Source organism: Calonectris borealis, chromosome 3, assembly GCF_964195595.1.
Source record: "Calonectris borealis chromosome 3, bCalBor7.hap1.2, whole genome shotgun sequence".
NCBI lineage: Eukaryota > Metazoa > Chordata > Aves > Procellariiformes > Procellariidae > Calonectris > Calonectris borealis.
In genome coordinates this window covers 81,302,448-81,407,712 of record NC_134314.1, presented here as the reverse complement: position 1 = coordinate 81,407,712, position 105,265 = coordinate 81,302,448, and the positions used below count along the sequence as shown (strand labels likewise).

Below are 105,265 nucleotides of genomic sequence, written 5' to 3'. Positions count from 1 at the left end.
AAACAGGCTTATCAACTGCTTAAAAGACATTAAAATATTAAAGCTGTTAAATTTTATTATTTAAAATTGTTCTTACAATGATTAAATACTGAGACCAATAGAAATACACTATTGGACACAAAAGCATGACATGATAAAGAACTGGTGTTTCCCTAAAATGCCCTAAAATTTTGTGTCTTTTTTTTTCACGTGGCTGTCAGTTGCATTTGAAATGGGTGGATACCCAAGCTGTGGGAAGATGCTGGAGCTAAGGTCTTTTAGCATTGTGTTGCATAGAGACAGGACGTTGCCAGGAGGTATGTTTCATGGGGATGTGGTGTGGTGTAAATTTCTCACTGCACACTTACGTGTCACCAGTGTTCCCATGCAACTGTCACCTTGTCCCAATAGGGCAGAAATCTGCTTCTTGTCATGTTACTGGATGAGTGGCATCTCAGCCACTGAGGAGCAGCAATACCCATTGGAAGGGCAAAAAGCGGTGGTGGTCCACACCTGTCTGAATTGGTCTCCATCCAATTGACTTTACTGGCTCAGGGTCCAGCTGCAGGAAAGGAATTGGTGTTCTAACTCCTGTTTGATCAGTCAAGAAATCAGTCCAAGATGTCCGATGCTTCCTTGGATTTCTACTGGTTCCCTAGTTGTTATGGACAGTAGGTTGTTGAAAGTATTGTAGCTACAAAACATTGAAAGATGAAAATAAACTACAGTGAAAAGAATTGGGGAAAAGCATATTAAACTACCTACAAACAGTTAACAGACAAAGACACAATATGTTTCAGAACAAGTTCTTTACTCCTAGGGGTTGTTTGCCTCTCTGAACACCACCTTTTTTCTGTATCAGCATGCTGTATCATGTCATCAGCATACTGATGACTAAACTGTCGTAACACATTCATGACTGTATCACTCATGAAAATTGTCATCAGCATATTACAATAGAATTTTTCTCTAGTATTCTTAGCCATGAGTCACAAGTTCGGAAAAGAAATACTGTCATACGCAGTGCATTGAGTTACCTTTATGCAGCTGGAGTTCAACACAGTGGCTTTATCCAAATTCACAAGGACATGTGAAAGAGAATTTGGACTGGTACTTTCTCCAGGCAAAACTAACACAAGGAGATTGTGTTGTCATCTATAATACATATTAGATGCTCATATAGGGCAAAAACGCTTGTGGTGTTAATTACAGACAGGCAGAAGAAAGACATTCGTGTAGAGAGTATCTGTTCGAAATGCATTTGAGGTGGATACTGAGTCCACAGATTGATGTCCATCAAAATGGTTTAAATTGGCGCAGATCAAAAACTTGATAATAGAATCGTAACTCGGGTTGAAAAGGACCTCCAGATTCCTTCAGTCCAACTTCCTGTTCAAAACAGGTCTAATTAAATCAGGTTGCTCAGGGCCATGTCCAGTTGACTCTTGGACAACTCCAGGGATAGAGATCCACAACGTCTCTTCAGAGACTTGTTCTAGTATTCAACCACCCTCATGGTGTTCTAAAAAAAAAAAAAAAAATTTAAATCCTGACATCTAACTATTTTCCCAGGTTCCAGCTTGTCTTATCACTGTGCACCTCAGAGGCGAGTGTAGCTCCATCTTCCCTGTATCCTCCAATTAGGTAGTTGTAGGCAACGATAAGGTCTCAGCTGTCTCTTCTCCAGGCTGAAGAGGCCCAGTTCTCTCGGCCTCTCCCCGTACATCACCTTCTCCAGCCCCCTGACCGTCTTGGTTGCCCTTTGCTGGACTCGCTCCCGTATGTCAATATCCTTGTACCAACAACCCCAAAACTGGACACAGTACTGCAGATGTGGTCCTACAAGTGCCAAATACAGGGGAAGGATCACTCCTGGGACCTGTGACTACTATTACTAATACAGCCCAGGATGCAGTTGGCTGCCTCTGCTGCAAGGGTGCAGTGGTGGCTCATATTCAGCTTGTCCAGCAGGATCTCCAGATCCTCTTCTGTGGAGCTGCTTCCCAGAGAGCCATCCTCCAGCCTGTCCTCTTGCACGGGATTACTCTGTGCTAGATGAGGAACTCTGCGCTTACTCTTGTTGAACTCCATGAGATTCTCATCAGCTTATTTCTCCTGCCTGATGAGTCCCTCTGACTGCCAGCCTTGCCCACCACTGTGGTGACTGCTTCCCCCAATTTGGCGTTGTCCACAAACTTGGTGAGAGCAAGAGGTTTGTTTTTCTTTTCAACGATGCTGCTCCACACACTGTCATAGACTGGTCTGTGCTGTCCCTGCTGCATCATAGAACCACAGAATGGTTTAGGTTGGAAAGGACCTTTAACATCTAGTCCAACCCCCCTGCTATGGGCAGGGACATCTTCCACTAGACCAGGTTGCTGAAAGCCCCATCCAACCTGGCCTTGAACACTTCCCAGGAGGGGGCATCCACAACTCCTCTGGGCAACCTGTTCCAGTGTCTCACCACCTTCATTACAAAAAAATTCCTCCTTATGCCCGATCTAAATCAACCCTCTTTCAGTTTAACACCGTTGCCCCTTGTCCTGTCACTACAGGCCTTGGTAAAAGGTCTCTCTCCATCTTTCTTATAAGCCCCCTTTATATATTCAGAGGCCGCAATAAGGTTTCCCCGAAACCTTCTCTTCTCCAGGCTGAACAACCCCAACTCTCTCAGCCGTTCTCCATAGGAGAGGTGTTCATAGCCATCCTCTGGACCAACTCCAACAGGTCCATGCTTGTCTTGTGCTGGTGTCCCCAGAGCTGGACGCAGTGCTCCAGGCGGGGTCCCACCAGAGCGGAGCTGAGGGGGAGAATCGCCTCCCTCGACCTGCTGGCGGCGCTGCTTTCTATGCAGCCCAGGGTGCGGTTGTGGAGAGCGAACGCCCCTTGGCGACGCCGCCGTGTTTTGGAGAAAGAGAAAACAGCCCCAAGCGGCTGTTGCCGACCGCTGGGGCCTGCGCTGCGCTGGGCGCCCGCAGAGGGCGCGGCGGAGACAATGGGCTCGCGCTCAGCCGTTGCCCGCTGAGGGGACGCCCGCTCCCGCGGGCGGGAGGGCGGCCGGGCCGCGCGGGGCTGTGAGGGAGACGGCTGCCCCGGGCCCGCCGCGCTCTGCGGGCGAGGGAGGCTTGCCTCGCTCGGCGACCCGTCGGCGGCGCCGCTGCCTGGTTACGGGCCGGCCGTTGAGCGGCGGGGCCAGGGCCGGGCTGTGGGGCCGGGTAGGGCGGGGGGCGCGTTGTCCCGTCCCGAGGGCGCGGAGCCGGGCGGGCCCCTCCGCCTCCCCGCGCAAGGGTGCCCCCGCGGCAAGCTGTGTGGCCCTGGGACTCCTGCGCTGTCAGGCGGTAAGGACGCAGAGGGTGAGGCGAAGCCGGCCCCCTGTGGTGCTGCGCCGCGGGGCCCGTTTCAGCCCTGGGATGGAAAGTGACGGGGACCGTTGTTCTTCTGGAGGAAGCTGCAATCCTGACGTTGTCTGCGAAAAACACTTGTTTAAATCCAAACTGTCCGAGTCCTTTGTCCAGCTGGCGTGTAGTCACCATCACTGTGCTTTCCCTTTGAATCGAAATGAGTTGTGCATCTGGAATACAGCGACTGCTCAGGTAAACCCAGAATATATCCCTTCATTGGCTGCTTAAGATGACTTAAAAGGAAGATAGAAACAAAATATTTAAGGGTAGTGTAGGATTGTCAGGTTTCACTTTAATGCTGGGAAGATACTAGCATTTGTTATGAGCTTTGTTGTTGTGATGAGAGTAATATAAACTGTTGTGGGTTGACCCTGGCTGGCAGCTAAACCGCCATCCAGTCTCCTGCTCACTCCTTCCCAGCAGGGTGGGGGAGAGAATCGGACGGGAAGAAGTGAGAAGAAGTCACAGGTTGAGATAAAGATAGTTTAACGAGTGAAGGAAAGAGGAAAAAAGAAATGATACAAAGGCAATCACTCACCCCCTTCTCCAAGCAGATCAATTCCCATACAGGCTTTGAGCAACAGCTACCTTAGAAAACAACCCCCCCAGCCCCGCAACACCTTCTTCATCCAATACCCCAGTTTTATTGCTGAGCATGACGGCATATGGTATAGAATACCCCTTTGCCGGTTTGGGTCAGCTGTTCCGGCTGTGTCCCCTCCCAGTCTTTTGTGCACCCCCAGCCTATTTACTGGGAGTGAGGGGCCGGGACAGAGTGGGAAAAACAGAAAGCCTTGATGCTGTGCAAGCAGTGTTTGGCAACAGCCAAAACATTGGTGTGTTATCAACACTGTTTTTGTCACAAAATCCAAAGCACTGCACCATGAAGAAAGTTAACTCCATCCCAGCCAAACCCAGTACAACTACATTGTAGCTGATTAAGTGATTTTGAAACAATTAAAAAAAAAAGTTATTGTTTTGTTAATTGCATGTACATTATCCATTTGTAATTTTGTATTGTTCATAATCTTAGTTTCAAGTGACTTATTTAACTCTTCTTTATCTACATTTGTCAGCCATTACGTTTGTCAGGACATCATTACTCAATTTCTGCGCTGTCATTTGGAAGTAAAATCAATCCACTTCTTGTCTGCTCTGCTTCTCGTGAACGTGTGATAGTGTGGAGTCTTGATGAATGCACACAGAAGGTGCAAGGAGGTAGAGTATTATTTATGTAATATATGCATATTTCATATATAAAAAAGAAGTGATGCAAAGGCAGTCACTCACCACCTCCTACAAGCAGACCAATGCCCAGCCAGTCTCTGAGCAACGGCTACCTTAGACGATAACCCCCCAACACCTCCTTTTCTTCCACTACTATGTCTATGAAAAGATTGTTACTCCTGAGTACCATGAATTAGCCACTCAGGTTCAGCAGCCCTTGTAGTGATAAATAGTGCTTTATTTCTCTGTCGCTCTTCTTCGGCAATGCCAAGTTGAATCAGGCCAGTAGTCCAGCCAGTCTGATCATCATATCTTCTCAGGAGACCCCGCATTAACTACCGCCGCGCTTCCGAGCGCCCACCGGGCCGCTTTGCCGCAGGCGGGTGCGGGCCCCGCGGCGGATGCCGTGCTGGGCCGGGGGCAACAGAGGCGGGCAGGCGGGCGGCTGCCGGCGGCCCCGCGGGCGGCCCCGGGAGCTGGCCAGGGTGCTGTGCGGGAATAGGCGAGTGCGGGCAACCTCAGGGGAAACGGAGAGAAGCATTGCAAAGGCAGTTAAGTTCTACCACTGTGGAATAAAACCGACAGCAAAATGTTTCATCATAGCAGCACTGTATAACTAAGCATGCAATGCCAAAATAACTAAATGCTACCTTTTCTGGAATATCTGTAGAACTAGTGTTTTACATCCAGCTTTGTCCGGACCTGCCTCTCCTGCCTCTGCCTGGAACACTGTTGTCGTGTGTGTGGGAGCAATGCAAGTTTCTGATTTGGGAGGAGAGTGCATGAGTGAAAGAGGGTTATGATGACATAACACAAAGAAAGCAGAAGTTCTAGTGTCCTGACCACCACCTTGGGTTGGAGCTTCAACCAATGGAGTTAGATTCTAGGGAGCAGTGCTAACTCCTCTTCAAGCTTAAATTGACTGGAAAGTAGAGGAATAATGCAAGAGAAAAAAAGGGAGCAAGACCCCCAGAGTCATGACTCACTGGAGTCCCAATGACACTCTGTCCACAATATATTGTTATGGCATGATAAATGAGAGGTATTGCAGTCCCCTTTGGTGTCAATATTGAGAGTCGCATGGCATTGTCCAACACTATTAAAAGTTTCCTCTTTGTTACCTGTAGTTAGAGATTTGCCTATGACTTAATGTGTGGGAGTTGACTCTTGTACTCTACTCCATGCTGAATTTGCAAATCTACATATTCTGAAAATTAATATTGTAAAGAAAAGTGAACATTTTAAGTGCTTTTATAATAAATGTCATTATTACATTTTAATCCATGTAAGAGTAACATAGAGAATCAAAAAAATGCTCCAGAGAGTGGTCATAAAATAGGACTATGAACTTGGAGGGAACAAAAATGGAAGTTAGGAATAGACAGTTAGTAGCAGACAGATAAAGAGTATGTGTAGTTTTAATACAAAGACATCTGAGAGCCAGATTCTCTGCTGCTGGATTTTCTTCTTTCTCTTTTTCTCTCTATCCACAGGCTTTTCAGCAGATGCTGTATAGGCTTTCTCTCCCCAAACTGTGCTCTGCACAGTCTTGGCATGTTTTCTCTGACCATATTCTTATCAACTATATTGAGATAGTTAAGGAGTTCTTTGTGTGATCCACCTCTCCATCCTGGTAGATCTTGACATGTTAATCAATTGTAGAAACACCCCACAGCATCCAGGATAAAACCTAGAAAAGGACACCTATAATTGTGCCTGTATCCTAGTTAGTTTATTGCCTATGAAATCCTAAAATTTAATGAGATGTCCAAAATCTCTTCACATAGTTGAAAGTAGCATTGTAAAATAGGGATCTGCAGAAACCAGTCTGCTTGAACCAATGAGATGACCAGAATGAAGTCGTGAATGAGATAACTGCTATGCAAAGTTTCTATGAATCTCACTGCACCAGAGTTTTATATTTCATTGAGTCTCAATAACAATAAAATTGCTTCAGGGTTAACACCTCGAGGAATTGTTATAGGAACTCTTTTGGGAAAAGTGCTTCATGTAAGATTTAGTCCGGATGATCAACAAGTGGCAGTATGTGCTGGAAATCGGATCTACATGTTAAGTGCAAAGGTGAGATACCATTCTTTGTAGCCATGGTGCTGCTATTTCTTTAACTTATTCACTTTCAAATAAAATCATGATACAGAAATGTCAGAATAATTAAGCAAAAACATTAGTATTTATCATATAGATCAAAATAAATATGAAGTAATGCTTGATAATACATCATATATTAGGTAGAAGACTAGATTTAAAAAGTTGAAGTGAAACAATATCTCAATAACTTAGAAGAAGAAAACATTCTGAGGGCATCTGAAAAATTACTCCTATATCATTCATTCTGAAGAAGCAAATGTAATGTGTAGTGGTTTTGCCAGCAGGCTGATATACAGGGCTGCAGTTTCAATAAGAAAAATCATATTTTTAATATGATTTTTAATCAAATTAATATTTTGAATCCAAATCTGACAATTTTTAGCAACAGTTATTAATTAAAACATTTAACTAATTGTCATTTTTAGTTTGAAATCTAATCTGTTTTTATTTTGACTTGACTAATCACAGAATGAAGCTATATTAGCTGAATTGGATGGCCACCTGGCTCCAGTGACTGCTGCTGAGTTTTGCACATGGGAGAAAAGTATGATTATATCAGTGTCAGAAGACAGAACCTTTAAGGCAAGGAAATTGCAGAGCTGCACTTTTAAAAAGTATAATTTAGTGAATATGTGAAGTAGTCTTTTTTTCTCTTTAAATATTTTCTGAAGATTAAGCAAGAAACATCTTTGACTTTATAGAGATCAGGACATTGTTCTTAGAGTTGCTTGGGAAATTATTGTAAAAATTAATTACTCTTTTTTAAAAGAACAATGCATGTTTTATATATTCAAAACTTTCTACAGTGAAGTGTTAGCTTTGGTGATTATTATAATCTGGAAAATGGAAATAAAATATTTTGATCAGTTTGGCTGTAACTGAAGTGTTTCAGTATGCTGAACTGAATGAAAGCATTTCACTTTGGGTCTGCTGACATTGATTGGAATTTTCCCTTTTGGGAATATTGGTTTGGGTTATTGCATGCAATGGCTGGGTTATTGCATACTGGTAGGATTTTTAGCCAGACAGCATTTTATATGATGACACTATGGGTTGCTGCTGCTGTACATGACGACAATTAAAGACAATTTAGACAGTAAGGAGAAACAAGGAGCCTGAGTGAACCCAGGTGTATCTTCCAGGAGATACTGGGGTGGGTACCTTGATTAGATACAGTTCAGTCTACTACTGATTGTCCTCTATGTGATTGTAAACATAGCCCAACATTTGGTCCTATAAGCTAAAGTAAAATTAAAGTTTGCTATATCAAAGGTTGATTGGTTTGGTTTTTTTTTTCTAAATTTAATTTTTATGTAACTCTTTGTTCTGGAGAAAATGTGATTTTGATTTTTGTCCTGGTCTTGGACAAAAAAAAAGCAAAGATCAAATTGGAATTTTAGGAAATATTAATAACTGACTTTCTCATTGATTGTTTCTTACTTAGTTTATGTTGATGTAAGAAAATAAGGTAAAAATGACTGAAGGAAAAGATCTATATGCTTCCTCATATTAATCTAATGAAGACTTGATAAATTATACAAAATCCTAATGAATAAGTTTTAGGTTTGTTTTTTTTTAACCTCGATAAATGTTGGGACTAAAATGACAATCAAATAAAAATATTTTGCAAGTCTCTCAAATAATTTAGTAAGTCAGTCTTCAAGTTTTATTTTTTCTGCCTGATTCTGCAGATCAGGGTTAATTCTCTGAGGGCAGCCATGCTGGAGTCTAGGATAGTTGGCTCCTGTGGTTACAGAACTTGCAGTGTCCAAAACCTTATGCTCCCCTAGCTCTTTTATTTGGCTAAAGAAGTGCTCAAACAGGTGAGCATCTCTTCAGATGAATTTGTGAAACAAGATCTTAGGAAACAGCTTTTCAGAAGAATGACGTTTACATTCAGAGAGAAATGAAACATGAACAAAGAGAAAAACTTGGGAGCTAAACAAAGGCTCACAGCCATGTTTAGAAAGCAGGGACTGTCTGGCTGTGATTTTTTCAATCCCAGCTGTGATAGCTACGATAAATGTAGTGGAAGTATTTGTGGAGAGGAAGGCTCATAGAAGTAGCAACATGAGAGGAAAAATGTGGTTGTATTTAGCTTTCTTAATCAACTATTAAGCATAGAATACATCATGTAGAAACAGTCATGTTAACAATGGAAGTTGACTTATATGTGGGTCTATAGATCATAATAAATACCGTTATTATTAATAATGGCCTCTTATCCCAGAGCCCAATATGAAAATTGTGAAATTATGCAAGCTCCCTGTGTGAAATCTAGAACCAGTTCAAGTATGTCTTTTCATTAATTTAGCTTAAGTCGCCAAGAGATCAACCTAAACAAAGATAATGATAGGTACTTCTAACTACTTTGTGTACCCATACCAGGTGAGTTTCACCTTTTTCACTGTGGATACTTATCAATTAAACAAAGCCCTACGTAGTTAGAAAAAAATGCTGAAAAAAATCCTTAGCATGTTGCATCACTTTCAATGGCTGCATTTCTGTGTTTTCACCACATGATGGCCGTTGAAGTTTGAGTTTTCCTTAAAGATTTAAGTAGGTGCCTATCTTTGTTTTTTTTTTCCTAAAGGTGTGGGACTCTTCTACCGGCCAGTTAATATATCAGTCAGGAGTATTAACGGGTAAGATTTCTTTTTTATATATACTTTTTCATAGCAAAAAAATCCTCTCTCTAAACAATAATATAAAATTATTATAGAAGTATTTAGCTGATTTAGTGAAAATAGTTCTAGTAGACTAGGTAGTAGTAAACATATTATCCTTTAAAGCCAGTAGTAAATATATTTTCCTTTAAAGTGTACTTCTGGGTAGGTAATTTTAGTGTACTTTCATAAACACCTTTTTTTTGTACAGGGTGTGCATGTAACTGTTGCCATTTACTGAGATATGCAAATGAAGCTCTCTTGTTTTGTAGATACAGTTCCACTGTCTGAGTACTATGTGCTTGTTTTCTTTCAAATTTTGTATATAACATGGAAGGAAATACTTTAAATATACCATATGTAGACTTATTAGCAGTGTCTGTAGCTGGTGATATATATTGACTTCAAAAGTGAAAGCTACTTTTGTGGAAAGATGAGAGCAAAAGAACAGAAGAGGAGGAGGGTTCCTACAGGAACCATAGAGTTTTCAACAGGACCTGCTCAAACTCCCTGTTGAATGTTCCTGCTTGTGGTGCTGTTAGTGGTGATGGGAGCACACTTTGGGGGCACAAGCTGCATGGAGATTGGTTGTTAAGCTTTGTGCATACATATTATTGGATGACTTCATGTGAACTAAAAGCTAAAACCACACGGTAGGAAAGGAGAGAAAGAAGGGATGATTCCCCCCTGGTTGTCTGTGGCAACTGCTTCCCTTGAAAACCTGCTTTAACTGCAATGTCAGGGTTTGCAGGTGCAAGGCCATGAGAATAACAGCATGGGAACAACAAGGGAAAACTACTGCCACAGGGGCCCTGAAAACCATGCCACAGCAGCTTGGGTGAAAGGCTGCAGAAAACCACTGCCGTGGCAGCTTGGGTGAGAGGCAGGCCACACACCTGCAAATGGAAAGCCCTTAGCAACACAAAGGCTAAGGCACACAAAGCATTGTGCAACCGTAAGAATTGCAGTAAGGGGTTTTTTCACCCGTCTTTATGAATAGAGAATTCAATTTTGAATCCTGTATTTTAATTAAATATCTGATTTGTATCTACTCTGGAAATAATTTTATCTTTTTTGAAGCAGCATTTCCTTTGCTAAGTCTGCTAATTGATGAAGAAAATAAACAGATTATCACTGGATGTGCTGAGGGACGGGTAAGAATTACCCATTAACCTTAGTCTCTATGTCAAAACAGTCAACTATTATGAATGTATGTGTCTATAAAAAAGCTTCACAATCTGCATGCATGTTTTGAACTGTTACAACAGTTATTTTAAGTAATTCAATGCTTTGAGCATAAACCGTATATGGTGTATAAGATCTCTATTACAAAATGTAAACTTTTTCCTGAAAACCAGTAAAGTTTTTAAGAGCACAATCAGTAATTATACAAGAGGACTACACTGAGAGGCTATAAATATATCTGTTTTAAAAGAAAAAAGGTGAAAAAATAGGATTCTCCTATTTTGGCCAAGGAATGAAACACATGACAACAAATGGAAGAGACTGTGATTTCAGCATGTTGGAATTCTAATAAAAATGTGATAAATGTGAATATGCATTTCACCTCCTTTGTAATTTAATGTTAAGAATATATTTACATGAGATTTTCCAGCTGTTTTCCTTCAGTGTTACCATTCAGTGAATTGTGAAGAAAATTAAAGATATAACTATAGTGGTGCCTAAAATTTCGTATAAATGAAATTCACGTACATGACTCAGTGAGCAATTACATGCAGGTTACCTGTGATTTTTAATTGTGATAAAAGTCTATGAGGAGTTTTTTTTTTCAAAGACATAAACATGTAGGAATTAGATGTGCAGTTCAAATTAGTAATGGCTGCTTTTGCTAATATTGAATATATTCTTTGATGATCTTAGAAATGCATAAAATTGAATTTCTGGTCCAAGGTGAGATTCCAGATACAAAAATTCATTAGTTTCATCAACAGTTTTAAATATTGGACCTTTAGTTTCTATTCATGTAAGCTTCATGTTTAGTGTCAAAAGGTTATTGAAATTGCTTTTTCTTTTTCTTGCAGCTTTGGATCTTCAGTTTAAACAGTGATCATAATTACCGTTATGTGGCACATATCAACTTAAAGAAAGAACAAGAGAAATTCTGTAATAAACTGTGGAAATCTGGAAAAGAAATAGGTAGCACAGTGCTTCTAGAAATGCTGTTTATGGTATATTCTAGTTGTTATTGGCTACTGAGTGTGTGCTTTTTATACCATGAGAATTTATTGTAAGTGATAGAGTTATGAGTCTCAGACTGTGGCATGGAATTCTTGCTGAAGCTGATATGAAGTTGAGTATTGGCATATCTGGAAAGAATTATTTGACATATCTGGAAAGAATTACGCATGTATGTCTGTAATAAACTCTTGGCCAATGTATCTGCTTATAAAACATTGCATAATGTGAACTATTAAGTATTTGTTTTTTATTGAATTCATTGCCGAAGGCTTCGGTGGGAACAGAATCAGTGCCTAAAAATTCATCCATTGTCTAATTGGAGTACCATTTCTCAGTTACCTTTGAAGCTTCTAAGAATTTCTCTCTCCCTCTTTTTTTTTTTTTTTTTTTTTAATCCATAGCAGTGCCTCCAGTACCTCTATGATATGATATTTCTCTGGCTGTGGTATTTCTAGTGGCATAACACAGAGTACTTATAAGTCTTTAAAGACTGCACTGGTAGCCTCAGCAAGGTGATTCCATGTTCCCAAATGAGGCATTCAGACTACCTGCACACTAGCTGAAGTGAGTTGAGGTCCTCCTAAAGGCAAGCAAGAGGGAGCTTTCTTTAGGGAAAGGGAGATCTGGTTTCCCTTGCTTGCTCTTTTTCTGGCTTCAGTTACTGTTGCATTCTTAGCTGCTCGGTGGTCCAGCTTCAATAATCCTAAGGTCCTAACCTAATGAGAAAGACTGCTACATTCCTTGTTATTATTTAAGATATATGCATGTCACTTTCATCTTTGGATGTTTGAAAGAGAGTGATGTAGTATCTGTGCCTAATGCTGAATTCGGTGCTAATAGTTCCTAGGTGTGAACTGCACATGCATAATTGATTGGAGACTCCTTGGGAAGATGAAACTGAGGTGGCTTTCCATCTTGTTTTTGGATTATGTTGTAACTTTAGCGACAAGGGAATTTTCAGGCTAAGTGGAAAGATATTCACTGTATTTAAGGGTTGTTGCAATACGGCTTTCAGAGTCACTTTTTGAGATGAACACATAGAAATTCTGCCAAATCCTTTTCAGTCCTTAAGTAGGCTCTTTGTATTTTATCTCTAGGTATTTGAAAGAAGATGGTACTGAAAATAACATAATAATGAGGAAAGGTATTTCAAGAGGGCTGGCTCTTAGGATATAGCCATCTTTTGAAATAGAAATTTCTTGAGTGTGGTCTTAGTTCATGCTACTTTACTACTTCTAATTGTCTCTTAAATCCTGTCTGTCCCTTATTTCATTGTTTTTTGATAGCTAGTATTGTTGATTGTCTTGTTTAGGTGAAGGGCAAAATAATTCCAAGCTTTGCAAAACAAACAACATGAGACCAGAAGGATCAGTGGAAACATCGTTGCCTATCCTCTTAATTGAACATTGTGACTTTTTAGGGTGCTTCCATAATGAAGAAAACATGTAAGTCCTTTAAAATACCATCAAGTGTTTGGCTGGAATCTATTCCTAGGAGTTCCTGTTGGTTCTTGGATTATTTTCACTGCAACTTACTATTTTCTAAATATTTTATAAAACAGAGAATGTATTTAGTGATCTGCAAGTTTTAGTGGCCTACTCTTAGGCGGATAATATACGCAAACTGATACAAAGTTAAAACTGATTTCTAGTCTGAAAAAATAATTTTATAAAAATGGCATTGGGAATATCCATTTTAGCATCTATTGATATGAGTTGATTGGGGAAGATCAGTTAAAAAAATAATTAAGGAAATAAGTCTGATGCAGTCACCGTGTGCCTGTGTCAGTTTGCCTTCCAAATTTAAATAACTTTTGAACTACATAACCTGTTCTAGCCCAACTTCTGTCAGAGAGACAGACATTTCAAGGTATGATGTTTTTACTCCTTCCAATAGAATTGGTTGGCCAGGTAAAGGAAAGATACCTAAATTAAACCTTATGTTGCATTTCTTTCCCGAAAAGAAGTTTAACCATATTATCAGGCACCAGGGGATCTGTTCAGAATACTGCCACAAGAACTGTCTTATAGAACAACTTGTTTTTGTTGTTATTTGTAATTGTCATTTGGATAAATTTCTCAGCCACATCATGTTTTAGGAAACACTTGTTCCACCCTTAGCCCTATGGTGCGTTGTACAGGTATAACTGATTAATCCTCTGGTTAGACAGATAAACAATTTTTTATAAACAGAGAAGAAAAATATCGAGCAGTCCTGGATCATTTTGTTTGTCTCTATGTCAAATTGAAGTAATTATTAACAAACAGTCATTTTCATGATGCCTACATTTTCAGGACTACCATTAAGAGGAAAGAAGTGATGATTTTTAAGATGTACATCTCAGACATACTTTAATGGAATGTCAGAACTCTAAGGCCAGAAGATGAATTACTACAGTCAGTCAGTCTTACTGCTTGTATAATACCACTCTCAAATCATCAAAACTTTGTCTTCATCAAAACTATAGGTTTGATTTGAACTACAGCACATCTTCAAAGATGGCTAGTTTTCCTGTGATGAAGAAACCACCATGTTCCTAGTTAAGTTGTTCCAGCCACTGATTCATTCCATTTTACTTCTAATCTGAATTACCTTCTTCATGTACAGTTATTGGTTCTTAGTATGTTTTTTATTCTGGTAGTCTAAGCCAGCTACTATCAAGTTCCCTCCTTGCATAGCAAATTATAGCTCATGAACAAGTTATCTCCACACTTCTGGATAAAATAGTTTGCACCTTGTATAAGACGTGTTTCTACTTTTGAACTTTTTCTGAAATTCAGTCTCATTTCTTTTTCCATGCCATTTTTGGACATGGTTGCCTGAAATGGATACACAGTAATAGGTTAATTGAAATAATTTTCTGAATTGAGATAACATTACTTTCCAATACCCACCTGATACTGCCTGGCATTGTACGTCTAAGGACTATTTACCCTTTCAGCTATTGCATCACAGTTGGAGGTTTTGTTCTGCTTATAAACAACCATGACTATTAAATTCTTACTATTAATCCAGTTCCATTATCTTTTGTTTTTAGAGTTTTGTATTTAAGTATTTTCCTGTTTAATTTTTAAATTACCATGTGTTGGTTTTAGCAGGTGGTTCATATTTGTCTGAACAGCTGACCAATCCCTGATTTACCACTTTTCCTGCCTGCAATGAAATGCAACAATGAAACATTTTTGCAGCACTGATGTGCAAAAAATTATGCGTCTCATACTTCCCTAAGTTTTTTGAAGTTGAGTAATTTCATCACAGTGCATGGCATTTTATTATTGTAAAGTGGGTTTTACAATAATAAAATCTTGATCTCAGTGGGCGTGAGATCAACTTCCTGTATATATCATTTGATGTCATTGCTCATAACAACTTGATAATGCCACTTCTTTATAAATAATTCAAAGGATTCACAAATTAAATCAGTCTGTTACTGCCATACATCAAAGTAGTGCAAACCACAAATAAAACTATACAGAGCACATAAAAGTATCACAAACCAGAATTGAAACTGTCTTTCCCAGTTTGCTTTTTAAAGTATTTGACTGTTTCTGTTTTTTTTTTTATAAAAAAAGTATTAAACCACTGTGGTGACTCTTTTCATGCCAAGTTTCAGCTTTATATTTTTCCATACTCTTACTGCAACTTTTGTGCTCTGACTTCACAAATCAAACTGATAAGTCTACTCACTCTTATTTGGAAAATTTATTAAAATGTTGTTGTCAATTTTTATTTACTGTGGCATCAAAACGTTTTTAGTTTTTGAGAATGACAACCGTTATTTTGTTATAATCATCTTATGCTTGATAACATTTTTATTCTGTGAGGGTGTTGACTGAAATTGTAACCAGTTGGTCTGCTCTGTGGTGTTTGCAAAGGCTGGATTTCATTACCTAACTGCGATACTACTGCAGTACTAAGAACAGACTGAGACAGACATTCCAGGCTTGCCTGGGGTTTTTTTTTTTTGCCCTTAATTTGTGCTGGTTTTTTTCGTGTACTTTAACTATGTACAAACGTACCTTAAAATTTCACTGCTTTTTGTGTGTTCATATTACAGGTAGTAAAAGTAAGAATATATGTGGATTTGCCTCTTTGTTTGAATTTACTCTTTGTGGATACAGTGCTTTTACAGCATCTCCCAACTGTTACAAACCACAGTAATTTTTGAAGAAAAATATTTCCTATGCTGTTTTAGACTTGCCAAGAGCACTTACACAAAATCAAGGATTGTGTTCTGTTCGCAGTTTTCAAAACTTCACCAGTTTTGATTGAAACTTTTTACTTTGAGCTACAGATTTTTAAAAAATGCTGTAAATTTAAAATCTTTTTTTTTGGTGTAGTTTATTATTGTTGTTGTACTGGGATTGGGTAACAAGTATTAAAAAAACCCAGTTGCTGTGTCTTGTATGGTAGTAAGAAAAGCTTCTTTACCATATTCAGATACTTTTTTCTCTTTTTTCTAATAGATCCTCTGCCCTGAATGCTAGCTATTTTTGGATAGGAAGCTCTACTGGCTTGTTAATAATTAATTTGGCAAACTTTGAATTGGAAGCTTTTTTATCTTACAAAGGTATGATTTTAAAATACCTGACTACACTGTAATGTGATTGCTTTCCTTTGTTATCTGATGTAAGTAGTATAAGAACTAGTTTGTAAAATAGCAGACTACAGTAGAAACTAGATGTTTTTTTAAAAATGTTTTTTCTGATTTGTTTTTGTATGTTCTTCTGGCATTGCTGACTTGTCTCAGAATATGTGTCAGCACTAGATTTCTGTAGTGGCTAGCAATGAATTTTTATCCAATTTTGCAGTTTATGAGTGTTAAATACAAGGAATGTTATTCTACTACTTTACAATGTGAGGCTAAGCTGAAGGTTATACACTGAAGACAGTGGATTATGGTGGTGTCAAATTAGTATGAGTAATTTTTTTTCCCCTGTCTTAGTGATAGTTTTTTCTTTTGAAATGCAAACACAATTTTATAGCACTATGTTCTTTTTGGTAAAGATTACAGTGACCTCAGCATTCGATTTGCTGGATCGTGTGCATTAACAAGGAACGCAGTTAATGGAAAGGTGGGTGTACAGTAAACATTGATTTAATGAATGTTTACATTTCCAGTTATTTTCAATAAATATTAATTATGCATTTTATTTACAGATTAACGTACACATTTGTTTTGCTTGATGTGAATTACACAGTAGTTTCTTTGGAGAGGGTTGATTCTTCTTTATGGAACCTACTAGTTTAAATAGCTGGGTAGTTTTAAAGCTCTCACAGATTGTTTACTGTCCAAAGTGATTAATGAGCAAAGGTGAATTGTTTTTTGTGATGTTCAGTGTGTACCTTGAATGTCAAGAATGACCATTAGAGGAGCAGAGGCAGTCTTTTAGGGGAAAAAAGAATATAAGCATTGTCACACCTTGTTTCTCAAAGATGAACTGCTTCTGAATCCTTCCAAGAAATCTGTGAAAACTATTTGAGTTGTGAGAAAATTTCTGTGGAAAGTCACTAAAAGTGCTTTTAAAGGAAATGAAAGGCATTCTTGTTTGTATACCCCATTTTTGCTGTTACAGTTTTCCTACAGAACTGAGCTGAATCTCGGCCTTTCTACATATTTAGTATAGCAGTGTTTTGTTTTAAAGAAGGATTTTGTTTTAAATTCAGTTCTTAGCATGTTCTCAGCATATCTCTGAAACCAATCTTTCTTCCATGTGTGCTTCTTTTCTCACAACTCTTACTGCAGAAATAGCTCTGTTGTAGAAGGTATTAGAATTTCTGTGACTGTTAGGTATGCAAGTCTGTTAAGACACATATTTAAGCAACATAAACATATTTCTGAAGGACAACATTAACCACTTTTTACTGTTAAATGCTCTGCAAGACTAAACGCATGGATATTTTTGACTAATTTTCATAAATGACACAAAGTGATGTCATTTTCCATTCAGTTTTGGAACATAAATTATGAAGTAAATGGAGTGTTATTTTATGGTATAATTGCTGCAGATTTTATGCTTGATCACCTCAATGTTTGAAGATATGATTGCTGTGTTGGAAGTTAACCTTGCTGCATTGGTGAGAACTCAGCAGAGTGATTTTCTCCTGGGTGGAAATGAGAATAGTCTATCGGTTATTGCCAGGTACAGAATAACTTTAAAAGTTTTTTCCTCTGAGTTGGATTATGCATTTGTTTTCCTGACAACGAAATGCATCAGATGGTTTTGTACAGTGCTATTTGTTGACATGGTTTTATTTTTCTTGTTTTCTTGTCATGCTTTAGTTGTACTGACTGGGAGAAATCACAGAATCACAGAATGGTTGAGGTTGTAAGGTGCCTCTGCAGGTCATCTTGTCCAATTGCCCTACTCAAGAAGGTCCACCTAAAGCCAGTTGCCCAGCACCATTCCAAACGGCTTTTGAGTATCTCCAAGGAGGGAGACACCACAACCTCTCTGGGCAGCCTCTGCCAGTGCTCAGTCACCCTCACAGTAAAAAAGTGTTTTCTGGTGTTCAGACAGAACCTCCTGTGTTTCAGTTTTTGCCCATTGCCTCTTGCCCTGTCACTGGGAACCAGGCATAGAGCCTGGCTCTGTCTTCCTCACAGCCATGTACTGGTGCATAGGGTTGTTCCTCCCCAGGTGCAGGACTTTGCACTTCCCCTTGTTGAACTTCATGAGGTTGCTGTCAGCCCATTTCTCCAGCCTGTGGATGTCTGGATCGCACAACCTTCTGGTGTATCAGACACTCCTCTCGGTTTTGTGTCATCAGCAAACATGGTGAGGGTACACTCTGCTCCTTCATCCAGGTTATTAATGCAGATGTCGAACGGAATTGGACCCAGTATTGATGCCTGGAGTACGCCACTAGTTACTGGCCTCCAACTAGACTTTGTGCCACTGGTCATCACTGTCTGGGCCTGGCTGTTCAGCTGATTTTCAATCCACCTCACTGTGTGCTCATCCAGCCCGTATACCTCATCAGCTTCTCTATGAGGATCTTATGGGAGACAATGTGGAAAGCCTTACTGAAGTCAAGACAATATCCACTGCTCTCCCCTCAGCTACCAAGCTAGTCATTTTATCATAGAAGTTTATCAGGTGGATCAAGCATGACTTACCCTTGGTGAATCCATGCTGACTACTATTTTCTTGTCCTTCATGTGCCTGTAAATGATTTCCAGGAAAACACTGACATCTTGAAGACAATAAAAAACCCTACAATATACATGGAAGTGAAGTGCAGATTTCAGTGCTTATAATAAAATCATCAGTTAATATTCACAGAAATGGGATTTATCATGTAAATGCAATGGTCTGTGAATCTAGTCGGGGCCAAGGCTTGTCTGTGCTGCCGGGTATCTGAGCTGATAACTAATCCACTGATTTGTATTTATGAAAATCTCACTGGTATCACACATATACATACACATATGCAGACAAATAACTAAAAAGAAGTTTTGACACCTTTTCCTAATCTGATGCTTTTGTCCATTGCGTTGATTGATTTTTGTACTTGGCTTTATAACTTAGGTGTTCTTTATTGACAAATTCTCCATTGTGTAAAGGTTTAAAGAAAAACAGGAAAGAACCTTCTAGTAAAACACTTGGTAAGTATAAATGAACCTTGAAATGAATTAATAAAGTTTTATTTTTAATAACAGTAACTGACTCACAACTGGCTGATACAATCAATATATTGATTTCTGTTTGAAATATATATTGCACATTTTTATTTTAGTAGGAAGAATTTTATACTTCTAGTAGTATTTCATATCCTACATATGTATTTGTAGAGAAAATGATGGTAATATGGTATTTTTCTTCTTTTAAAAACAATCCTCTGAGAACTTTCTGTGGATTTTAAGAGAGTTAAAGAGTGTAGAATGTTTACATTTTTCATAAGTCATTCTTTTTCCATAGCATATAATATATTTTTCTGTATAATTTGTCATTTCTTTCTTAACTTTAGTTACCTGTTTTGGTTACTTTTATTGTCCTGGATAGTCTTTTGTCAATACCTGCAAGTTTAGGAAGTTAATTTTTGCCTCAATGTCCTACTGTTTAAAAAAAAAAAGGTCTAACTTCCAGTTGCTGTTGAAGCATTTGTAGCTTCTTTGCTTAGCAACAGTAAAGCAAAGTCCAAAAAATACCTACAAAATAATTTTTTCATCATCACTCTTTCTTTAGGAAAGATATAAAAATACTGGTAGCTGTAGACATGTGGAAATAATCTATTTTTACTATATTGATTGTCCTTGTTGGATCTGTTAGAATGTCAAAGGTTATATCTTTAGTTTTGTATGATATTCCGAGAATGCATCTACAGTGCTTTAGCTAGAATTCCAGGCTGCTTCAGACACCCAGCACTGATGCCTGTACTACCCTTGTCGACACCTCACACTCAGATATATTAGTTGCTGTAAGGAAATCCTATAGTCTCTTATGGCTAGTGGTACTGGGAGCTTCCCAGGAAGGACCCTTTTCTGCCTCATCGCTACATAAAGGATGGTTGGTGGGAGTTGAAGAAGCTGCTGTCATCAGCATAGGTAAATGTGCCCACAAGATCACTCCCAATGCATCTGAAGTTTTTCCCTGGGAATATCAACAAGATTTCCCCCTTTACACCATTTATTTAATTAGGTTGTTTCTGCTGATATGAAATGCTCATATTTAGTTTTGGGCTGGAGGCCTGCCCTTCTGGCTTCTTAGTACAGCAGTGTGAATACAGACATTATTAATGACGTAAGCCACATAAAACCTGAAACATTTATGTGTACCCACCAGCCAGTTTGTTAATGATCTTTAGATGCATTTCATAATCCAAATAGAAGGTGCGAAGAATATATTGTAGCTAGTGTATATAAAGTCTAAGCATAAAATAGGCAACTACAAAACACATTTGTGAATGAATGATGAAAAAAGTTCCTCAGAACAATATTCTTGTTAATTCAAAATTTAAAGAAGTTCCTACTCATTGATATTATTGTTGTGCAGCGTAACAGTTCATATTTCTTTCCTTTTCTCAGTAATCATTATTTTAGAGTGATTGGTCATAAATGTGTTTTGTAACATAAGGAGACATCAAATACTCCTACTGTGCTAGCTTAACTAAGTATCTACCTTAACGGTAAAAATATAGTGTTAAAAAAACATTTTAATGAAAATTAAATTATTTTGCTATAGGAGAGAAAAGCACAGTGAAAGATCAGCCATTGGTTTTCCATAATAAAATTAAGTCATCAGGTTATTCAGCAGCACCACAGTGAGTAGATACATTACTATTTTGTGTTTTTCCTTGGTGTGTGATATTTTGTCACATAATAGAGCCATGTAGTCTCATGACTGTGAAATTAATCACCCGTGAAAAACAGATATGATGTTATCAAACAAAATAATTTTAAAAATATGTTGTGAAAAAAAATTTTCACTGCTTCTTGTCAGTATTCATCTTCATTTCAAAATCTATATTAGGCATCCTGTCTCCTTCATATGATTAAACTCTTCTTGTTTCTTCAGCTTGCAGAAAGAAATATCTGAGAACTTTATATGCATGTATTTTGATCTTTAGAATGCATTATCCGACAAATAACTCTCAGAAAGCAAAACTTAGGTGCAAACTCAAGCATTAGATCATTAGAAAGTTATCTTGACATCAATGTGAACATTATCTTACTGATGTTACTAGTAGACATAAGTAATAAAAAGGATGGAGGATTGTTTTTTGTTTGAAATAAACTATTTCTCCCATGCAACATTTAATGTTTCATATAGGAGTGTCTGTATTCTTTCTTGTAGAATGACCATGTTTTCTCCAAATATTAACCTGAAGAAAAATGAGGTATCAAAGTGGAAGACCAGTTGTAAATGGTAGGTAATCTAGCAACTCCATTAGAGGAGGAACAGATTGAAATGAAGATAAATACAGTTCTGTTGGAAATATGGTTTGTAGCTGCTTCTCTCATTGGAACTTTTTAGTTAGAAGTATCACTAGAACTAAGAGGCTTTGTAAATTTGCTATAAAATGACTTCAGCAAGTGATTTAGGTTATCAGACTATCAATTAAATTTGAGTAAGTCTTAGATGTAAAAGAAAATACACACATTTATTTTCTTAGATTTTTGTTGCTAGAAAGAAGAACAGGTGCTAAATATGGTTGGAGGCATAGTCGCAACATGTTCTTAAGATGCAATTCTAGTTAGAAAAATAACTGAATGTGGCACAGTGAGACTTAGTGATTTCAGATCATGTGCTTCATTCACCCCTAAAATCATGTTATCTTAAGCTAATGCAAGCTTACTCTAATGGATTTAGACAGAGTATACATAATGGTACAATTTGACCAGTGGATTCATCATGACTGTGGACACAAAGAGCTGGCACTTTCATGTTAATTGATGTGGTATGTTAAATGGGCATATTACAGTTTTTCTCTCTAGTATTACATAGAGTCTTTGTTCTATGTAGTACAAACATAAAAGTAAAAAATGATTAATGCCATCATTTTTCTCTTTTTAAAAAAACGTTTCTTAAACACTTAATAGCTCAAGACTAAGTTTTTGTAATCCTTGCACACATAGGCAAGCCTTTAGATGAGCACTTCAGATGATAATTTAAGTTTCGTGTGGTTTTTTCCTAGTATCTTGTTAAATAGATAATCAATGTAATTCTTATTTTTACATATGGAGATTTTTTCATATTGTTTATTATCACAACAAGGTAGAGTTTGCATTCTTTAAATGCTTTTATTAGATAAGTATGTAACTTAAGAAGTTTGATTTTATATACAAATCCATGTTAATTCTTGATCTCATGAATTCATAACAATTGGTGACAGGAATAATTTAAGTATGACAATTTAAAATTCATTCTGCCTCTTATCTTGGATTTAACATAAGTTTTCCAGGAAATATTTATATAACGATGTTTAGAATAGCTCCCAAAGCACATTTATTTCATAACTGAAATGAAAATGTAGTGATTTTAGATATCTTAATATTTTTCCTTTCTTTCTCTTTTTTCCTTCTTTGAAGTAAAAATAAAGAATATCCATTGGAAAGTTCTGCTCCAATCAAATATAAGAAAGAGATATCTGTTACTTGTAAACCAACCCCAATATATTGCATTCAGTATTCCGGTATGTACAGGCTTTATAAAATGTACAGTTGTGCCAGTGTGCAGAAAGAAAAACAAAATTTGTGTGACATGGTTTATCAAGGCCATGGATTTACTAGGTAAATTCCCTGAAAACTTTCTGGCAATACCATGTACTGTTAGATCATAATTTTTTAACTCGCAAAACCATGCAAGCTGCTAACACAGGATTCTAATTCTTCTCTGATTTTATGTCTTGTTTCCTTTTGTACTTATTCTATGACTTTCCCACTACAACTTGAAAATTAGTAGTCTAACAAGTTCTTTCACTAAAGAATTTATTTTCTGAGGCATTTACTTAGTGTCATTAGGGTGTATTAAAAGCTGAAGTTCTGTTTCAAAAGAATCAGAATACTTCTATTTCTGTAAAGAATATTCAGTTTTTATATATTAAAATATAAAAAAAGAATTCTTGCATATAATCCAAAGAGGGTATTTTTCTTAACTGCTTTGGAGGAGTGAGTCTTGTAATAGGTTTAGTCATTTCCAATCCATATAAATATTATTATACAGAAACCGCTTCTTAGGTAGCAATCAAATGTATTACCAAGTATATAATTATGTCAATGTACACTCTGCAAACCACAATATTTTCAAAACATTTAAAAATTTATATCTTTATAAATATTTTGGGGACAAGAGCAACTTTCATCTTCAATAAATAAAAGCAATTAGATGCAATCAGTAACTTTTCTAAAACATATTCCAGCCTTAAGTGTTCCCTAGAGAATGGGAAGACATTATTTTTATGGCTCCTGAAAGAAATCGGTTGCAGAGAGCTTATTTCTAGGAATGTTATGTAAGCTTAAAAGAAAAGGTTCTTTTTTAGCAAAGAAAAGCATCACTATAGTTTCCATAATACATTTGAAGTATAAATCCTCTTTTACTTACTCTGAAGAAGGAACATCTTTCTCTGCTTCTGTCTTTGTCTCTGTCTCTCACACACACACACATGCACACACAGGCTTAAACAGCCACAGTTTAGCAAAACAAGGTTTAGCAAAAATTGCAGAGATTTTTTTTCTTGGAGTAAAAAAATCATATTATTGTAAGCTTGTAAAGAGGTATTCTGTTATTGTTGTAGTCTGTGTTGACCAGATGGTTCCTAGCTTTACAATATATTTTCTGTTGCAAATTTGCAACTTGGAATTGCAGCTTGGAATAATCTCTCAAGTGGTCTTTGTAAAGTATGAATCACAATAACTAATATCTATGTGCATCTTTAAACATAGTAGAAAGAAAATTAAATAGAAAACTTAAGTAAAACTTAAGACGTTGTAAAGTTGCAATAATGAGTTAATGCAAACCTTCCTAGGTTTGTTAAACATCCTTTTGTAGTATTGGAGGTGTTATGAGTTATGACTTTTTGCTCTGTTAGAAAACAGTTTTCTTCAGGATTTGAGATGATGTTCCATTAAACAGGTCTCCAAAATTCTATGCAAAATTATTTTCTTTCATTTTGTATGCACAAGATGGTTTATGTATTGTTAATTATATGTGTGTGACTTACTTTACATCACTTACCTGATATACTTACCAATCAGCTCTCATGCAAAAATTACATACTGTCAAAACTTTAGGAAAAGGCGGGGGGAACCTGCAGAAAAGCACTACCCTTTAGCTCAAAGACTTCAATACCTTTGAATTTGTGGGGCATGCATTTTTTTGAATATTTTGTCCAGGGCTACTTATCTTATTTTTGTCATGAAAATATTTAACAGCATTATTTAATATGTGCAATTGCTAGTATTTGGAGAAAAAGTCAGTTGAAATGTTGCTTGTCAGATAAAATTAAAAATATTTTTATAAAGTAGTTCTTTGCCAGTATAGTATACTGTTGCATTTAATAACTGATAACAGAATAAAAGATTCTGGAATGCATCTTCTTAACATATACATCTACCCCATTGTGTGTCCCATTTAAAATTCACTTTTAGTAGATGACTCTCAGAGATTAGAAATATATATCTCTTATCTGTTTATATTGCCATGATTAATTTGGGAAAAAAATGTGTCGTGGAATATAGTATTCTGAACCGGCAATGTGGATGGTACTTGGACAGTGGATAGCAGTGGGTAATGTTGGTGAAGTCAAGCATGACTTATATTCCCTGCCCCTTTGTAAAGGTGCTCAGGAGATTTATCAATCTCCTGTGTTCAAGTGGTTCCTCTTTTAAAAATACTTTTGACAGTAAGCCTTATAGCATTGATTTGAATTCTGCACTTCATTTCCGTACTTTCTCTCACTGCTGTCTTCTCTTGCTCCACCCTCCCTTATTTTTTCCCATTGGTTCATTTATCTACTCTTTATTATTTTCATTTTTTCAGGAAAAGTTTTTGAGTTAAATTTCACAAATCACTACCATTAGGTAGACATTAAGGGAGTCTATCCTGTCATTGTGTGCCCCTGCTGATTACCAATATAAATGAACAATCTGACTGCACTTGGATAGTTTTTAGGATTACCTTATGAAGGAAATTTATCATATTTAAGAAGTGACCAAGAAAGACTAATATGTGCTTTTTATTTTAATATATAAGAAAAGGTCGTTAACTTTAATAAGATACAAAAAAGTGGGTGTAAGGAAGTAGATTTAAATGACTTCTAAACATTTCTGCAGTTAAATTTTGTAGCACTTTCTTTGTGAAAAGTGAATTTCTGCCTTGTGATGAATAATTGTTTTGAGAATATGTCAGGACAAGAAATGAATTGCACACAAATTCCTACCAAATTCTGCAGTATATGTTTATGATGTTCATACAAAATATGTGTTAAACATATGAAATTAATATCTGGTGTGTGTTTTGTTGTAGTGACATATATGATTTTTATGATTAAAAGAAACAGCATATTAGATGCTTGTTGCTTTCAGATAGAAATCATTAGACACTCTTCTTTACAGGGGATGGAGAGATGCTGGCTTGTGGCCTGGCTGACAAGACTGTAATGATATTCAATTCCAATCTCACTGATACATATAAAGTTTTTTCAGGTAAATTTATGAATTACATTATTAAAGAACTAGTATATAATTGAGTTTAACCTAAAATAGCATAGTAATTAAAAGATTCCACTTATATCACCTTGAGAAGAATGGGGGAGAGGGGCTACTGCTGATTCAAGAAGTAGAAGTTATTTCTCTGATTGGTTAATTTTGTTCTAGAATTAAACTGCCTACCAGGTTTTCCCATTTCTCAGTTTTCTGGGAGGTAAATAGCAATGTATCACGATATATATTGCAATTTGTATTGTGTATGTTTATGACAATAATTAAATAGAAATAATAAAGCCAATATATTGTAATGATAATGCATGTGTATATTGCAGTAATATATTGTAATAGATTATTAGCCAAAAAATGGACTGCAATGACTTGGCAAAAAATGTGCTTGGTTTGCAGCTCCAGACTTCTAAAGAACAACTCTTTGAAAAAAAAAGGGACTATTCCTATGGAGAAATCCATATCTGCAAAAGTGTATGCATGTGCAAACACGTGCATTACTTAACATTGTAAATGAGCCTTAAAAAAAAAGAATTCTAAATTTCTGCAAGAACTATCTGTTAAAGTTTTAACAACAGCAAATGTTATGACTTAAAATTCATAGAGCAGGACTGATTTACTGTGGAAGTTCATAATGGAAGATGACTGTCACTTACTAGCAGGCCTTAAAAAGTATAAAAGTAGACTATTTTAAATTATTTTAGAAAGTTATTTCTAAGTAAAAACTCTGATAACTGATTTCTGAAAACTGTGGGGTTTTTGAGTAATTTTTGTTGTATTTTGAGGAAGAAGCTCAAATTGTGGCCACTAATGGAGGTAACATTACTGATATTTTCCCTTTGTGTGAGGAAATTGATGAAAATATGCCTTATGGGCATGGTAATTACGTCTTTTTTTTCCACAATAGAAAGTCCATAAACTTTTAAAAATGTTTTTCTTCACGTATCACTGACTAATTTGAGCAAATTCTTAGTGCAAGTCACATAAACTGCAGGCAGGAATGGTGTTTTGAGGTTTTATTGACATAATTTTTTAATTTAGGTAGTAATAGAACAAAAGCAGTCCAAAGGGACCTCATATATCTGAAATATATTTAAGATTGTTTTATAAGATTGGGATTTCTAAAAAATGCAATTAAACAAAAAAGATCAAAATTCTGTATTTCCTTCCCTTACTTGTTACAAGCATCTATAAAAAAAATGATACAGTACTGCTACAGTATTTGATATGCAGCAGCTTAATAAAGTTGTGCCCAAAGAATTCCGTGTTTCTTCAGATTATTAATATATCTTTCTTAAGTAATCTGAAGCAGCTAAAATGTAAATGATTTTCAAGAACTTTAAAGTCTTTTTTTTGGTACCAGGTTTACTATGAACATGAAATAGAAGATGAATGTTGCAAAATTATTCCATGAAGCTATAAATTATCATTGTACAGTATGTGTTCTGTAGCTGTTCTTTACAGTTTGGCTTTTGCATCACAGATCCAGCTTCAAGAAGTTAGGCTGGTTTTACTTGAATGTATATAGAGATTACGTGCTGCAAAAGGTGACATTTCAATTCTGTGAAATACTCTTTTTTGGATGTTTTTTTCACTGGACTTTGTTTTTATGCAGGCTTCATTCATTTTGGACTGGTAATAACTGGGTTTTATCTTTGTTTTGTCTCAGGGGAAGATACTAATTTCATTGTTGCATCTATGTTTCCATATACTTGCTACATACTAAATAATAGCTAAGGAATGGCTCAATACTGGCAATAACAGAAAACATAGACTTTAATAAGAAAATATATTCATCTAAGAAGACATATTTGAAAGCAGAAAAAAAAGGTTAGAATTAGAGGTTTCTAAATTTGAAAGAAAACCTTATTGCATATTACTCTAAATCATGAAGGAAACTACTTAGGTTTTGACACATTATTAACGACAGGCTTTGTCTTTCTATGAAGTAAAATTAAATATTATGATTTGATAAGATATTTCAATATTCAGAGCTCCCTTAAATACTGCAGTACTCTGCAAATGCAGGCTAATTTATTGTGATGAGAAGAGTAAAGTGACCTGCACCAAACTTCATGCTATTACAGAGAAGCTTTTTCTGGTGCCAGTAGTTAAGGTGTCAAGTACTAGTTCTTTGTCTTGCTTTAAAAAAAATTTGATTTATTACTAAATTGTTCTTCTAACAATTGGCTTTGTTCTATTAGTTTTCTTAGGTTTTGCACTACTATGTAATTTATTTCATTGATACCTTCCATTCTTTATTCTATGTCTTTTTTTATGATGCACAGTCTGAAAAGAAGTGTAAACCACATTTTACTTCAGGATCTTTAGGTAGCATGAGAATGCAACCTATGCATGTAGTTCTTTTCAAAAGCAACATAAATGTGAAACTGTCAGATGCTGTACTGTAGGGGAGTAGGAACCGCAAACCATCAGTTATGTCCTTATTTCATTCATGTAGTTCTGTACAGTTCAGATTATCATGAAATCACCTATTTATTTTCTACTTTAGATGCCTTTGGTTTTGAAGTGTCATAATAAATGTATTTTCTTTTCATTAAAAACCATGATGCATTGCTTTTATTCAGAGCTGCAATCAATGGTAATGTAAAACTTTCCTTTTTCAAGAAATGGCAATGATATCTATTCTGTTAAAAAAAATTTGATTTCAAGGCAGCATTAAAATCTGAATATAGCTGGTTATTGAAAATAATATTTTTATAATGCATCATCAGAGAGGAGTGGTATAACAACAGCAATTTTACTGTAAGCCTAATTTATTCAGTTTTGTTCCCTGAAGTGCGCAGTTAGTTACAGTTTTAAGTAGTTCTGCATTCCTCTTCAGTGTTGGCTCTTTAGGTGTCTATGTTCTATACTGAAGTGCAGGTAATATTGGCCAGCTTTAAAAAAGTTACAGCCAGCACGGTGTTTTTGAAGAAGTCTTTTTCAAAACCAGCTGCTGTCCTTCTCAATGTGCTTCAGAACCAGGGAACCCTGAGTAACACCTGTTTTGAAGCTTAATGGCCTCTTGCAAGCCAGCTGGCATCTCCTTCATTGGGCTTTGGGATTAGGGGATCTGGAGTGCAGAGATTCTTAAGCTTTTTGCATGGCTCTTCCAATTTTCCAAACCTCAGATTTTCCTAAAGTTTCTCATGTTCCTTACCACTTTGGAAAACTGTTTTGTATATTTTGGTAAGTTGTTTTTTGTTTGTTTGGTTTGGTTTTTTTTTATTTAATGCAGATAATTCAAGGCTTCCAAATGGTTTTACAAAACCAAAGCCTCCAAATAAATTTTTGTGTTGAGAATAAAATAAATATAATACTTACATATGTACTTAGCCAGTACTTATGCAGCTTTCTGATGAAAATTCTATATACATCTTTGGTAACTGGGAATTAAAGTATCTTGTTTATAAGCCTTTTTATAGATATATGTTATCATAGAAGATCTTAATTGCTGAGATAAATTGATTAGCCTTCCTGTAATTTAAAGCAATCAATTTTTTTTTATATAAAACTTCAGTTGACTAAAGAGAAAATGTGCACAAGAGGGCGGCATAAGAACTTTGAATGTTTTAAGGCTAGGTGAAATTCATCAGACTTCATCTGGAAAAATTAGAAAGTTAAAATTTGTTAATTTGGTTTGATGTATTTTCTTCTTTTTTTGACCTTTTTGATCATCTTCAATATAATTTTAGATCAAATTAATAATTTTAGCTTCTGGATGATGTTTCTGGCTTTTGAAGTTCATTCTTTGTAAGTTGCTAATCTTGTTTTTAACTGTGTGACACCAAACTAGAAAGTCTGTTTCTTGTAGAAGCTTTTTGCTCCAGCTTTAACTGGAGATTATAATACTTTCAACTATGATTTTTAAACAGGCAGTTACAAAATTTTTTTTTAATCTAATGAAACAGTCCTGCAGAAGCTGTTGTAATGGTGTGTTCGTTGTGTTTTTACAAAAACGGCTAGCTCAGTAATAAAAGCCTAATGAATAAAATAAAATATTGCGACTATTTGCAAGGTCTTAAGTGGTTTCCAGATCATGTTTAATATAAAATTTCATTATAATGTAATACTCAGATTCTCTTTTCGAGTAATACTGTATCTTTTCTTAAATTGAATTTCAAGGATGTTTCTTGAAAATGCTCTTCCAATATCTTTCAAAAATTAGAGTCAGAATTATCATTATCTGTAGATAAACTAGGTTGGCGATTCTTTTGTAACTGCTTATATTTTGTGTTTTAAAACACTGAACTTTGTCAAAGTCAGGTGTTCTGTTGCTGAGACTTCTACAGTAAGTATTTATTTGCCATAGCTGTGGTGAGTTCCTTTACTGCTTTATGTGATAAAATCCTTCTGGATCTCAGTAGCCTTGCCTGCCTTCCTTTTACAGCATCATCCCATCAATTACATTGTCTTCTTCTGGAATATATGGCACTTTGCAGCTCTCTAAAATCAGTTTCTAAGCACTTGAAGTTAAGCATTCCAAGTGAAGTTCATACGAAGTCTGATTCAGATCTTGAAGGCCTTCAAAGCTAGCGTAACCATCCTGGGATTCAGGATTTTTCTTTGGGCTGAACCTTTCCACACCAGTACATTTCTTGCAGACCCGTGACAAAAAATAAACCAGTCTTTACAAGCTCCAGTGTGGTAACTTCAATTTTGCTAGACTTCCAACCCTCTGTTATTAGGGATGGGCAGAGACGAAGCAATCTAGGGTGAAATACTCAGGACAGCTTATTAGTCAGAGCAAAATAACACATGATCATCAACACTGTGGCCTAGATGCCAGGTCTTGGGCCTCTCCATGAGCCAAATACTGGCTAACAAGCAGATGCAGAGTGCTGTGGTCTGGCACGACGACCATCCTATTTTGCCATTTGAGTATAGCAGCAAGTCACAGGGCTCTAGACCTTAACCATCCCAGTTGCACTTCAAAATATTTGGTAGCCATGTTGTCAGTGATGGTTGTTTTCTTCACTCTGTTACCAACGAGAGGATGAAGTCAGATGAAATTATTCCCTGAATATCCCTCCTTGAGTAGTCTTTTTCAGACTGACGTTTGGACCTCTGTGCATCAGAAGGCAGCTTTTCCAGACCTTAGAAGCTTAATTAGAAGCATTAGGAGTCAAAAACTTCTATTTTCAAACTTCTATTTTCTGTGGAGTTTTTTGCCACAGTCTGGAATAATTTTAATCCAATTCAGCACTTCACTCTGAGTATTTAATGAAAAAGATCAGAAATACAACTGTTAGCAGCCAGACCCACTATTAATGACAACAACCTTATAACCACTTCTGTGCTTCTAATTCAGTTTGGTGTGGAGGTAGAATTAGTTAATATTACTGTGACGTTAAAGATCTGTGAATGTGTTTTTGTTGTTAACCTGAAGGAAGTTTATTTGTTTGTCTCTTTGTTATATGTTTGTTTAGAACTATTTTATAGTTATAGTTGAGTCAAAACTGAATTGCAGAAAGCTGAAGAAAATTCAGATACTAGTTTTTATTCTTTTAGAATGTGAATGTCTGTAAAAGATAAATGTGTTTCTTATATTTGTTATAACATTTTCATACAAACTCCCTTATAGCAATGGAGGCAATATCATACAAATGCACATGAGATTTCAGGTAGAATAACTTGATATTTCTCTGATCTTATTTAATTTTGTGAATCTTGATTATTAATGAGAGACATTTTTCTATGGTTTTTGGTGGAACAAAAAACCAATAACTGATTTACTGTTACCAGTTTTAATCCAACCATTTGAAGCCTGTATTTAAAATGTATTTTAATATTGTATATTATTATATTAAAACAAGATGATTAACTCTGGAGAAAGGCAAGAAACAAGCTTTTTGATATTTCCATTATTATTTTTATTAGGTCATGATGGTGCAGTTAACTCTGTTGGCTGGAGTCATGACAAGAAGTGGTTAGTTTCTGCATCAGAAGACAGAACTTTAAGGGTCTGGTCAGTCTGCAATAATGAACCTGCTCTAATTCTGGTAATTAGAAACTCCTGTCAGTTTGGTTCACAGAGGACACTGTTTTGCACCTTCATTTACTTCCATTTTAACAGCTCTGTAGAAGGAACATACAGCCTGATTTTCAGAGCTACTTAGTGGTGGTGATTCAAACTGATGCTATGATATGGGTGGTCTCCATTAACTTCAAATTAGGCTTTTATCATGACAATTTATGAAAAGAAAAAAAGCCAATCTTGGTAGACAAAACCAGTGGGCATGTCTGGAAGTTTTGATTTCGATGTCTGCTCTGTATATTCTATTTTCATTGGCTCAGCTCTGCTTGACTTTATAGTCTACTCCCCAGTTCAAATGGAAGTTTAGAGTATGAAGCTAGATTGTATTAGATTCAATTGACTGCAGATACGATTAACTTTACTGCCAACTAATTTAAGTAGAACGAAAACTTTATTTTGAGATTAATAGATGTCAAAAATAGGAAGGACCACTACATAGTAGGTTAACCTCCTGGCATATGGTCAGGATAACAGGGAGACTACGCTTTAACACCAGGAATCTCAGACAAAAAATATTCAGTATCTTAGAATCCATTCTTAATAATTTACTTTGCATTTCAGGGCAAAGAGAAGTTCCATAAGACTGTACGCTTTGCACAGTTTTATTTTATAGATACATTTATATTGCTGTGTTGTGGAGCTGAATTTCATCTATTAAGTTTCCATCTAGACACAACCAAGGATGACCTCAAACGGTGAGTAAAATTTCTCATTAACAGACCAGTGAAAGTACTTGTACTATTTCATCTGGGATTTTTTTGGGTGGTGAGGTGAGGTGGAGGGCAAGAATATTACAGAAGGAAAAAATTGAACAAATAGTAAAAGCTAATTGTAAAAATATCTTTGTTCTGGCATAACAGAAAAAAAATTGAAATGTCAAATAATTTTTTATAGTGCATACCTTATCTGGTGCAAATACAGTTTTACTATTGCTGTTACCATTTGGGACCTTCTGAGCTTTACCTTCTGCCTATTTACATCTTAGTGTGCATTAATGTCTTAAGTTACATTTGAGAAGCCATTGCAAATCTTTCTCTTGTGGGAATATTTCTATATACTTTTTCTTTCAGAGACTGCAACATGCTGCAACTGTTTTCTTCCTTCTCTGTCAAATGGAAGTAGATCACTTTCATAATTTTCACTGACTTTCCAACTGTTATATTGTATCTAATTACTTTTCTTATTATCCTGTTTTGCTCCTTTGTTTCTTCATTGTTAGGCATCCTTCTTTTCGACTTGGAATAAATTCTTTTATTAAATGTCTGATATACCTTTTCTGTTCTTTTAGTCTATAATTGGAGCTAAAACTGTCGTCGTATCCTTTTACTAAGCTTCTCTGCTCTTCATTTGCTTTTGCTGGTTTTTAGCAATATTTCTGTATATAAGACTTTATTACATTACATATATATATACACACAAGTATATATGTATATACATATATGTATATGTACATAATAGCATTTTAAAAAACCTTGAAAAGATATTTTCCTTTGTCTGATATTATGACTTTATATTTTGAGTGGAAGGACGAACAGAATTAAGGTTACAACACTGAAATCTATTAGATGATATTATGAATGGTGTGTCCTCTTCATGATACTAAATAGTATTGAGCTGCATCCTTAGATGGGAAAAACTGGCCTGTTTCCTTGGTAGTTTTGCCACTGCACAGAAAAACATACTAAGCACAGACTTAAATATGTTTTTGAATAGGAGTGCTTTCCTGGATTGAGGCATGAACCCGGTAGGAGGAACTTCACTGAAACTTTAAATAGTCATACAGTAAACAAAAGGAGAAAAAATGCCAAATTATATCACTCTTTTAAAATACACTTTTTTAAGAACATAAATTCCTTCTTATTTGAAAAAGTAACTAATGGATTATGATTTAAGTTCTGTTTATAAATTCTTCAAAATGGTTAATTAACTGTGGTTTTCAGTCACCTGCTTGGTTTTACAGTTAATCCATTGTCACTTGTGATTCTTTACCTTCCATTTCTGGTCAAAATCCTTAATGCAGGGTGTTGCTGTGGCTTTTATTCATATAATTTTAGTCATGTACTCTATTTGGGAATATAGCAAATAGACTGGAAAACTAAATGCAAAGGAATACAGAATTTCCTGCTTTGGTTTTATATTATATTATATACATTACATTAAGAGAGTAAAACTAATAGAATAAAATGAAAAGAAAATACTGAAATATAGACACAAGTTCTTTTGAAAGGATTTCCCCCCCTCTTGACTTTCTTTTCTCATAACTGGTTCTACAGACATCTCATGTTATGAAGTGCTTATCCTGTAGCAAAGTGTAATAGTACAGGAGGAACCTGGAAGGCAGGAAAAGTGATTCCTGTTCACAGATTTGCTTGAAATCTATTCATAGCGTAAACAAGTAGTATTTGGAAACTGAGACAGGCAACTGCTTCTCTCATACCATTCTTAACTCTTTAAAATTTATACAGGCTATCAAGGAGGAACTTAGAAAAAGAAGATGGAAAACAATATTCTGATCTTTTAGATCCTTCCATCTTCTGATTACTTTCAGTTTTAAGATAGAGTTAAAAATATTTTTTCCTTCTATTCGTGCGGGCTTCGGCTTTAATAAGGAACTTTTATGTAGTATATAATGTGCTGGGTCTAGATATTTCCTTTTTAAAAAAAAAAAATACCCATGCCTCCTAGAGGAAAGTATCCAGTAACCTGAGAAAATCCATACTGCAGATACTGTTGTGGAAGACTGGTCTAAACTACCTTCAAGCTAGTTAGTTCAGAAACTAAAGGTACTATGGAATTTGATGGAATTGTAGAACCCACTCAAGCAGTTTTGCAAGGGCTTGGGCACTGAACTTCACCTGTGTTCTGTGTTGCTCCAATTGCTTTGTTAGAAGCATATAATATCTTGGTTTAAAGCTGTTAAAGTACGTATGTAGGATGGTGCTTACAATAGAATTTTGTTATTATCATGCTGTCAGTATTTCTTGATGCTTTAACACTAATTCAATAACAAGCAATCAGACTTTCTGGGATATTAGTGTAATGCCAAAAGACCAAACACACAATTGTAGACATTACAATGAATCCACAAACCAGTCTGAGGCCTGGTTATATATATCTATAAAAAAAGGTAGTAAAGGATAATTTGCTTTGACGTTTTCTTGTGAATTCCCTCTGGTTCCTTTCCCAACATTTCTTTCTTTTATGGAACACTGCGTCATTCCTTTTGTTTCTCACAACTCTCTCATTCTGCCTTCTGAGTCAAATTTGGAAGAATGCTTGAATGGAACTGATTCAAGAAGATGCTAGATCTAACCCCAAAACATGCTTTAAACCCTTAATTAGAAGGGCATGGCAATGCAGTCTGGCTAACCAATAGTTTGCTACTGTATTTCAGAGGTGAAGATGGTACAATGACAAATCATATCACTGTTTCTCTGTGCAGAGTTTTCAAAGATCTCCCTATAAGTATTAATTAACTAAGCATCACAACAACTTGATTAAATGGTTAAATATTTGTTCAGTTTTAAAGGTGAAACTGAGAAGTGGAAATAAGAAAAAAAATGTTATATTCCTTATTGGCTTATTTAAATATAACCGTATTTACAAATGCCATAGAGGAGATTTATTGAAGCTCTGGGAATAGAATACAGATCTCCTGACTTCTGCTTCTATGATTAATCTCAAAATGATTCATAACCTAAACAAATTTCTTTACCTTCTCCAAAATTACTAACTATTGAATTTCCACTCTCATCAGCTGTTGTGCATGCTAATATGAAGTGTCATTATTTGCTTCTCAGTTTATTTTTTTTTAATTCTTAATTACTTTTAAGTCACGTAAGAATTTGAGGAGAACAAAACATCTATGGGTGGTTATCTCATTTTTGTAGTTTTATGTGTTGTTTTAAAGATCAGTATGAGCAATTTGAAAGGAGTTTAAAAAGGAGAAAATTGAGTTCCAGTAACAGAAACAACGCCTTTTAAAGCAATTATATTTAGCAACTGGTTGTAGTAATCATACATACAGTAAGGGAAGTAATGTTAAAATAGCTACTCTGATGAAATGGGAAACTATACCAGCACATATTATAGATGGATAAAGCAAAGGCCATGGTAAATGGGTTTAAAATTTAGCATGCTAATGATACATAGGAAAGTGTTCATTTCAGGTACTTCTGGAAAGTTAATGTTTAACAGGATAATGATTTTCATGCAAACCACTTTAAGCCAGTTTAAACTTCTCACATAAGTGGGCTGCACAGACCTGATTCAGCAGTATGATAATAAGAATATTCTAAGCCTCATTCCTCTGAGCTTTAGCCGTTACATCAAAGAACTTAAACACTCCTTGTTTTTTGTCAGAAACAAAATCGAAACTAGAGAAGTACAGAAGTCATAAGATGAATTCTAACAACATTCTAACAGCAACCATCTCTAAATACTTTAAATTTTCCCGTGCTTATCTTTTCTTATGTCTAAGATTCATTACATAGGGTCAGTGAATGACATCCACCCTCCTTTGTAGGGTAAGAGAGAGTATTTTTCAGTTATGATGAATTCTAAGCATTCTAGAAGATGAAGTGATTCTTTTCCTTTTCATGTAACTAATTTTCTTGTTTTACTGAACTTGAGGCTGTGTCTGGAAATGAATAATGGGACTACTGTTTGAAAATTAATTTTTACAGTGCATATGTAAACATACATAAAAATGTTTTTAATAGCCTGAAACCTTATGATCTGTTATACTGATGATGTTTGTGGTCTGTCACTTAGTTTTGACTTTGTCATGTTGCAGCCATTTGCCTTAAAATTTTAAATGTCAGATCTGCTGTTTTTTGGGGATTTTGGGAGAGTTTTTTTAGGTGCCTATTCGTCTTTGGGTTTTAGCATAGTAACGTATTTCCATACATTGAAGTTTTTTGTCTGTCATCAAAATGTTTCTACTTTATCTGGGTGTCCTGAAAAATGCTTTCAGCAAAGGACTTCAAATCTGCTGGAAAGTAGACACAGCAGTCTCTGCAGTCATTGCAGGAAGTGTTTGTATCTTAGAATTTGGTTTTATATTTTTTTTTCTGAAGAAATACCAGTCTCCTGAAAATAACTATATACTGTAAATGTATTCCCCCAAAATGATTACATCCCCAAAGTATGTGGGATATAAGAGATTACAAAGATTAGTCATTTACACTGTTGTCAGAATTCTAATGATTGAAGGCATTAAAAGAGGACAGAATTGTAGTTTTGAGTATATCAACACAAATGTGATTTTATTTGGATAACTGATCTATAGGATTGTCAGCTGAGATTGTGCTGTGCATAGAATTGGAGACCTGGAAAAAGTGTAGTAACAAGATACTGTTCACCCATTTTTTTGCCTCCGTCACAAGATTTTCTGTGGCTTGAGGAGGTGTTGGTCTAATTTAGAGAATTTTTAGGGCATGTTAATGCTACAATAGCTTCTCCAGTTGACTTGTGAGATGGAATTTTGCCTATATTGACTTTCACTCCTGGCCTTCATCTGTGCAGAATTTTCTAGGGCTTTGTAGTATTTTGTAATAGCTGAAAACAACTTCACAACCGTCTGTGACAGTGCGTACATATTGGAAACCTTGCCACAAAGGAATTAGCTTTGCTAATGGCAGACTGTCAAATTTATCTATGGAAAGTGGCCAGATCTGAGATGGAATTCTTAATCTAGTTGTATATAATTTTATTTTCAGAACTCGCTTCTGATGGGGAAAATAAAAATCTTTTTTCTTTCCTTTTGAAGATCTCTTATCCTATTTGTTATTATCTTCTTTTTTTACTTAAAAAGTAACCCTTGTTATATTCACAGAAATCTGTTGATTTTCTGCAGACAAAAGCACAGTTATTTTGTTAAATGCACCTTCTTACTGATAAGTTGTAATATCTTTCAACAATCTAAAAAGCTTTTCCTTTGTGTGCTCTTCACACCTTTGTCTTGATAAATATTACAACACCTTCTGACCTTTACTGTATTAATTCCTCTGATTAATTCCTCAACAAGCCCTTTGTAAGATATATAACAATCTTTTCTGTAGCAAACAGGGAATTATTTTAACTTAAAATGTAGATTGTGCACTTTTGCTTACGTTTCCACATATATTTTTATTGTCAAATTCTGTTCTTATATATTACAAGTGAGTGGCATTTAAGCTTTTGTCTTGTGTCTGTTTGAATTATGTAATACCTTTCTTCCACAATCTGATTACCTACCTTCTGTGTTGCCTGTTAATTCTTAGTTTATGGAGGTATTATTAAAGCAACAAAAAGGTAACCCAAATTGTTATATAAACTTTAATCTCTAAGAGGCAAGAACTAATGTGTCCAGCTCAGTGTCCACAATGCCTGGCTGAATTTTAGTTGACTTGCACTTCGAATTGAATGTGTATAGGACATGTGGCAAATGCATTGTGTCCAAAAAAGATAAGTTCTTAAATATACTAAAATTCCTCTTTTTTTTTGCTAATGGGTACTCTTGTTCTATTTTTTTAACTCTATTACTTTGGTTCAGTTTTGTCCTAACTTGTATTTGATGAATCTCAGTTTACTGTGTTGGTTGAAGATTTGCTTTCTACGTGAAATTCTATCTGTGAAACACCCTGTAAGGTGTTTATCTATGTAGCAGACTGCACTGTAGAAGCGAGATACTCCAGCTAACTCAAAACAATTGTTCTTGCGTTTGGGAGCAACCTGTTTCAGCAAGCCTCTTTCAGCAGGGTAAATTAGACCAGAGGAAGCTTCATGCTGCCTTCATTAGATTGTTCCTATTATCTCAGTCAGCTTATTTAAAATTAGCTTGGATATCTTTACCCAAAAATGGAGATAAATCAGTTGTTCCTGAAGAGTAGAGCAGTTTATTTTTGTAGTTTATTTGAATAAAATACTTCTGGAAACCACAAAATGTTCTTGAATTAAATTGCAAAACACTCTATTTTACCTTCTGCTTTACCATCACTGCTGAAGTAGCTCTAATGATTACCTGGAAAAGCTCAGCAGATCATTGTTTGAGAGTGACAAAGAAAGGCAAAAGCAAATCATTAACATTTTTTCTTTTGAACTGATCCAGCTGATAAACGTATTACTTTTGTCAAATGATCTCAATTTTGCATTGTTGGAAAGAAACAGTAATTATTCCTACAAGTGTGTTACACATGGACTTTTGTATTGTCATTAGATAGACATGCTAAAATGGAAGTATAATTAATTACAGTTACACTGGAATTATTTTACTGCATAGAAGTGTCTACATTTAGAATATAATGTAGAAATTTTGAGTTATTGTGGTGTGTTGACCTTCGCTGGCAGCCAAGCCCCCAGCCAGTTGCTCACTCATTCTCCTCCAGTGGGATCCCCCAGTGGGGTGGAGGTGAGAATTGGAAGGGCAAAGGTGAGGAAAACTCATGGGATGAGATAAAGACTGTTTAATAAGTGAAGAAAAAAGAAAAAAAAACCCCAAAGTGATGCAAAAGTAATCGCTCGGTAGCTCCCACCAGCAGACCAATGCCCAGCCAGTCTCCGAGCAATGGCTACTTTCAAAAAACTGTCGCCTCCCTCCCCCCCCAGTTTTATTGCTGAGCTTGGCATTATACGTTATGGAATATCTCTTTGGATAATTCAGGTAAGTAGTCGTGGCTATGTCCACTCTGGGGACACAGTGAGAAACACAGAATATCTTAATGCTGTGCAGACACTGTTGACTAATAACTAAAACCCTGGTGTGTTATCAACACAGTTTTGGTCACAAATGTAAAACAGCACCGTATGAGCTACTATGAAGAAAATTAACTCCACCCCAACTAGATCCAGTACAGTTATTAACAACTCTGCTTATATTCCTTAGGTGACTTCTTTTACGGAAATCACACTCTTCTTGCCCAGCATATCCATATCCATATCCATGGAGGAATGTTTTCTATTGACTTTGGTGGATTTAAGATCAGGTCCATGTTGTCTGTGCTGATATATTTCAGTAAACAGAAAGATCTAATCAGACTGAATCACAACACAGTTCTGCATTGTGTGATATAAATAAGTCTGAAGCCATTTTAGAGGGCTTGACATGTCTGCAACATTTGCATGGAGCTGGCAGATATCCCACAGAACCTTGAGGAGTCCAATGTATGTTCAGAAGCCAAATTTCTTTGATAGTGTGTGTTCAGCCCCTTGTTCTGTTCCCATCTAAGTGGAAATTATTCTTTCCTCACTATTTTTCCTCATTTTCTTTCATATTGCCCCTATAATCAGCACATGAAATGCTATACTGAAACTAGTGGTATTCCTGGCTTTTGATCATGGATACTAGACAGATTTTTTTTCTCTTCAACATTTTCAGTATACATACAGGATTATTTTAGCGTTTCATGTTGATGGAAGATCTGTCTTAGGTATACGAATATCATGTTTCTTTTCATCCAAATGAGTTTTGTTACCAAATTTTTTAATAGAGTTCAGCAACGAGTCAAAAGTTCTGTGGCTTTAATTTTTAATAATGAAAGAAAGCCTTTTGGTTTGCTTTGTGATTCCAATGGGAGTTTATTGGTGGCCACAAATCCTAACTTATTTCATTAACACTAGGATTCATTTGATATTTTTTGCAGATACAAACAGAGAAGTGTTTGCAAATTGGTACAGAAATTTCCCATGGCTTCAACAATGGAGATTACCAGCCTTTCAGCAGTAAATGATTTCTACTCTTGTATCCTTTGTATTTCTTATTTTCTTTATAGTTCCTTGGACTTAATGACATGGAAATAACTTCAGTTAAAGTAATTAGCATTTGATTCTTTTCTACTCTTTTTCTATTAGAGTAAAAATGCTGTATTTTTTTTGTGATATTGAACTTCAGCCTCAGACATAAATTTTTTAGGAGTGTAAGATTTTTGGTGCTGCTCATAGAGCACTAAATACAACAGAGTCTTGATATGTATTTTTCTGTCTTTTTGTCTCTCTCTATGCTTTTGTTCCTTTAGATCAGTTTAACTTTAACACAGAGAACTGTACAGATATTGTACTTACAGCTGGTAGCAACCGAGCACTGGAAGTTTTTGACCTCAATGCAGGCTGCAGCACAGCAGTGATACCAGAAGTTCATACTAGATCAGTCCATCAGATCTGCCAAAATAAGGTATATACTTTATTGAATTTTATTTGTGGTACCACTACAACTCCATCAACAAAGAAATTGGAGGCTAAAAATATAATTGACAGTAATTGATGGAATTTTTTATATGTTGGGGAGGATGGGCAAGGTCATAAATCTGTGTGATAAAGGCACCTAGATCTCATTTGTTCTCTCATGGAAAGCAGGGAGCAGTGAGAATGACTGAACAAGCTTGCTGTTAGGGAAGTGTGTATTACCCTTTGCCTTACTTGCACCGGACTGTAATACTGTAGTTCAGCAGGAACTTTTCCTTATGTAACTGTTCTCCTCTAAAGTTGAATCTGAAGTTGTCTGATTTATTCTGAAACTTCAGAAACAGCAACAAAAAAAAAAAATTGCCCAGTACTGCAATAGAATAGATGACTTACACTCTCATCCTTGCTCTTTTTTTTACTTGAAGATTGATTTGAATGTTTGGAGGTCTTATGATACCGTACATGCTGGAATGCCTACTGCGTTAGGTTTGGTTGAGTATGGTTCTTCATTTCCAGTTGGAAAGTCCTTGCTTCTGTGGTTTAAAACAGTTCCTTATTACTACTTTTGTATAACTTTTTGTGGGTTTTCCTGAGAGATGTGATCTGGTAAAACACTTAAAATCGTGCTAACTATTTCAGTACTATTTGTAACACATATAGGCTTAAAGTTCTGGCTTTTCTTTTTGCTTGGTCAGCTTAGTGGCTTCAGGTTATTTAATCAAGAAAAACTTTAAAGCTGTGGGCAAGTATTCACTCGGGAAAAAAACTAGAGGTATGTGGTATAGCAAAGAAAATTGACCGTTTTTAGGGAAAATTATAGATCAAGGTTCTCTATTTTTTCAGTTATATAAAATTAATACTTTAGATAAGTCAATAGGAAAATTACAGATCAACTATTTTGTTACAGTTGTATAGTTCAAAGCTGTTAGAGTAAATATAACTCAGTGCGTTTACATGAAGATAATATGCTAAACTATTTTATAGACATAAAAATATGCAGAATGCTGTATGTAAATTACATCCTGTTTAAAGTGTGAAACACATTGGAATCTAAGGTTAGCTAGTGATGAGAGGTGCAAATCTGTGGAGTGAAACAGTTGATGCTGAAGATCCAGTGCTTACACAACAAAATTTATGAAGGCTTTCGTTTGGACTAACTCTAGTCTCGTCTTGAGGAGTGAATGCTCACTAGTAATTGCAATATATATATTACTGAAGTGCATTTTCTGGTTTAGATTCATGCAAATCAGTTCCTGTGTTCCAAGACTGCTTTGTGATGCTACCTCGACAGTAAGTGGGGATGATCAGGAGATTTGCTCTTTAAATAAATAAAAAAAGAAAATCTATTTATAAGGTCTTGTAAAACACTAAGAAAGATATGTTCCTATTAAGTATGGGAGACACCTGTTAGCAAATTATTAAATACATAGGATATTCTAGAAACGTAGGTGAACATCATGACATTCTGTTATTTCTGATTTTGGACAGCAGCAGCTGTAAGCAAGTATATATAATTTTCAATGTAATGACTTCGATTTAAAACTGTTCTTTTGGTCTGTTCTAGAGATTGTTTGCAGGAATTGGCAATGTGTGAAATTCATCTCAGCTGCAGTGTACCTGATTAAGCTCATTATATCATTTGGAGTATGTTCTCTTCATAGCAGACATTGTCTGATGTATAATAGAACAGTATTCTGAATCTTTCTCCAGAACAGTTTAGCAGGAAATATTGCAAATATATATATTCATATAAAAGATTTGGCACTGAGTGTTATAAAGTATATCTCTTAGCAGATGATGGGGTAAGACACCCATTTTAATGGGTGTCTGTAATTCCTGTTTCCTTTTAGAATTTTAGTGCTCTAAAAGTGAAAATATATTTAGAAGGTAATAAGTATTACTATGTCTGTGTGACTTATTAATCAAGAAGCATAGACTGGGAGGGAAAATTAAATAAACTTGTCATATAACTTGTATTTTGCATATAAGCTGCTGATAAATCAGTGTTTCTGTAAAGATACTCACAGATTATCTGCATGACACTCCAGAAATATAGAATGTATGCTGTAGGGAAGTGTTCAGAGGAACATTCAAACATTTAAATATCACCTGAATCTAAGAACTGGTTGCCTTACTCTCTTGTCTAATTTTGAAATCTCTCTCTGTGGCCTATTAAATAAAATTAATGTAAAAGTCTTCTGTCTGTCAAGAATCAAGAAACCCTTGTTTTGTTTATCAAAATCTGCAGTAATTGCCGTGAAGCCAGAGTAGAGTTCTTTATAGTTGCTCCTCTTGAAATCTGCCCAAAATATAGTTGCTAAAATCATAGAGTTCACTTCCCGCCCCCCCCCCCCCCGCCCCGATTCTCTAATGACTGTAGGTGGTCAGAACCATCACTTTACGTTTAGTAGAGTCTAGCACATCCCTTGTTGTAGTGGTAGTTATCAGTGTGATGAAGCCTTGATCCAGTAGTGGTATGCTGAAGATGATAAACCACCCTACTGAATCATTACTTGCCACAGCTTATCTTTCGTTAGTAGGAATGTTTTGAATCTTCCTGACTGTAATTAGGTTGTAAAATCAGACTATATCCTTCCCTGAAATATTCAATCTGCAGCCTCTGTACAGCTGCAAGTACAGTTGATGAAAACTTGTCCCTTATCTGAAGCTTGAATTATGCAAGGTAATTTCTGTTTTTGTTAACATTGGGAAATATTGCAGATGAATGTGGAGTACATACTCATACAGTGTACATATATAGAATAAGTACATGGAGTGTTTGCTGTTGTAGGCTAGCAAATTGCTGCAGTGGTCCTTCTTTTCAGTTGAGGTGTGAATCTGGTGGTGGTTCTGCCCATTCTTACTGACTCTTCTCCCTTTTCCCTGGAAACAAGAACAGTGGCAGTAACCAGATGGGGCTTCCAGCTTGTCTTCTATCTTGTCACTCTTCTCCCTTCCTCACTGGCAACCTCTGTGATGACTGTACTGCCTCAAGCTTCCTGAAAGTTTGCTGGAGCTCCAGAATAACCAACCTATGGCTGAAGCCTACTCCTCTGATCCTGTGCCACTTGGCCAGTTTACACCTCCAAACCTATTTCAGCACTTGAAGCTAGGTTGTGTCTCTATATGATTACAGGTGCTCTGCCTCTGCAGCTATGAGTCTTCACTTCTCCACCTCCTACAACCTCTTTCATTTCTCCTTCTTCTGGTACGTAATTCCCTCACTCACTCTAGTAGAATCCTCCCACCCCATCCCATACTGTTCCAGTCATCCACTACCATATAGATTACAGTTGTTCCCAGAGCTCCTTTGCCCTGATTATGTCTTCCCTTCTCACCTCCTTGAACCTCAGTGTCTTGCAAGGGTCCAGAGGAGACAGATGCAAGTGCTGGAAGAAACTAGGTTTGGGGAGGTAATGGCCATGAGGGAAGAGAAGGATGCAGGGGAGTGAAGAGAGCAGCATCAGTAAAGCTCATTCCCAGAAGGTTGGGACTTCTGCTTTAGTATGAAGAATAATTCTAAACATCTTTAAATTAAATGCAGTAGCACAGTTAGAAAGTCTTCCTATTTTAAACTCAGCTTTTAATGCAAAGGATCACTTCAGAAATGAAAAATTCAGTAGTATAATGCTGAAGAATAATTATAAGAATTGCAAGGAAGCTGGGGAAAAAATAGTCGTTACTGTGAAGCAGAGCAGAGAGAAATGTAAGAAAAAAATCTTGGCTGGTAAATCTTTAAAGACAGTAGTTTCCATATTTGCACAAGGTAAGAAGCTGCCCTATGTTATTACATGTTTATAGTGAGATGAAGAATAACGAATACAGTGAAAATGTATCTGCACACTAGCATTGCATCATGATGGAAAGCATATATTGCTGTACTTCATTCTTTATCTTTGTTAACTGTAGGAATAGCCAAATGTCTTAATATACCCTGTTTGATTTGAAATCCTTAAGTTGCAACAGTGGTTGAAAGTAACGTATGTCTATATATACACACCGTATATGTATGCTAATAGATATATAAATATTTTTGCACTATACCTTTCCATCTACAGTATTTCATTGACTTGATTGTGTTTTCTTCAGGTCTTTCCTTATATTCTACAGAACAGTATTTTGTGTTGTGAATTTTTCTTATTTTGTCAACATCAGGGAAGGGAAATCAGAGCAAGAATGCAGCAAGCATCTCTCAGATGGGAGATAGATATTCTGAAACGTATGAAAAGGCCATTTTAGAGCTAGACTTATGGGGCTGTGACAAATTTAAAGTATTGGATGAAGGAAAACAGTAGAAGGAAAAGAAGACAAAAGAGGAAAAGAGGGCAAAATCGTAACAGAAAAAAGCTCACCCAGGGAAGAAGTTGTTCTGGGTAGTGTGCTTACTACCAGATTTTTGTTTATGTATTTGTATTACTTGTGGCACATTACTTCCCATTTTTCATCTACTTTAGATTAGTACAGTTTTTAGGATTTGATATTTAAAGAACCCTTAGTCCTGGGTCCAAAATAGTGCAACTTAGCTTACCAAAGTCCAGGAGAGGAAACCACAAAAGACATGCCTAGCTCTTGAAGCTCCATATATGATTAAAGCTTACACAATTAAATTGCTTGTGGAACTTTAGGCCTTATACTGCTTGCTTAGAACCTCTATAATCTTGATTTAATTGAGCGTATTAATGTTTATTATTCCAAACCTCAGTGTATTTTTGTTTCCTTAAAAAGCATTTTGGCACCAAATTCCCCTGAAGTGCTTGGGGCATACCATATAATGACGATACAAAGCTTGTATCTTCCAGCAGTAATAAAACTAATTAACCATCCTTTCTAAAGGATTTTAGGCCTGTGTCCTTAAACATCACCTTCCAAATCCACCACATCAACTCCAATTTGATTATTGTGTTCTTTATAACCTTCCCCCCCCCGCATTTTCAGTTTTGTTCCCTATGTTCCCTAAATACTCCTCCCCTATCCAACCTTATCTTCTTGCCATGTCCGTATTACTAGTTGCCTGAGAGGCATGCCATACTGCACGCCTGCTCCAAATTACTCTTGTGTTGACTGGTTAATGGCTTGTCAAACAAAATCACTTTCCTTAATGGCTGTGCTGATTTGAATTTCTATCTGCTAATTACTCATTTACATGTATCTTGTGAAAAACCCAATTATCATAAGACCTTTATCTCTGTCAGACTGGATTTAAATAGTGAAGCAGGTTAAAAAAATTCTGGATGGGAATCAGCAGACAGTACAGTTGCATAAGCATCATTTTATCAGGAAACGGGTAAATACATGGTCCTGTGGAGATGTGGTGGTGATACTGCTGCCAGTTCATGTAATAGCTTACTTTTCAGAGTGTTTGCTTAGGAGCTGGGGGAAAGAGGTTCATTGTTCTCTCAGCCTGAGGAAACTGGTGGAAATCTCCCTCTTTTCAGTGATAGGCTGGTGTTGAGGGACCCTCCATTCTTTTCCCTGAACCTGTGTCTGGTTTCCAGACCCTACTTTCACAACTGCTTATGATATTTTAGCTCAGGGTGTAACTAGACCCAAGTGATGTCATTAAGCTCCTGAGACAATGAGCAAATGTCACTCTTCTGGCTGTGGAAACTTCACCTCACTCTGATAAGTAGTCCTTAGCCATCTTATACCAAGCCTGACAAGGCTAATATCCTAAGCTGATAATAATGGATTTACACTGCTGTAGGTTGTTTTATTCAACCAATGATTTCCAACTTGATGATTTTGGTTTGATACATAATATCATCTAATGAAAATTGATTATCAATGATTATCAAAGTATTATGTGACTTTTCATGGTTCCATTGCTTTGCATGCTAACTTTTAAGAAACATAGTAAAATATCAAAATTGTGTTCCTGTCTTAGAGTTTAGGAACCTCTGAGATACAGAAATAGATGGCAATTTGAAATCAGACCACAAAGATTCAGAGCTTTAGTGTTAGCAATACATTTGTAGTGTTGCAAAACATATTCTTTGAACAAGAATCTGTCGGTATCAACCACAAATATTTGATGGTATTATGTTCTGCTAGCAAACACAGTTATAGATTACATTCATTTTCAGAGAAACAACAAAGTTTCTAGTTTTCTGCCCAGGCCCTTTTGCTTCAAAATTCATTGGTCCGTTAATTAGGAAATGTACATGATGTGAAGGCTGAAAAATGTAGTAGGAAACTCAGAAGTTTCAGTCAGTTACCTTTTTCCTAGCCATAGAGACAAACCCGTCTGAAGGTGTGTGCTTGCCTGGAAAATGTGGAGTGTTTTCTGAGACATCTATTGATCGATGTCTTTAGCATAAGCCAGCTGCACTTTTTGGATTATATGAATGGTGTTCATACGGAATTAGTAAATGAGATAGGGATTCTGTTGAACCATGTCCTTCCTGGAGCCAAATTTTATGTGGAAGTTACAATGTAGTTAGACTAGAAAGAAGCTGAGATGGGATTACAGTGGTGGATGAGGAAGATGATGGGGCATAGGCAAGTGATTTGTCTGTCAGAATGAAAGAATATAATTTGAAGAGTGTGTTGGAATGTGCTACTTTTTGCATTAGATTCTCATAAATTATAGATTATCATAAATTAATGGACTATAAAACCACAAAGGGATAAATAAAATTCAGCTTGCATACTATCCCCACTAGTATATATTTTCTTGTCTTCTACAGCAATATTCAGTGGCAAATGTAGTTTGAAGATACAAGGATAGCTTTATATTAGTAAAGTTTATTACTGACAAAATGCCAGTGCAGGGAAGGAACAAAGGGATTACACTTCTTCTTACCTGTCCTACTGCTAGTGTATTTTAAAGTAAAGGAGTAGTGCATGAAGTAAATGTGTATGTGTCTGTAGAACTTTTGTATTGGACTCTGTGATCATTACCGACTGAAGAAAGGGATGGTGAGTAAAAGTTTCAAAAACACAAAAAGAAAGGGTGCTCTGTAACTTTTAATGAATACAATCCTTCAGACAACTACTGTCTTCCTCTTTTACAATTACTCTTTTTTTATAGTTATACACAGCTAATGTGGGAACGTGTAGACTTTGTTGGGAAATCTATTGCACAGTGCATTTTAGTTCATCTGTTAGAGCAGGCTGTGGTAATCCTTAGTTTAGAAAGGAAACCTGCTTAAAGCAAAATAAGTAAAAGCTCCTATAGTCTTTTTATTGCCGAGTGCCCCACTTTGGCTTGCTGCTTGGGGAATTCTATTGACTAAATACTAGAGCATTTTCCAGCTAGACGCCAGTTTTCATAACGAATAGAAGATTCCTGGCAGTCAAGCACTGATTGCAGGAAATGGCCTTGAGGTTTCTGTGATGTATTCAGCCAAATCAAGAATGTGAATGGTGGGGAAAGCAAAGGAGGAGTTCTAACTGTTTATATTTAATTCCCTGGAGAAAGAAGTTTGTAGCCAGAAAAAGGCCAGGATTTGCCAATGTGGATGTTAAAAAATCAGAATTTTAAAGATAGACTGGTTTTAATTATTTAAAGGTACAAAGCCAAAATCAGTCCTGTTATGAATGAATGCAGTTGCTACTGAAATCAATGGAAAATGTGCCCACTTATGCCAGGGCTAAACATGGCCTATAATTAAATGGACTACTCTGGTTGTCTGTGTTATGTTGTTTGACTTTGTCAAGATAGTTAATTCCTTAAGGTTTTATATTTGTACTTTTCTTGTTTCTCATGTGGATGAAAATTATATTTACAATCTGAAAAAAGTAACTTTTAACTAGAGATTGCTAGAATGTTCCCAGCTTGCATTATATATGTATATTTTCTGCTTTAATATAAACATATTTTTAACTGAATAGTCATTCTCTGAATGATACAGTCTTCTAATTAGCTCATGAAATTTATGATTTGATAATGAATGGCCATTTGTATAATTGACATTTTTTCACATTTGTATAATTGATCAATATTTTGGGAATGTCTATACTTGGAAAAAGTATGAAATATTTAGTTTGTCTTGACAACGTGAAACTTACTTGACATGAAGCTGAGCAATATTAATGCCTGGTATGGTTTGCTGCCCACCACTAATAAGAAAGTCTTGAATGAAAATAGATAGAAAATGTAATCTGAACCTTCCTTTAAGGATCTGGGGAAGTATCAACATCTTACTGCTTTTAAAGGGTTTTTTGATGATGGTAACCCCAACCTTTCATTGAAGACCTTGTAATGACTGCAAACAGATATGAACTTAAGGTAGGGCACGTTATAGGGAGAGGCTTTTGGAATGATAGTTTTTGAAGGGCCATCTTCTGAAGAAATGATGAATAGCAACCATATAGGATAGGTCCAGGAAGTTTGTGAGAACTGAATCTTGTCGGCTATGCAAAACCAAATAATGCTTCTGAAGTTCTGATAAAATATTGTTAGGAGTAGCTGAATCCAGTAGCCCAATGGAGTTGAGGCTGCTACAGCTCCCTGCCCCTGGGTCCAACCAGTAGTGAGGCTGAGCTTGTATAGCCAGTTGGCACATATATACATATACACGCAGCTGTCCATACAGATCAACAGAGACAGAAGCACTCAGCACTTACACAAACACAGATATCACCAACAGCCTCATCTTCTTCCCCTCTTTGGCTGATTAGGATGAAGGTCCATTAGTGGGAAATATATACATAAATACAGTGTGTATCATTCCAGAGGCTGGGCTTAGACACAAACTATTCAGTAACTGGCCTTAGGTCTCTGCAGTCAGCAGCTGCTGGCACCTGGGCATGTGAACCCATGTCTCTCTGGCATTTGGCCTGGACCCTGGTTACTCTGGTAGCCAGCTCCTCCAGATGCTTCACTCCCCAAGACACACACACATACCTGGCTCCCAAGCCATTTCACCTACTTGCTGACTAGTCCAGCTTGAAGTTTGCTAGCAGTCACACGCTGGCTTATGTACCCTCACTTGCCCCTCACTTGCTCCAGTTGTTTGGTCCACAGACACTTGGTCCAACTTTAGTTGCTGGCATTTAATTTCACTCACTCCAGTCTCTCCAGTTCTTGGCACTCAGACCAACAGGCTGTCTGATCCATGGCCCCACTTCAGTTGGTGGCACCCAGACCCTCACTCACTCCAGGACACACAGGCCTCTTGTAGTTCCCTATGCAGTTGCTGACTCTTAGACCTCCATATACATGTATGCTGATAGAGTAGAGAGTGTCTTCACCCAGGAAAATAGTTAGAAATTGAGTTCAATAGGAAGACAAGAAAGGCTGTGCTGATCAGGTGCAGGGCATGGCTAAATGCACTGACCAGAAATCTGTTTACACACAAACGGTTCCTTTTAGTCCCTTTTCCCTCTATTTTCCCACACTTGTTCCTCCACAAACCATTTTAATCCCTCCCTTTCCCCACCCTTATTTCCTCCCCTAAATATCCCATAATGTCTTGTGCAATCACAAAATGATCTTCCCCTACATCCCATAATGGATCCCATACCCTGATAGGTAGTAATCCCCATCAGTCTGTGAGATGACCCAGAGAGCCTCTCCTGTTGACTCATCATGGGGGGTGCCAACCCTGGACCAAAGGGCTCATGACTGTCCTGGGACAACACTGAGAGGAGTTGAGGCAGTGCTCCATTTCTCTGACTGGGTTATGGGGGTTCCTCCACATGCCAACTTTCCTCTGCGCTCCTTTGTGTGTGTGCAGACAAGCTTTTTATCACATAACCTGACAAACATTTATTGTTTATTTTTTAAATTGACTAAATTCTTCACTGAGAGGGTGGTTGGTCACTGGAACAGACTCCCCAGGGAAGTAGTCAGGGCACCGAGCCTGTCATAGTTCAAGGAGCGTCTGGACGATGCTCTTAGCCATATGGTTTAGTTTTAGGTAGTCCTACGAGGAGCAGGGTGTTGGACTCAATGATCCCTATGGGTCCCTTGCAACTTGAGATATTCTATAATTCTATGATTCTATGAATATTTAGCGCCATAAGAACAGTTATCTGAAACTGACTTCGTATTTTACAGGGGTCGTCATTCAGCACTCAGCAACCCGAAGCTTACAATCTTTTCATGACCACAGCTGCAGGTGATGGCATCAAACTGTGGGATTTAAGAACACTGAGGTAAGGCTGAATTAGGTAACTCGGAATAAAAAGCCATGCTTTATCTTTATTCAGAGTTGTCGTACTTGCTGTGATATAACAGTAGAAATTTGGATGTGGAATCAGATCTACAGTCAGGCCTTTAAAAAAGAAAATTAAAGGCTAATTGGAATTTACTAATTTTACGAGACCAAACAAAATGCTGGTTCCTCAGTTGTAGTTAGTTATGTGGAAGCCATTAAATGGTCAAGATTTATCACCCATGTTTTACCTCCCTTTGTAGATCTAATTGTATATATAAAATAGTATATTGAACTGAATGCTAATGGTATTTCCAAAACAGCATGTCATTACTGCTAAAGGAGGTAAGATTTATGATCCAGCTTTTAAAATACAAATGTAATTGTAACAACATTATTACAAATCATATATGTAGTGCTATAAATTTGCATAATATATTATCATAAACTCAGAATAAAATGCTACACTTTTTCTAAAAACCTTTCCATGTTGTGCTTGGGAAGGCTGTGGGACAAAGGGCGAGAGTGGCGGGGAGGAAACATTGCTCAGTAAAGGAAATACTTGGGGCAATCTCTGTTGTGCAGGCTAAAAGAATTATGTTTAAAAGAAAAGGGGTTTGGACAGGGAGGATGTTTACGTTTTAAAGAATAATTTCATATTTGCTTTGTATGTAAGCATATTTTTATTGAAAGATGTAATATAATTTTTCTAATAGTGAATTTTCTATTTAGGAAATGCTTAATGATCCTTTCGTTTATTTCCATCTTTCTGTGGTAAGAATACATTAAACCTATAGGGGGCATATATGTTCTTGCCAAAAGCATTGCTGTATTACCTGCACTGAATGTCAGAAAGTAATGAAACTAGAGACTGCAGGCGTTGGAATCTGTTACCTTCTTATGTTTTTCTAATAAGCTGCTCAAACTGTGTTGCTGAAGAGTAACGAAAAAGTAGAAAGCTTTTCACAGATCACTTATCTGTCTCTTTGTTTCTAAATACTAATGTAAGTAGAGCAGGTGAATGGTAAAATAGTTAAAGTGTAAAATCTGGGCAATCAATTAAATGAATATGTCCTGGGAACACGGGAATAATTTATGTATGTTCTTGCTCTATATTTAATTTGGCAAAGTCGTTGTATTCTAGTGTCCGCTGAGTTTTATCAGCCAAACTTCAAAGAAGTAATTCAAGTCCTTAATGACACATATTTTAAGGGTGCTTATTAGGTATTGTGTATATCCATGTGTTTGTTACACATTACACAGTGATCAATGGTAGTGACTATTGTGGAGAAGAAATAGAGAAAAGAAATAATTATTTTTCACTTGCTAGTAACTTTCAGGGAAAAAAAAACCCAATTTTTAAAAAAGAAATTTTCTCTCATTGCTCAGACCAGAGATTGAGTCTTCTGTATTTTAAAATCTATTCTTGAGTTCTCATAAGGAAGAAAACTGTTCACTTTTTCCTAATGTGTTCACCAGGTGTTTTTCGCATAAATAAATTCGAAATGGCTGAGTTTGGAAAGCTCTGTCTGAACTTGGAACAAATCTCCACTGAAGTGTTCTGTCTATTATACGGTTACACAGACTGAAAACTTTTGCTTTTTTTTTGTTCATTGGTCTTGTCCAATCAAATCCAGTCCATCCCTTGCACTGTTGGGTGCTTACAGGAGAGATTAGTTCCTAAACAATCTTATGGTGGACCAGTACCTTTAATCTCGTAAAGTTGTTGATTTGTAAAGTTGGTGCATCAGCCATTGCTGTGTTTTCAATGTTCCCTCTGGAATGACCTCTCTTTATTTCTGCTTTGCGTTTGCCAAAATAGGGTTTGTTTAGTGAAATCTTTGTCCAGTGTTCTTGAAATATAGCAAAGCTAAGTCCACCTTCTCATTTATACTGTTTGCAGTGTTGTGGGTAGTAACACTAACTGCAAGATCTCAACTTTATTGTTTGTTGATTTTGTTCTAAATATTTGCCCTATAGACATCCACAGTGAAGACTATTTGCTTTTGTTTAATCTGCTTGTTGCCCTTAATGGGTTCTATCCATTGTTACTTTATTTAATAATACTGTAAAGTATGAAATTCTGATTAAATAGGAGAAAAAACCTCCAGCATGGTGCTCTTGAAAGCTGCAGTTGAAAGCATGGGAAATAATTTTCAGAGTAACTCTGCACAATTTCCCTGGGACTCTTAGTTGTTTATTTTATTCAGTCTCTTTGATGATAGTTCCTTTTTTATTCTTCTGACATGCATTCCTTTTCTCAAAATTGACTGAGGAATCATAGCAGAATGCTCAGGTTCTTTTTTGATCTTTGCTTAGAATAAATCTTCAGACATGTTATCCTGGCCTACAGCTTTATAGGTTTTGAATATATTGATTTTTTTTGCTCTGAGTTCCACAAGAATTTTTCCATTCAGTCTGTATTATCAACTACATTTTTTTCCAGTGAAAATTCATTTAACTTATCTTTTCTTTTGTTCTTGAAGTTGATGAGAGTATTTTGCAACTTCCATTTTCATCATCCTTACTGGATAAAGCTGTGAATCTGTCTGTCTTTCACTATTGATGATCTGGAGGCATTCCAAGATTACTTCAGAGAGTGCCAGAAAGTCTTCTGGGTTCCTCTGAAGGTGGTACAAGAAAAGGCATTTTAACTTTCTGATGTTGTAAGCCAACCTCACACAGCCAGGTCATCTTGCCAATAAATGAGGGAATCTTGGACGCTGGTAGTGACTTTTGGATTTACTCAGACTCTTGCTTCATTTGCTTTGAAATACATGGATTTGTAAAGTTTCATCTGAAGACTTTGAATATTTTTATACTTCTCCTGCATTCTCCTCATTTATAACTGTAGCTAAGAAAAGCTCCAGATAATCTACAAAGCAGACTTATGAACAAAGAACCAAGGAGAATAGATTTTTTTGGAAGAAGAACCAACTCTGACTACTCTTCTTCCAGGTTAGGATAATGAACTATGAGGCATTAGAGTAAGATAATGACCTTTGACCAACTTCCAAGACATTGTGAAGAGCAATTTGAGTCTATCTTGTCTAAAAGATTGGCTACTTGGAGAACAAGTAAAAATACTTTCTCTTGGGTCCAAGGTGGCCGCAGTGAACACAGGAGTTAGACTGAGGTGCAATGGGAAACTGAATGAGAAGAACGTTACAATTACCAGCTTCAGGATTACCAAGAAAGAGTCAGGCAAACATTTAATGATCAGGAAGTACAAAAGGTTGATGCATGCTTACATTTTTTGAAGGAGTGTTCTTTATGATGAAACATTGTAGACTGTTAATTGTCCGTAAGACGCAAGAAACTTTACCATTCTACCTCCTTCTGCTGTCTTTCTGTTGAATGCATTTTAGAGATATCACAACTCCTTCTGAAGTCAGGAATCTAGCAATGATTCATAGGGATCTGTACCTATTGTCTCCACCAGTTAATTTTAATCTTTTGGGAAAGTCTGGATTGGAATGACAGAAGTTGGTGAGTCCTACAGATTGCCCAGGCTAGATATATCAGAAAATTCCAATACACTGAGCCTCCTTATCTACCAGTCCTGCCTGTCTTAGTGACTATGTTCATGAACGTATAGGGTAGTGAGAGACAGATATATTTTGTCATCCCAGTACTGTAAAAGTAATGCATAAAAAGAGTGTAAAAACTTAGGAATTAAGGAAAATTTCATTCCCTTACACAGTAAACCCATAACAACCCAAAATGGCAGACTAGACTAAATACCAGCTGCTTTAATATGTTCATATGTCACTTAAGTTTCACATGACAGTTTTTAATTCTGTTTTACCAGTGTGGATCCCTTCAATTTCTCATTTCCTCCCACTTGTAGATTAGATAATTCTGTGCATTAAAACATCCAGAAGAAAGGGAAGTTTCTTTCATTCATTATGTTAGGAGGAAACTATTGATAGTGAAGTGTTACCCTCTTCACTTTGTTAAATGCACTTGGAATATTGACTAAACACTTAGTTGTAGCACCAGCTCACATTCACTGGTTAAGTTATATGAATACCCTCATCTTCATGACTGGATGATATTGAGAAAAATCAGCTGTCCAGATTTCTGCAGCAGTTTGCTGTTTCCCTTGCATGATTCATTCCAAAGAGTTACTTTACTAAGAGAGATTCTAGAATGTGTAGTGTAAGCTTTTCTTTCCCAAGGCAAATTTCAGATCTTCTGCAAAGATTTTAGGCATTGATATGGACCTTCCTTGCTTATCAGTAAAATGTGGCTAAAGGCATGATGCAGTAAAGCTTCATCCTTCTTTGTGATACTAATTATATGGCCTGGCTTGGTCTCAGATTTTCAGATGTATCTTGACTCAAGTTACAGACTGCACTGTGAGGGCCCTGAGTGCTCCACTAAGCCTTAATTGTCCTGATCAGCCTTGGACTCCCACCCATGCACTCTCTGCTCCTTGCTTCAGGCACTCCATTTAAGCTCAGGCCTGGACATTTAGTCCTTGAATTATGTTGTCCGTGTACCTGTCTCAAGTCCTGCCTCCAGCCTTGTTTTCTGCATGGATCTTGACCTACCTTGTAGGTAGTTTGCCTTGAGTTCTGTCTCCAGTGGACCCATGTTGCAGTCTTCCCTCCAGCCCTGCATCTGGCTCCATCTCCTGCTGCTCCTGACTGGACTCCCGGGATGGACCCTGGCCATCACCTCACTTTTTCTGGAACTCTCAATGGACGTTGTTATCAGCACATGACTCTGCCCACCCTATTCAGATATGGTGGGACGGTGCCCTGGTCGGTGAGGACACTGTGCCATGATCACCATTGGCTTCTCATTCATTTTCCCTTTTGTAGCAGCCCTGTTCTTGCTGCACTGTGACATGCATATTCACCATTATATTTCTTTCTCACATAAAGCATATAGGTCTGCCAAAATGCACACTAAGGAATGCCTTGTGATGTTTTTGTTTCTGCTCCAAAAAAAAGGGCTGATAAGTTGGTCCTGGTGATTATCAAGCATGTGATCCATGTAGTTAATTGGAACCTGAAAGCTGATTAGTGTTCTAAGCAATACTCCTAGCTTGAAAGTAATTCCTTCCACTTCTGAAAGGGATAGTAACATAGGTAGTATATACACAGCTCTGCAATGTGTTATATAAACATTACAGATAATGCAGGGTCAATAGCTCTGTGCAGGGAAGCCATGCACTGATGAACTTGCTAGATTGTGAGCACAATCAGCATATGAATATGCTGATCATTCAACCTAGGTGAATAATTGAATAAAGATTTACTGATTTTGCAGAGGTTATCCCATAGAAACATTTTTGGATGAGTGAAGAGCTGCTCAGGTCTTTTCATGTTCTAGGACATGAAAAAATACTCTGTCTCTGCTCTTATCAGCCATTGCCTTCCCTTAGAAGGAAAACACCTGCATCAACAGCAGACTTCTTTATCTAAGACACTTAGTGTTTGGCAGAATATGAGATGAAACAAGGCACAAGTTGTCTTTGTAGCTGCAGCTTGGGTGTTTTTTATATGTTGCCCTACAATATGTATTCAGTAATTGTTCCTATCTCTAGCTGACCAAAAAGACACAGTTTCTATAAATTTCTGAGGAAAAGGCCCTTCAGAAAGGGCAAGAAGGAGGACCCAGGGAACTACAGGCTGGTCAGCCTCCCCTCAGTCCCTGGGAAGGTGATGGAGCAGTTAATCCTGGAAACTATTTCCAGACACATAAATGACAAGAAATTAATTGGGAGTAGTCAGCATGGATTTACCAAGGGGAAGTCATGCTTGACCAATTCAATAAACATCTATGATAAAATTACTGGCTTGGTAGATGAGGGGAAAGCAGTGGATATTGTCCACTATGACTTCAGTAAGGCTTTCCACACTGTCTCCCATAACATCCTCATAGAGAAGCTGATGAAGTATATGGGCTGGATGAACAGATAGTGAGGAGGGTTGAAAACTGGCTGAATGGGAACTTCAGAGGGTGATGATCAGTGGCATGAAGTCTAGTTGGAGGCCAGTAACTAGCAGTGTACCCTAGGGATCTGTACTGCTTCCAATCCTGTTCAACATCTTCATTAACTATCCTGGGATGATGGGGCAAAGTGTAGCAAGTTTGCTGGTGACACAAAGCTGGGAGGAGTGTCTGATATACTGGAAGGTTGTGCTGCCATCCAGAAGGACCTCAACAGTCTGGAGAAATGCGCTGACAGGAGCTTTATGAAGTTCAACAAGGGGAAGTGCAAAGTCCCCTTGGCATCAAGTGTGACCCCCAGGCACCAATATATGCTGGGGGTGTGACTAGCTGGAAAGCAGCTTTGCAGAAAATGACCTGGGGGTCCTGGTGGACACCAAGTTGAACATGAGCCAGAAATGTGCCCTTGCAGCAAAGAAGACTAACGATGTCCTGGGCTGCATCAGAAGTGTTGCCAGCAGGTTGAGGGAGGTGATGCTTCCCCTCTGTTTAGCATTGGTGAAGCCACACTGGCTCTATGTGAGCAGGGAGTTTGGATAAGACAGCCTCCAAAGCTGCCTTCCAACCTCAACCATGATGTCACTCTGTAATTCTATGAAATTAGCATTTGCTCTTCTCTACTTACCACAGAAATATAGAGGTGGGAAGCTTGCTGGGAGAACTGATGTAATGTTGAATAAGAGAGCAGGATAGACAATAACAGCAGCTGAAATTAGGAATTAATTTAGAAGGACTGTGCTATGCTGTCAGATGTGTTCGTTATCTACCCAGAGATGGGGAGGGCAGGGAAAAGTTATTACTGCCCAATTTAGAGGTCTGGGCTGCTACTATGGTAGGTGTGGGGAGGTAGATGTGACAGCTGCTAGATTACTGTTGCAGGTAATGAGATTGGCAGGGGCAAGGTGTTGGGAGGAGCTCCCAAACACCAGCACACTAACACCATTGGTGGCAGGAGCAGCCTGCCTCTGACTCACACTCGGAACAGTCGAGGAATAGAAGTTCAGCTGCTCTAATGCTGTTTGCTGCTGAAATAGCCATTCCTCATCTCTTTCTGGAAAAAAGGCAGTGGGTGCTTATTGGACCACAGTGAAGATATTTGAAGTATATTGGACTACTTGGACATACTGAAGTTATTCTGCAGAATACTCAGGTGCATGATAATGCTTTGATGCACGATCCCAGGGAAAATCAGTTTCACGCTCTTTCAGCCTCTAAAAAGATTTGCCAATTGTATAAAGATAGTTTTAGACATTAAGGTAAGATCTCCAACTAGTATTATGATCCTGTGCAACTAGATCATAAGCTCCCCTGGCAACATATTTTAGTTGAATTCCTGCAGCCACATGGAACTCATCTCATACATTTTCTAACAATTACACTTTGAGAGCGTTAGGGTCAGACATGCAGTTTGAATGAATGGCCTTTCAATTTTCAGATACTTTTCAGTTTGCGTCTCCACTGTGACATCGTTCTGAGCAAGATACACATATATACATACTCAGAATTTGATTACTTCTTGGTCTCTTCTGAATGTGAGGATCCCATTATTTGCCATCTTTTTTTCCCTGGAGCTTTGAGTCTTGTTATCTGGATTCTGAGGGGAAAAAGAGATAAAGCAGTGGTTGGAGTTCCTCCAAGTTTTGGACTGGGAATGCATGAAAGTATACGGGATGGGGAACATGTGGTCCCTGCTGAATGCTGTTGGTGAAAACATGCTGAGCTCCTATATGAAGGGTTTGATGTGTGTTTAAAATGAAACCCATGTGTACAGGACATCTAAGGTAGCTACTACTACTGTCAAGTTATACTTGGATTTTGTAGAGCCTCAGTGGATCTGCTGGTATTGAAGGGTCTCTGAACAAATACCAGAGCACTGGGACAAAGTAATAGAATACAAGGAAAAGTGGTTAAAAAAAAAAACAACTTTGGTTTGCAGTCAAGATATTTTCTGAATGCAGCAAGTAGAATGAAGTAGACTTATTTGTGAGAGTATTCCCTGGTTTATAAAGACATGCGCCATTTTGGTATCTTTCTCTTTCAAAGACAGAAAACATGTTACATTTTTTCCTAATATTCCGCAAGTTGTTTGCAACATAAAAAGATAGGTATTTTGGAATGTAGACTAAAAGCTGTACAATGGAGAACATAGGGAAAACTTGGCTGTTTGCTGTCCCATGCAATTACCAGATGTTTGTCATGGTAACCCCTGAAAAGCTCTGACCAGAAAAGCATTCTTAGGAGGCTGGACAGCATGCCAGCTGGCCACGTAAAACTTGCAATATCCAAAATAAGTTTGATCACCACCTGTTGCCACTTAAAAAAAAAAACTGGAGGAAAAAAAAAAAAAAGAAAAGCCTGAAATAAGAGAACTCCTAGAATAAGCTAAAATTATGCCCATAATATCTATCTATTTATTCTAGGATTTTTTATCCACTTTTTTCCATTGCTGTGATACCTGGAGATATCTGGAGTTAATAGGTTGCGTAACAAAGTTTCTACTGGATTCTGTGGAAAGTTTAATTGGAATCAGGTTTTTAAAATGTCTTTTTAGAGCAGGATTTTGAGGGGGTGGGGAAGTAGCTATACGTGTAATAGAACATACATCCTAATTGTAATGGAAAAGTTGAACAGGAAAACAATTAAGAAAATAGAATCCAGGATGTTAGTTATTACTGTGGCCGTACTAGCACAAGGAAAAGTGGCACTTTCCTGACTCAGACATTGCTTTATATTGCTGTGGTATAGCAGAGAAAAGATCAGTGAAAACCTTGGAATCCTGTTAGTTCTTATGCAACCATTTATAGGTGGAGTAATTAAGTTATTGGTCACAGATGCAGAGGAGTCAAATTCTTTCGAAAGTAAGTTCTTTGCAGTGATTTATTAGGACACTCTTCTGTGAAGAAGAAACACCTCATTGAGGAAGTTAGCTTTTACAGGCCCTGAGAATGAGGTCTTAAACACTGAGAACTAGTCCTGGTGGCCAGTGCTCTACTTAAGGAAAAATGGTGATCCTTAAGACATATTCAGGAGGGATAGAGGATATATGAATTTTGTTAATTTTTCTCATGAGAAGATTTCTTTCATGGGATGCCATTGTATCTCTTTCTTCAAACATTTCTATGAACATTATCCATATGTGACAAGGAGAAAAGGCACTGAGAAGGACTGTATTTGTTGGGGGACTCTGAAATTCACAAACAGTGCAACTGGGACTCTGGCAGAGACAAGAAAAAACATGATTGAGGCTGAGCTGTGGGACAGATCTACTCCACACAATGAATAATGTTTGATAGGAGCCTAACAGAGGGCAAAATCTTGCACTGCCACATCTGACCATGAACGGGAAGAGCAGACAGATGGAACACATCATGCTTCATTTTTATTTCTGTCTGTCTAAGACATTTGAAGGAAAGACTTGCCCAAAGTTACAATAATTCCTTTGCTGCTTAATCACAGAATCACATAATGATTGCGGTTGGAAGGCACCTTTGGAGGTCATCTTGTCCAACTGCCCTGCCCAAGCAGGGTCGCCTACAGATGGTTGTCTAGGTGGCTATTGAATATCTCCAAGGAGGGACGTTCTACAACCTCTCTGGGCAACCTGTGCTAGTGCTCAGTCACCCTCACAGTAAAAAAGTGTTTCCTGGTGTTCAGACAGAACCTCCTGTATTTTTTAGTTTTTGCCCATTGCCTCTTTTCCTGTTACTGGGCATCACTGAAAAGAGCCTAGCTCTGTCTTCTTTAAAGCCTGCCTTCAGCTCATTGATGGCTGATGTCATTGCAAGGCCACTCTCAATTATCTTCGAAAGATCGTGGTGATCAGGAGAGGTGTCTGAGGACTGAAGGAAAGTGAATGTCACTCCTACCTTCAAAAAGGGCAAGAAGGAGGTCCCAAGGAACTATGGACTGGTCAGCCTCACCTTGATCCCTGGGAAGGTGATGGAACAACTAATTCTGGAAACCATTTCCAGTGACTAAGCATTGGCACAGGTTGCCCAGTGAGGTTGTAGAGTTTTGCACCTTGGAGATATTCAAAAGCTGTCTGGACATGGTCCTTGACAGGTGAGCAGGTGTCCTGGTTTCGGCTGGGATAGAGTTAATTTTCCTCCTAGTAACTGGTATAGTGCTGTATTTTTGATTTAGTATGAGAATAATGTGATAGCACACATGATGTTTTAGTTGTTGCTAAGCAGTGCTTATATAAGTCAAGGACTTTTCAGCTTCCCATGCTCTGCCAGAGAGGTGCTGCACAAGAGGCTGGGAGGGAGCATAGCCGGGACAGCTGACCTAAACTGGCCAAAGGGATATTCTGAACCATATGACATCATGCTCAATATATAAACTGGGGGCAGCTGGCCGGGGGGCAGTGATCGCTGCTTGGGAACAGGCTGGGCATCAGTCGGTGGGTAGTGAGCAGTTGCATAATTTGTTTTTCCTGGGTTTTATTTTTCTTGTCTCTTTTTGTTGTTTTCCTTTTCATAACAAATAATAATAATAATAATAATAATAATAATTTATTATTTTATTTTAGTTCAATAATTAAACTGTTCTTATTTCAACCCACGAGTTTTCTTATTTTGCCCTTCTGATTCTCTCCCCATCGCACTGGGAGGGGGAGGGTGAGCAAGCAGCTGTGTGGTGCTTGGTTGCCGACCAGGATTAAATCATGACAGCAGGGAAGTTGGACAAGATGACCTCCAGAGGTACCTTCCAACCTCAATCATATGATTCTGTGAAAGCTGTGGTATGGGAAGCATGAGCTGCCCTTTAGGTTTTCTTTTACATTACCTTCCAAAAATGTAAAGTTCTTTGAAAGTATAAATCAAATATGTATTCTGTAACTTGTCCTCCATTGCCTAACCTTTGGAGTCATATATGTTAGAATGCTGCATTTGAGAGGAGACTGAGGTAGCTAGTATTATCCTTTACTGTCAGTAGGAAACTTGAATAGAGGCAGCTTATTCAATGGCCCAAATGTGGCTGTTGGTTATTGAAAGTCTCTGAATATTCATGCAAGAGCTACGTGCAAACTGAAGTTGAAGAATGTTTTTACATCTTAGTCACAGTAATGGACTGTCTTTATAAGTTACTTCTCTTTGAACTGTAGTGGTCTCTTAAATTGAGTTATTTACAACAATTTTAGGGTAGAAAGGTCTGAGGTGAAAGATCTGGTTACTGTATGCTCAAAATGTCCATTGATATCAATAGTTTTGTTATACAGAAATTCAGCCAAATATATATTATCTGTGAAAGTTCAGAGTTAGGCTCTGTAAAATGATGTATTTTCATGCATTCAAAAGTGTCTTTTTTTATGCTTTGCTAAGTGATAGCCATTGGATCAGTCACAAAGTAATGTTTCTGTTTAAGTATGCCCATTTCACCTGGGTGAACGAAATCAACTTGGCATTCAATGCATTCTTACACATACATGCGTGTCTAAAACAGAACAACATGGTATAAAAATTTAGAGATTTCTGCACATGGGTTCAGTCAATCAAATTACACAGCATCTATGATTTCACTGGCCAGGAAAAAGTGTATATCACAGGTGTTGGCAGGAGATGTTACTCTTTCAAATTTATTCCTGGATCTAGCATACATAAAAAAAAGAACATGTGACAGCTGTATTATGGTGAAGTATATGAATATGTTTTGTAAGAAGAAGGGCAGATTGATAAGCATTCATAATAAAGGCAAAAGGAGAATACAGATTATTATAAGTCTGTTTTGAAATGATACCTCATGGGTATAAAAATAAAGCTCTGAAAGGAGGTGTACGTATGTAAATGATAATTCTGAATGGGGTTGAAACTGGCATTAAAATGTCTTTTAACACTGAAGCAACTCTAAATACTACTTTTTTCCTTAGTTTTGTAGTGACAACAAAGCTATCACAGTTCTTTACAACCATGGATTTTTTTTAGGTGGATATTAATCTTCATCTCATTAAAAACATCATTATTTTTAAATGGGCAAGTGTGCTCAGCTATCAGAAACTTACTCTACAATGCTACCTTGCAATATTAACATGAAAAGTAGGAAATTAATTCCTTGCGTTAAATTTAAATGCATTCCTTCCTTTAGACTGTATTACACAGATAGATAGGTGAGAAGTTATCTACAGTTGTAGGGTAGATAGCTAGATCTATCAGTTTGGAATGTCATTTGGATATTGCCTTTCTTGAATTTATAACATATAATAAATTAGTGCATGGACTAGGAATGTAAATAGAGCAACACAGATTAAATATCCAGATTTGGGTATAAGAAAAGCAAGCAATAATTATTTATGTTACGATTCCACATACTGGATCTTCATTTAATATAAATTACTTGAGGGAGATTTCTAAAGCTTCGCAGAGCAGACTGGCTTTCACAACACCCTCCCCTTAATGCAGGGGAGTTTGGATTTCCCCCCTGAGAATGGCTAACTAGGGGTAGCTTAACAGTAGGCATCACAGCTCCTCATTTCTAAATACTAATGATGTTTCTATCTTTGTAAACTGAACAAGGCCAAAGCACGGTTTTAGGCATTGTCCTGGGATAGTTTTGTGTGTTCATTTTATTTTTAGTCGCTAATATTCTTTAATGTCTTTCTGTTTTGTCAAAATCCTACTGCAGCGGTATTTAAAACTTAATTTGTGGATTTGCCTTAGTAAATGTGTAGACTAAGAAAAATGGATGAGACTTCAGCAGGATGGCAGTAAAAGAGCTGCTTTTTAGTTGGTTTTAATAAGATTGAAATTTCTCTGAAGGTGTGAACGTCGTTTTGAAGGGCACAGTAGCCGCTGCTATCCATGTGGAATTGCAGTATCTCCTTGTGGACGGTTTATAGCCAGTGGATCAGATGACAAATGTGTAAGTAATGTTTTTGCTTATTTTCCTCCTAAACTATAGGAGCTACTCATATTGTACACAAGGTAGTCTTTTTATGCATGTTTCTAGGATTCAGCTTAATGTGCAAAACTGAGGTCTATTATACTTTCATATACTTCATTTTTATGTGGCAGTTAGATATGATTCCTGATCTGTATGTTCTTTATCTTGCCTGAAAAATCCCTGAACAACCAAATCTTAGTGCTCAAAGTAATTGTCAAAAGCTTGTTTCTGAAAGTTTTCATAGTGCTTGACTCTGAATTGTCACGTGCCGTCAAAGACGAGAAGAATGGTATCCCCTGTAGCACAGCTTTATGTAGTGTTTACATATCTGACCACTAGGAACTATGTAGCAACTACACATTAATTTACTTAAGCTCCCAAATACTGGGTGATGAATCTTTCATTACTGGTTTCTTATGAACCAGTCAGCTGGTTCATAATTAGAACTTTTCATAATTCATGGTGTAACTTTGATTGTGTGTGTTTCCTCCCCAGACAGATTCTCTTCTCATTCCATGTCAACTGTATTTAAATTACTACACTTAGCAAAGAGTCCTGAGTAAAAGTGTATTACTACCTCTTTGAGTATGCACCTAATTTTAATTCAGTAAGTCCTGCATTATTGGCACAGTGTTTTTCTTGGTGTTTGCTAAGAGACAGATGATTGCTAGCTTGTAGTACAGGCCTTTGAATCTGGGCTGGGGTTGAGTTCATTGTAAACACATCCTTTTAAAACAGCTGGGTAGAAAAGCTGTTTAACTTTTTTCTAGGTCTTTCTAGGTGACTCATCAGGACTATGACACAGGGTTTCTCGTCAACTTCAAATTCAGAACAAGAGGAATTTATTGATGTGGCTAGCTTTGAAATACTGGTTCCAATCATGTGTGAAGGTTAGAGATTTTATTGGCAGATTGCTGGAGGTTTGGCAATAGCTAATGTGTTCTTGACATTTCCATGATAAAATATATTTTTCAAGTTTCTGGTAATTTGCATTTCAAAGTGTAGTTTGCAATACAAAAAAAAGGCTTTTTGCTTTGTCTGTGAAACAAAATGCATCTAATATTGATCTCAGCTCATTACATATATGATATAAATATATTTAGTGGAGATTACTAATTAAGGGTGATTTTGAATAGTATAAAAAGAGATGCAGTCACAAGGCCTTTTGTCTTCTCTTTTGCATTAAGGCTATTGTTTGGAATTACTGCTGATACAAGAAAAGAAAGTCATAGAGCATGATTTTGCCCTTACTCCGAATTCTTGGCACATGGTTGCTCATCATAGGAAGTTGAATAGCTGGACTGCATCCTGTTCCACTTGGCGTGTGGTCCCTGGTGGGCACAGTGCCAGTCAATACTTTTTAGTGTGGCTCCTGGGTTGGAATTTTGCATAATTTGCATCGTATATCTGTAGAGAACTTTCATTGTTCTTGTTGTTGTCCCCTCAGGAAAACTGAGTCAAGTTTTGGACTCTTGCTACAACTGTACTGTTAGGACAAAATACAGTTTTGGGGAATTTTTAGGAGGCTTCTCTTTGAAATCTTGAGACTGGGTATATTTTTGTGTTTCCTTTTGAAAAATAAAATTGAACATGGCACTGAATAGTCCATTCATATTGCTAAACTAATAACATCCTGACAGATGAATTGATGTGCAACTGGAACAGTTTTAAGAGTATCAAGAAGTCACATATTTTTGCAGATTGTATTCTACGAGTGAATGTCCATTGGAATTCAAAAAGCTGCATAAAAATTCAGCAGTGTGGATACAAAGTGTGATCTTGAAATAATGCATTCTGGAAATAAATATTGTAACTTTCCACTGACTAGCAACTGCATCTTCAATCATCTTGGAGTTTAATTTATCAAGTGCGATGCTTGCACCCTGTGGTTAACAAATATGATTGATTTTAAAGCCAAAAGAGGCAGAATTGGAATATAATTGAGAGACATTAATCTTAAACTGCCTTTTATATTTCACAATATCTGAAGTGTTTGACAGAGAGGAATATGTTGGCTGCATTGATTAATAGCAAAATCAAACCCATATTTCTACAGGGCATAGAATCAGAAAACCAAAATATGTTATTGTAAACAGAGAGATGCAAATTTTGTCTGCCTTTTTTGCTACTTACAAAATATATGACCTATTTTATATGAGAACAGCTTGGTATAGCTTTTGTGTGGCTGAAGTAGCCACTTGTTTTATTGAACTGCTTTTGTGTGTGTTAATGTGAGATTTGTACATACTGTAAATCATGGGTTGAAAGTGTTCCCCTAACTGATTACTCAAACTTCTTTAAGAGAACCTTTGTCAAAACCTGTGTAGGACCTGACAGTCTGATCAAAGCAGGTACCCACAATATCCTGGTTTTGAACTGTGATTATCCTTACCATAATTCATTGTGATTAGAAAACATAGAAAGTTAACATTTCTAGTATCAGATCTTCTCTTCATCTTAAATAGCCTCAGGTTACAAGTGACATGGATTGACTTTTTCTTAACTGTATATACGTAATATTTTAAATTCTAACCATTTTACAGGTGGACAGGTTGAGGTTTCTGACTATCAGACAATAGTACTAAGGATATTCGACAAACTCTCTAATTGGGTTTAGTTTTCCATTTTCCTGGGCTCTGTACAAAAATGTTTACCTAAACATTTGTAGACCAAAGAAATCTTAGTCTAAAAGGACAAAAATATCTGGAGAGTGTGAAATGCTACTTTTAAAAATAGAAATAGCTAATCTTCTCCTGTGCTTCATGCAGTTCTAGTTAGCTGTTTTACTTCATGTCTAATTAGGTTCTTCATTTTTGTCTTTAAAGACCTAAGGGTGCTCTGAATAAATTCCAAGTTTCCAGAAATGGAGTAGGGAATGCAGAAATAAAGATTTGGCTCTTTAATTGTTTTCAGATTCATTCTTGCTAGCTGTCTTTGAACTGTAGACTTTAAGGGGCACATTTTGACCCTAGTGCTGAAATTTGCTAACATAAAACTCTGTGTCCATATCAAATCTCAAAACCTGGGCTCACAGTTCACACTGACTGACCCATATTGCAAACCCAGAAGTTTTTCAGCATAACAGGTTGCTACATCTATAACAAAAATACGTGGGTAATATATGAAGTTGTCTTCCATTTTATTTATGCTTTTCATCAAAGTATAGGATTTTGCCTAAAACATTGTCTTTGAAACACATTCTAAATCCAGGATTAAATTTGTGCCTTCCAACTGTGAAAGCACCAAAGCTAGAGAGAGTAGGAAGATTGTTTCTTCTTCTCCAGAGGGCATCAACACTGAAAGAAGTAACAGGAGACAGGATAAGGCAATTTGATGCTTATACATAACACCAGTGTACTAACCACTTGTTAATCCCTGAATTGTGTAAAATTGGTTTTCAAGTAAATTCCCATTTTGCAAGGGATGCTGGAAACATACTGGCCAGGATTCTGCAAAGCTGTGAGTGGTGGCTGGATGTAAACCTGGACCTGATAGTGCTTGCAGACTCAGTTGTTTTCAGATACAAATTCTGCATCTGGCATAACACAAACTGTAGGATTTGTTTATAGTTGACACCTTAGTTTTAAATAGTTAAAGAGGTTGATATTCCAAATAGAATGTCAGTCCTACTGAGCAATATACTTTAATGTTTTCCTACCAGATATTTATTTAGTTGTAAAATTCACTGTCTCAAATCACGTAATATATTTATGACTTTCCCTATTGTATTAGACTAATGACTTTTTTGATAAGGACAAGAAAAATACATATTATATAACAGAACTCTTAGTTTTATTTTTATCTATTCTTACACCAAGATGAGTACCTTTAAAAATATTATTTCTTATTTTGTCACTCATAAGTGCATTAAAAATACAATGCTGCTATCTGTTAAACTCGTCATCTATTTTACTCGGCCACATATATTTTAGCTTTGAGAAGCCATAGTGAAAGGATCTCTATAATTTGAAGTAGTTTAAATTTTTAAAGTTTTTCCCCTTATTTTCTCTAGTGTATGAATTGCAGTGGACTGATGCAGAGGAAGCATCTGCTTTTTAGTTTGGATAAGAAGTGTGCACACCCCTTCTTGAAGCACGTCTCCCAGTCCTCCCCATTTACTGTGCTTTGATTTGAATCACAGAGTGGTCTTGGATCAAGCAGATCAATTCCTTTTAGGTGAGGCTGAAGTGGAAGAGCAATTCCTTGAGCAAACTGAATGCTCTCTATATGCTAGGGGTGTTCAGTCCACAGAATCAAAGATAAGATAGGCCAAACTAAAGCACCAAAATACATTTGGAGGTTGGGTTGCCAGCACTGTTTTGTTCTGTACATCTGCTCCTTTTGCGCTGCACTACTTCCTAATGTAATTATTGCCATAAGAGTTTATGATCTATTTCTTGACTACCACAAATACATTATTAGTCATATTAGTCTTCCTATGGCTCAGTTCTCATTTATAAAATGTAGATTAGCAATGGTATCTTTCTTCTCTCCTTTTGTCTTTAAAAGAATAATTTAGATGAGGCCTATCTCAATTTGTTACCACTGCAGTCAGTTATTCTGATCTTATTTATATGAAATACTTCCACCCTTGTGAGTCTGTGGTGTGATAAGCTTAAAAACGGCATCTGATTAGGTACAAAATTGCATAAAATGATCTAGATAGCAAAGACAAAACCACTCCAAGAACGCCAAAATGTGAATGATAAAATTGTGTGGGTGTCTGTTCTCCCTTTGAGACCACAATTTCACTAGAACTTTTTAGGTACCAATGAATGGAAGACAAAAGACTACAGATGAGGGAAGAGGCAGGGGGTTGAGAAAGATATTCTGATATGGATGTAAGTAAATAGAGGAGACAGGACATGCTAATAGTTCAGAATGTTTAGTTCATTATCTCCTGGGAGTGTACCTTGGAGGTATCACTGATGTTTAAATGAGGTATCTTAGATACAATGGAGTATGCTGCAGTGTTGACTTTAATACTGGGTTTGGAAAAATAGGAGGATATTTTCTTTACTGGAAAATTACTTTTAGAAATGTCTGATAGTGGTGTTGTCTAGTATTTATTGTCTTGGTCTACATTTCATACCAGAGGGTTTGCAGAACAGAATGTATTATATGAAGCAGTGGTAGGGACTGTCTGGGGTATTTTGGTTTTCAGTGTCATTGGTATTCCAATTATATGTTGCTCAAGTTTTATTTTATATGTCCATATTGTTTAACTAAGATGGGCTTTAAGAGAAAACATCTGGAGAAAATAGCATTAGTAATGTTTACTGTGGAAAAACCAGGACTGACATTGCTTGGCAGAAGGAAATCCATGGCAGAGATAATGAATGACAGGGACTGCGACTACCTCTCTGCCAGCTATTGCTGGAGAAAATCTATCCCTTTCCAAAGAAGAACACAACTTTGTGTTACTCTTGAACCTCAGTTTCTTGGATTCTTTGGTAGTTGGCTTTTAGGCCTATTATCCTAGGAGAGAAGAGATAAATACTGCTTTCTTGTTAATACTGACATGACTTTACAGTGTGCTGTTACTTTGCTATCGCTTTGGGTATATCTTTGAAGATGATTGAAAATCTTAGCCGTGGTAGATTATTTTATGAACCGTGGAATTATGTGAGCATGAGCACATTAGCTGCTCTTGTTTGCTTCTTGATCAGTTCAGGTTATTGCTTTATCTATGGCTATACACCTCAGACTTGACCACCATAAAACCGGACTGGCAGTTGAGAGCAGTGGAGGATTTTCTGCTGGCTGCAGATGTGTGCATATTTAACTACTACAGAACACCTTTTTTCTAGTGGCCTGTCAAACTGAACTTTATGAGGCTGCAGTGTGTTACTGTGTTAACGTTTACGTTTGGTAATACTTCTGAGAGCTGGGTGGAAGTATAAGAAATTAGCCTTTTTGCTAAAGAAAAATAATTTTAGAGAAAATACCCCGTATTCATGTAGGGGTTGGCAAATGTAGGCAAAACAGGAATCAAAGTAGATGTGAATACCCAAGGTTCATTTTGATATGCATGCAGCAGTGAGGTGCTAAAAGTGACTATGTATAGATTTATACCAACAGGGCTTGGGTTTTCTATATGTATACGTCTTAGTCTACAACTCTGACAGCAGTTGAATTTTGTTTATCATTGGTTCATATGCCTACAATCCTACTAGTTGATTGCATTGTGCTTGCAAATTTATTACGATGGGGTAATCCTTTTTAAAACTAATGAAATTCCCTGTATGCCTAAACATCTGAAAGAAGATCCTCTGCGTCATCTGAATCTTGCAGTATTTCTGTCTAACAGTCAACACCAGTACCCAAACAGGGAATGCAATTATTGGTACAGCTGATACAGAAGAGAATCTTTTCAGCAGTCAGAAAAGAGCCATTTCCAGAATGGTGTGATCCAACTATGCTGCTTCATAATGAGAGGTGAGGTAAATTTTCTTAGAACAAAATCTTCAAGTAATAATTCTGCCCTCTGCCAAACCTAAGTATTTTGTAAAAGTAAAAGCAACCTAAATACAGCACTAAATATTTAGTGCTGCATGAATTCCACAGGCAGACAAATAAAACCAATCATGTATGTAAGGCTTTGAAATTGGCTAATTAAATAAAAACTAAAATCAGGAAAAATATAAATTGGAAGCTTCTAAGAAGGGTGGCTTAGAGAAGCAACTCTGAGATATGGTTTAGATCTCTTTATATAATCTTTTTAGTGAGGACAATTCAACATGTGTTACCTATAACTGTCAGCATTTGAACATTTGAAAAGTATCTCCTGCATCTTGAAAGATGACTGATCTTGATAATATTCACTGTTTTAATAATAAAGAGCACTATGAATTTTCACTGTTACTCCTTTTGTAGTTATGTTGAAGGAACTCAGATGGAAACTGGGATCTTACTGTAGTGGGCAATTTCCTGTGACTACCAGAAAGACAGCCTCCATAACTGACATTAGAAGGGGAAGGGTCTCTGAGAGGGCATATTGTACTCAATATTTTGGTGACAGACTTGAATAGACTTTCCATGCTACCATGTGGCAAGTGTATAAGATATCTCGGGACTGAAAAACGTTAATCAGTGCTTAGAGTGCTTGTGAAATCTTTTATTATGTGTGGGTTTGGCACTGATGCTTATAGTTAAGGTAGTCTAACACTTTCCACTATAATTCTGTTTTCAGTTGCTTATAATTGAGAACATTTTGGGCTGAAACTTTCCATGCTGGGTGTCTGCTTCAGGCTGATTGTTATTTTTCATTTTAGTATAAGTAGATCAGGTGCTTTTTCAGCTTGAGATTGAGGAAAAATACATGGTTCAGTGGGAGATGTGCCCCAGTGTAAACAGGGGATGGTGGAGTGCAAGCCAAACAATTATATCATGTAGTGTGGGAGTGTGCACCAGGTTTGATGGCACTAATGGAGGCAAATGGAGACTAATGCCTTATTAATAAATCCAGATGTCTTTCATAAAAGTGTAAGTAAGATTATTTATTTATTTTTCTATCAAGAGGCTTTAACACTTCCATCTTCTGTAGCTCATTTGAAATAATAGAAAAAATAGTCACAGGAAAGGGATAACTTTGGCCAATCCATGCAAAGCTTCTGAAGAAAAAATCTCTATTTGCTTAAGGTCAAATTAGGTATCTTAGGTATCTTACCAGTGTCTTTTTTTGTTTTGTTTTTGTTTTTTTTTTCTTCCTGTGATCTGTTTGTAAAATATGTTCTCCAGTTTAAAGCAACAGCAGTTACAAAGAGTTTTTCTTGAAACTGGTGTTGCTTTTCTGGTCCCTGTACAAAAGCTGATAACCAGGAGAATTTTTCTGTTATGCTTTCAGTGTTTCTCTTTCTGATTTGCTTCCCCCTCTTTCCCTTCCCAGGGGGGAGTAGGAGTGTAAGTAGTTTGACGCAAATGCATATGGACTAGGGGGCAGTGGGAACAGATGGGGACAAGTTTGCTTTGAAGACAGAGTATAAGAAAACAGAGGAAAGAATTTGTAGTGAAACTCTGCAGATAAAGAGTCAATTTATTTAGCACACTCTCTGTACCAATGCAGTAGAATTAAGTAGTTTTCCATTTGGATAGAAATTCTTCCCCTCAAGGAGGGACCTTCACCCTTCTTCCCTGTCTCTTGCTACAAATTTAAAGAAGAAAGCACAAGCTTGTATATACATATAAGGTGCTAAATACACTCTCACACTGTGGGTTAATGAAAACTGACTACTCCAAATTTTCTTCAAACTTCAAGTGAAAGGAAACATAAGTAAGTATGTGGTTATGGGTGCAGGAAACTTGTTTGGAAGTTATTGGTGCAGGTAAATGATTTTTACTTTTGGCTGACCCTTGGACAGAAATGGAAAGGAAATACCAGTATCTACTGAATCAGTATTTTTATTGCAAGAAATTGGTCTTAATATAAAAAAAAGGGATTGACTTTGGCTAAAGTCTATAACAGATTATATGCACATATGCATTTTGGTATTGCTGAGTACTTCCTAGACTGTTTTGCTTTCTTTTTTATTACATTTGGTTAGCTGAAAATCTGTTCTTCCTCTGTCATTGAATTCATATTTTCAACTTTTTTTTTCTTCTGTGGCTAGTGTTATAGTGCCATTTATAATTCACTTACTGTTCTTTTTTTTCTGTAGAGACGAATATGGTAAAAAAATCTAGTAAGTATAGAATAGAAAAACAATTTGAATGACATCAGAAATGTAGTAAAACTAGAATGATGGCAGACTATAGTAGGAGAATGTTTATACTGGAGTTATTCCACTTCTTATGAATACCTGAATGTCATTTCTGTTAAAATACACTTTCCTTTGCGTTAGTTTTTTTGTTGTTGGGTTTTTTGCGTGTTTTTTTTTGGTTTTTTTTTTACTATTGAAGTTAAAAATAAATTTACTGAAAAGTTTATTTTCAATCTTGCATCAAGTTAACGTCTATTCTCAGAATTTAGACTATCACTGGCTAGCTTAAATATCTGTGACTAGAATTACTTAAACAGAAGCTGGTTTTATACACTTTTTTATGGTGCTTTTTTTTTTTTTAATCACATTTTATTGTGTTACATGTCAAAATTACGCTAATTTAAAATATTTGCTATTACTTTCCTTAAAAGCACAGTTATTGGAAGAGAAGATGGTAACTACCACAACATAATAAACTATTCTGGGATGTAGTCAGGGACTCTGCCACTTTTGCTGTTGAAACTGAACCACCACACCTAAATATTTAAGATTTACAGGGCTAGAAATAAAGTATCAGAAAGAAGCTTAACACCAGTTCTGTTAGGATAGAATTGTAGGAACGAAGTAGAGTGGGAAAGTTGTGTTCCCAGCCATGTTCTGTGTGTTTTGTCTAGCAGCTGTTCAATACGAAAGTAGACTCTGTAGTAAAGATCGAAGTAAAAGTCTTTCCCACGCTGGTGAATGCTTCAGTGGTTAGCTACAGGTGGGCTTCTGTCTGCACTTGCTTGTCATTACTTTTCTCTGACCCAGTGAATCTTGTAACACAATGTGATGATTCAGAAGAGTGCTGCATCCCAGCCTAACCTCTAGCTCAGGGCTTTGAAGCATTTCTTGAAAGGTGGGAGGTAAGAGTTTGAATGCTTTTTAGGTTGAGAAGTGTGATTAGCTAACAACTCTTTTTAGACAACCAAATATGCACTTGCTAGATTCTACTGAAGCTGCACAACTGCTTCATAGCATTTTTTGAAAGGAAGGTATGAGCCAAATGGTTGATTTAGGAACTGTGTGGAAGAGCATAAATTACTAGAATACCTGGGTTTCATAAACATTGGATTTGTCTTCAAAAAAATAGTGAAATATTATCACACCTATTTTATAGAGAGGAATTGGAACATAGAGATTAAGCCAAAAATGAATGTGCTCCTCCTCAAATTAAATTGAGAACCTGGAATGGAAAATTAGTTTTTATTGGATAAGTTTGGCAAAGTTCTGTAAGCCACTAGATTATGATGGAAAATTTTCAGCTTCACTAACCATCTCTCTCTGTGGTTTGTTCTCTTGGTTAAAACATGGAGCCATGTTTCTTCTTGGCTCAGAAATTATTGGAAGCATTGTAGATCTGTGATTCAGAGCATTTTGTGGTCTTGACTCTTGCTGTCCTTGACTTTGCCTCTTCTTTGTGCCTACTTCCATGAAAGGGAGGGAGGAGAATGGGCTTGAAGAGGAAAAGAAAAGTGACAGTAAGGCAATTTGGGATTCAGAAATAGAAAAGATGGTGAGTGATAGAAAGCATAGTCCTGTCTGCTGCCTAATACCTCTCTGTCAAAGACTGGTCTTAGTATATGCAGAAGAACTGATGCAGGTATCCAAAAACTTGCAGTTGCAGAGTAATTAGCTTGTGAAGGGAAATAATTGCTTGCAATAGGAGTTAAATAAATCTATTTTACTAGCTCCCCATGTGTCAGTTGTGCAGAGTCCAGAGGACTTATGCTATGTACCAAACACCTGAATTTTAGAGTTGATTTTATTCTCTCCTGTATTTTCCTCATTCGGTTCTATTCTGTTTAAGTTCTTATATCTAACAAAGTTCTGTAATGTGTTAAGAAACATGATGTATTTGTCCTGTTTTTGTCATTCCCACAGTTCCAAAGGGGATAGACATGTGTACAATAGCTATGAGGAATAGGATTTGAATCTTTCATGATACAAACACCTAAAAAGTGTCGTGGCATTACTGAGTATTGTGATGCTATTGAACAGTTTTGACAAGATTTTGACAAGGATTTTGGGGTGCTGTTTGATAAGAATAATTTCTCCCTGTTTTCACAAATAGTCTCTTTCTTCAGTCAGTCAGATGTGGAGGAGCATCCTGTTCTAGAGGCTGCAGTGCTGCTTGTAATGCTTCTTGCTCTCCTCTCACTCAGAGTACTCCTTTCCTTTCTGGAGTTTCCCTGGAATATGGACTTCTACAGCATCTCATCTCTCATTTTCTTGAGACTTGCAGGTTCCCATTAATTATGTGAGCATGACCATTGTAGTCTGCTCTGACACTGTGGTGGTGGTGAAGTACAACCTGACTGCAGTCTTTACACCTCATCCTTGCTGGAGTAAAAAGGTCTTTGTTAGCACTCTGTTTTCGGAAGGAAGTCCTGTGGAAAGTCTGGACAGTAGGGCCAGGTGATATACAGTGTGACAAAGCTTAGCTATGAAGAAGAAAGCACAATGTTACAGGTACTGAGATAACACACAGGTGTCAGCATCTGATAGTTTTGATACCAGTTGAGTCATGGCATAGTATCATCAGAGTGAAGAATAGAGAACCAGTGTGGAAGGAGGAGAACGGATGGAAGTAGCCCCATAAAATAAGGGAAATTTCGGAGGGTACTATTATGTTAGAACTGTGAAACCTTCTCTATTTGAGCCTAATTACTTGGCAATATTGTAATCTGTTTAGAATGTGAAGTAAATAACCGACACTACCTCTTAATATTTTTATGTCAGTAAAGAGGAATCTTATGGCTAACTGGAAGTATTTACAAACAGCAATTGCGGCATTTCTGTACGGAAACAGCAAGAACTTGAGTAGTCCTGTGTACAGACTGAATTTACAAACATATGGTCTTGTACTTTCCATCAGAGAAAATAATCAGAATGCTTTCTTTTGTGTCATTATATCACTTTTATCTTGTTTGGGTTCCCCTTACCTATCTGTTCTCTTGTGAACTGATCATGTCCCAAGTAGTATAAATCACAGTAGCTGTGGTATGGCCATATGTTTTAAAACAAACAAACAAAAATGCTGCTTTTATATTACTAGCAATCAAATACTCATTATTATGACCAGTTTCCTAAGACGTTTAAAAAGTAGGGAGGAGGGTCACACTTTTTAAGGCAGAATTTCCAATTAACAAGCATTTGCTGTATCCATTTAAGAAGGATGCAATTAACACATTACTGGGGACCTTGCTACTTTCCCAGTTAGTATGGCAATATCTGTGTGGAATGCTACAAAAGATGCAGAGGTTAAAAATGGATACCTACATTTCTGTCTGTTTTTAGGTACTTCATTTATGCCAGTAGATGGTTTTAATTCCATATCCTGGACTGAATCCAGAATATGTGAGGTGTATAAACTGGATGCAATTAAGTAGATTTACAGTTGGCCTCTTGGTTTGCCTCTCAGTGAATGTGGTCATGAATGGAATAGTTGACACAGAGGACTATCCAGTGTTTCTTCAGTGCTGCTTTGGACTAGAGAATTTTTGGAGTTAGCTGATAAGATTTGTTTTCTGAGTGAGGCATTAAGTGTTTTTCAGAACCTGCATTGGTCCATGAATCTTTTCATAAATTGGGAAGACTGCCATTTGAGTCCACAAGTTTTTGGGACATATATCCTGTAGCAGTTTGCCGTCTGCTAGGGGAAGCTCAACTGCCTTGGGTCTGAATGATTAAACTCATTTTAGGGTACTATCATCAAAAAACTTAAGAAAAGTCAGAGAGTAATATATTGTAGTAATAGTTCCTGTGCACAGCTTGGTTTAGTTTATGTTAGGTTGTGCTCTGAATTCCATGTTCATAGTCTTAACTGCAGAGATTTAGTAAAGACAATGGAACATTTTAATTTTTTATTGAAACTGTAAAGTTTAGATTTTCATCTTTGACTATTTTTTGCATGCTTTACAATTTATTCTGTCTTTTGAAATACACATTTTATTCATAATGTACCAAATAAGTCTGCATATTTTCTACATATTTTATGTGTCTCCTGATATGCCTTGTGTATGCATACTGTCTGACTGTATCCTGTGAATAATTGTTATTTTTACTAGATAAGGCATAGTCTAAAACAATACTGTGTGCCTGCACATGACTCTCACAAGTGTTTCTTATGTGGAGGACCTATACTACAGAATTTGTTTTAAAGCATTTTCTGTTTTGTTTATATAAGATAATGCTAATTTAATATCACAATCCAATTGTTTTCATAGTATTAGTATGTCTATGACTTTCACTGAATTTTGGATTGGTTTCTTAATGCAGTTTTGCATTGACATTTTTTCATTATTTGAGTCTGTTCCAATAAGAATATAATTATTTTGCTACTAAATTTAATTTACTCCTTGGAAAGCACTTTTCCCTTTTTCCTTTGAGAAGCAAAGCAGTGTGCTTTTTCTCTTTGATGATACCCACATCACTCATAGTATTATTGACTTGTTATTGAATTCTATGCTGTTCAATTAAAAACTGCAAAGACATATGTAGAAACGGAAAAAATCTATTTAATGTAGCAACAAACATAAGAGTGTTCAAATTTAGAAACCAAGGTTTTAGATTATATGTATTTCTACTTAAAAGATAAGGTTTAAATTCTGAAGAATACCCTTAAAAATATATTTTAAAAGGGTCATTTTTTACCTGCCTACTTGAAATATACCTAACATTTAGTTATTTAAGGCGAAAAGATTGTGTTACTCTTTCTAAATCTTTTTTTTTTTTCATTTGAGTTAACTTAAGCATTTGCTAAATTATCCTGAATTATAGAAATCAATTCTAAGTTGTTGATGACCTTTATATTTGTTTAGTTACTATGAAAATTTTCTAACTTCTCTGTAGGCTGAGTATTTAGTACTCCTATACTATAATTTAGTGCTTCTAGAATATGATGTATTTCTCTAAAGTGAAAATACAATCTCATTGGTTTTTAGGCTTACATATATGAAATGCGTTCAAGCACTTTTTCACATAAACTGGGGGGACACACAGAACCTGTCATCAATGTGACTTTTAGTCCCTCATCTCCACAGGTAAGTCATTGCTTTTTTTCCTCTTTGTAATTAAAATATGTAATCTTCACTGTAAGCTTGCTTTTTACTACTCTTCTATTTACCTGCCAATATGTTGTGCAGCTGTAAGGCTGTTCATCTACTTCCAACTATAGTGTGGTTATTGTGTCAATTATAAACTCATGCAAAATGCTGCACGCTACAAAGACAAATGCTCTGACTAACTGCATACAAAAAGAGTTCTGGCATGGGAACTATTGTGAACCTGTACTTGTTGAGCGTTGGGAAAATGTACATCCACCTCAAATTACCTGAGTAGACTACTCCTAATTCAGAGAATTTAAGAGAGAAATAAGTAGGGGCAAGGAAATGGCAAGGGGCTCAGGCCTGCCATAATTACTCAAAGGCCTGAAAGATTTAAAAAGCAATGTTATTTTAAATGTGCTGTGTCAGAATAAATAGTGAAATAGCTTTATTACAATGTTTTGAAAAACTATTACTGTTGTGTTTTGAGCCTTTCAGATATCTATAGGTAAAAAGTACTATATTTATAAGAGAGTGCACAGTAGCTCCTCTTTACTTCACTACCTCCTCAACACTGGCTGTACTTGCTACTATTAAAAAAAAATTATGGAGTAAGTGTAATTTCTTTACATGTGGGAATATTGTCATATTTACATATCTCCTTCCATTTGTAAATAAAGATGCTAGCATTTCTGTGATTTTAGAATTTCTGGAAGTTTTATTCCTTGTGTATATGTTGTTTGAACTGAGAAATTGTTAATTGCTATCTTGTGGTAAACTATGTATTTCTCCTCTTTGGATTCAGCAATGCTATATTCAACCAAATGGTATAGTTTATTAAATTTTGCACCCAGATTAAGACTAATTTCAGATTTAGCACTGAACACAGCTCTGCAAAAAAGATGTTATATACTGAAGAATAGAGCTGACTGTAGTCTTGCAGCATCCTGATCTGTGGTCCAGCTGTTGGAATGCATTTTGGTGGAAAATGTCTTGCTAGAGTTTAACTGTTAAAAGTCTAGAGGTTCAGTTGCAATAATACTATGAATCAAGAATTTGAAGTAATTAAATTCAGGCAAATCAGTTGTTGACTGGGGGGCAGAATCCGTAAATGGTGTAAAATAAGCATTGGCTGTGGATTCAAGCCAGACTGGTCTAACTCTGAAAGTGTACCTTGGGGCACAAAGCCTTTAATACTGAACTTCATGAAACATCACACAGTCAATTTAGTATTATGGTTAAGAGCCAAATCTGAAGTTCAAGGACCAGGAACCCTTTTCCTGAAGAGCTCTCTCCTGAGAAGCAAGAGCTGTGGATTTGAACCAGCTTACAAATTTCCCTACAGATATGGTTCTGGGGGAAGATTTTGGAGCTGATGTTATCAGGAACACTTTACTAAAAAGCAAGGAATATGCAGAAATTGCTTCTTTGAAGGATTACAGCTGAAATGTAAATTCTGTTAACCAAGCTGTTCTGTATAATAAGCACTCTGAAATGCTTTCTAAATAAGTATTTTTGAGGGAATTGCAGAACCGAAAAAAAATAATTACCTGGACTTTCCAATATAGGATTTAGCATAAAGTTACATTCAAAGGCACTAGGAGAAGGCACTAGGAGAAGAAGCTAAGAAATGCAATGGTAAGCTTGTAGAGTGGAAAAGAAGAAAATCACAAATTAATCAGAAAAGAGTAATCCCATGCCTTGAAAGAAAGACTTTATATTAGACAGCCAGGGTTTCCAACACTGTAAGACTTTTATACCTACTGCTACTACTAGTTAGGGATTTAAAATTGACACTATTCTTGTTTCATCCAAAGTTTGAATGCATACGGTTAAGAATTATACTGGGTTCTGAATAACCTCTGCACAAAGCCCTGTTGCATTCAGAGGGAAACACTGGCAAGGGAAGGAGTAAGGGGTGAAAAAAGGGAAGTGTCTGATGAGTGAAATTCGAACATTATGGCTAAGCTTTCTGCTGTGGAAAGATCCAGCCAAGAGTGAGGTGTACTGGCAGCACTCCAGTTCAGTGGTTGCTTGCCCAGCACCTGTCCATGAGGTAGTTTGTTCCAACCATTATTATAACTCTCACTTGCATAAATGTTCTTCCAGAAAAGAGGGAAAAACCCTGGATGGGTATAATAGTGATTTTTTTTACTGATGGGGGGCATTGTTGCTTTCATCATATAGTACTCCGGAATGATTTATAAAATGGTTGCTATGAAAGCTGGAGAAGGGGAATAAGATAGAAGCTTTGCATTTATCTTAGGTTTATTTTCAAGATGATTTCTCAGTTTTAGCTTCTCATTGTCACTTCCTTTCATTCATTGTTCAAAACTTATGTAGGGAAAAGTGTTTATCTTACCAAAAATATTAATTGAATTTCAATCTATTTTAGGGAATATACATTAAAGGATATTATAGTGTTTAACTATAATAACTATAACTATTAACTATAACACATTTGAGTCAATCCAAGTTAAAATAGGGTGGGAGTCTTATCTTCCAAATATGGGAACAATAAATCATGTCTCTTTGAAATGTTTTTGAAGCAGGATAAAAGCAAATGGGGACACTATTGTCATCTGCTGGTTTTTGGTGGCTTTTGTGTAGTTGAGTGTTGGTTTCATCTTTGTACAAGCTGGGGGTGAACACTGTATGGCAAAACTATCCAAGTTTTATGTGGCAAAACCCCTAGCATATTATTGTCCTCATCGGTAGTTGTTAAAAAAAAAAAAGCAGAGAAGAATAAAAGAAGCTCCAATCTCTGAGCCAATATACTGTGCTGGTAGTTACTTTTTCATGACAGAATCATGACTTTGAAATCAGTATGCATTGCTACCTCTCTACTGATATACTGAGAGGTAGCTTCCAGAGAGAGAAAAAACTCCCATGCCAAACTACACTTTAACAGAACGTGCCCTGAGCAACCTGATCTGAGTTGGATGAGATAATTTCCTGAAGTCCTAGAAGGCTACCTGTCTGAAATATACAGATATTTAAACACATGCTTAGTAAGTCAATGTAGGGCATTTGATGAAAAATAATCAAAAATAGAATTTGCATTGCATGAAATATGGCAAATCTGTTCCATTCTCTTTGTCTGTAGATTTAAAGGAAGTAAATATACGACAGTTTGTTGTGACCACCTGACTGATATACTGAGAGATAGCTTCAAGAGAAAAAAAAAAAACAAACCAAAACTAGACTATAATGGAAAAAGTCCTCAGAAACCTGATCTGAGTTCAGTGTTGACCTTACATTGAGTAGGTTTGATGATAAGATTTCTTGAAGTCCCTGCAAAATGAATTATTCTCTGATTTTGTGATAGTGCACGTTCTCCAGAAATCTCTTGTCACTGAAGGCATGGCTGTTTAAAATTGCCATGTAGAAAATATTAACATCATTTGATTACCACGTAAGTTCCACTTGTGGGCTGTTTATCAGTAAAATATCTAATTTACGTGTGTGGAAGGTATTAATTCAAATTGTTACTCAATAGAATTTTTTTTGCATTAATTTATAAGTCTGATTTTGTGTTTAGAAGTACAGATATATTTCAAATAACATTAGTTTCAGGTATTATTATATTGTGGCACACTTAAGTTAGATAATAACTGACAATAAGTGCCTTACTTGGCAGCTGGAGAAAGTTAAATGAATAGTAGAGATCTGGAAATCTCTTTCACAGCTAGATTTGCATGGGAGCCACTGAAAATTTCATATTGATTTTCTGCTGACCTGCTTGAAAGGAGACACATTTAATGTTCCCAGTAAGGATGTTTGCTTGTGAGTCTCTCAGATAGTAATACAATTTAGCACTAAAGCCACCACTTTAGTCAGAATTGGCTACAGGTGGTTTTGGATGTGTCTGAAAATATGAGTTATCATCTTTTACTAGCTACTAACAAAGTATACTTTTCCTGGCGGTCACATCTGGAGATTTCACTTTAGAACAACTTGTATGAAAACTCCATTCTTTTGCAATTTTGGTTCACCATTGATGGTTCACTTAATCATAAAATTTTCCACAATGGAGGTAGCTTTTGTGGTGATATGGAAAATTCTTTTTCAGACTTTAATTTTCTGAGTTTTGGCTTTAGTATTGAATCAGTCTTGTCTCATCTCTATCTAGGGCACATTTTTTCCAGTATGATGTTCTTCCTTAGGACTCAGGACTATCTTGTCACAGACTAAATCATGTAGATTTAAAACCTGTGACCAGCTTGACCTCTAATATGATCTCACTGAAGTCAGGAAAGCTCTTTCACATGGTTCTTTCGACCCTACTATTTGGCCCAGTCAATCCCAATTACTCCCGCTCATAATCCACAAATACATCAAAACTAGTTGTAAATGGAATTTGGTAATTTTAATTTTTCTTTCTTCTGTAATTTTGTCTTTGGAGGAATAAGCAACCAGCTGTCAGCTTTTCTGATCTTCCATTCCAGGAGATCAAATTCAAAGGCTAGAAAATGCCATCAAATTCTAAAAATTCTAGTTTTTATTTTGCTTTTCTGAAATGTATTTTAAAGTTTTGAATTCAGCTGGAAGACTAGAGTAACTTTAAAAAATTAGGTTCTAAAAAGTTTTCTATAGACTTTTGTTGAAAAATTATTTGGTAGAATCCTTTGTCTTATTCATGGCCCTTGGATGGAAAAACCTTTATACTCATGAAAGAATTATAAGCAGAAGGTGGAAAGTAAGCTAGCTTGGACATCTAAGGGGAAGCTGCAGTCATGTCAGAAAAACTTCAGAGGGAGTATATCCGGGAGTGTGAGTACTCTCTCATAATGAACAAGAAAGCAGCAAGGAAACAGCAATGAAAAGGCTTGAGATGGAGGTCTGAGGAAAGAGATCAGGACTTTTATTTTTAGGGCAGATAGCTCACTTAAATTAAAATCTGGCAACTCAGTAACAGCCAATGGACAGAGATTCTCTTGTACCATCCAAGATGATAAAAACATCCAAATCTATAAAGTGTAGAAATGGTTTACTGAAGCCTCAGAAAGCTGGACACTGAGACTAGGGGTGTAAGCATATTTGTGGAAAAGGACACCTGGTAAAAATCTGAAGACTGATTATTTTCTTTTGGATTTTAATTAGCTTCAGAAGGAATAGGCTTTTGCAAATAGGTTACTATTCATCTCAGAAGAGGCACTTTCCTGAAATTTTAGGAAATCCACAGATCGTCCTGAGCTGAACTGAATATGCCTCTACTATGCATGTTAAACAATTACATTTAATTTGCTTATAAAATGGAATTCTCTGAATGCAGTAATGTCCTGCTTAGGAATTATGCGTAAAGGAGAAGAAAACAGATGCTTTGTTTGATCAGAAATGGACTACTGAATTGTTAATTATTCTTCAATACAAGAGTTCCCAGACTCACTTGTTCTACTGTAGAAGTTTTTTTTACCATAGGCCTTTCTACTGTAGAGGCCTTCAAGCATCTGCTGTGCTGTGCTGCTATGTTGAAGTTTGTACTCATATGCTGTTGTAGATGTTAAACAAAACATGTTTGCAACTGCAGCGGCTTAAGCTAGCATATTTTACTTTTTTTTTTTGATGAGCTGGGGCTATATATGCAGTCAGTCAACTGGCTTGGCTGAGAACCTTCCGATGAAGAGAGTGATTAAAATTGGGTGACAAATCAGAGAAGACTGTGAAAGAGAGAGACTATTTAATGTTTTTCCAGCATGTCCTCATGTGTCTTAATATCAAGTCTTCAACTGTTCACTCATTTCACAAACCTGTTCTCTTTCTACGTACTACTTTAAGCTGCTGAGGAAGAAATTTCTTCAGTCTGTTTTCTTCATAAGCAGTAGTGTACAGTAATGCAGGCTTTGTATGAAGACTGACTGTGCCAAAGACTGTACTGCAGTTTGTATCTGGTGAGATGTTATTTCCTTTACCCTCGTCCAGCCAAAGAAGACAGCTGCATTAAAAAGAAAAAAAAAGCCTGCCACTGACCTCATATACATGCTTCTAAGGTTGAATGTATTTCTCTCCTTGTCTTCTCCTTGTACTCTTAGCCAAATATGTGTACTTTCATTTGTGTAATCTTAGTGAATTGAACGAGGATTTGGAGTGAATATCTCTTAAATTTAATGAACATATCAGCTTAATTTTTCTATCCATCCAATTTAGTGAAATAGCAATCTGACTAAATTTTATTAACGTTTCATTTTCATCCACCATCATGTTCAGTATTCCTCTTCTTTTATCCTCAAATATACAGATTTATTATCCTGGTATTAATTGTAAAAAAAAATTGGGATGGCAGTTAATACAATTTATCTTAACTCTCATGGGCTAAAGGCTGTTCCAGTTTGATCAACTTGTAAATGGTACCAAGACATTCATGCAAAGTAACCAAAGGCAGCTGCATGTGCCCTTTCTTACTCTAAGACTCTAAGACTTATGAGCAGGAGAAGTTGGATTCACTGGGCCAAACACTGAGGTAAAAAGGTCTCTGCAAAAGGTAACAGCACCTTGAGTGCTGTTGAGCAAATGAATCATTGTGACAGCAAGTGAGACTTTTGGGTTTTTTTTTTTTATAAGACTGCTTTTTTAAAAAATTGTTGTCAGTGATTGACTCATGCTGCTGTGTAGTTTACAAGCCCATAACTTGTTAATAATTTATGAGATACTCTTCAAATTTAGAGAATTTCATAACCCTTCAACTTTCAACAGTTAAATGGATTTAGAAATTCAGCAAAAACACAGAAGTACAGCTTATCTTTTATCCTAAATTTAGTCCTAGTCTAAGTGGCTTGGGGGAAAAGAAGGGCTTCAGCTTTACCCACCTTTGGGAGATTCTCAAAGTGGACTTGACTTCTTACAGTGCCTAGTTTGGCTACTGCCTTTAAGTCACTGGTTACTTTTGCAAATCTTGGCCCTTGCCTTTTTAAAAACTGCTTTGATGGAAAAGAACGTAGAGCTTTGGGTTGTACTACACTCCTGCTACGAGGGTGGTCGAGCCTGTGGAGAACCTATTAGCGTGACACAGCAGATAGTCCTACTGAGTTTATTCCAATCCCTGAGAATTCAGAATCAGAGCTCCTCACTGCACATGTATATTTCTGCTTATATCAGGAAGACCATTTCTTTTGCAGCTTCTAACAAAACCCAGTAATGCCGTGTGCCTATTAGTATAGGAGTTGATGTTGTTTAGCAGAGAAATTTGTTTATACCAAAGGAATTCTTTGGTAAGCGCATATGACAACTATAAAGAAGGATGGCAGATCTTAAAAAAGAAAGGAAAAGCCTTCTGTAAGCTAGAAAGGACAATATAATTCAGTTTAATCATGGGATACTCCAGCCATTCTAAGTGTGTTGCCAGCAAAAAACAGCTGTACAGCATATGATTTTAGATAAATATGCTTGTAGTGGCAAGCTTCTCAATTCATAGCACATTTGTCATAAAATTTTTACTGTACTTCTTACAAGTGTAAATATTTTATTGAATGGCACTACTAGGTTGAAAGGGGTGGTACTAAACAATTGGTTACTCAGCTGTTCAATTTGAATTCTGTCTACCAAGAATCTAGACAGGGACGGTGGGGGTCACTTGTGGACTGGAAGGAGATAGGATTGGCTGGGAGTAAGAAGGAAAGGCACTAACTGTAGTCATAAGGATAATTTGGAGAACAGACAGCTTCTCAGAAACCATCAGATAGAAAATGAGAGTGAAGAGGGAATGGTGGAGACTAAGCACTGGAGGGAAAGAACATATGTGTGGAGAGAAGTGATGATATTGGAGAGATGAAGAGAGTGCCTAGAGAGAGAAAATGAAAGCCCTGCAGAGAGAAGTAAGAGAAGATAGCTGCAAGGTTAAGAATGCAAGGCTTCTAGTTAAGCCTTTTTTCTGAAAAAGATAGCAAAAATGAGATGCCCATGCCTGTTTTTCAGAGTTGCTGAGAACCAGAGGTTGCTCTTGACTTAACAGTTCTGAAAATCACTGTACTCAATGCCTCAGAAAAAAACGCTTTTCCAAAGACATGAAGTGAAGCTGCCAGATAAAATAAACCTCTCTTGCCCCCTTCACACACTACACAACTGTCTTCCAGGAACCAATAATACAATGTTGAAAGGGATAAGCAAGTGAGCATCTACTTTTTATGCTCCATGGAGGGGCATGGTGAAAAATATTTTGTGAAGTGTACTTTGTACTTTGAATACAGTCTCCTCCTCTGTCCTGAGAAGCTGAAGTGACGAAGCTTTTTCAAACACGAAGAACTAAAGGACTAATCATTAGGAGTTTGTCCAGCTATGTTTCTTATATAGAAGTAGGAATTAGAATTTAATTATCTTACACAGCCCTCTAGGAAGCTGTCCTTCAGGTATCTCATTTCTTTTTCTTGCCATCTTGAAGAGAGTGTCGCTATCATGCATTTCTTTTGCTCAACAAATAATATTCATAGAATGCAATTGAACACTTGCTGATACTAGAAACCATTCTGGGGGAGGTTTCAGTTCTAAAATTCCTGGGCTTTCATGTAGAACAGGTACAAAGCTTCTTCTCCACATCGATTAAAATTCACGCATTTTCATTCCAAGAAGATTCTCCTTTCTTACATGGTCTTTAAGAAACTTAGGGCCAAATCGATTGGCAATTATGAGATAAATGTGTAGAGGATGTATAACAAAGCAGAGTTCAGCCATTAAAAATACAATTAGATGAAATACAAGGAAAATGAAGTATGGAATAAACTGCATTCTAAATGAGCTTTTGGAAAAGAGAAAGCTAAGTCTTAGCTAACATATTAAATATGAAAAGAAAAACAGATACAACTTCTGTCTCAAATTAAAATAGCAACATAAAACGATTCCAGCTGTCCAATGAAGTATGATATAGCCACACCAAACATTTTGGCCCAGCTCCTGGCTGTATCTGAACTGTGTACAGCATAGTGTGGGGAAGGCGGGAAGCAGAAATTCTTCAAAGCTGCCTTTTGTGCCTCTTTTCATCCAGTCCACTGCATAAAGTACAGCAGGCTCAGAAGTGCTTGATTCTGCACTCGCTAACAAGTTTTCCCTGTGAGCTGGTTTGGCAGCTGTGGGGGGCTTCTGTTTTGCCTTCTTCCTTTCAGGCCTGCAGTGTGTGCTGGAGTAGGCAGGGAAGAGTAGATGCTGATAAGGGGATCCTCTGACCCTTTTTCTTATGCCATAGAAATTTTCAACAGCTGGAATCACCATTGTTCCTACTCGCTGTGTTTCTGAAAAGTAGTATTTGAGATGTTTAACGATTATGGTAATTCACGCATTAAAATGCTGGCATTGTAATCTGAGGGGATTGGTTGATCTACGGTTTTTCATAATTCACTCACAATGTATCTACTTTGTCTGGAATATCATAGTAGCTGAGACACCCTGTGACATGTTTTTTTACAGAACTGTAGCTGTATTCTATCCAGCTAGTTGCTTACTCATTTAAGAACCTTTCTTGAAACAGATAGATCATTTTCCCAGTGACATACCATACCATAGTACAAACCCACATCTGGGACTTATTCCAACATTTATGACCTTCATTTCAGCTCCTCTGCTAAGAACATCTGGAGAGAGTCACACTGACTCTTGCCACTGTCTTTTTTGTCTCTAACCAGGTAGTGAGTGACCTATATTGTGCATTGAAGAGAGAAGTTAGGTCTGGAGAAAGACAAATGATAAAGCTGCAGTTTGTCTTTTAAGATGTCACCTCAGTGTGTGTGTCATTCTTTCACCTGAACGCAAATGAACCACTTTTTAACTCAGATAAGGACCCTGAAGAAGGATTAGCAGAGGATGATGGCAGTAGCATGAAATTCTAGCCCAACTGATATCAGTGGCTTTAGTAATTTTGCTTCTGGTTTCCCAGAGAAGCTAAACAGAACACTGGTTCATTGCCTGTTATTACTGGAAGCAGGGAGAGAGTGGAAGAAACAGAAATGTGATATAACTTCCAATTATAAGGGAATTACTTGAGACAAAATATACATCTAGGATTCTTTCTAAGGCAGATTGATATTAAATTAGATAATGTTTTAGTTAATTTTATTAAGATCTCAGGAAAGTGTCCATCATTTATCTTATTATAAGGTTCTCATTTTATCCTGTTGCATTCAATCCTAGGGCCAGTTCTGTTCAATGTTTTTATCAACGGTCTGGATGCAGGAGTTGAATGCACCATTAGCAAGTTTGCTGATGATACCAACCTGTGAGGTGCTGTTGACTCTCTTGAGGGACGGGATGCCTTGCAGAGGGATCTCGATAGATTGGAGCATTGGGCAATCTTTAACGGCATGAAATTTAACAAGTCCAAGTGCTCCTGGGATGGAGTAACACCAGGCACAAGTATAATTTTGGGGAGGAGTGGCTGGAGAGCAGCCCTGCAGAAAGGCATCTGGGGGTGCTGATCGACAGCAGGGTCAATATGAGTCAGCCGTGTGCCCTGGCAGCCAAGAAGACAAACCACATCCTGGGGTGCATCAAACACTGTATAACCAGCCAGTCAAAGAGGTGATTATCCCACTGTGTTCAGCATTGGTGTGGCCTCACCTTGAATACTGTCTGCAGTTCTGGGCCCCACAATTTAAAGAGGATGTTAAGGTCCTTGAATGCGTCCAGAGGAGGGCCACAAAGCTGGTGAAAGGAATGTCCTATGAGGAGTGACTAAGGACTTTGGGCTTGTCTAGTTTGGAGAAAAGGAGGCTGAGGCGTGACCTCATTGCTCTCTACGGCTTCCTGAGGAGGGGACGTGGAGAGGGAGGTGCCGGTCCCTTCTCCCTAGTATGCAGTGACAGGACGCGTGGGAATGGTTCAAAGCTGTGTCCGTCAGGGAGGTTTGGACTTGACATGAAGAAACATTTCTTTACCGAGAGGGTGGTCAAATACTGGAACAGGCTTCCTGGAGAGGTGGTCAATGCCCCATGCCTGTCAGTGTTTAAGAGGCATTTAGAAAATGCCCTTAATAATATGCTTTAATTTTTGGTCAACCCTGAAGTGGTCAGGCAATTGGACTAGATGATCATTGTAGGTCCCTTCCAGCTGAATTCTATTCTATTCTATTCTTTTCTATTCTATTCTATTCTTCTTCCTACCTCCTCCTTTCCCTAGTAGTACATACTGAGGAAATCTCTGATGGCATTTCTTCCTAGCCCTGCACTAGCAGAAGGGACTGAATGGGTAATCATGTCCCAGACTAGGCATTGGCTCTGTCGCTTTGGCGGAAGGAGGCATGTACCTTCTGATGGGGGCGAGAACTGTGGATCCTCTTGAGATAATTTGACCATCTGAACAAATTTGCATCTGAACAAACCACATGTGTGGAGTGCGGTTTTTGAAAGTCTTCTGTGTTCATCCAGTTGAGCTGGGTTTCCACAGGATGGCAAAACCCCACATCTCTCACACTAGCGAGGCTCGAAGATCAAGTCTTTGGTCTAAAACAGGACATGCTCCTGAACTAAATAGTTGCAAATCTTATTGAGGTAAGAAATACCTGTTCATTTCCGCATGGATTTTTTTTTCTCCTTGTACTTATTTTTAGAAATGCCTGAGCTGTCTCCCTTGGAAAAACATGCTAAAACAAAAGAGCCTGAGAACAACAGTATTCCGTCACAGTGAAGGTCCATCTGGACCAATACTCTGTCTCCAAAGTGGCCAACCATAAACGTCTAAAGGAGACTATATGAGCAGTGCCAGTCTACTTCTGCCAGGGTCCTGGGGGTGCTCATAGGCCTCAATGGCTGGGACCAGCATCCCCTGGGATCCCCACCCACACCATCTCCTGCCAAGGGCCCAGGGGATGTGTCTCAGCTCAGCCTGGGGCCTTCAGTCCCTGCCTCAGCCATGTTGTAGGTATGCCCATCTCTGCCCCTGTCTCCTGGATGAGCCTGGGACCTTCACTGCGGAGAGGTGCTCTCCTGGGTGGACCCCTCAGGCCTAGGTCAGAACTTGTCATGCATAACTCTAGACATAACATAGCTTAACTTTTCTCTTTTTCCCTTTTCCCTTTTCCCTTTCCCTTTCCTTTCCCCTGTGCTCACCATGAGTCAAATAATGATGAGACTGTTATTTGCCTGAAATGTCAGGGGTTTTTCAGCTCCAAAACCACTTTCAAGAGCACATATCACAAAGGTTACAAGTGGAAACAGGATTTTATTTTATTTTATTTTATTTTATTTTATTTTATTTTATTTTATTTTTCTGAATCTGTTTCAGAGCCAATGTTCACAAGCATTAACACAATGCACGTGTGTAGCCAGGAGCAGGCTCATGCATTCTTCAGTTTAGCTTGCAAAAACATCCTTTGCAGTCTGGCAAAGGCAAGTCACAGAGCTACAGAAAGTAGCAGCAGGAATACAGGCCAAGCAGTCCCTGTTTCCAGAAGAGTGAGAACTTGAAGAATGAGGATCAGGACTGACCACACACAAAAGAAGAAGAAGAGGTGTGTGGTACTGTGGGGTATTTTCAAAAGTATGACACATATTGATGAGAAGCATACTTCTTGCCTTCAAAAACTTGCTCCACTGTGCTTCTTGGTCAGTGATGCATGAAAAATTCTCTTGTGCCTGCCCTGTGCTTGTATTGCATGCAGGGAGAGCTGAAAAGTGGCAGCTCCTGATGGTGCAGCAAGCCTGGAGCCCTTCCAAGAACAGGCTGTTTTGCTCAAGCAAGAACACCTGGGGAGATGGAGCCAAGGGAAGAGCAGAGCTCGCTCCCGCTCCAAACTTGCAATGGGAAAGAAAGCTGGAGAGAGCCAGGGCACGAGTGGTGCCTTGGAGGTGAAGGAACAGCAGGCAAGAACCTAGCCAAAATGGCCCAGAGGAGCCCTGACAAGGGGCTGTGCTCAATGCCGCAGAGAAAGGCAAAAAACCCCCATGGACCTTTGCCAGCTCACCTGGGGGAAAAAAAGCCTTCCTCCCCCCAGCTGCAGGGCACGAGAGGCCATCTTCGTGGTGCATGAGCAGCAGGCAGTGACCTAGCCAAAATGGACCAGAGGACCCCTGACAAGAGGTCATGCTCAATGCTGCAGAGGAAGGCAAAAAACCCCCGGGGACTAGTGCCAATCTGCCCCGGGGGAAAATTCTTTCCTGACCCCACAGCTGGCGATCGGCTATTCCCTCAGCACGTGAGCAAGACCTGCCTCCTCGTCCCACAGGCTGGTCACACCTCCCAGAAGATGCCCAACCCCTATTCTCCCTCAACCTGGAGCCATCTCAGGGGCTTCCTAGAGTGGCCAAATGATCCTGGCCTGATTGACCTTGGGGGCAAGAATCCTTCCTGTGCCTGGCAGGACACCAGTGGGTGCTCCAAAACACTGGGACCCCTTGCAACATCTCTGCATCCCATTTCTTACGGCTGCTGCCCTGGGCTCTGCAAGGAATGAAGATGGCGAACTCTGCAGAGCTCCTCAAGAAGGCATTCCCTTGGTCTTGCCTCTGCTCTCCAGCTGAAAAGGATTTTCATGCATCAGATGAGCTTTGAAAGTGGCCCCCTGGGAGCTGGCTTTGCAGCAGAGAACCTCCAGCAGCCTCATCCAGCCTCCAGTCTTCCTCCCTCAACCCGCTCCAAGTAATTCCACTGGTTCTTCAAGGACTTCCTCTCAGATGTCTTTGGGCTGCCCCTGGACCAGCTCTGTCGCAAGGGCAAAGCCGAGCAGGCTGGCAGTGGGACATGGGAGGATGAGCCCTTTATCCTGCTTCAGGGCATTGTGACTGCTGCGTTGCTCAGTGGCACTGCGACACGGGAGCGATGGGGCCCCCGCGGCCACGCCCACCACCCCTTCACCCAGCATCCTTCGGAGGAAGGCCTTTGGGGTGCTGGCCTCAAGGTAGTCCCTGTGCCCAAGAGGCCCAGGGGGCTGTCCCTGCCCTTGGCCATGCACTGGGCACAGCTGCTGGATATCCCTGGCGTGTCCTCTGCCACTTGGCTCCCAAGGACAAACTAGTGCTGTTACTGTTCTCTCAGGACATGGCAGAAAACAGGATGCATGGGAATGGTTCAAAGCTGTGTCACGGGAGGTTCAGGCTTGACATTAGGAAACATTTCTTTACAGAGAGAGTGGTCAAACACTGGAACAGGATTCCTAGAGAGGTGGTCGATGCCTCATGCCTGTCAGTGTTTAACAGGCATTTGGACAATGCCCTTATTATGCTTTAACTTTTGGTCAGCCCTGAAGTGGTCAAGCAGTTGGACTAGATGATGGTTGTAGATCCCTTCCAACTGAAAATTAGTGCAATTATATTTTGGAGACAAGTCCTCAGCAAGTTATTTGGAAAACATCATCATGATCATGGAACATTAACACTAAAAGGAATGTTTTCAGATAATGCTTCAAGAAAGAGAAATAGAGGCAAAGAGATATGCTAGGTGTTATTGTCAGGAAACATTGATTGATTGATTGATTCATTCATTCATTCCAGGAGAACTAAGAAAGATTTAAAGAATCAAAGGGAAAATAATTGCTTTATATTAAAAGAAATGTTAGCAATTGAAAAACTGCTAGCATTTAAAAAAACCTGATTGTCAAAGATTTGTGTATGAATATTTTAAATAATTTAGAAAAAATATTCAGCCTAAATCAATGGAAATAAATATCAGAGGATGTTATCATATTTTATTCCTGAGATTAAAATATGTAGTGTGTAGAACATAGAAAAGGCTCTGTCAGCATAAAACAAATCCTTTGATAATTTTTTGTTTCTCCATCTAGATCAATGCCTTGATCCAATTCACCTTGCAGCCAAGTCTTTATGATGATATGAGACACGGGGATAAGAGCAAACATTTAAGGTGAGGGGAGGAAGAAGGCAATAGTTATCATTGGATATTGGCCCTACAGATATGTCTGGGGAACTACAGCCTCAAGTAATTAGTCAAGTTCTGAAATATACACCATTCAAATTATTTGTTTAAAATTAATATAAATCTTCCACCTACAAGTAGCCGGGACAAATAATAAAATAAGATAATAAATACTCTGAATAAGAACAGATGCAACGGACATTTCACAATTCTAACTAGGCAGTAAGTACTACTAGAATCTGGGGAAAAAAAATGAACACTGATTTTGCTAATAGTCTATTTTAAAAAAGTGATACACATGGTAGGAAAAAACATCCCAACTTTATAAACTGACAGGCTTAGAGCCAGCTACTACTGATCTAGAACAAGATCTTGGGGTTCAATACATGCATGTAAGCATCAGTTTAATGACCAGTAGCAGTGAGTACACCAAAAAGTGTTAGGAATTATTAAGAATTAAAGGGAAAGCAGAACAGAAACATCATCATGTCATTGTATAAATGCATGATAGTCTGTGTGCAAAGTCTGATTTGTCAATCTCAAAAAACATTTAATAGAATTGGAAAAGTTTCAGAAAATACTCACCAAGTTGATCAAAGACATGGAATAGGTTCGACAAAGGAAACAACTAACTAGAATAAAGATTCTTCAGCCCAGAAAAGAAGCAACTCTGAGGTGTTATATGAGACATCTAAAAAAATGAGTAAATTTTGTAGCCTGCAGAAGATGAATAAGGAATGGTTGTTCATCTTCCAATACAGAATTAATGGATATCACAGGAAGAGAACCTGTCATAGGTTAAAAACAAATGAAAGGAGATGATTTTCCATCACATGTAATTAAGCTTTGGAATACCTTACCATGGGATGCTGTGAATGCTGAAATTCTATATTGTTTTAAGGGAAGACTAGACAGATTCATGGCTGAGAAATCTGTTAAAGGTAAATTAAACTACATAGAGATCCCCTTTTCTGCAAAATGTGCCTGGATTTCAAGTTCTACAAGCAGAATGTTAGGGATGATATATTTAGTCCATTCTTATATTATATCTTAATATTCTTAAAAGTTCATTCTTTCCTACATTCTGATTTCCTAGACATCCACTTTGGACCACTATCAGAGGCAGGATAGTGGGCTAGTCTGACCCAGTATGGTCATTTGTATGATCTATATGCAGTGAAAATCTCTGTGATTTTTATGATATGAGAGTTAGAGTTGATATGAGTTTAGAAATGATATGAGATGTAGAAGTTCCATAAACTGACAAGACTGGATGAAGGACTTCACTTGTTTTCCCCAGCCCAAAGGTGGAGTCACCTCCATATTTGAATTTAATAGCTTAGTTTTTATTTTACAGTTACACATTAAATAAATATTTTGCTGGTGATCTGAATAAAGTTATACCAGATCTTTGATTATGTCATAAAGAAAACAACTGAAATCTCATATATGTGGTTATGATGTCATTGAAAATTGTCTATATCATGTTAGCCAACATACAGTCACAATTTCATTATTCTAGTTACTGTAATGCCTGAGCTCTGTATACAAAATTGCCAGACTCCCTCTTTTTAGTGCTTTCCCCATTTCTTCCTTCCTCCCTAGCCTCCCTAAGAATTAGGCTCTGCTCCACTTTTCCAAAAAAGTTAACTCTTTATTGTTTTCCACAATTGATATTCTCCACCATCTATTGGAGCAGCGTCATCTTTGTGGTACAGTAACGTTATTAATTCTGCACCTCAGGCTTTTTTCCTTTATTTTTTTGAGTGCTCAGGTTGATTCAGATGTTATCCCATTATTTCTGTCATAGAGGAAATGCTCTCAGTAACAGCAATACTGGAAAATTTAGGGAATAAAGAACTCTGCATTACTATTTGTATCACACACTTTTACAACCTTAGTGTTAGAACTAGCTGTCCTACTTGTTACAAGAACTACAGATCTCTGCAATTCTATCAGTACTTTAAGAGATTTTACAGTTTTTAAGGCAAAATCTAGAGAAAAAACGACCGAAGTCCAGTAGTTCTTGTGATCTTAAAGTATGATTTGAAACTTATCTGTGCATAGAGTGCAAGTGCAAGTATCTGTGCATAGTGTGGAATTTTGAATCATTGCTCTGTTTTCATTTTGGAGACTTGTCTTGTTATGAGTGTACAGTATGTTTTAAATGACTCAGAAACTCCCCTTTGATAACATTTTAGTCTTCATTTTATCACAGTGATACAAAAAATCCTCCCTGTGAGTTTTATACAAAATTTTTGGAGAAAAATTGCTAGATTTCATTATTTTTCAAGTAGGCTGTCATCACCACAACCAGATTATCTGTATAATATATCTTAAGAATCTACTAAACCTGATAATAATTAGATATTTATATATAAAAAATCTTTGGGAAAGTTTCATATTTTTGTTTACTTGATCCTAGAACTATACACAGAGGATCCTGAGTTCATGATGCCTTTAATAAGTACGAAAAAAAGAGCAAGAAAATATTTCTGCCATTTCAATGTACTTCGCACAAACGCTTCTGTCACATTCTGGAAAAAATGCCTTTAATTTCATTAACTGTTCACTGAAACCCAAGTTGCCTACTAGGCTAGGTGTCTTCTAGGTGTCCACCCAATGAACCTAATAACTAAAAGGAGAGAGTTTTCCATAGTTTCTTATGCATGTTTCTATTTCTTAGATTCCTTAAATAGCCTCATAATCTTCAGATTGTTCCATTATTCTTACAGCTAATGCAGACACATCAAATCTTTATATTTTAGTGGTCTTTTTTTGAATCCCAATAATGAATCCGATATCCATTATAACTAGACACATCAATAATGCATTTAGAACTAATGAAAGAAGCACATTTCTGTTAAACTGTGAAAGCTGTGAAATTCTACATTGAGTTAAATTTTTAGTGCCAGAGAAACTTAAAAAAAAATCACTTGCCTTTTTTACTTTAATGAAATTCGACCTTGAATAGACAGAACAGTTTTATTCGTGTGCTTAAAATATGTTATGTTCTTTACTTTCAAATCTATTAATCTAATAAAATACAAATTCTTGAAACAAATGAGACATGTAATTACTTTGTTGTGCATCTTTTAATAACACAGCTCTTAAAAACTGACTAGTGAAATATGAATCTTGTTTCTTACTATTATGCTGAGATAAATTTCAGGCAAAGGCTTTTTATTAGTGTATCCCAAAAGAGATAAACTAAACATAGTTTTAAATCTTGAATTATAAATGTATATATTCAGCAGAAATAGATTTATTTTTTCCTTGCTTATAGTCAAGAAAGAGTCATCTATGGTCTCACAGTATGTACCCAGAACTGACGACAATAAATTCAACAGTATTTGTTAGGAATAGATCTTGTATTGTAATTACATGATATGAAGTTTCCCGAGTTGCAGCACAAGTCTGTAAAGTATGGCATTTGCAGGTATAAACTATGCAGATGATCTAAGGATTTAAGGAAGCTCCTTCTTCTCTATCTTCCATCATGCAACTCTGTTTTCACTACCTTTGAGGTATTTGTTGGTTTGTGTTTTGGTTTTTCTTTCCTTTTAAACATTTGAAAAAAATTAAGCAGGACCTTTCAGAACATGATATTTTAGCATTCAGAAACTTCATGGGGAAGGTGAAAATTAGTAGGTCTACTATCAATATGAAAATGTCCTTCACTAGTAAAAATGTTAAAAATAAAATTATTCATATGCTGATAGCATATTACCCAGGATGAGTGATGGACTCCATAGAGAGAATTGCTACTGTGTATCTACTGCAGTTCAAAAGTTTTGAAAGCCAGCCTTTCCACATCAGTTTTTTCCCCTAGTTCTGTAAGGTCTGGCATACTGCAGGCAATGAAAAATTATATATAATATGGACACTTTTATTATAGGCAAGGGATTCTGGTACAGATACTGATCATATGCAGGCAGCTTGAGTCCATTAGCCTTTACTAGCTCTGTCTCAGCAGTAGCCCTGCAAAGTCTGTGTAAAACTCTGTGTTGCTCCATGTTAGCTTATTAGCTTATTATTGGAATAGAGATAACTCACGTCTTGCACTTCACTGAAACTAATTGGTTCTCCAAAACCTCAGTCTCTGAGAAGTGCATGCAGAGATATCTGAATGACCCTGCAGAGAACTAGCTCTTGTCCCTCAGAGCTTATTAGAGCAAGCCTTGTGCATTTACCTCCTCCCTCCTCACCTGCCTGCTGGCCGAACAAAATACTTAGCCTACTGCATTTTGTGCAGTCTATTCTAAAGCTTTCCAGGTGCCAGTTAAAATTTCTTCTTTGCCTGTGTCCATCCTAAAGCCACCAGCTGGTCTTCACTGGTTTAAAATAGCTCCCATTAAAATGTAACATGTGCCATTGCAGAATGAGATTATCTTTTTTACAATTAAAAGTCTAGGTTTGAGATGTGATGATGAGTGTAGTGTAGGAGCCTTTGTAGAAGAGGATAATTGGAATTTAATTGCCCAATTTACATTTGGACACTGGGGGTGAGAAGCCTACAGTAGTGAAAAGCAACATCTGATTCCAATTATCAGATTTTAGCTAACTTTCCTAAGTTAAAGGGGTTTTTATAAATGTATAATGCCAAATATAAGAAATAATATAATAAGAAAAAGAAAAACAGAAATCATAGAGCTATCATTCTAAGAAAAAGCATAAAGTAAGATACAGTTCATACAAATTTATGGAGAGTATGACATAAAGGTTACTCTTTCAAGTGTACATATTTGTGTTAGAATTTCTTAAGAGTAGTAGATATAGAACCAGCAGATGAATCTCCAGGACTTCCAAGAAATTGTACTGTAAACCAAATGTCACACTACCTCTGGCAGCATTTTATTGTATCTGGAGCACATAACATTTTCTCCTGTGACTCTAACTGAAGTTGCATTCCTTCCATTTTATTTTCAGGGCTGTTTTAATATGAAGTTTGATACAAAATTAAGAAATACATTTTTTGGTTTCGCTTAAGAAACAGTCCAAAAGCCTAGAGGAATACATTAATGATAACAATAGATGCCTATAAATGTCTGTCATTTGTAGTTTACTTATGTCAAGTAATAATAACTACAAAATAGTGCTGTTTGGGAAAAATAACTTTTTCATGGGGCTGTTTTAGTTAAATATCTATTAGGACTCATCTTAAGGTTAAAAAAAAACGTAATGAGGGACACCCAAGCTATGATTCATTACAAAATTCATAAGGATTTCCAAAATTCCTTCTCTGCCTTGCAGAGTACTGTATTTTTAGTGTGAAGTATGAACATGGGCTACTGTTTTGTTTTCCTTGTAAACTATACTTGATCTAAAAGTTTTGAATAGATTTCAGCTAGCATCTGAAATGTTGGTATCTGCTCTGAAATGGAACTTCTGAGGTTCTCCCATCAATAATCTATGTACACAGTTATATTATGATACTTACTGAGTGAAATGTTTTTCACTTCTAAGTGCATTCTCTTTCCAAATTTCAAATTTACTCTATATTTGAATGTTGGAACAAATTCTGTCTACGAATGACTCAACTTCAAAATGTTTTGTTTGCACTGCAGAATATGATACACTCTCCATTGGGAAGCTGCTAGTCTGGCAGGTTTAGCTGGTTTTCCCACTGACTTACCAAGTGTTATGCAAGCATTGCTATCCCATGACTTGAACAGCTCCTGTTACTTTTACTTTAGATACAGAAACAGAGTTTTAAAACATCTTGTAAATAATAAGGTCCTTCATGAAAGTTAAGTGCATGGTTTCAAGATTCCTATAAGTGATACAAAGGTCTGTATGGAATAAATATGATTTCACTTTCTTCAAGTCTGAGTTATATGCTTTTATTTTTTTAAAACAGAATATCCTTTTCTCTTGAAAAACTTTAAATATGCAGTATGTCATTTAAGACCATGGTTTGGCTTTTGAATTTGTTATGATCTGCAAAATATTTTCCTGAGGAAAAGGTAGATTACCCAACAATAAAATGAACTTTCTTCCTGTGGGTAAATAGATATGGGGAAGAATAATTCAGAAACAAAATATATTTTGAGTCCCAGGCTATATCATCCAGACACATATACGCATTATAAATCTCTCAGCCACAGAGGATGAGTACCATCCAGAGGAAAACAAAACCTTTAAGAAAAGGAAGCAATACTGAATTAATAAAACCAGTTATTATCTAAGTCATTCAGATGGAGTGATGAGGTTACCTATAAAGGAACTGTGGGGTGTGTTAGAACGGCTGAAACAGTTCTTTCAGATAGGTTATTTTAAAAGGCAAATCACTATTAACCTTTCATGAAAATATGCTTATTATATAACCAATAAAAATTGAGTAATGCGAGGGAATTTTATACAGTGAAATGAGCCATATTATCTCCTGTTTGCATGCGAGCAGAGCTAATATAATTCCCTGGACTAGAGCTAGCATTTCTGGCTTCTTCAAAAAGGAAATGCAAACAAAAAGACCATGATGGAGTCTGGAGGAAAAGAGGCCGTTCTTTGGTTCTCCAGGAGCAAGTTAAAGAAAACAAATGTTAATACATTTGTTTAATTACATAATTAAGACTTGTACTAGAAAAGAGAGAGGCTTTTCTTTAACCTGTTGCACTACGTGGGAAATTGTAAAGAAGCAAGAGATTTTTATTTATTTCATTAAATAATTTTGTAAATAAACTATATGATATCAGGTCTGGAATCCATTTGACTGACATCACCACAGCTGGCCAGCCTGTCATAGTGCTTATGGCTGAAGTGAAAAACAGTCACAGATTTTAAGCTCCCACTTCTGTAAACATTTCCTGTTCCACTGAGTTATTTTCAGAGTTTTAATGTGCAGTGGTTCCAAAGAAGTGGTGCCAATGAGTAGAGTATAAAAAGCAGTATTGAAAATCACTTACTTTAATTTAGTAGAATATTATATATTAGATGGCAAAGTGCCTTTCAACTTAGCCATGTATACCTTTTTTCTGACATTATTTGATTTATTAAATGTTTGGTCTTTTGTGCCTGATGGGCACAAAGTATGGCCTCACAGTTCAAAAGGAGAACAAATGAGAGGGTCTGTCTGAGTTATATTCAAGACCTTGAATGAAGGGCTTCCTAAGAGTTAAACTTAAGTTACAGGTCATTAATGGACAATATTCAAACCACATCCATTGTGCATCCTCTTGTTTCATTTTCATTTCCACTATGCTTCTAAGTTACAAATTTCTAGACTTTAAAAATTGGAACAATTTAAAAGTAAAAATAAATACTGCTACAGTTAAAACTAAGAGAACATCAAAGTGACTGAGATTTATACAGTAGATGGTAGGAACAATATTCTGTAGGAAATGGAATTTTGGAGTGTAGATAGAGAGTAAGTCATATGACAATATCCATGACAGAGATGTTCACAAGAAAACAGTGGCATTTTATTAATAGCAATATTGGAGTCTGGAAATCTAAGTAGATTGCAAGAACATGCAACCCATGTTAATGTATCAGAGGTTTTTATACTTTTCCAGGATTTCATACATAATAGTGTAAGGCATCTGCTACAGATGTTGGCTTATGGACTAAATAGCAGGATATAAAAACACTCAAGTGATCTAGACTTCTGAGAGCTTGCAGATCCTTTTTGAAGATGGGATTGGAACCTACTCTTAAGTCAGTTATCATTTATTCATTTGTTAGCTCCTTTATTCAGTGTTTGAGCTTTTAGTTCTTTAGCTCAACTCATGGAGGCTCTTACTGTTTTTGTTGAATGGCCTGAGTGGCATTCCTCAAACAAGCCCACAATGGGTGGTCATAATACATTGGCAGTCTGGGAGAGTCCATCAGTAACAAATAGCTCTTAAATAGCATGTATCATGGGTGGCCCAAGAGTTTCCTGGGAGGGACAGTTTCAGGAAGACACTGTGGCTAGACTGGGAGTAGTGCTCTCTGTTTATAGATGTATTCTCCGTTTAATTCTGCTAACCTTGTGACAGCTACTCCACTGGGAAGGAGAGAGATGTTATAGAAAAAGAAGATTCTGCATACATAATATCTCCATATGAAATGGTCTCATAGGTCACAGTCTCATTTTAAGGCATACTTTGATTAACTGGCTTTTTATTTTTCAGTGAAGAAAATCAGAGTTTACAACTCTAAATTTATAACTACAGAGGCAGGTATAGTTACTGGATTGTGGTAAGGTAGTGAAAGATCAGAATATCTGATTACGCATCTTGCAATATCTTTAAAAATAGATAAACTCTTTACATTAATTAATATAGTCACATTCTTCTGAAAGAATACAGTTTTGCTTCACAGTACTGTATACTGTTGCACCCTTGTGCTGCTCTCTTGCCAAACCACAGAATTTTTCCAGACCTTGAAGTTGAAGGGAATTTGTGTGCCAAACTGCGGTAGCGAAACATTGATTTGAATTATATTTGCTTAGTATGGGAGTGAATCGCTTTGATTACCTTGTTATTAGAGCAGAGTTTCTGTTTGTTGATGATTTCTTAAGAATGACACTATCTCCAATAGTACAGCTCCTTTTGTTTAAAATATCAGTGGTGCTATTGCTAATGGTTTCAATGCCTTCTATGTATTTGCCATATGTCAGTGCATTTATCCATTCTTAGTCGTTTATATTAACGTATTGATGTCAGAGATGGTAAACTGTGAAATTTAGCCATGACAAATCAGCAAAGTAGCCATTTTTTTCCTTTCCAGTAGTCTGGGTAATATATGTTTATTCTGCATTAAATGTAGTCTTATGTCTGTCTTTCTATAAAATGCCAATCCTGCAATAGCAAAAACAATTATGCTAAGTGAAACAAAATGAAGAAAAAACAGAAAAAGCATGTTGCTATAAACAGCTAATAGGATTGAATCATACTAGAGGTTTGTGAATGTTTTCATTTTAGCATGTCAGTTTTTATTAATTCCTGACATTTTTTTGCTCTTTGGACAAATTATTAACACATGTTTTTCTTCTCAGCTCTCAAGAAAAAAATGTTTTGATTTTTTTAAAGTAAAAAGTAAGCAAAAAGAATTATTTGCACTTTTTGTGTGCTTGTTCTTGTCTATCTTGAAAAATGTAAATACTTCAGCAGCATTGAATAGATGCTAAAATCATAGCGAGGATCTAGTATTTTCATGAAGTATCTTTCATTGGTTTATGAGAAGAGACAGTTGCAGTTTTCTACTGCATCATGTTGCGTATGTACAACAAACCTGACATGAGTCTTTATGCTGCTTAATTTTGTGGGAAAACAAGGATCACAAAGAAAGAAACAATAAACTACACTGCATTAGTATTAGTTAATTCTGGCACACAAAGTGGCCTTAACATCAGTTAGGAATGAGCTATTGGTAATTTTGTGGTTAGTTATGCAAGTATATAAGTCAGTCTATTTAGTTATTGAAATCTGTACCATGTCTCCATTTGTTCTTATCCCCCTACTTCTCTGATAATATGAGAATAGAAACAGATTATTGAAGTCTTTCTTTTAGCTGTAATTAGGGTTGTTTTCTTTTGTCGTTTGCGGTTTAGAAATCCATAGCTAATTAGGCCACAAAAATGAAAGGTTGTTCCAAGACCAACATTGATCATTGATTTTGCAAGTGTAAATCTGACAATATGTTTGAATTTACTGCATTTGCCTGATGAAGAATTCAGAAAAATTAGCTCTTGGTTTCTTTTGTTTCCGAAATTCCTAATGTGAATCTGAAACGAACTGTTGCTTCACAACAGATTGATTTCACAGTTGATTTCTTGGATGGTATGGTCATTCCTCTGTATATTAGTGTTTATGAAAGAATAAACTATCCCTTTTTGATTTTTGAATTCACATCGCTGTTGTTTGATACATGAATAAATAAGACTTTCTGTATGCACACACGCTTGTAGAGATCATCAGAAAATCTAGAATTTACCACCTTATTCTGAAGAAAGCTTTAGGTCTAACTAATATTACAAACTACAGATGTTCAGGCATGTTCAGAGTTCCTACATGGCATTTGAATGTTTGTTCAGCAAAAATACGTGTCTCTGAAGATGGTGAAGGGCGGGTGGGAATGCAGTCTTGTAAACTAACATCCTTTGTAGGAGGCATATTACTAATATGGAGGAAACAAAGCTGTTACATAGCTTATTAATGGTCCGTTCCATCCCAGATCCTGAAAGTGTTGGCCTGATTTATGGTGAAATTAGCCTCATGTATTTAAGCACATTAGGAAAATTGTTGTTTACCATGTGCTTGTGTACCTTTAACCATTTGTGGCTGCCATTACAGCCTGCTTATTATTGTGATGCTATAAATATTGTCACTTGTTATTGAAAACATTTGTTCCCTCATGCTATTTAAGAAATGCCGGTATTTTTAAAAAGTTAATTAATTCTTTGGGCAAAATGAAAACCTTTTTTCTGATGGGTAATGGCAAAGAAATCTTTCATGGGATTGCAGAAAATGAAAGCAAATTAATGACCTATTTGTGCTTTTACATGTATTTGAACATTTCTAAATGGGAAGTTAATTTAGGCAGCAATCTTTTCCTGTCAGTACAGCTGAAAAAATATTTTTACCCATATATGATCTGATACCATGCTGAGGTGGACAGGCTGGGGATAATTAAATCTTGCAGAGCTGTTGGCAGCACTTTTTGATTTCCATGCCTCCTTAACCGAGCTGCTCCATTGTCATTTCAAATAGTCTCTGATTGGCTGGTGGCTCTGCCGGACAATGCATAACCTTGGCTTGAACACTACTTTGCTTTGGAAATTCAGCATTCATGATATGCCATTTTTGGCTTACTTTTGTAAGTCATTGCAAATGCTGTCAAATACAGTTTGAAAAGAAAGTATATATCGGCTTAGTTACCAATACAGCTCCTGATCATAACTGTCCTTATTGAAAATCAGCTTGATATTAATCTTGCCTGTGATACTGAGATGCAACATTCTTTTGTGACCATTCACAAAATCTCTTACCAGTTCCCTAGTGGATTTTTAAAAGATATCATGCTAACAAATTTTTCAGAAATTCATTTTTTTTGCTCATGTATCTCTATCTCATATTAATGGACTATGTATGCTGAGGATGAATAATGAATGGTAGCCTGATGTTATCAACAGTCTGTACTTTTGTTCTTTGCCTTATATAAAGTGGCAGAACAAGATCAATTATAAAACTACTTGCAACAAAGCCAAATTGTTACCTCCATCTTTGCTGGTTTGTTTTTAATGACTTTCTATGTAAAAATTATAATAACAGAAAACTGATGAGTTACTATGTTCTCAAGAAATTGTTATTTGTCAAGAGTTGCATGCTTGTCGAAAGTTTTGAGAGGGCAGTGAGATTGCCGGAAATACACTCGCCATCTAGGCTTCTGCGTGGCATTTGATCTGCAAGGAAACTGTGCCCTTTGGAAACTGAGTCAGCAATGGAACTGGAGAGAAGTGGGAAGGAAGTAGGTAAATGAGAATGAATTAAATGTAGGTAAGGAAGGAGTAGCAAGGGAAAGAAAACAAAGGGAACCACAAGAAAAAAGTGGACAGAGGAGTTACCCATTTTGACTGAATTCCAGACATTTATTAAGGATGTATTTCTTTGGGACCAGCGCTAGGGAATTTTCTAAACCTCCAACAGATGATGAGCCAGAGAGCTTGCAACAAAGTGAAAACCTATATATTTTTAAAGAAATGACTTCATGAGCATCCACTGTGTGTCTGCTTGATTCAGAAAGTTTCTTGCCACAGCATGTAGTTAAAGAAAATTCAGAGATTGCTTACCCTGCCTTGTTATAAATTGTCTTTGTGCTATAGTGGGATTCTATGGTCAATGTGTGGGCAACTGTGAGTATTGGAATTTCACATCAGACCCGCATTCAGCATGCCCAAAGCTAAATATTCCACGTTCCAGAGAAACTTAATCTGTGTTTGACATTAGCAATTTGTGTTGAATGCCCGTTTTAGGCTATTTTTGGAGACATGCAAGGCATATTATTATAGCTGATGTAATATGGTCTTTTTTTTCTTTTTTAACTGAGAGGTTATATAAAGAATAATAATATAGCTCTAGATCAAATGTTTTGAAACTAGTAAATCCTTTCAATTTAAAGAATTGTGATATTAAAGAATAATAGCTGTTTATCTCTTTGCATTTTTAAATCACAGTCATTTTTTTCCACTTGCCTGTGAGTCCTCATTATGCTGCTCAGAGTAAACATGTAAGAATTTCTCCAGACCTGTCTGTCTGTAAGTCTGTATGGAGTCTTTGGTTGTTCTGTGAAAGAACTCTATCCAACATTAACATTTTCTATTAATAACGTGCAAGAATTAATACTCTGGAAGACTAACAGTATACCTTACATGCATGTTTTCTCTTATTTTATATTACCATAACAGTAAACTTTAAGGATTATTACAATTATGTTTATAATCTTTTCAGGAGTAATTTTCTTTGGCATTCAAACATTGTCTTTTTGATTTCCCATTTTAGCCATTAATTCAGTTTTGAATCAATTAGATTAATTTATATCTGTGAATGCCAAAATAGGTCAGTGTAGCACTAATAAACACATTACAGCATTCCACAATACCTGTTTTGTTCTTTTAAATAGAAGGGCAGGCTAATGAATTATTCATTGCAAAGTTGCCTGGTGCACATGAGTTGTGCTCCTTTGTAAGCAAGATGCTCAAAGCTTGATGCAGAAAAAAACTTTGCAAATTTGGTAGTGAAAACGACTAGCTAAGGTCTGATGCAGTAAAAAAGAAGGGAAGGTGGTGGCATGGTCACTGATTTTTCTTTTGAATCAGGGGTGAAAATAGTGA

At 36.9% G+C, this 105,265-nt stretch overlaps 1 protein-coding gene across 1 annotated transcript; it reads left to right on the top strand.

Moving 5' to 3' along the window:
* Nucleotides 1-3,389: 3,389 nt before the first annotated feature.
* On the top strand, nucleotides 3,390-92,443 carry WDR27 (WD repeat domain 27). Its single transcript, XM_075144602.1, has 24 exons — nucleotides 3,390-3,572; nucleotides 4,457-4,598; nucleotides 6,565-6,689; nucleotides 7,185-7,298; nucleotides 9,310-9,361; nucleotides 10,463-10,536; nucleotides 11,425-11,539; nucleotides 12,894-13,026; nucleotides 16,048-16,151; nucleotides 16,589-16,656; nucleotides 17,591-17,724; nucleotides 19,114-19,190; nucleotides 20,767-20,845; nucleotides 21,379-21,450; nucleotides 22,614-22,717; nucleotides 25,638-25,727; nucleotides 31,620-31,741; nucleotides 32,338-32,471; nucleotides 40,398-40,495; nucleotides 40,803-40,924; nucleotides 50,939-51,036; nucleotides 63,755-63,857; nucleotides 77,563-77,661; nucleotides 92,360-92,443. Exons 1-24 carry the CDS (start codon nucleotides 3,390-3,392, stop codon nucleotides 92,441-92,443), a joined length of 2,526 nt encoding a protein of 841 aa, XP_075000703.1.
* Nucleotides 92,444-105,265: the final 12,822 nt, after the last annotated feature.

What these genes read in the sequence shown, in the direction of transcription:
- WDR27 (XM_075144602.1), top strand. Translation starts at nt 3,390, where the DNA reads ATGGAAAGTGACGGGGACCGTTGTTCTTCTGGAGGAAGCTGCAATCCT. An exon ending in TTCCATAATGAAGAAAACAT is followed by an intron (nt 13,027 to 16,047) that starts GTAAGTCCTTTA and finishes TTTTTCTAATAG; the next exon opens with ATCCTCTGCCCTGAATGCTA. An exon ending in GGTTATTCAGCAGCACCACA is followed by an intron (nt 20,846 to 21,378) that starts GTGAGTAGATAC and finishes TCTTTCTTGTAG; the next exon opens with AATGACCATGTTTTCTCCAA.